This window comes from Mytilus trossulus, chromosome 1 (genome assembly GCF_036588685.1).
Source record: "Mytilus trossulus isolate FHL-02 chromosome 1, PNRI_Mtr1.1.1.hap1, whole genome shotgun sequence".
In the NCBI taxonomy this organism is placed as follows: domain Eukaryota; kingdom Metazoa; phylum Mollusca; class Bivalvia; order Mytilida; family Mytilidae; genus Mytilus; species Mytilus trossulus.
Genome location: NC_086373.1, coordinates 90,000,092 through 90,118,597, shown reverse-complemented (window position 1 = coordinate 90,118,597; position 118,506 = coordinate 90,000,092). Strand labels below are relative to the sequence as shown.

Here is a 118,506-nt window from a genome sequence, read left to right as displayed (position 1 = left end):
TTACAACTATATCACTACTGAACAAGGATGATTGGTTATTAAAAATAGAATTGATTTGAAAAATTGTTGAACAGACACTATTGGATCAAAATCTACTACTGTATACCTTATATTTGAACTATTAATCTCATTCATAGGTTATTGACTGCACCAAATAACACAATAGGTGCAGTTGTACAAGATACTTAAATGGGTCACTGGTTATAATCATAACCAGAAGTTAGTTTTTATTACCAGCGACCTTTCTCACTATGTTTAAGTAGGGCTATGTGGGTAGAGCTGTAACTTTATCTAGATTTGTTGATGCATCCGTATCATTCACCACTTTCACTCTTTGATTGAGTCATTGAGATATTTACACTTTTCTCAAGGTATCCCTTTCATTTTTACTATCTTCATTCATGAATGCCGTCAAAATATTTTAAAAAGTCATAATATTTACTTGTAGATCTTTATGTTCATCCCTTGTTTTCTTGTCTCATCAGCTGTATTTATGTCATGCATCAGTCTCATGAAACAGACTGTATGTCTGTTGCGAATATGTCCCTGTGGGGGTTATTTGAAGTTATGACACTCTGACTTTCCTAGTCATAGGTTATATTCCACTTCTCTAGGGTGGCTACATTAACCACTTGAATCGGAGGGTCGATCTCCCAGATGGACTCAATTATTGGTATTTCAGTATCTGAATCTGTAAGTTTCACGAAAAAAAACGTGGGACTAAATTTGATATTAAGTATACTAAATTGTTCATGACTTACACTCAACTTTAGTTGTTTGATTTTTTATTAAACTGATAACTGGACTGTACAATCATTTATCCTATTGTGTTGTTGTCCTCCAAACTCCCTTGCTAGGAGTGGACAGGATAATAAAACTCTCTTTTGAAGGTAACTGAAATCCTAAGTCATAGTGCCTATATAGTGGTATGCTTAGAAAATAAACCACAATAGGCAAAATAATGTCTAAGAAAAAAAAAATCAAGAAAAGCTAGGAGAAGACGGGTTTTACAAAAGTTTGAATTATTTATCAGCATCTACCTTTTACAGTAATAGGATTTCATTTGACTTCCTCCAAGTTTCAACCTTAAATAAATAGAGATTAAGAGTATATTTCATCAATACATCAACCCAACAACACTAACAAAACAGTAGAATCTGTAAGGTCAACTGTAAATAATGACAGTGTTATATGGCAAATCATCAATTGTTTTGAGCGTAGAAAAGTTTTGAATAAGTTAAAGAAAGACTATCAATATGAAAGCAATACAAAATTTCTCCCAATGACAAAAATAATTATCTTTTAAACATTAGAAAGTATAACCAAACATATTTAAGAGAATAATAAAATTTCCCTACCTATTTTTTATGCCCCACCTACGATAGTAGAGGGGCATTATGTTTTCTGGTCTGTGGGTCCGTTCGTCTGTCTGTCCGTCCGTTCGTTCGTCTGTCTGTCTGTCCGTTTGTCCATCTGTCCCGCTTCAGGTTAAAGTTTTTGGTCAAGGTAGTTTTTGATGAAGTTGAAGTCCAATCAACTTGAAACTTAGTACACATGTTCCTTATGATATGATCTTTCTAATTTTAAAGCCAAATTAAACTTTTGACCCCAATTTAGCGGTCCACTGAACATAGAAAATGAAAGTGCATGTTTCAGGTTAAAGTTTTTGGTCAAGGTAGTTTTTGATAAAGTTGAAGTCCAATCAACTTGAAACTTAGTACACATGTTCCCTATGATATTATCTTTCTAATTTAAATGCCTAATTATATTTTTTATCCAATTTCATGGTCCATTGAACATAGAAAATGATAGTGCGAGTGGGGCATCCGTGTACTTTAGATACATTCTTGTTTTTATTTTACTTGCGGTACTATTACTGCCCTAAATTAACACATGACATCATACAAGGGTATAACACCCACAGCTTTCATAAATTTAATGGTAGTTTCAGCCTTGATTCAGAATTGTTTTTCACAAGTTTTTTTCCCAATGACAAAAGTTATGATTACATAAAAACAAGGTTACATTTAACAAAGAAAAGACTGTGTCAGTTTATAAATATGACACATCAAGATTTGTTTATAATAATCTGTTGATGTCTTTTGTTGGTTGGTAATCTGAATACACAAAGACCTGTCACTTATTACAGGAACACAAATTATCTAAGTTATTCAGCTACTCACTAGGGAAAACAAAGTATACAATTAAATACTGGATGTATTAGTCTAAAGGATCAGTGTTTTCATTGCTTCTCTTCTGTTAAAATAACCATACTGTACAGTAATTTCTTTAACAATTATACATGTATGGTTTTGATAGTTTACGTGTTGCTTGATAACAGGGGAATGTGCCACCTAGAAATCTTGACTATTATGAAATACTGTCTACTCTTACCCCAAAATATTACATTTGAAATGCTATTTTCTCTTAATAGATTCTAGAGATACATTATATATAATCTCAAGCATGTTGCAGGTAACATAGATAACTATGAAATGATACAGAAGCAGGTTCAGTGTCTGATTAAGTTGATTTGTGCCATGTTTCTCAGTCCTCAAAGACGGAGAGGCTGTTTGTGTAGGGGTTATATAAGAGGAAAGGATGGTAGTTCCTCATTAGATGGTGCTGTACAATGTTTCTGTGTCCTCAAAGATGGGGAGACTTTTTGTGAAGGGGTCCTACAGGAGGAAGGGATGGTAGCTCTGTAATAAAGTTTATAAGATTTAATTAATAATCTAAATAATATAGTCAATTACAAAGATAATTGATAAGTTTTAAAAGGAGATGGAAATTACTATCTTCGATATGTAATGATAAAAAATAAACCAATATCTATTTTCCTCCTATTTTCTATTACCCTTTTTCAGTACAGTACCTGTTTCAATATTGCACTCATATCAATAGATTTTTGTCTCTGAACCATAGCAGAAAGAATAATGTAATTACTTATTTAAACTGATAGTTTTTAATTTCTGAACCATGGCAGTAAGAATATTTTAAGTACTTATTTAAACTGATATTTTTTTATTTCTGGACCATGACAAAAAGAATATTTTAAGTACAAACTCATACTGATAGCTTTTAATTTGTAACTGGTGGGAGTAAGGACCTATTTGTAATGAGTCCTTACTTCTAATTATAATACCACAGTGATAATAGTAACAGTATGTTTAGATACAATTTTTGTCACAGTGGAAACCTAATTTGATAGATTCTCATTTACTGGACTTAAACTGTGCTTTTGTTAAAGTCTCTGGTCAGTTCTATTGAACAAGACTTTAAATATTTACACACAAAGATATGATTTCTTTGGGATAGCGTCATTTCTTCGGGGCACATGTAGACCCTGTTCTTCTCTGAAAAGAAGGAAACACTCCAGATAAAATCTTTCCTCTTTCCTATTTACAACACTTGACTTGGATTTAAGTGGGTAAAGACCAAACTTGACCTATATAAAGTGTTACTGAATCAAAGAATCAGATTCAATTAATAAGATGTATTATTAATGGGATATATTTAATTGATAGTATTACAGTTGATACTTTCCTTTTAGAGATATACTCTAGATGCTGAAATGAAAGCTTATGGCTTGTTATATATTGTCATTTCATCTCATTAAAAACACATTAAAACTATTTAAGGTACTCAATCAATATTGATTTTTTAATCATTATTTTTAAAAATACTATCTCATTGAACCAACTGTCATTTCAGAGGATGACTAGGAAACTTGATTTAAGATACTAGTAAGTCTTTTTGGTAAGATATATGTCCTGCTATTTAAAGACTCGGTCATTACAATAGCTTGTTTAGACTGAAATTTCAAATCTGCATAACTGATACAGAAAGGTCTGATTCTTAACCTTAACTTACATCTAAAAAATGACAGTGAGGGTCACTTGAAAAACTTTATAACAAAATAGAAATTTTCTCAATGTGAACTTTCCATTTTACTCCAACAATCAACATTGTGAGGGTATTTAGTAATCAATGGTCTGTTAATGCATGTTTTTATTTCAACTAGATGAATAATGACAAAACTTTACATAGAAGTAAAACTTCAACTGAGGATGCACAGAAAGAAATATAATCTTGGTCCTACATGTTAAAAGGGGAGATAATAAAACTGTTTGTTTTTATGTAATAGTAGTACAAAATGTAGTATTACAATGAAGGTGTATCATGTAAGTGATTCCAATCAAATTTCTAGTTTGTAGGTACATTTTAGCAACAATGAAATAGATAACTCCCAGTTGAGACAATATTTCAGAGCTTATGATTCCTATCAGGACAACTGTCAGGTTTACTGCTTACAAGGAAGCTTCAGAACCCAGGTTCCTTTAAGAACAGCGGAGTAATAATTATCTTTTCATAAGTTTAATAGAATTTTCTATTTGTGGTATGGAACTTCAAACTGTTTTGCACATCTACAGGAGCCTTTGCTGCAGAATCTTTTCTTTTTAAAATAGATTTAGTGTTTTCTTTTCATTTGGTAATTTAATATTGAGGATGCTTTCATCAATCTATAATTCCAGTTTAGAAACCATTGTTAATAGATGATGCTGCAATAGGTTTCTCCATTTTACAGTGTCTTTGATTTCTAGAAATAAACAACTGATTCTATTATATGTATTGATTTTAAATTTAAAGTGAAATTCAGCTACCAATTCATTATTACAATTTCTGGAATTTTTTAACAAGCATAAAAACACTATGTTTTACAAAAATGTAAATTGTACAAATTGAATCTTAAGAAGCATTGAAAGTTAACGCCATTAAAACTATTGAGATCAAATGAAATAAAGAACATTGAATTTGTGATATTTTCTCTTACAAATGTTTTCCGTTTTACAAGTAGCATATGAAAACATTACAAGATTGTACGTCATACTTGACACCCATACTTCAATCTGGCCACCACAGATAGTAAAATATAACCGCTATCTTAACAATGGTTTTCCTTATATCAAGTACCCAAAAGTACTTCTAGTTCTATGTAAACTCTCCTTTCCTGGTAAAAAAACTAATTATAGTTCTTAGATGTTTAACAAAGAAAACATACTTTACCTTATACTATAAGGTCATTTTTGGCGGGATCTTTATCATGTCTGAGGAAATTATATACATGTACATATTTCGAAACATTATGTCCTTTTCAGCTTACATGTTTAACTAGTTTTTTGGTTAATTTCAAGAAATGAAATAATAAGACTTTTTTTTTTTATTTCACTCAATTACAAAGTTTTTAAATAAGTGTTGTTTTAGAACTGTATCCGTCTTGGTTTTTTTTTGGATGTTCAAAACATTCAATGCTTTCATGATTTCTTTTCAATAAAAGAAGCTGTTTCATAACAGTAAATAAGAAAAAATCATGCAATGTCAGCACAAATATATATATATGTACAAAAAATAAGGACTATATAAGTTGGTATTAAAAGAAGCTGTATTTAAGATACATTTACATTGAATAGACATTGCTGTTCAAGTTACTGTCAACAATTTTTACTTTATAATTAAGAATGTGTTTGTTTTTCTTGCATACCAATTTAATTCTGTATAGTGGGTGTTAAAGTAATTTGTGATCAAATATCTCTTGAATTTTCATTAAGTTTCCCACTTTGTTCAAAGATTTGTTTCTCAAGTGCTAATTAAGTCCTATACTTTCAAGCTGATAATCAATTTAAAGTTTAAAGGAATAAATTTTAAAGAACAAATGGTCTGATTTTCTAAACAGTACACTATTTTTCAAAGACATATATAGTGGTTCTTTGTTTTACTTTGTTATACTTTTTTATATATGCTATCATTACACCACTAAAGAACTGGGCATCATATCTTTTAAATACCCTATGATAGAAAAGAAAGAATGTGTGGTATCTATCCATGACACAAAATCATGTACGTGTTTATTTTTAACCTAGAAAAAGATCAGAATTACCCACTACTTTCAGAGTTTCCAAGCAATCATTGGTTTCACATCCAGGATGTTAAAGGTAAACTTTCAGAGTGTTTTAGCTACCTAAGATTTGGTAAATTTTCAGAGTGTTTAAGCTACCTAAGATTTGGTAAACTTTCAGAGTGTTTAAGCTACCTTAGATTTGGAAAACTTTCAGAGTGTTTCAGCTACCTAAGATTTGGTAAACTTTCAGAGTGTTTGAGCTACCTAAGATTTAGAAAACTTTCAGAGTGTTTCAGCTACCTAACATTTGGTAACCTTTCAGAGTGTTTCAACTACCTAAAATTAGGTAAACTTTCAGAGTGTCTCAGCAACCTAAGATTTGGTAAACTTTCAGAGTGTTTCAACTACCTTAGATTTGGTAAACTTTCAGAGTGTTTCAGTAACCTGAGATTTGGCAAACTTTCAGAATGTCTAAGCTACCTAAGATTTGGTAAACTTTCAATGTGTTTTAGCTACCTAAGATTTGGAAAACTTTCAGAGTGTTTCAGCTACCTGAGATTTTATAAACTTTCATAGTGTCTTAGCACTTAAGATTTGGTAATCTTTCAGAGTTTCAGCTACCTAAGATTTGGTAAACTTTCAGTGTTTCAGCTACCTAGGATTTGGTAAACTTTCAGTGTCTCAGCTACCTAAGATTTGGTAAACTTTCAGTGTCTCAGCTACCTAAGATTTGGTAAACTTTCAGTGTCTCAGCTACCTAAGATTTAGTAAACTTTCAGTGTCTCAGCTACCTTAGATAAGGTAACTTTCAGAGTGTCTCAGTTACCTAACATTAGGTAAACTTTCAGAGTGTTTCAGTTACCTAAGATTTGGTAAATTTCCAGTGTCTCAGCTACCTGTTATTAGGTAAACTTTCAGAGTGTCTCAGCTACCTAAGATTTGGTAAATTTTCAGTGTCTCAGCTACCTGAGATTAGGTAAACTTTCAAGAGTGTCTCAGCTACCTAAGATTTGGTAAACTTTCAGAGTGTCTCAGCTACCAAAGATAGGGTAAACTTTCAGAGTGTCTCAGCTACCTAAGATTTGGTAAACTTTCAGTGTCTCAGCTACCTGAGATTAGGTAAACTTTCAAGAGTGTCTCAGCTACCTAAGATTTGGTAAACTTTCAGAGTGTCTCAGCTACCAAAGATAGGGTAAACTTTCAGAGTGTCTCAGCTACCTAAGATTTGGTAAACTTTCAGTGTCTCAGCTACCTAAGATTTGGTAAACTTTCAGTGTCTCAGCTACCTAAGATTTGGTAAACTTTCAGTGTCTCAGCTACCTAAGATTTAGTAAACTTTCAGTGTCTCAGCTACCTTAGATAAGGTAACTTTCAGAGTGTCTCAGTTACCTAACATTAGGTAAACTTTCAGAGTGTTTCAGTTACCTAAGATTTGGTAAATTTCCAGTGTCTCAGCTACCTGTTATTAGGTAAACTTTCAGAGTGTCTCAGCTACCTAAGATTTGGTAAATTTTCAGTGTCTCAGCTACCTGAGATTAGGTAAACTTTCAAGAGTGTCTCAGCTACCTAAGATTTGGTAAACTTTCAGAGTGTCTCAGCTACCAAAGATAGGGTAAACTTTCAGAGTGTCTCAGCTACCTAAGATTAGGTAAACTGTAAGAGTGTCTCAGCTACCTTAAAGATCAGATAAACTTTCAGAGTGTTTCAGCTACCTAAGTTTATGAAAATATGCAATATGTCCCTCTTTACCTTCCAGACTACCAAAGTGGACACTATAACTGGTTAGCTTCCACTATCTTCCACAATGGCATAGTCATATAAAGGTAGTTACAGCTTATTTGTCACAACAACCTTGTACTGGTTACCTTCAGATCCTCAAAGTGATGTTGATATGCAACCTCAGAAACTGGTTCTTGTACAGTGTTAAAAATAGAGCTGAAGAAAGTTTTCTTTCTGACTTCTGTGGGCTTTTTTTCTTAACATAATGATGCATAATTTACATAAATTTGAAGGTATTTAAAATTAATAACTTTTTTAGATTTTATGATTTTTTAGTGTGTCTCATATATGCAGAAGTGGTAAATCCAAAATAATTTGTGATTTTTTTAGGAACTAAAAGCTTCCTCAGTACTGTATAGTATTGACTTATCAATCCACTATATCAAAGTACTAAAGCACCTATTACTGTCATACCCAATTAATGAATTACCTACATTATCAAACACTTGATTAAAAATCTGCATTCCCTTGCTAAAAGTATTGATTAAGTATGCAATTAACAGTCAATACCTGACAATATTGATGACATTCACAAGACTGGATGTAGGTTATAAGTACAACTAAACTATCTTATTACTTCCACCTAGATAGGATCACCCTGTATTGATCATAGTGATACAGCAGTGAAAACTCTGATTTTCTCATCTGAGCGCCTTCACAAGATGACATAGTCATAATAGTGACCCTTTCCCATTTTGTTAAGTGTATAAGAAAGTTCTATCATAATGCACCTTACATGTAAAAATGGTACATTTTAAGAATTCTAAATTTTGAACTAATCTTGTTCTAATTCATTGGTCTATATTTAAACCTTTTAATGTCACGTTTTACTTTTTATTTTTATGTAGGTTAGTGTTACTATTTGATCTGGATTACCGTTGTACATGATGTTACGTCCTGGGACATCTCCCATTATTTATCTTTCTATTGCCACTGGTACATATAAATGGTATAAAATAAATAAAAGACAATATTTTTTTCTGATTTCACAATTTGGGAAGTAAGTCCTTCAAAGATTGATTTTGCATGCATTTGTAATTTCTGTCTTTAAGTCAAAGGCACTTGTCTCAGAAAAAAAATCCTATATACCTTAATATAACACTTGTTTTATGTAAAGGTATATAGGGAAAATTTTGAGACAAGTGCCTGTGCTCTAAGTTCCCAATTTCCAACCTTGTTATAATGTGTCACTTGGTCAGTGCAACATATCGGTTACTGCTCCAATTGATTGTCTTGATTTACTCCTTTATAGATAGAAGTTTGTAAAATGATTTTACTAATATTTGTTTTACATATCTTATCTGTGATGTTACTTTGTATCGTGTGACATATCGGTACATATGAATGAAATAAAATACGTAAAACCTTCGAAACGTCTAGAGGTTGTTTGCTTTTGACCGACTTGCAAGTTTAATGATAGGTTTTTCTTTTAATGAAAAATTCATTTTTTATTCAAGGAATTTTGTTTCATTCTGACAAATTGTTTATGACTGACATATATATTTGAACCAGATTTGGACCTTAAATATTGTCCCTTCCCATGGACCATTTCTTGTTAACCTGGTCTGTTACGAATATTTTGAGACTGATTTTTGATATAAAAAAAATGAAAAAAATGATAAAAGGCTTCTAACATTGTCAGTCAGGGTCTTTCTGTATAATTGGATCTTTTTTGTACATCATTTAAATTCAACGCTTGTCATTTGTTGGATAGATGTTGTCTAAATCTATTTTTGGTTTTATTATGCTGCTTTTCTTTTATTTCTATTATTCTCATTTCTTTGTTTCTCCGTACTGTTATATTGTAAATGTTATTTCCTGTCTCTAAATCTCTCTTTAAATCTATAGATTGTCATTAGATAAACGTGGAACCTAGTGAAATATTTTAATCTTACTTTAATTTATAGTAAGTGTGCTTTATCAATTTTAACTAGTGTAAGAAGACTGTTATTTCAGCCATAAGAGTCACTCAGAATATCACCTGTAACAAAATACAGTTAAATTTTATGGAAATGTAACAAATTGATATAACTGTAGTCAATCCCCAGGTAGAGGGACAAAGAAACATTTTTATATTTGCATACAGATGTAAATATTTGTAGTGTAACCACAAGAGGGATTTTTACCTATATGTCTTTGTTTGTCCTAGGTCTGGGGTCTGGGTGACTGGACATTCTAACCTTTTGTCCATTTCTTTGTTATCTATAGTATAACATATAACATATTTCACACTCTTTATTATAGAAAGTATATAAAATTGATATTTAAGAACTCATTTGAAATGTTTAAACTTTGTAAATTACTGTTACTAAAGAAAACAATTTTAAATACCATAGGATTATCATTCTTTGATCTCGAGTCTTATAGGTCTGGTGACTAATAACTTAAACAAAGAAAAACTGTAATGTAATAAAGGAAAAAGAGAAATAGTGACAAAATATAGAAAATCTGTAATGTAATAAAGGAAAAACAGAAATAGTGACAAAATATAGAAATGTTCATATTGACGAGAATCAGAACTTGACAAATTCAAGATTGTAATTCATTAAAAGTCTGAGTAGACTACTTAATAATTCTTGACAATATGTAGAAATTCTAATAATTGTAAAATTATACCAGTATAAAGATCAGGAAAATATAACCTATAATCTCTTTCCTGTTTGTACTGTAATTAGAAGTATTAGTTTTATGTTAACTAGTTGATAGAACTATTAGTTTTATGTTAAATAGTTTATAGAACAATTAATAATGGGGATGACAGCTTTATTGGCTGCTTTATTAGCTGATGCCACTACTTAATGACATGACAGTGAAATCAACCACCAATTTGAAATTGATTTATGTGATATGATATAGCCATCATTTGGAATAAATTTTTAGCAGTTGTCTTCAGTTTCAACATTTACAATACTAGATGGAATATAGTTATTAACTATTCAAATGATATCACTTCAGTGGTCAATTTTATACATGTTTGGTGTTGATCAAAAGGAAAATTTTAGTAGGAGTCTCCTGTAATTTAATTTTTATTTCTTTGATATATATTCAATTCAAAGACTCAAATTACTAGAAATGTTAAAAATAGGTACAGGTTAATTTCAGTCATATACTAAAAATTTATCAATCAGACATACCTACTAACTACGGTGTATGTTTTTTTCAAAGCAAATCAAATAGACCTTGTTGGGGGTTGGTATTGATAAGTTATAGGGTGTGAATAGGTTCCCACATGAAGATTGATAAACATATTCTCATTTTGATGCTAACAGTATATGATGTGACGAATGACAATAATTTAATTTTGCTCATTTGTTCGTCATGCTTGAAGATCATTCCTACCCTCATACATATGAATGTTGGTACTTCTAGAACATTGTAATTTATAAATGTTCTAAGATGTTTTAATTAGGAAAATGTGAAGAGCAATTCTAAATTTGGTAAAATAAATACAAAAAAACAAATATTTTACCCATGAGCAAAATACCTCATTTCTATCAGTCTTTATTTTTCTCACCATGTGTTTTGACGAATTCCATTATGTTGGGTGTTATTGTTTATTTACAATAGTAGAAAATCAGATTTATAAATAAATTTATGACTAATAATTGTTGATACTATTGGTTAAAACATTGCCATTTTGCATAATCTCCCATCTAAAAGTTGTTTAAACTTGTATTAAGTATATCAGTTTACTATTTGTTTGTTTTAATGATAAACTGTTAAAAGTCTTAACAATTAATGATAAATATTTAAAGCCTTATACAATGAATTTAAATAATGTGATAAGTACACTTGATACTGCATCATTTAAATGGATTATATATTCATCTTGATCTCAGTTTTATATTTCAACACCCAGGTCCCCACACACAACAATGTCTATTTAATTTTAATAGCTATACAATACAAAGAATGATGATTAGATCCTTATTGTAATGGACAGATAGTGTTATTATATAATTTTACTGCCCAGTTAAACTTAAATGGACAAAAAATGATATCTATTTTGGAGATGGGTCTCAGATTTCATCACTATTCATGACAGAGGTTCACAACCTTTAGAACTGTCATGTTATAAGTCACTAGGTCTTTGCTTGTTATGGTTTATTCTTAGCTTAAAATTTGGAAGCAAAAAAAGGATTACAGTCTGGCAGATTTACCTAAATCCAGGGCTTCTAATAAAAATTGGAACTGCCGGACATTTTGTGTCTTATCCCATTTTAAATCCTTAGTCAATAATTTGCTTTTGATTTTAAAAACACATTTATGTAATACCTTGACCTTTTTTGTTATGGAAGACTTGTCTTGACCTCATTTGTATGGTTCATTGATCAATGCTAAGTTTTTGTGATACCTGTAGTAGAACCTGTATTTTAAATATTTTCAACATACAATTTCTAATCATGATCTGTAAAGCAGGAGAAACAATTCAGTGTATGAACTCTTGTTTAAAGTTCACTTCCTTGAAATATGCCTTTACAGAGGTAACCATTTTCTTTGCAGGTTAGGTTGATTGAAGACGTAGTTTGATCAAAGACTGATACAGTTGTAATTCTAAGGTAATAAATATTTGATAAGGACTTTTTTTAGTAAAATTGTCAACTTTTGACTTGTCATAGTCAGATAAACAGAAAAGGAAAAGGAATAAATGTTAAAATTTATGTTTTCTGTTCGATTAAAAAGTAAGAATATGTTAAAAAGCATATTAACATCTGTACAGGCGTACTTAGTCTGATTATGAGGTAAATTACCTGTATATCAGGAATGTTGTAAGGTATGGTAGAGGACAGCTTGTACTATGTACTGACATATTAATAAAACATGATTTAGTTCTAGAAACTTCATGTATGGTATATTTGCTTCAAATTGTGCACGAAAAGTAATGCAAGAATTTTTTTTTAATCTTTTAAAAGACTGTTTCTAGTTGGAAAAATATTTGGTGCATCTTTGCTAGCCAAGGGTTACGATCTCCTCTCCTCATTTGGATCTTCTCTTGGCCAGCCAAGATGTATTACATGGTATATTTACCTAAATAGCTGCACAAAGCAAAAGAAATCAGAAACATATATTTAGCAGCTGACTATCTTTTATTTCATTAAACAAAACTCTAATATGACATGGTTTTCTTTAAAGAAGTGGAAAAGAATGAAATCAGGAGGCAGTTAATATATAATTTTATGTTTTTTTATATTTTATACAGAATCTTCCTGTCATCATATCCCTAAACATCATTAGAAAAATAGTCTCCCTTATTTGATTTAAAGGCAAAACATGCAGTCACAGTCTGAATGAAAGGAGATTTCAAAGAAATTGACTAGTTAACAACTGGTGAAAACTTGTTAATTGTCATTTAGCTTTAAGAGCATACCAGTACATGTACACACATTTTCAAGCAAAGGCCTTGACAACTTTTTTTGAGTGCTTGTACACTTTACCTTGATAAATAGCATAAAAGACCATTATTTTTCACTTTAACTATTGAGCCTCAGTGAATTCTTATTAAATTTTTTGTAATTAACCTGTTGAAAAAGGTTGGAAACAGATTTTTTTTAGGTAATTAGCTTACATCAGAGCACTCTCCATGCTGATAGACATCATTTTTACATTAATTCTAACAGTAGAAATCAAAGAGAAACTCTGGTTAGGTTTTGTAACATATTTATTGTATAATAACAAATTTTAATAATAATCAACAAATGTTTCAATACAGTTTTGTCAGCAAGGTTAACAAACTGTAAATATGTTATGTAAAAATAGATAAATCTATATTCATTATTGCAGCATCGTAATACATTCTTTTCCAAGTTGTTATGTCATTTTCTTTTGTTACACACATTAACAGATCGGCCCATTCAAGATATCGGTGAAACAGCATTTCTTAAGGGTAGGTTACCCTTGCTTAGATTGCTGTGAATAAATAAACGTGGCACGGTGACATAGATTTATCGTTTTCTGTTGACTGTGTTCTTCATTACCACTTGAAATAAAAAGAACAAACTTTGCATTGAATTGAATATGATTAAAAGAGGATGTTGAGTAAACATAATTGAGACAGCAACTTAACAATATAAAAAAAATAGGAGTCACATAGAGGGGTAATACCCCCAAATCACATCACATCACATCCAGTTGAATACAAAAATGGGTCTAAAAATATTCCCTTGGATTTGACATTGCAGTAAAAAAAAAATCAGGTCATAAACATATATCTTAGGTGTTTATAAACACCATTACTTTTTTAGCTCACCTGGCCCGAAGGGCCAAGTGAGCTTTTCTCATCACTTGGCGTCCGTCGTCCGTCGTCCGTCGTCGTCCGTCGTCGTCCGTCGTCCGTCGTCGTCGTCGTCCGTCGTCGTTAACTTTTACAAAAATCTTCTCCTCTGAAACTACTGGGCCAAATCAAACCAAACTTGGCCACAATCATCATTGGGGTATCTAGTTTAAAAAATGTGTGGCGTGACCCGGTCAACCAACCAAGATGGCCGCCACGGCTAAAAATAGAACATAGGGGTAAAATGCAGTTTTTGGCTTATAACTCAAAAACCAAAGCATTTAGAGCAAATCTGACATGGGGTAAAAATGTTTATCAGGTCAAGATCTATCTGCCCTGAAATTTTCAGATGAATCGGTCAATCGGTTGTTGGGTTGCTGCCCCTGAATTGGTAATTTTGAAGAAATTTTGCTGTTTTTGGTTATTATCTTGAATATTATTATAGTTAGAGATAAACTGTAAACAGCAATAATGTTCAGCAAAGTAAGATCTACAAATAAGTCAACATGACCAAAATGGTCAGTTGACCCGTTTAGGAGTTATTGCCCTTTATAGTCAATTTTTAACCATTTTTCGTTAATTAAAGTAATCTTTTACAAAAATCTTCTCCTCTGAAACTACTTGGCCAAATTAATCCAAACTTGGCCACAATCATCTTTGGGGTATCTAGTTTAAAAAATGTGTGGCGTGACCTGGTCAACCAACCAAGATGGCCGCCACGGCTAAAAATAGAACAAAGGGGTAAAATGCAGTTTTTGGCTTATAACTCAAAAACCAAAGCATTTTGAGGAAATCTGACAAGGGGTAAAAATGTTTATCAGGTCAAGATCTATCTGCCCTAAAATTTTCAGATGAATCGGTCAATCGGTTGTTGGGTTGCTGCCCCTGAATTGGTAATTTTGAGGAAATTTTGCTGTTTTTGGTTATTATCTTGAATATTATTATAGATAGAGATAAACTGTAAACAGCAATAATGTTCAGCAAAGTAAGATCTACAAATAAGTCAACATGACCAAAATGGTCAGTTGACCCGTTTAGGAGTTATTGCCCTTTATAGTCAATTTTTAACCATTTTTCGTAAATTAAAGTAATCTTTTACAAAAATCTTCTCCTCTGAAACTACTTGGCCAAATTAATCCAAACTTGGTCACAATCATCTTTGGGGTATCTAGTTTAAAAAATGTGTGGTGTGACCTGGTCAACCAACCAAGATGGCCGCCACCGCTAAAAATAGAACATAGGGGTAAAATGCAGTTTTTGGCTTATAACTCAAAAACCAAAGCATTTTGAGGAAATCTGACATGGGATAAAAATGTTTATCAGTTCAAGAACTATCTGCCCTGAAATTTTCAGATGAATCGGTCAATCGGTTGTTGGGTTGCTGCCCCTGAATTGGTAATTTTGAGGAAATTTTGCTGGTTTTGGTTATTATCTTGAATATTATTATAGATAGAGATAAACTGTAAACAGCAATAATGTTCAGCAAAGTAAGATCTACAAATAAGTCAACATGACCAAAATGGTCAGTTGACCCGTTTAGGAGTTATTGCCCTTTATAGTCAATTTTTAACCATTTTTCGTAAATTAAAGTAATCTTTTACAAAAATCTTCTCCTCTGAAACTACTTGGCCAAATTAATCCAAACTTGGTCACAATCATCTTTGGGGTATCTAGTTTAAAAAATGTGTGGCGTGACCTGGTCAACCAACCAAGATGGCCGCCACCGCTAAAAATAGAACATAGGGGTAAAATGCAGTTTTTGGCTTATAACTCAAAAACCAAAGCATTTTGAGGAAATCTGACATGGGATAAAAATGTTTATCAGTTCAAGAACTATCTGCCCTGAAATTTTCAGATGAATCGGTCAATCGGTTGTTGGGTTGCTGCCCCTGAATTGGTAATTTTGAGGAAATTTTGCTGTTTTTGGTTATTATCTTGAATATTATTATAGATAGAGATAAATTGTAAACAGCAATAATGTTCAGCAAAGTAAGATCTACAAATAAGTCAACATGACCAAAATGGTCAGTTGACCCCTTTAGGAGTTATTGCCCTTTATAGTCAATCTTTAACCATTTTTCATAAATCTAAGTAATCTTTTACAAAATCTCCACTGAAACTACTAGCCACAATCATCTTTGGGGTATCTAGTTTGAAAAATGTGTCCGATGACCTGGCCATTCAACCAAGATGGCCGCCACGGCTAAAAATAGAACATAGGGGTAAAATGCAGTTTTTTGCTTATAACTATGAAACCAAAGCATCTAGAGCAAATCTGACAAGAAGTTAAATTGTTAATCAAGTCAATATCTATCTGCCCTGAATTTTTCAGATGAATTGGACAACTGGTTGTTGGGTTGCTGCCCTCCAATTGGTAATTTTTAAAGAAATTTTGCCGTTTTTGGTTATCTTGAATACTATTATAGATAGTGATAAACTGTAAACAGCAATAATGTTCAGCAAAGTAAGATCTACAAATAAGTCAACATGACCTAAATAGTCAATTGACCCCTTAAGGAGTTATTGCCCTTTATAGTCAATTTTTAACAATTTTCATTAATTTGGTAAATTTATGTAAATTTTTACCAAATATAGTTCTCTGTTACTAATGGGCAAAGTTCATGATAGATATAATTGTAAGAAGCAAAATCGTTCAGTAAAGTAAGAACTTCAAACACATCACCATCACCAAAATACAATTTTGTCATGAATCCATTTGTGTCCTTTGTTTAATATGCACATAGACCAAGGTGAGCGACACAGGCTCTTTAGAGCCTCTAGTTTTATTTGGTGTTTCCATAGAATATTTTGGAAACTTTATGTTACATGGTTACTTAAGCTTGCACACAGGTTAGAAAAGAAGTGAAGATTTTAGGCTCTAAACAGTAATGTGTATTTTCTCAAGAATGATTTCCTAATGGGACGGAATAGACTGTATTTTTCAAAAGTGTTTCCCTAGTTGAGAAAATGAAGAGTATTTCCCAAGCATAATTACACCAGTTAAGAAAATGACAGTATTTCCCAGAGTGAATGGAGAGTATTTCCTAAGCATAATTACACCAGTTAAGAAAATGACAGTATTTCCCAAAGTGAATGGAGAGTAATTCCTGAGAGATCCATTAAACAGTTATTATTTCTTTAGGGTAAATACTCTAGCAGAGATTACAGACAATATTTAACAATGATTACCTAAGCTAAGACATCTGTTTTAATAAGTATAAGATAAGAGATAAAGTCATCTCAAGAGTAACATTATGTAACTGAGATTGTATGGACAGAATACAATACAGTTAAGATCCACTTCCTGAAATATTGATACAGTTAAGTTTAATATATACTTTTTAAATTTACAAAGAAAAGTATTACTTTATGTCTTACTTTTCAATTATTTTTGTTTGTTTGCCAATTTGAGGAGACATAATTTTATAAATATAAAAAAAAAGGTATCTTTTTTCATTTTTTCTTATATAGGTAATTACATCTTATTTTCTTTAAAATGTTTCTAACTTAGTAGGCATTAATGTTATTTTACATATTTAAGTTACTGTTATGAAATTTAAACTATTCCAAACCATCCAATTATTTATATTCTTCAGAATTTTGGCAAATTTCTGTAAACAATCTAATACAAAAGAATGACCATTGATTTCCCTTAGCATTGTGACAATGTCATAATTCACTACTCCTGGTAATGTCATTACCTCCCTCCCCCTGCTTCTGTATCATAATCTCTTATTAGGGTAATGCCATTACCTCCCCCTGCTCTTGTATCATAATCCCTTATTAGGGTAATACCCCATCTTAGATAACAGAAACAGTATTTCTTAAGAGCGATTACTCCCACTAGATAAAGGACACAACTACTTAATAGTTACTATTCCAGTTCAGATAAACTTGAGATAGTATTTCTCAAGAGTGATTGCCCCTGTGTAGATAAGCATTTAAACTTTAAAACAATCTGCAATCATAACAGTAATGATTGTTCTTGTGACCCTAAACATTTAATGGGCTATAACAATGTGGAGATCCTTAAAATTGTTGTTGACATGCAATAATATCTATGTATGAACTCAAACAAGGTATTTAAATCTTATCGACAAGTTGATCGTAACTTAAAACAGGTTGTTAGACAGATTTTGTGTCTGGAAAATTGTTCTTTCCTATCAGTGTTCATCGATCATGTTTATTGTAGTATTCTGTGGTAGGTTTTAAGGATGATCTGATGAGAGGTCGTCCCTTACAACCTTTCCCTGTCAATGTAATTGTGACTTATCATGGCGTAACATCCATATTTAGTCAGATACAACAGTAGCGTTTTACTGTATCAAACAGTTGATACAATCACAACGCTATTCTCATTCCTCAATCTTAGATGTATTCATAAACATGAAATATCTCCTTCTGTCAAAGTCAATACAAATGCCACTTTCAATTCAAGTGTTCAGATAGCAATCATAATTAGTACTTGCACCCCTTTTTGTAACTCTCCAACTCCAAGCCCTTTGGTTGTCTTTTGTTTCTGTCTTTGTCAATGTATGACATTATTTAGTACACCAGAGTGCCTGCCATCCTCTCAGCCTAAAAAAAAATGTATATGTTCTTATCATGCAATACATTTTAGCGATAAAGTATGCAACAAAACTAGAATTATTATCAACTGTTAATCTACATCTACAGGTCACACTAAGAGGACAGCATAAAAACAAGCCTAAGAAAAATAGATGATATTGATACACTATGCATTTTATTTTTTTCAAGGTCTTTAATTTATTTACTCAACTAAGAAAATATGCACAGTTTGTAAGGATAAAATGAATCAGATCCAAAACTTTAATTAACTACTTCCTCAAGTACAGTAATCAGATGACTCAATAATTCAGACAATCACTGTGATCAGGCATTTTGATTGCAGAAAAATGGTGTAATTGAATTAAAGAGGACAAGGATATTTAGTCAGGGTCACCTTAGCCAGAAGAATAATTTAATTAACCAAAATTTGAAATTTTCTTAATGTCAAAGCAATTAATAATTCATATTACAAAATGTATAATAAAGTGCAAGAGTAGCAACACTTGGAACTTTAAAAGAAACAAGACTTCAGCAGAATGGTATTATTTTTTTTTATTAAACTAAATATTTGATTGAAAAATTGTTATTGTTCATATGACATTGAACAGCGTACACTACTGTTGCCTTTATTGATCAATGTTTTAAAATTTTGTTGACTAGATAATATTGAATGTTCATCATTTTTTGGGGGTAATTGTTTTAATTGCAAATATTTCTGTTGAAAGGTGAAAGCATGGTTCTAAGTACTGACCAACTGAAAAGAAGATTGGTTTTCAAATTACAGATCTTGAGCATGGTACTAACTGGTACTAAGTACTGACCAATGGAAAAGAACGATTGGTTTTCAAACTAGGTGTTACAGAAATGGATAGAAAAGATACTATGTTCCAATATATGATGTAAGGGTCAATGAGTAAGTCTGTAGTACATTGTATTTACAATTTCTAGAAGTGCAAAAAACCATGATGACTACTATTGCTTACAACTTACAGTGTAATGTTTATACTTATGCACCTAATGATACTATGTATATCTATCAAACTTTACATCACTGATTGTGTTTGGGTGTATCTTATTACAATCTAATTGTGTGTATGTAAGCATCCTCTATTGTATGATTTAATTTTCTTCCAGATGAAGATGCCTGATTCTTTTTTACAATTCACTGCATTTTTCCTGTCCATTGAATGTCTTAACATTGTTTAGTTCGTAAAGACTTATTAAATTTTTCCATCCATTGACCTTGCTTTTATCAAATTGTTTAATTTTCAATCTTCAAAACATTAATTAGTCTGTATACTATTTTGTAAACCAAGTGACCATAAACACCCATGTATACCTTTTGTAACAATGTCCGATAGTAACTATTATCTTACCATGCTCCCGTTCACAGTAATAACACAAGGGTATACTATATCGTATCATTACAATACAACATCATCGTTATAGTACTGATTTATACCCATTTATACCCTGATAGCGAGGGGATACAATGATTTATACTGATACAAAGATGATAGGTCTATGTCAAAGGAGGTAGATGACAACATTGACTGTGACCACCAGACCAGGTCCATCAGATGGTTATCCCCATGTTAACTGCCTGTTAATTTCACTGTACTGACATGACTTACAGAGTGGTCACTGTCTTTATCTTTCCTTTTTTTATTTTATCATCAGTGGACACTGTGACAGCTGAACTGTAAATCTTAACAAGTCTTCTTTAATAAATCCTCTTGACAAATGGCTTTTATCAATTGTGACTTGTTTTTTTTTATAAAAACCTTTGTCTTTATCTTTCCTTTTTTTATTTTATCATCAGTGGACACTCTGACAGCTGAACTGTAAATCTTAACAAGTCTTCTTTAATAAATCCTCTTGAAAAATGGCTTTTATCAATTGTGACTTTTTTTTTTTTTTATAAAAACCTTTAACAATTATCACATACTATCTGCTTTTGTGTCAGACGGTCACTATAAAGGTCCAATTAAGTTCATGACATAGAATTTATATAATGGAGGTTTATGGTCTGAGACATCTTGCAATAATTAGTTGTCCTCAAAAGACCTTCAATGTACAGGACATTTTTTAGGGGACTGTGTTGTTACAGTTTTTAATGAACTCTATCATAATTTTCACACATATATTGTGCAAATCCTTGAAAACAACCATCAAGCAAATAAATCATGCAGAAAAGTATTATATCTGGAAAATATTGATTTTCTTTAAAATTAGCATTGCGATCAAGGACTTTTCTAATACCTTTATAGGACAATGCTTTTCTGTGGCATATGTTTTGTTCTGATGAATCATAAGATTAACCCCTTACATATTGAATGTATATTAATTGAACTAGTAAAATAAGTAGGTGGTTTGTAAGGAAAAAATAAAAATCTATAAAATCTATAGATAGCAACCACAAATAAATTCATCTTTATTGTGACGAGACAGTTGCAGCAGTAAGGTGGTGGCAGCATGTTGTTTGAAGAACTATAAAAAGCATATTTCTGGTCAATGAAATCCACAATTGTACTTCAAAATACAATAGAGGAATAAAACAATTCCATAGACAATAAATGGAGGTGGCATCTGGCAGAGAAATTATACAGGGTTGTAATCCGAGACAACTTAGCATTGTGCAGTTGTTTGCAGGTATAATGCACCACTCATTGACGTCACTTCATGTTTGTCAAGAAAATATAGGTCATTAAACTTGTTTTTTATTTCTAATATGACATAACATGTTTTTTGAGGTAATATGAAATGAAAGACGTTGACAACTACAGAAAAATAAAAAAAGATAACTTAATCATATTTTTTTCACCTCTGACAAAAGTTAGAATTTCATTATGTAATGCACTGTAGGACTGAGTAAATCGTAGGGCACATTTTATATTGTAGCTTGTATGTTGTCATTCAAAGCAAAAACAGTCATGAAATAGAAATTAAATCGGTAGGAAGATCAATACAGTTAAAGGTAACTAGTTCATAAGTTATTTCATTCATAAGTCATGGACATGTAGCTGAAAATGTATATACATCTGTAGATATAGGAAGATGTGATATGAGTGCCAATGAGACAACTCTCCATCCAAATAAAAATTTATAAAAGTACATGTATCTGAAAATGAATGAAATATAAGGTTTCCTGATTTTGTTCTGATAATCAACTATTTGCTTCTGAGGAAATCATTATTCAAAACAATTTTAAATTGAAAACGATGCTATCAGGAGTTCTTTCAAAATATATTTTTTAAATATCATGAATTTAGAATCATTGTTATGATTGCTGACCTTTTGAAAATAGGCCTGAAAAAAATCACTTTATTAGTACATGTGATGTATGAATTTATAATGCAGTAACTAGAGCTGCAAATACAAACAAATATGAGTGTTTCACTAAAGTTCAGACTGTTTTATATTTGAATTTGGTCTTATCTCATATGCCCTCTTTAGTTCAACAAAAGTTAATGGAAAATTGGGTCTAGGTTAAGAGCTGTTTTAAATTGGGTCTAGACTGATATCTGTTGGAAATTTTAGATATAGGTTAAGAGTTGTTTGAAAATTGGGTGAAAAAATATGAGATTATAAAACAAAACTTATTCATCATGCGTTGTTTTGCATTCAGGGATATTAAGTGGACTGCAATTGAAGAAGTTTATGATTTGCATTGTATGTTGATGCTGTGTGCATAATTGGAAGGTATTCAAACTTTCAATATAAAACTTTTCATTATTAAAAGGTAACACACAAGTCAGGCTTTGGCCATCTCTTAGTTTAGGTTGAAGATACGGTTTATTTGGGGGACAAAGAATTTTTTTTAGTAACATACTGGAAGAAAGAATTTTTGTAAAATTTGGTTGCATAAAACTGAAAACCTTATATGCCTTTATATCTCAGAGGAAAACATAGATACAATATTTCAAATATGTTCTATTTAAAAAACAACTGTTTTTCTACCATAGGCATTACTATAATGTATTGTTTACAAACTTTAAGGTCAAGTGATCAATCCTCTTTAGGGATCAGTTATAAGACTTAATTATTGTTATTAATTCCTTGTTATTTTTGAGTGCTCCTTAAAAATGTGATGTGGACTTGCTATGCTATGCTTTGATATAAACATTTTGATGCATTGGTACCTGTGGTCCTATCAAAGTCTAGTTGTACTTGTTAATACTGAGGAATATGCATATCAACTTATTCTCACAATAGGTTGCTTACAAGACCTTTTTCATTTTTCCTTCCATCTTATATACTTATAATCCTGTCGCCTATATAACATCCCTTCTGATCCGATTTCCTCCACATTTTTGTGGTCAATGACTATTTAAATACTGGCTTATAACAGCTTTCTTAATTGCCCTTTGTTCCAGAATTAGTAAGCTGTTTATTTCCATACATGATTCATATTTAATATTAGATTGATACATGTTTGTCTATTGTCATTTTGGTGTTGATGTCACTCAGGGTTGCTGTTTCATTGAAGTATACCACATATCTTCTTTCATTCATTTGTTCCCTCATTGCCTAGAATTTATGTAATGCTCATCTCAAAAAAGTATTTGCATCAATGAAAATGTCTCAGATTTGAATTTGATGTTAATTCTAAGGTTTTTTTTACATTAGAAAGTACTGTAAATACAGAAATTGAGTTGTCTTATTATAAAATGTTTACCTTAAGCATTGTTGATTACAATGAATATAGGCATATAGGAGAATTTAAAAGATTTATTTCTGTAATAAAATTAGTTTTATGCTCTTTGGTCAAGTTTTGCCTCTTTGACACATTCCCCATTTCCATTTTCAATTTTATTAAAATAGAAAAATAAAAATAAAATAAAAATTCAAACAAGTATATGGAATAGAAAGGTATCAAGACATAAAAGAAATATGAAAGCTATACATATTAATTTGGCGGAGGTGTAAATTTTTATTTTTCAGAAATTTTTAGCTATTTGTAATATAACACAAATTTGCATTTAAATTAGAATTTTTGATATCTCTAAATTTACAGTATTTTATTTGGATTTTATGATAACAACAATTTACTTTCATTCCATTCATTTCATATAATTTTTTATTTCTATTATATAATGTTTTAAAGAGTCAATAGCAGGATTGGTGTAATATGATCTATAGGAAATCTTTTGTGTCTTGAAAGGAAAGGATTTAATAATTTGTTAGAATAGAAGATTAAAACCACCTCCAGATAAAGGAACATCCAAATTAACGTTCAGATATAAAATATGAATATTTGTAGAGGCTATTCACAATTTGAAGATTGGTGTATCAATATTTAGGTAGAATCATCTAATATTGACAAAGAAATTGTTAATAAAAGTTAAACATCCTGCTTAATTCAAAAGGTTACCTGAAGACAGAAATCATTTGGATTTGATTAAATGCACTTATATATACTAACTATCAGTGGTGGATCCAGAACTTTTTGTAAGGGGGCCCACTGACTTACCTCAAAAGGGGGGCCCCTTCAGTAATGCTTCAGTGATTACCTTTATAGTCAATCAATTTTTTCCCAAAAAAAGGCTGGGGGGGGGGGGTGGGTGGGGGGGGGGAGTTCCCTGCATCATTTATTCTTACTGTGATGAAGGTAATAAAGGGTTTTATATTTGTTTTTAACCACAGTTGTTTATAATAGAATTGAGAAAGGAAAGCTTATCTGAAGTAGGGTATCTGGTCAGTAGTTGTTTGCTGTGTAGCGGGGTTGCTTCCCCTTAGTACAGGTAGAACATATATAGCCAGTCTTAATCAACTGAGCTAGGGAATCGAATCTTTGGCTCAGTGGGTTAACGCACTGACTGTCACACAGACGACCGGTGTTCGAATCCTGGTGGTGACGATATGAATTTGTAGAGTAGATACATGCTCTCCGGTTACATTTGGTGCCCAACTAAATAATCCACGATGGTTATCTGGAGTATAGCAAGGGTTTGTGTTGTTAAGAGTCATATATGAAGATATGATGTGGTGGGGGAATAGTATTGTGGGGTTGCTTCCCCTAAGTACAGGTAGAACATATATAGCCAGTCTTAATCAACTGAGCTAGGGAATCGATTCTTTGGCTCAGTGGGTTAAAGCACTGACTGTCACCCAGACGACCAGGGTTCGAATCCCGGTGGTGACGATATGAATTTGTAGAGTAGATACGTGCTCTCCGGTTACAGCTGTCTGTTCATTCTTTTTGTCCATTAATTTAGGTTTTCATTGTCAATATCAGGTACTCTTTTTTGAAATCAGCTTGTCCTCTCATTCAGGTTGAAACAAAGATTGGCAAGTGGATTTGGATTCTGTCTATCATTGATGACCTTTCAACATCCAAATTTGATTAAGTTATGTTGTTGGCTTGCTATTCTTTTACCTTTCCAATACATCATCTGTTATTCATGTAAACTTCAGGTCTTGGTTGGTCAGCATTTTTTTTTTAATTTTATGCTTAATTTTTTATTGTTGACTTAGATTTCTTGAATACAAGAGACATTGTCACAAAATTAATGATTGAATTTGAAAGTTTTGGTGGAGTGAAATCTGCTTTTTATCAAACATAATATCATTAATAAAATTTCATTTCTAAAGTGAAATAAAATGTTTTAGATTGACTTGTTATTTGAATTTCATTTTTACCTAGTAAACAGTGTTACTGAAATGTCCTTATTTACATTCCTTTGATATATAGTTTTGTAACGTTGATTTTGTGTATTGCTTTGTATTCTTTGAAAAGAGATATTGGAATATTTTATTTGTATATGATGGTCATCTTTATTTGGAAAAGGTAAAATCTTTGCTTTATAGTACTATACATTGGCAATAAACTATTAAAGTCATTTATAAAAGGAGGATTGTGTGAAGTCCAAACATTCCATCGGTCTTAGTTACTGCTGTTCATCAAGACTGGCTGTACACTTTTATCACTTGCTGTTGTGATGTTAATGATTTACCCTCTCCACAAAAAGATTATTCACTGTTGTTTTGATATCTTTTATAGGTATTTCTAAATAAGAATTATGTCCATATCTTATGTTATCAACGAAGACCTAGGTAGCGATCCTTTTTGACTTGATATAGGTAGCAATCCCATTACCTGCCCAGAATTGACTTCCTAAGTAGCCAGACAACCACCGTATCACAGGTCTACCTCTTAGGTGGGAAATTGATAAAATTTTATCAGAATTTTATAATTTCTCAATAGAAGTACAAATATTATCAGAGTTGTTAAGTCAATATAGAGGATTTTAAAATGACCTATGTCCATGATCAAAGTTAGATATAGACTGGTCAGTGTATTTAATGATAAGATAATAAGATTTTGATTGCCATATTTGTCCAGACCTTGAGTTAACTTCAGGTCACACTGTCCTTCACAGAAATGTCATGCTATAAGTTTTTCTGTATTTTATTGTAAATGATCTTTGTTTCTATTCACATTTTTAGTTCTTCTGTCCTTAACTTGTATCTGAAACTCTTCAAAGTGAACTTTAGCAAAATTACAGAATTTAACACCTAAATTCTATTTAGAACTATTTGGATCTTTTATAGCAAAATATGGATTTGTTATCAAAAGGTCAAAGTAATGCTTTTCAATGTATTTTTGTATACTATTGATGAGGGTTATAATGAAATAATCATGGACTTTTTTTCTACATAATGCTATTGTACACTCCTATTGTAGTTAATGAAACTTTCACAGAATCTTCTGTACTTTATAGTTTTAAAACTAACTCAAAAGCTTAGCTAACTTTTTTTTTTATTCTTATGGTTTGGATGATTCTAATAGTATAACTTTGAATTTATCTTACCTACCGTATTCAAAATTTCAAATTATAAGGGTTTGATTTTTTTAAACCAATCTCAAATCATTTATAGTGGCTTATTTGTATTATACTAACAGTTAAAAGTTTTGAGTTGTTCCATGTATAAACTACCCTATATTCCTTTTCAATCAAATCAAATGATAAAGCAATACCAAAAAAGATAATGAAAAGATTTCTTTGATTAAAAACAAGATTGTTATAAATTATCAGCCTTTATCATTTTGAAAGGTATCAATATTCTTTATGAATGATTAACTGTCCTATTTAAATTTGCGCCCAAAAAAAGATATATATAGGTAAACCTTTAACAACAAAGATATATATAAGATTTTGTATGTAAACAAAGGATAACTGTTTTGGCGGGATATCTTTTACTTATACTGCATGTTGATGACAATAGCTAATCACTCTTAGACGCCATTGTTTTGAAAGGTGATAGCTCTTCATTGTTATTTTTATTTACACAAGGACATATAAGAATACTTTGTGTACATAAAACTTTCCCCAAACAATTTACCTATTGTCTTTTCAAAACAAAATCAGGCTAAACAAATAAAGCTGACTAATTGAAAGAACCTTTGAAATGCAAGATCAAAATACAAAATATTTGTTTCCAAGTTTTCTTTTTAACCCGCTTGTACTGTAACATTGACCTGCATGTATAAGACATGTTAATTGAATTAATAAAGACCATAGACAAACATTAAATTTCAAGGTTGTTATAACTCCATATTATTAAGGCTCAGTAAAAAGATATATAATCTATGAATCAAGCTATTTAAATTGATTGCACACTTGTTTTGAGGGGGATAACAAAATCATTGTTTATACCTAGAATTGATAAATCTATATATATATATATACAAGTACCTGCATTTTATATGTTTAGGATTTTGCTTTTTTTTCCTTCAATATTTTTACACCAAGATGTCATTAAAAGTAAGCGGATATCTTGCGTTTATAATGCTGCACTAGAGAATAGGATCAAATTCCTCAAAGACCCCCCCCCCCCCCCTCCTAAATTATTGAAATCAATTCTTTTGGATTAACCATACTATGATGGTGTAAATTTGATAACCCAATCAAGCTAACGCCCTTAAGTGTGTATTGAATAGATGTTCTAACACTACTTAATCTGAAAACACTATACATTGCTAGACAAAAGCCAAACTACACCAAACAAAAGAAATTTCGAGTGGCACATACCAAACTTTTATGGATCCTGAATTTGTCAAACTATATAATTTCTCAATCTGAGAATACACAACAAGACAAGGAGCATGGTGATTTATTTGATTTGATAAGGTGAAAACTATTTTTATAGTAAAATACAATAAAAAAAAATACTGCTGCACATATCAAATTAGTAATTTACTACTTTACATCAGTTCAATTGGATTTGATGGCTGAAAATAGGTGCAACTAATAAATGCAAAAACTTTCTGCATTAACAGTTTTTATGAATAAAATCCATGTTCAACATCCTGTCTCAAAATTTAAAATCTGATTTTAATTCTAATTTAGAAACTACTCTAAATCATTTATATGTTTCAACCTTCATTAATTTCAAATGCAGAAAAACTATTGAAGAAATAAAATGCCCCATAACAGCTAAAATCCAGGTTAACTGGAATATTATAATACTTTTACATGATATGTGACAAAGGCTCATCTGAAAGGTTCATTGTATATTTTATGAGGTATAATTTTCACAGCAAATGAAATGTGTATCATCTGTTTGTTATTAGTAGGGGGATGATAGTCACTTCATTGTGTAAAGTAATACTAGCTTACTTGGTTTATCTGTAGTATGGAATCAAAACAAATGTCAATTCTTGTAACATATTTATAAGTATCATGTTAAAACACAAAAGTGAATGCTTCATTTGCATACACAGTCTGTTCTACATGTGTTGTCTGGACACTAACTTATAGCATGTTTCAATAGCTGTTGGAGGATTTATAAGTACAATGTACTAACAAAAAACATAAAAAAAACAAGCAATTTGGCAGTTTAATAGTTCAAAGTGACCTACCCCTTTTAACAGATTAAATAGTTCAAAGTGACTATGATCTTTTGACAGGACCAATTCAGTTACATTGGTTTGATAATTTTATTTCTCTCTATATTTGCCCTTTAAAAAAATCAAATAAGTTAAATATATTAAATATGTTTTATTCAAAATTGTTCTATTGAAGGTAAGTTCTGTGGAAGTTTCTGAAATATTATAGAAGTAATGACTAGTCATAAAGGCTGTTTATTTATAATATTTATGGGTACCCATGGAATGCACTTTAGAATTTGGACAACCACCTAATCAATTATTAGAATTTCACTTACATTTTCACTTTACAAAAAAAACATTTGACATCCAATCAGAGTAGGGGTTCCTAAATTAGGTCCTATCAAGGAATTGTATTAAATTTCTCGGTCCCATATGTTTTGTTTTTTTGTAACAGCCCTTACTAATATCAATTTTATCAGCCTAGAGAAAAAAGGATAGATAGATATATTAATTTCTGTCATAAAATTTGAATAAACATTATAGTAAATTCAAAGCACACTTTCTGATTTACTTTTTTGGCATCGTTTCCTTCAGGTCAAAGAATTATTTGACAGAACACATGTGTTGTCATTCTGTGATGTACACCAATGACAACATCTGTTTATCAAAGCATGTTTGTAAAATAAAAGTATTAATATTTGTCATAAAAGAAAAAAATAATTGATATAATAGTGTGTTTCTACCTGATACATACAGGATACAAAACTTAATGTTACGATTTATTATAAATATTTTTAATGTTTTTTTTTTAATAGCACATTTACTTATGTACACTAAACACTTCCTAAATGTTTTTACAGTTGTATTTCATCTTATAACAAGGAAAGAGACAACAGAACAAAACAAAGACATAACCAGTCTTAGATCAAAAGAGAGCGATTGAAAATTGGAATAAAGAAAATAGACAAGTTTTTGTTTTATAATATCATATCATCAATGGATAGTCTTCTCATTTGCAATGAAAATACCACATAACCTCCAAATGGCCATGTGAGATTTTCTTAGTAGTCTTTGTCTGATGTCTGTCATGAAATTTTACATAATCTTCTCCTCTGAAATCTGGAAAAAAAACTTGATCACAATCATCCATCTCACTTTTGTTTAAATATGTGATAAATGATAGTTTTACTCAATTTTATATTTTGCTAAAATTGTAATAAACAGGGAGAAAAAATAAAAGCTATGTGAATATTTAGCTGTGTTATATTTTATGTTGTTGCTAGACCCATAAGGGAATAGTTTGCAAATAAAGTTATTATTATAATATACAGGTGGTCCAAAATCTACTATCAACTAACTATAATTTGAATGCTTTTTATAGCAATCTATACCACTTTAATATTTATTCTTTTCCAATCTAGTTTAAACAACAATATCATCATATATCATGTCTTTATAAAATGAACTTTTTGCGTTATATTTTATAATGATATTCTATTATTAAGTATCTTCGTGTACAATAATATATTCCAGGTAATTGTAAGATTATCCAATCAGAGGTAATGTATCGCCACAAAATATTTTTATGAATGAAAAAAAAAAGTTAGCGGTTTCCAGGTGAAAATGATATAAGGATTGGTACATTATTTGGGTCAGAATTATTGACATAAAGGCTTGCTTAGGTTAAGATGATATCCTACTGTTAAATTATATGTACCTGAGATTGGTACAAGGTAAAAAGTTTAGTCGACCTTAAATATGTCAAGTCAGTTTTTGGCGGGCTTTTTTTTCACACATTCAACAAATTGTCATAGTGGCAATTAAATACACAATATTCTTTGATACAAATGGACAAGTTTCTATTTGTAATCTTTTGTATCTCAACTTTCAAACTGGGAATAGCAGTCTCAGTTGAAAACCGTAGTGTACATGTCAGTTAGAATATATCTTTTGTGATTTGAAGGCTTCAAACTAAAGCACTCAGCATCTTTCAAAAAGATCACACTCAGATGGTTTGTTAATACTTCTAAAGCCTAGCCTTTTAAGGTACATGTAGCTCATTATCCTTTTTTAATGCCTTTATATGTATATGTGATGGTGTTAAGTAATCTATGGTTTAACAAACCTTACTTTTACTTTGTATGTGGTGACAAGACATTTAGTATACATCATACATCAAGTTGATTTTATTAGTTTTGACTTTTTTCAAATGAAATGCAAGCAGTAGGAAATGAAGAGGTTTGTGATGTGCATGTGTTGTTGGATTGCTGTCAAGTAGAATTTTATAGATTCTTGGATACTTATGTTATTTTTATTCATAAATAAATTATGCTCTCCATGCTTCATTTGTAAATCATAGGTAATGAATGGTTTAATTCTTGACCATTCAAACCAAAGACTTTGAAATGGTATTTTCTGCTTATTTGCTCAGTTCCATGCATTTAGGAGGAACATTAACAATGACAGATAGTTAAAGAAATCTATCTGGTAAGGGTGAAATGACTTTTTTTAAACTGAAACCTTGTGAACTAAAATCTGGATATTAGTGTCATTCTACTACAAGTTGTTCATTTATTCATCTCAAATTATCATGTTTTTGTTCTGAATGTGCATGTAATATTTGCCACTGAATGTTTACCTTATATTCTTTGTTTGTGCCACCTCAATAAACACAAACCTTGAATTTTATTAAACTGTTGCCCTTTCAAGAAATTAGATCTATATTTTAACATTGAACTATTGATTTTTGAAGGACAAAGAAAAAGTATGTCATTTGTTATATGTTTTAGGTCTAGTAGATTGAGGAAGTGGTTTTAAAAATAAAATGTGTCTTAGCCTTGAAGGTTTCCGGAGAAAGTATAGACAATAGAAAGGAAGTGGTGTATAAAGTATAATGAACGCTTATTGAAGTTTTATAAAGTTGTTTGTGATGTGTATTTAACATTATCTAAACACTTTATATTGAGACTGAATACACAGAAGTAGTAAGATTAATGACATACAATTTGACAAGTTTGTTTTTACCTGAGCTTTACCTAAGTAGGTATTTCCTGCTTTATACAAACACAACACCTACACCTGGGAGTTCCCTCACCTGTAATCAAGACAATCAGTTTTGATCTTCAATAGTCAGTACTGGTAATATCAAGTTACTCTAAATCTTGTCCTCTTTTTTCACAATTGCTTTTGTTCATTTTGATAGCCTGCATTACAATTTCTACAATGCAGACATAATAGTAAAATAAAAATTAAATGAGATTTATAAACAAAACCTAGGACAAAGAAGTTTACATATATTCAAGTAGGGATGATTTTGTACAAAATTGTAGTGGAGCAGAGTATTAATTTTCATCCTGTCTTCTGCAATTTTTTTTCCAGTTTTTACGTGGCGAGGAAATTCATTTGCATAATCTTTTGGACCTTTGATATTGAATGTGAAACAAGAATCCTTCTCACAGGCACTTGTCTCAGAAAAAAAATCACATATACCTAATATAGCTGCTATGTATGATTTTTTTTCTGAGACAAGTGCCTGTAATCCTTATGTCTAATAAAGTAAATTTAATTGAGTTAAAAAAAATTAAGCTATCAAAAATAACACAAAAAAACACAAGTTAATGCAAGCTTTTCAAGTTGCGAGAAAGCAAAATGAACCTTAGATCAAGCAATCTCATTATAAAAAGAAAATTCTCATTTCAAAAGAAGCATCCACAAATTAGAACAAGGTAGAATAGTAGATTATATCGTTCAAGAATGCATACAAAAATAGCTGTGTAGTACATTGAGAACTATGGTAAGAACATAATGAATTCTTTTTGTAGTTTTTTCAGTAGTAACATTGAGAGTTGATGACAGTTAAGTGTAATCTATATGTCTGGGATATGCTACTAGAAGTTAACATCTGGTTCCCCATACTGCTACTGGTACTTAGATGTTTTATAGGGACATTTATTATTCTCTGTCATCACTTCTATGTCATACAAACAACAAGTAGAAAGATTCCACACATAGTTTTTGTAATAGAAAGTCTGGAGATGTGTTTTGATAGTATTTCCCCTGGCATGTCTAATACAAAGGATGGTGATCACTCCTATGTTTCATGAAAAATTACTTCCTTTATTATGTACTTTTGTAACACAGATTTCCAGTATGGCATAGCCCCTATTGTTGGAAACTTTCCCACTAGAGCAAGATATAGGAAACATTTATCTGCTACCAATCTATTATAACTTAAGTCATAAGTACATATAATCATTAACCTATAACTGTAACTACAGAAGGTTGGTGGTTCCCTACAGACACTCTGGCTTTTTCTACCATATATACTGACCATTGAGAAATAGCACAATAGTGTTGAAAGTGGCGTTAAGCACCAATTAATCAATCAATCACTAACCTAACTCGTAACAGTGCCTAAAACATATAACCATCTTTTAAGATTAAGAAAAATTTAGAAAAGTATGACAGGAAAGTTTGACCATGTGTATAGAATAGTATAAAGTAATATGTTCATCTTTTTTAATACTGCTTGAGTGAAACTGTACATGAAATTAGACGCCTGTACTAAATATGCCTGTATGAAACAAAAGAGCTATTGTTATAAAATACCACTGACAGAAGGACAAGGATGTAAACATTTACAGGTATGGCCTTCAACAATTAGAAAACTTCAAACGTATTCTACAGAAGTGTGAGCACAAACCAGAAATATGAATCATGACTTTGTCTATGTTATGACTATACACTTATAATTCATTGACACAAGACATCTGTATTAGACATAAGATTTGCATGTTGCAGCGCATGTTTTTGTCATTCATCAGGAATTCATTATTGTAATTATTTCCAGATTCTCACATCAATTGACAAATTGTACAATTACCATTCACAAACAAAAGAGTAATGGGGTTTCAATATATCTAAATGTATTTTTGAAGTGTAGCACTGTCATGTACACGAATGGATTTAATAAGTATGAACAATAAACTATGAGAACTCTTACTGAAACCATTTAGTTAAGATTAGTATTTTTTATGCTAAATTAAGAAACAAAGAGAGGGAGATTGCTATCTTAAAGTCATTGAATGGACCTAACATTAAACAATAGCACATATTATATGTAAGGTATAAATAGCCTAGGTATGAAGCTATTGTATGTAGCTATGAAGTATAAAATTAAAGTGAATGTTTAATCTTAAAACAAAATTGGATTTGACATTAAATGAATAGTAAAGCCAAATTTCAATATTGTATTCACTTGTATAATTTTAAATGTTGTTTGTTGTATTTTGAATAGGAAATATAAAGACTAAACAGTAAAGGTTACTAGAAAGTCAAAGACATGAGGGATGTCCAGCTGAGAGATTGTTGAAAGATACACCTTAAAGCAGATAAAAACTAATCTTTGGATCCATTGTGCACATACGTAAAAATAACTGTATAGTGCCAATCTATCCTAAGGTTAGATCATCAAAACATCTTAATGTGACAGATCTCAGATATCCATTGGATCACAAAAACATCTTAATGTGACAGATCTCAGATATCCATTGGATCACAAAAACATCTTAATGTGACAGATCTCAGATATCCATTGGATCACAAAAACATCCTTATGTGACAGATCTCAGATATCCATTGGATCACAAAAACATCTCAATGTGACAGATCTCAGATATCCATTGGATCACAAAAACATCCTTATGTGACAGATCTCAGATATCCATTGGATCCCAAAAACATCCTTATGTGACAGATCTCAGATATTCATTGGATTACCAAACCATCCTTATGGGACAGATCTCAGATATCCATTAGATCACCAAACCATCCTTATGTGACAGATCTCAGATATCCATTAGATCACCAAAATATCCTTATGTTACAGATCTCAGATATCCATTGGATCCCCAAAACATCCTTATGTGACAGATCTCAGATATCCATTAGATCACCAAAATATCCTTATGTGACATATCTCAGATATCCATTAGATCACCAAACCATCCTTATGTGACCAATCTCAGATATCCATTAGATTACCAAACCATCCGTATGTGTCATATCTCAGATATCCATTAGATTACCAAACCATCCTTAAGTGACAGATCTCAGATATCCATTAGATCACCAAAATATCCTTATGTGACATATCTCAAATATGAATTAGATTACCAAAACATCCTTATGTGACAGATCTCCAATAATCATTGGATCACCAAAACATCATTATGTGACAGATCTCAGATATCCATTAGATCACCAAAATATCCTAATGTGACATATCTCAAATATCCATTAGATCACCAAACCATCCTTATGTGACAGATCTCAGATATTCATTGGATCATCAAAACATCCTTATGTGACAGATCTCAGATATCCATTGGATCCCCAAAACATCCTTATGTGACAGATCTCAGATATCCATTAGATCACCAAAATATCCTTATGTGACATATCTCAGATATCCATTAGATCACCAAACCATCCTTATGTGACCAATCTCAGATATCCATTAGATTACCAAACCATCCGTATGTGTCATATCTCAGATATCCATTAGATTACCAAACCATCCTTAAGTGACAGATCTCAGATATCCATTAGATCACCAAAATATCCTTATGTGACATATCTCAAATATGAATTAGATTACCAAAACATCCTTATGTGACAGATCTCCAATAATCATTGGATCACCAAAACATCATTATGTGACAGATCTCAGATATCCATTAGATCACCAAAATATCCTAATGTGACATATCTCAAATATCCATTAGATCACCAAACCATCCTTATGTGACAGATCTCAGATATTCATTGGATCATCAAAACATCCTTATGTGACAGATCTCAGATATCTGTTAGGTCACCAAACCATCCTTATGTGACAGATCTCAGATATCCATTAGATCACCAAAATATCCTTATGTGACATATCTCAAATATCCATTAGATCACCAAACCATCCTTATGTGACAGATCTCACATATTTATTGGATCACCAAAACATCCTTATGTGACAGATCTCAAATATCAGTTAGGTCACCAAACCATCCTTATGTGACGGATCTCCAATATCCATTGGATCACCAAAACATCCTTATGTGACAGATCTCAGATATCCATTAGATTACCAAAACATCCTTATGTGACAGATCTCCAATATCCATTGGATCATCAAACCATCCTTATGTGACAGATCTCAGATATCCATTAGATTACAAAAACATCCTTATGTGACATATCTCAAATATCCATTAGATCACCAAACCATCCTTATGTGACAGATCTCCAATATCCATTGGATCACCAAAACATCCTTATGTGACAGATCTCAGATATCCATTAGATCACCAAAATATCCTTATGTGACATATCTCAAATATCCATTAGATCACCAAACCATCCTTATGTGACAGATCTCACATATTTATTGGATCACCAAAACATCCTTATGTGACAGATCTCAAATATCAGTTAGGTCACCAAACCATCCTTATGTGACGGATCTCCAATATCCATTGGATCACCAAAACATCCTTATGTGACAGATCTCAGATATCCATTAGATTACCAAAACATCCTTATGTGACAGATCTCCAATATCCATTGGATCATCAAACCATCCTTATGTGACAGATCTCAGATATCCATTAGATTACAAAAACATCCTTATGTGACATATCTCAAATATCCATTAGATCACCAAACCATCCTTATGTGACAGATCTCCAATATCCATTGGATCACCAAAACATCCTTATGTGACAGATCTCAGATATCCATTAGATCACCAAAATATCCTTATGTGACATATCTCAAATATACATTAGATTACAAAAACATCCTTATGTGACAGATCTCCAATAACCATTGGATCCCCAAAACATCTTTATGTGACAGATCTCAGATATCCATTAGATCACCAAAATATCCTTATGTGACTATCTCAAATATCCATTAGTAGATCACCAAACCATCCTTATGTGACAGATCTCAGATATCCATTAAATTACCAAAACATCCTTATGTGACAGATCTCAGATATCCATTAGGTCATCATGTAACTGTGGAACAAGAGAATTCATGAGTGTACATGAATATCAAGACATTTCTGAATACAGACACCAGTTGTCTTCATTAGAAATAATGTTTCAGTGGTTCTTTGTACAATAATTAAACTTTGTTCATAAATATATATATAAATACATAATATAAAATGTTACCATAGTGCTTGTATTCTGTGATGTAAAATATTTTTCCATTATTTCATTATTCATTAGTTAATCATCTTAGTTATGAAATGATTTTTTGGCACCTTTATTATCTCATCATTAAATTACTATGGCTATTCCTCATTCCTTTAAATTTGTATATTCTTTCCCAATGTTCTTTGATGAGGAATTAATTCATTGTCAATTACATTTCCTGTTTTTAGTTCACCTTCTGAGACGAATGCCTGTGTTCTTGTCTTACAGCCATATCAGAGAGGGAAAAGATACCAAAGAGACATTCAAACTCATTAGTTGAACAATAAGGCAAAAAAAAATAACAAAAGACAAACAACAGCATACAAAACACAACATAGAAAACTAAAGACTCAGCAACTTGAACCCATACAAAAACCAGAAGAAAAAAACTGTTGAAAGGTCATCAATGATAGATGTAAGTCTGAACCACTCTCCAAGCTGTATATCAACCAAAGAGAAAACAAGCTGATTTTTAATTGCCATAACATAAAATAAATCAAAAAATGACTGAAATACAGTATAAAAAACACAACAAAGAAAAGATAGAGCAATTCATACCCAAGAAATACCAGGACCTTTGGAATGGTAAACAGATCATGCTCCACATGCAGCACCTGTCATGTTGCTCATGAAAGTACAAACCCTGCATCAAAACCCCTTTTAAAAACCTTCCATTTACATCTCAGTACCTAAGTTTATACCACATCATATTCTTTGAACTACTTTGTAAAGTATGAGAGGCTTTTTTATGTCAAGGAAACAGGCATAATTTGGTTGTAATAAAATGCTATATTAGTTATTATATAAGGTTGAGAATATAAATGTTCCATGAAATGATGTTCTTTCCTAAGTTTCATTTTATTTGTAGGCTAACGTGCTATTCTTCCAATCCAATAAAAAAGATATCCCTTGCTATCCCTGACAGTTTTATATATGATCAGTATAAGTTTGAAGGTTTTCAAAACCACTATTTTTTCATATCATGTACAGATGTCAACACATGCATTGTGACATAGAACTTTGAAGTTATATCTGATCTACACTCACTGATAAATACTTTATTCCTATAATTTGATTAAAAATATGCAAATTTTATTGAAAACATCATTATCTATAGTTGAAAAAAAACCAAAAAAAACCAACCCAACTTCAACTATCACAATAGATGGCTTTAGTATTTGTTTTCCAACATGTCGTAAATATGACTATTCGACGAATAGTCAACACAGCGCTGGACAGAGAATAGTATTCGTGCCAATGAACGATACAGATGCAGTGGTGGATCCAAGGGCGGGGTTCTGGGGGTTGGAACCCTCCTTTGTTTGCATGTTTAATGCATTTGAATGGGTTGGAACACAACACCCCTTTTTCTCCTAGATTGAGACCCCCTCCCTTTTTTTTAAATGGCTGAATCTGCCCTTGCAGATTCCATGACAATACATACTGGAGCAAAGAATGATTCAGGGATATTCTGGTACATTAGTCATTATTTTACAATATTTGACTGATAGATATTTTTTGGGAGAAGTTAACATTTATTTTGGGAATTAACTCATAAAGGTACAAGAATACTTTTCTAGACTTTCATGGAATTTGAACATTTTATTTATTTATTCTGCTTTTAATTCATAAATATCCAAAAAAAAAATTTAAAAAATCATATTATTCATAACTTTTATTCTTATGGTGCTGGATAAGCTATTACAAATCAAATATTGTAAATCAAATAAATGCTGAACATTATGGTGCTATACTACAAGAAATCTATATCTTGTCATGTAAGAGAAAGCTATTGGTTTACACATTGTGCCTGTCTATTCTTATTTTAAGCTGGGATTTAGTATTCTTGTATATTATGTACCAGTTTTAATAGAGGTCATATATAAAGCAATGTTTTAATATATATATTGAAAATTGAATTGAATTGTTTAATGACCCCCCTTTAATATTTTAATATAGTTATATCAAAATTATACAGAGAACACAAACACATTAAATAAGAGATATAAGTTAAATAAATTAAAGTTTATTTAATGAAAAAATAAATAGACTTAGTAAGGGGGTCCATTTCCCAGGTTTTGTGAGGAGGGGGGGAGAAAATTTAACTTCCCGCGCTTTTAACTTCAAAATTAACATAGTTATTTCCCTTGATAAACCGGAAACGAACATTGTTTTGGATCGAGGTTTGTTTTGGTTTTCAGGGTCTCCAGTCAGTATAAGAAATAACAAAAATTTGTAGTTCTTTGAGGCTAGTTTCAAGTTATGTACTCTATTTGGGTTGATTTGATGTTAATTTTACAAAGAAATCTCTTTTTTTTTGCAATCTGATCGACCATTCTAATTTGCAGATTCAGCAAATATCCAACTGATGAACATCATGGCTGCCAGAGCACATGGTAATGTTTCCTTAATTTTCATCTCTGTATACATTTTAATACACATCTTTTTGCCAAATTAAATGTTTAGGAGATAAATTAAACACTTAGGTATATTTTAAAACAAATTCAATAGAGATCGGACCTGAAATGTACTTTATATTTCAGACAGAAGAACGTGTGTTGGAAACGTGCACCGGCTTGAATCAGAAATGGACGGAAGCAAGATCAGATTTTCAGTTATTTTGTACTTGAACAATCGACTTTTGTTTCTTCGTGGCTTAAATATGTTTCCGTAAGTATCATATCCACAAAATATGGGTAGAATGTTTATTAAAAAAATGATTTATTCACTATTTTAACGCACAAATGAGGACAACCCCCCTTTTTATCGTGTGATGACTATAAGTAAAGAGAAGTAGGGTTTTCATTAATAAGATAGCAACCAAATGACTCTAAAACCAAAGAAGAAAGTTTTTTTTAATTAAAGAAGTCCCTTGATGGTCTTGTTATTCACTAATTGCACTGATTAGAAGAGTTCATTGGTAGCCCCCCCCCCCCCCCCCCCCCCCCCCGAAGTCTTCTATGGTAAATAAAAACTGACAGAACTTGTCTCTTTGTACTAATCATATCCTACCATGCTTGTATTGAACATTGTTATTCATCGACATGGCAGGTGTTTTCTCACAGTACTTGGAGTAATTATATATTTAGACATCGGATTGGGATGCAGGGCATAAGAACCATGAGGATTGCTACAAGTTAGGCCAGTAGTATTGATCCTCTGCTACCTGCTAGCCTCTTAAAGCTCACCTTTGCCACTCTTCCAAAATATATTTATGGCCTGGCCCCACATGGTACTGGGTTACCTGGACAAGAGCTGTAAGAGTTTCTTTACAACCTTTTTAGTTTTCAACATTTTGCTCTGCTGTTCTGTTCTTTGAAATAACAAGTTGACTACAGTAGCTTGATGCTTTCATCAACATAAAATTTGTGCAAGTTTTATGTGCGAATTCTGGTTCTATTCCCCCCCCCCCCCCCTGTCTGTAGATTGGTTTAAATTTATAGCCTTGCGAAATGGTGACTTGTTTATAATAAATATTAAGTACATGTATCCTTGAAGTTGTAGGTTAATCTAGATCTGCTGTCATAAGTCATAAATACCCCTGATTGGTTATTACATCAAGATAAAAAAGAATCAAGATTAATAACCATACTTTACCTAACCTAATAGATATATATAACTGCCCTTCATTATCTAACTCTAATATAGTACCCCTTAAGCACATAATTATAAGACAGTCATGGCATATTGTGAAAGGGTCTAGGGTTTCTAAGGTCAAATCTCTGCAAAAATTAAGCTTTCCTATTAACAAACTTGTCTGTCAGACTACAAACCCACAGAATGATACACCAAGGGTCTGACATATACAATACATTGTTAAATCAGCCCCCCCCCCCCCCCAACAGCAACTGGCTTGTGTCATCATTTATGAAAAGGTTTTGTAATTTTAAAACTAATCCCAAGGCCACACTTAAAAATATTTTGGTTTGCCCAAACCCTACCCAGAGGTTGAGACAGTGGGTAGGTAGGTAGGCATTTTTTTTTTTTTTCAAAAAAAGAAATTGTAGTATCAGATGTTTATTAGTCTTCATCCCTATTTGATTAAAAAAAAAACTTCTTCAAATCAGGACAATAAAAGAAATTGAGTAGGCAGCTTTTTTCTGGGTAGGTAGCGTTTGGGCAAACAAACCTATCATTTATTATGGCCCAATTGGATTAAATATAGGCAAATCAATTATTTCCAAAGATATGATATGAATTTTATTGGAAAATTGTGTTTGTGTGACAACTAGAGGCAAGATTTTTACAGAAAATCACAGATTTTTTTTTTTAAAGCAGTTAATAGTCCCCTACTGAAGAAGTAGAAGGGACTTGAGGTTTGATCTGTCTATCTCTGTCCATCCATCAGTCCAGCAAATCAATTTCCGCACTTTGTATGCCCCTGCTGTACATATGTCCCAAAGTTGGTTTCTGTTGAGAACAGTTCTCTCAATTAGTTTGCCTAAACCAAATGTTATAAAACTTATACATAATGCTTATAACCACTAAACACAGATCTAATTTGAATTTTGGAATCTTCACTATGATGGTTTGAAAGTTATGCCCCTTAACATTTTTTTGGGGTTTTTCTGTAGCTTATTACTACTTCATACAGATCAAATTTTGAAATTGGGTCATGTTACTTATACCGCTCTTTAGTTATGCCCCTTTATAAACATAAAAATTGCTGAATTTTTGTTTTTCTGTACTCCAACTTCAGTTTGCCTCTACAAAAATGTTCTGAAACTCATACACAAATATTATAAGTTAAAAATATTTGGTCGTATATTGGTATCGCGTCATCATTCGAAGATGGATGATTTTTAGATAATAACTTTGGAATAAAATCAATAAAATTTCAACACAAGATTAATAACCACTTAAGGAAGTTTGGGATTGATTTTTTTTTTTTTTTTTTTGGGGTTCCAACAGATTAGGGATTAGGGGCTCAAATAAGCATTATTCTTGGTTTTCACACAATAACTTGAGTATCAGTAAATAGAAATCTTCGAAAGTTTAACAGAAAGTTTATTACCACAAAAAGAAGTTTGGAATTGATTTTGGGGGTTTTGGTCCCAATAGTTTAGGAATTAGGGGTCAAAATTAAACTTTGTTTGATTTCTTCAAAAAATTAATTATTGAGGTTCTTTGATATGCTGAATTTAATTGTGTATTTAGATTCTGAAGTTAAGGTCCCCTTTCAAATTGATTTACATTAAGGTGCAAAGATTTCAAAACTAAACTTTGTTTTATTTTAACAAAATTTGAAATCTTGGGGTTTTTTGATATGCTAAATACATGAAATATAAACATGTACCTAGATTTTTGATTTTGGACCCAGTTTTCAAGTTGGTCCAAATCAGGGTCTAAAATTCAACTTTGTTTGATTTCAACATAAATTGATTATATGGAGTTCTTTGAAATGCTGAATCAATATGTATTAGATTTTTGATATTTTAAAAATTGAATTTTATTTGATTTCATCAAAAATTAGATTTTTGGGCTTTTTTGATATGCTGAATCTACCCATGTATTTAGATTTTGGATATTGGACCATAATAGGTAAATGTCTAATTTAAGTTTTTAGACCTCATTCATTCTGTCACTGTGGTAGAAACCTATTCTGTGTCAACTATTTAATCAAATTCCAAATTCAGAGCTATTTCGAGCTTGAATGTTGTGGCCATACTTGCCCCAACTGTTCAAGGTTGGACCTCTGCAATTGTATCACACTATGCCATGTGGAGCATCTGGTTTATGATATGAAAGCAGAGCATCCATCTGTGTCCCATGGACACATTTTCCATTTATTTCGCTGGTATTGTTTAATCAAGCACAGTTTGTTCTGTAAAACTGAAGTTTACTGAATTGGGTATGCAGTAGCATCAAGGGCAAAGGTTGTGTCATTCCAAATTATGGTCACTTTTACCATGACTAAGCTTTGACCCTTATCCTTTGTGATAGTAAAACCTTATCCAATTGTAGTCTAGTTCCCAACTTTTGTATAGGGCCAAAAAAAAAAATAGGTGTGTTTCCTGTTGCATGCCCCAAAAAATTAGGGTCGGTAGGTAGGCATTTTTTTTTTTTTTTTTTTTTTTTTTTTTTTCTTTCAGACAATTTAGTTCACAGAACTGATGCCAGCTTTTCTACAAAATACAAATATTAATAACATGATAGAGGGATGGGTGAAAATCTTTGAAATTTTGATTATATACTAGCTGTTTAAAAGAAAATCAATTACAAATTGAGTTTTGGGGCTATGGTTGAGCAAATATCAGATATTAAAATTAAATTGAACGTTTGGCTTCCCTCTTGTATTAGAAAAGACTGTCAGAAGTAAATGCCAAAACATTGTAAACTTGTTATACTGTCAATTTTATTCCTATAAAATTCTGAACAAATTATAAACATCGAAACAACCGAAACATTCAAATAATGTGAGGCAAATATTGCATTTTGTAGAATGCAAATAGTCATTGAATGATAAAAAACAAATTTATCACAATTGCAAAATTAACATGTATCAACAATCAATTGTATAAATCTTTAATGTGTGGACACTCATCGATTGTTCTTGATAACACACTTTGACTGATGGCCATAGCAGAAGCCATGCCGTTGTTTGACTTCAATCTGTATCACACAAATGCTTACTGTATTAAAATTTTATTTGAAATCAAACGTTTAAAAGATGCCATTCAAAGGCTATACTAAACAAAAACCGTTTCCGGAAAAAAACGAAAAAAATCCGGATTTTTTTTTTTTTTTTTTTTTTTTCCGGGAAAAAAAAGTTAGGGTCGGCGCCGAAAAATTAGGGTCGGTCGGGCGACCGGAAACGCACCTATTTTTTTTTTTGGCCTAGTTAAACATCAGAGGATCAAACTAAGTAATCAGTTGAATCATAAAATGGGAATGTGTCACATAATTAATTCAGGTCACTGTGACCACTTTGGTAGTAAACCTTATTTATTTTGTGTCCATTAAAAACACTCATACAACTTGGGCTTTTGGTGTGTCTTACGTATCGAAGTCAGTTCACTCTGAACTTGAATTTTACTTTTGAGTTCTATAAAACATTGTATGATTCATGTTTGGAGCATACATTTTGAATTGTAGCACATAGATTGACACAAACATCATACTTACCTTGACCTTTAGTTTCTTAATTTGCAGTATACAAACTTCAGACTTTGTTCCTGGGTTAGTACCTACACTTTATCTAACAGAGAGGCAAGGATAGTATGTAAATAGCTGCAAACCTTAAATCTCAATAATGAAATTCACAGTAGCCACCTTAATGCAAGGGGGAAAAAGGGGGGGGGGGGGGGGCTATGCTAGTTCTAGTTGTGCATGTATTTTATTAGGGCCCCGCCGAAAAGGCGGGTCGCCCTATAGTGATCAGTCTGTCCGTCCGTCCGTCTGTCCGTCCGTCCGTAACACTTTCGTGTCCGCTCCATATCTAGAGAACCATAATGATTTCATACTTTATACTTTACATGTATATTAACCACCACCAGAGGGTGTGTCATGATGTATGTACAACTTCCTAGGTCAAAGGTCAAGGTCAAAAACTTTGGTTTCAGTTGACAACCCTGTGTTCTTTGGTGAAGATCGTGTCCGCTCCATATCTAGATAACCGTTATGATTTTATACTTAATACTTAACATGATTATTAACCAACACCCAAGGGTGTGTCATGATGTATGTACAACTTCCTAGGTCAAAGGTCAAGGTCAAAACCTTTGGTTTCAGTTGACAACCCCGTGTCCTGTGGTGAAGATCGTGTCCGCTCCATATCTAGATAACCGTTATGATTTCAAAGTTTATACTTGTCATCCATTTTAACCACCACCAGAGGGCGTGTCATGATGTATGTACAACTTCCTAGGTCAAAGGTCAACGTCAAAAAAACTTTGGTTTCAGTTGACAACCCTGTGTTCTGTTGTGAAGATTGTGTCCGCTCTATATCTTGAGAACCATTATGATTTCAAATATTATACTTGACATCCATTTTAACCAACACCAGAGGGTGTGTCATGATGTATGTACCACTTCCTAGGTCAAAGGTCTGTCTGTCTGTTGGTCTGTCCATCGCTAACAAATTTGATCCACACTATATTTTGAGAGGACAGCTGTTATTATTTCATACTTTATACCTGACAAACATTTTCAACTTAACATATATATTAAATGTGTCATAATGTATGCATCCTAGGTCAAAGGTCAGTCCGTTGGTCTGTCCATCCGTTCGTTGTTCTTAACAAATTGTGTCCGCTTTACCTCTCGATAACCGTTAATATTTCATACTTTATACTTGGTGGGTCATAATATATTGAAGGCATAATTCTAAAAATATGTGACAAATATCAATTGGGCAGCATCTTTAAACATTGTTCAAACATCAATCCATATATCCAGAAGTCACCTTAGAGTAGTCAACAATGAGTTCACATCATGCAGTCATATCACTATTATACTATGAAAGTAAGTTGAGAATATTTATCAGTTTTAACTTAAAATCTTAGATTAAAATCACATGTGAGACTATGTAATAACTTCCAAATAATGCTTCATATCAGATTATCCATACAACTTATTTACCCCACATTATTGACAGCGGGGCCCAAAGAGATGGCTCCCATCTCAATGAAATCTAGTTTAATTTACTGTGCTTATCCAGTGACCTTTGGGGTATCACATTAGCAAAGACCAAAACAGTTTACCAAATTGCAGTCAGATTTCTACTCCAACTAACTGATCAACTGGTAAAATATTTTAGCAGATTGCTCAAGTGAAATGTTGTTAATATGAAGTGAGTGCTGTAAAATAAAAAGTTATACTTACCATCCAGATCCAGTCAGTTCATACCTTTGTCAATCATTTCTAACACAAATAATATCTTATTATAGTATGAGTCACTGAATAAAATGGTATAATTTTAACATGGAAACTTCTATCATAAATAAATATTATAAATGAATAGTTCAAAACATTGTTTTGTAAGTGTATATTCTATAGCTTTGTCTTCTAAGATGAAGTTATTGTGCAATTGTGATTCGAATAACATTTTGTATACAAATTACTTATCTGCTGGCAATAAAGGGAAATAATTTACATTACAAATAATCAGCAAAATGTTGTTCTGTCTGACAAATATCAAATTTCCCCATTTAATTTGTTGTAACATTATTTCTGTTATTATTTAACTTTTATCCTCTGTTCTAAAACGAATAATGAAACTTATTTAATGATGAAAGACGATTAACAGCAGTTTTGCAAAATGTTGAATTGTTCAAAGTATAAAGGATTGTCTACCAAGGAGTACAAGATATCTTATAAGCAGTATTTTGCAAAACCTTTCTAATTTGTGTTTTACATGCCCTTCAATTTCATACTAATTTTGCATTTCATTTTTTTTTTTATGAATCTTTTGTAGGCAAAATCATAAGCCTTGTAGCATTGATTAAATTTTATGTGTACATTTGAACTCAATATAAATTATTTCCCTTTAATGACAGCAGATCAGTAATTTGCATAGAAAATGTTATTCGAATCACAATTGCACAATAACTTCATCTTAGAAGACAAAGCTATAAAATATACACCTACAAAACAATGTTTTGAACTATTCATTTATAATGTTTATTTATGATAGAAGTTTCCATGTTAAAATTATACCATTTTATTCAGTGACTCATACTATAGTAAGATATTATTTGTGTTAGAAAAGATTGACAAAGGTATCAACGGACTGGATCTGAATGGTAAGTATAACTTTTTTATTTTACAGCACTCACTTCAAACTAACAACATTTCACTTGAGCAATCTGCTAAAATATTTTACCAGTTGATCAGTTTGTTGGAGTAGAAATCTGACTGCAATTTGGTAAACTGTTTTGGTCTTTGCAAATGTGATACCCCAAAGGTCACTGGATAAGCACTGTAATATCTATTTTTTTGGGGGGGCATGAAATGATAAGGTTCATATATATCTGACCTTGACCTTATTTTTAGGATCATTGATAATGTTAAGTTTAAGTGATACTTTTATATAAACACTACATGAGTACATGTATCTTTTAAGACCATGAACATAAAATCAATTGTGGTCAGCAAATCATCTAGACATTTCAGTGTAAGCACATCTGTATATATTCTCTTTAACCCCTAATGGTAATATAACATAAATTTCTCAGAAACTCAAATGCCATTTTGCACGTATATTTTGATATTAAGCTCTAATAATTTTTATATTTTCCTTACAATAGCAGTTGTTTTTGCAATTGCTTTATTCAGGGTACCCATCTTGTTTCTACTACCTCTTAACTGCATAATGCTATTGTGCAACCTTTGTGTTACCTTTTTTTTTATCAGCAATCAGACAAAACATTATAAAACAGCACACTGCCACCAATCAGTCATAAAGGCAGTGAGAAAAACCTGTATCCCAGGCCACACTTAAAAATATTTTGGTTTGCCCAAACCCATTTGATTAAAAAAAAACTTCTTCATATTAGGACAATAAAAGAATTTGAGTAGGCAGCTTTTTTCTAGGTAGGTAGCCTTTGGGCAAACAAACCTATTACTTATTATGGCCCCCAGGCCTAAAATAAAATATTGTTTGTTTCCCCAATCCCTACCAACCCTGCTAAAACAGTGCTACTCATAAAATTTTATTGTCAAAACTAAGTCAAATATTATTTTATTCATTTCCAATTTTCTGTCTTGCCGGATTGTTCGATATTGTCAAGCTTTTTGGAAAAATAAAATTATTTACCTACCTACCTACCTACCCACACAGGTCTGGCTTGGCAGGGTCAGGATTGGGGAAACAAACAATCTATTAATTTAGGCCCCAGAGGTTAGGTAGCCACAAGCTGGTCCCTTAACAATAATGTATACTATTTAACAACATAGACACGACACTTAACTCCTAAACATATAAAAAACTTACTAACAAAGGCTATTAGTAGCTGACTTGGGACAGTCACTTTAATGTAGTCGGGTTTAACATGTTTTGTGATAACTCAACCCTTGTTACCTCTAGCCAATGTCAAATAACAAGCCCACAGTAATACACACAGTAAAACATAGTTAAAAGAAGTCTGATGTGAGAGTATGTTACAGTCTTAACGCTGAGTGGCAGCCCAGGCTAGTAAAATTGCTCTTGGGCCTGTAAAAATCTTATCTACAGGCCAACAGAATCTAACTTAAAATTCTCAAAAACTGAGCTCCGAGTCTGTAGATTTAAAAGTTCGTCGTGAAGACTGATGTTACAGAATTCGAAGAAACTTATCAAAATAACAATGATCAACATAAATTAATGAAGGACCTATCCAGTAGCAGTTACTGACAATGCATGGTCCAGACCTAAATTAAACTGATCAAAGATCATGTTTTCATGAAAATCAAGTACAATCCATCAAGTTAGGGGTTTAGTATCATTTCATCATAAATTAGATTATACCAAAAAACAACCTGTTGTATGCCTAGAATAAATGAGTTTATTCCAAGGCCTTATGATATAATTAATATTATTTTTTTTTTTTTTATCTTTACTGACTTGACAATGTCATTCATATTGTGCTTATTTACTTATTTTAAAAATGGCAATTTTTGTTCTATATCAATTATAATATATGGCCTATTACCTTTTAGAACTGTTAACATGGAAAGAATTTTTGAACAATAAAATCAGCTGAACATGGTCTTAAAAAAATGACTAAAACAATCAATTTCCTCAACTACAACATAGGAGTTGTTTCCCTTCAATTTTGAGTTTTTACCACTTTATTTGTTTCCAAAACCATATAACAGATAGATAGAGTGTAAACAAAAATATTAATCCTCAAGGCCTTTCAGTAGTAATCAGCAGAGGAATCCGCCATTTGATATCAATTGATTAGAAATTAACATATTGGTATTGTCAAGAACAAGCGTTATTTTCAGAAGGGCATATTCTCACAAAAATATATTCTGACAGGTTCCAATTTATTTTAAGCTACCGTAATAAAACCATGCTTTAGTTTTCACCTGTTTCTTTAGGCACAAAAATTGTATTTAAAGTCTGAGCAAATTATATCATAATATCGCATAGCATGCTTACTAGAGCTTAAACCTATATTAATTTACCAATATGTAAAGTACAAATCAAGGTTTTTTTTATTGGAAATGTCTATTTAAGGGTTTACTTATATATTGAATAAGATTAACTTATATATGTAGGCATTTCTTGTTATTGTGAAATATAGATTGGAACTACTTTTTAATTGATCATTCTTTGTCTGAGTGTCATTTCATACAGGGGGTTTGGCCAAAATATGATTGACAGGTTAGGATTTCACTGTTATAAAACTTAATATGATTACCGCTGGTATTAGCATGTAATTTGTAAGGTCAAATTGAAGGTTAATCAACACCCTGATTAATTTGCTTGATAATCTGAATACTTATACATGTCTTATCAAAATAAAAATCAAAAGTAAAATTTTATTTTTACTTCTTTTTTTTTGTCTTTTGCTGTTGTCCTTCTCCACCATATAAACTGGTCACCACGATAGAGCCAACAATGCTGAAAGTAGCATTAAACACTTATCAATTTACTGAACAAAGAGTGTCGTCTTGTGATAATCAACTTCACATCTACACATAAATATGTTAAAAAGGATGTCACTCTATGCACTGCTTAAATGTAGGAGGGATTTCAAGTTAGTTTCAATGAATCTTAACAGCATAGATGTGTTGAAAGTAGCTGAAAAATATTGTACAACAAAATCCAATGCCACAAAACATAGAGCAATCAAAGAAAATATTTTATTCTTTTGAAAATAATTGACAAAAAAAGCTAAATACATGTATGTGGTTTTATCATTTCAAGAAGCACAAGTTAGGCAAGTTCTTATATGAAAAGGATCTATGTTAAGAAAGGAAATTCCTTAAGCTGCTTTATGAAATTTGTTTGTATACCTTCCTTGTTTTTGCCAGTATAATTTTTTATGCCCCACCTATGATAGTAGAGGGGCATTATGTTTTCTGGTCTGTGCATCCGTTCCTCCGTCTGTCCCGTTTCAGGTTAAAGTTTTTAGTCAAGGTAGTTTTTGATGAAGTTGAAGTCCAATCAACTTGAAACTTAGTATACATGTGCCCTATGATATGATCTTTCTAATTTTAATGCCAAATTAGAGTTTTTACCCCAATTTTACGGTTCACAGAACATAGTAAATGATAGTGCAAATTTCAGGTTAAAGTTTTTGGTCAAGGTAGTTTTTGATAAAGTAGAAGTCCAATAAACTTGAAACTTAGTAAACATGTTCCCTTTGATAAGATCATTCTAATTATAATGCCAAATTAGAGAATTTATTCCAATTTCACGGTCCACTAAACATAGAAAATGATAGTGCGAGTGGGGCATCCGTGTACTGTGGACACATTCTTGTTATAAAGTATTTAAAAAAAACACTTTTGTATTGTTATCTGCATGGCATAGATAGGCGAAATATAGGACAACAAATACAGGGTTTTTTTGTCTGATTTTCACTTCTTATCATGTCCTTATTTTTTGGACTTGAAAGGTGTATTGTTGTATAATTTGTGAATTAAATATTTGTACATTATTTAAGCTTTGTATTTTACAGATATTCATGAATCCCATGTCTAGTATGGATGATGTTGAACCGTAAGCTGGTAATGACAACAAAACAATGGTGTTGTAACCCTATCAGACAGAGCTATTCATATGAACAGTGGGAGAAGATATTGGTATGTAAAATATATCTGTTTATGCAGCTGAGGAGATATTACAGAAAGGGCGACATTGAATAAGAGATTTTTTTTCAATGTCGCATAAAAAATGTGTGAAAAATTGCACTTTTTCTTAGCTTAATCAATGTCATCCTTAAAGGCAGATGTTTTTGCTGCAACATCGTCAAATTGTGCCACTTCACATTATTCCTCTAGTAGCAAGATGTTAGAATGGATTCATATAAGTCTGGCGTTTTTTGTTTGTAATTTTTTTCATATTACAGCTTTCAGGATGATATTCACTATTAAAAAAATATGCAAAAGGTTGAAAGTCCATTTCCTTTTTCTGTAACAATATTGGGTGTTTCATTTTCCTGGCCAAATTGATTGTGAAGTGTCTTACAAATCTAGTGATAATGCATTTTCTATATATTTGCCTAGAGTAAACTTTATAAGTTAAACTGACCTTTAGACATCTTTATAAGATACTTAATGATATGTCTTGATCTTTAATCCCTAGATAAAATCACCAACATGCCTGAAACATGAATTTCCCCCCACTGCTGCTGCTTTTTAAGATATTGACTATTCAGTTTATTTAATAACCCTTTTGACATCTTTTAGATACTTAAAAATTGGCTTCATGTTCTAATCTCCATTATACATGGTTTAAACTTGAATATTTTTTACATTTATGCCATTGTGTCAATTGTGTGAACTATCAGATGATTAATAAGTACCAAGATAAAATTTGACCAAAAGTAGCTTTCTCATCTAAGTACTGATAAGTACTGAATGATCTGCTAAAGACTGATTGTACAGGACTGACTTAAATGATAAGTAGATAGTACCACAGTCTGAACAAAGTGCCACCGCTTACTTATTAAATTAAAGTCCGTGTTAATCTGTTCTTTAAGGGTTTCGCCATAATGATCATTAAAATAGAAAATATTGTTACAAAGGTGATGAAATTATAGAGATCTTCATTAATCTTCATTAAATTGGGATTATATGACAAGATTTAACTAGTCATTATTTTATTTAAGTTATATGATTTAAAACCCAGATTTATATTACATAGACAATTCTTTTAGAAACTGCAAAAATGACTGTAACGACCTAGGGTGATATTTTCCTGAACTCCACAACTTTAGATGCTCAATGTCATTATTATAAGTTTTTCTGTATACATATCAACGATTGCTTTGCCCTTTGATAATATCCAAACTTTGTCCTTAAAAATTGATGTTTTCCTCCATCTAAAAAAAAACTGTTTCCATATGTCACCATACTAGTTTACAAGGTTAGAGGTCATCTGACCATAGATCAAAGTCAGACAGTATTGATTTTGGTATTAAAGTATTAAATGAACAATTTTAATATGTAAGATTTAGTTGGCTTATAAATATATTTTTACACAGGTGACTTTGTTTGCACTGATAAGAGTCTTAAAAATAGTACAAAAAAGTTTTAATTTCTTGTGCAACTAGACCATTGAAATACCTTTGTTGTATTCATGATAGGAATGCATGCATGTTTCAAGAAATAAAATAGTTTCAATTCAATACATTACATCTAAGTTCAAAGTAATGACTAACAGAAGTTAAGGGATTAAAAACAAAAATATTCAGCATCAGAATCCAATCAGAAGCTGTTGTGATTATATAATCATTTGAATTACATAACATTGTGTGAAAAGAGTTTATTCATACTGTACAGAACCTGGGGTTAAATGTTATCTTGGTACAAGTCGCTCCTTCTTAGTCAATTTTCTGACATTTCTAAGTTTTGTATTGAAAATCAGGTAAAAAGTCATTGAATAAAAATGTCAGGTTTCCATAGAAATTTTGAATAGAGAAATTTAAATACAACTTAAAAATCCATTTATAAATGTTGAAAACATTTGACCCAGTGAGGAAATGGATCAACTGTCTCGACTTAAAGCTGCAGGGTGGTTTGAATGGGGTGGGATACTTCCGGTGTACAGATATGTGTGGTATTCTATCTGTTAACAAAGAGGTTCTACAAATCAATTTCTTAGACTGATATTGCAATTATATGAATTAAATTATACTCTATTTTCTTTTTGTTAAAATCTTGTTCAAGTTTAACAGTGAAAAAGATAAGCCTGATACAAAGAAATTGAGCTTTTGTAACAAACTGAATTTTGGGTAGAAAAGAAGGTTATTTGAAAATTAAAGTGTCAACAGTTGATGCAATTTCAAAACATTCATGCGCTTTTGTTAACTGGACAGAAAACAAACTAAGCCTTTGAATTGTTGTATGCCAGATATGAGTTTAGTCAACAACAACAAAAAAATAAAAAATTTGAATCGCCCTATCATGTAACAAAGTGAGGAGTAATGGACTGAGTGCAAAGACTCATTGAACAGAAAGGTGTGGGTATCATGTTTATGGTCCTTTGGTATTTGTACCTAGTCTGGTACTGTATTGAAGTGTATGATTATAAATTATTTCTTCTTATTTTACTATACATTGTAATCACATGCCTTTTTCAGTTTTACATTCTTCACACCTAAACTCTAAGATATGTATGTGTAAAGTTCATGAAATAAAAAAACAAATGATATGGACTACCCATCCAAGACACAAAAACAAAACACACACACACACAAAGCATGATAAATGTATTGCTGATGTTTTAGTGTAAAAATTAATGATAATGTAAGACTTAGTTTCGGGATTGCCATTTAGTGATTTATTCTTGAAAAGAGTCCTGAGATGTAATTGATTTGATAAATATACATACAGTCCTCTAACATTTTTTTCACAATTTAAACTTAGCAACAATACAAGTATTAAAAAGAGTGAAGACAAATACAGAAAAATAGGTTTGAAAGGTTAGTGGAACATACATTCTTGCAACACTTCTAACAACAAAACAATAGAATACCATTGACAAATTAATTTACAAAAGGAACCAAACAAACAAGTGGTTAAAATTGCAGGCAAAATTTAAAAATAAAAATACAAAAATTGAAAAGTGATACATAGGGCTACGGACATAAAATCTGTATGTATGTATGTTTTAGTAAAATGTTCTTTATCTTTGCAGGGATTTGTAATTCCGTAAATGATTATTCATTAATGGCAAATTCTATGATTGTTTTATATACAAATTACATGGAATAAGTATTGTGAAAAAAATCATAATGGAATTATTCTTAAAGTGTTCAAAGCGTCTGTTTTGTGCAATTATGGATTTTATTTAATTCGTTGTTCATTCAGCATTGGAATTATTGTCAAGTGATGTTCTGTATGCTTAATTCAGTGGATTTATTTTTACATCCATTTAATTCATTGGGATTTATTGTGAAAAAGTGATGGATTTACTCCAGAAATAAGTTCTGCAAGGATTTTACAAGTAAGTAAAATATGATATTTCTTTGCTATTGTATCAATACAGCTTAAGGATAAAAATCAATTGTACTACACCTGATGTCTTGTGATTCATGTCATTGTAACAGCTTGACTTGTAAAGAGTCTTTAATACCAGCACCGAATAAAATAAAAACATGTTACCGTCTAGGATCAGTTCAGAATAAATCACTTGTAAGATATTAACTATGTGAGAAGGGAATATTGTCCTCAAAATGAATACTCATAATCTTCTATGAATGCATTCTGTTCACTTATAAAATATAATATAAATAAACATGATTTATGTTTACATTAACAATGAAGTAAAGACATAAAAGGGGTAAAGAATTACTTTTTGGGAAAGTCTGAAAGTCCTTTGAATTTTAATTTGTGTACAGCTGATGAACACCTCCGGGTGCAGAAAGACCCATTGGTGGCCTTTGGCTGTTCTCTACTCTTTGGTTGGGTTGTTGTCTTTGACATATTCCCCATTAAGATTCTCTGTTTTATTATCAACCTAATTGTTGATCTAGAGACATTTAAATGGAGAAATGTTATCATTGCAATGGTTAAATATAACAATACATGTTTGTAGAATCCTGGCTGTCTGGCTGAATATCTTTAGGTCTTTTACATGATCCTCTTTAACTTTGGTAAAAATCCTGTTTACCACCTGGCATAAACACTTGTAATTACGCTGACTGCAGGTCAAAAGTGATAGTACATGTATCTTCAGGGTTAAAAAAGCAGTAAATGTTTTCTTGCACTTCATTAATAAACCTAATCACCTTAAAATACTTGATAACACAAGCAGACTGGGCGGTAGTTTGTTGTGCATGTGCAAAGGTCAGTTCACACTACATTATTATGAATAAAAGAAGATGTGAATGTATGTCGGGGAAACAAAAGCAATCAAAACCATGAAGCAATTTTGAAAATATGTCAAATACAATGTATGGTTAACGTGCCATTTTTAAACAACATGAAAAAAGATTTGCTTATTTCCAACTTATCATTGATTAATGCATAGAAATGTTGAGTTATCTTGAAGCAGTCTTTAAAACTGTATATATAAGAATATGTTAATCACAGATGTTATGCAAGTAATATTGATGCCTTAAAACAAATGCATCCATGCACGTAATTGTATATTATTGGTTGTGATGTGCATACATGTTAAAGTTATGGGGTTTGGTAATTATAAGAAATTTAATACAGTAAAGTGTGTTTGTTTAAAAGAAGTGCACAAATGCAAACAAACCCATTTTATATAAATACTTTTATCAATTGATAGTAGTCTAGAAGGGAACCTGTTAAGATATTAAATGTTAGTAGTATTTACTCATAGATGACAAGTGTGGGAGTCTTATTCAAACTGTGTAGACCCTACCACTAGGATACATATTTGTCTCCTAAAAAAGTAATTTTATACTATACCACTAGCTTTGACAATAATTTGTTACCAAGGAGGGAGTTATATTACAAGTAGCCACCAACCGATTTACAGCTTATGAGACCTTTTTCAGTACCATTAAAAATTACCCCAAAAAAGTTTTTATTATTGAAAGCTGAAGTAAGATCAATTTAACATGAACTTTATATCTGAAAGTGATCTACAAAAAATAAAGCAAAATCATGAACACCTATGGTCAACAAAGGGCAAGGGATTTCCAGCATTAATTGTTTTAATAGAAAAGTTAAGAGTTTATAATATTAATAGTTTATGTAATAAATAATGAATTATGGCCTTGTCAAAACATTTACAACTCATTTCAAATACAAAACATTAAAAAACAATACACATTATCCCTGAGGCACGATATACAATGTTCAAACTTTAAGAAATTATACATGTTTCTATATTACTTGAGGAATTTTTGTTTTAACTTTCATAGTGTTAACAATATACCATTGCAACTTTTAACTTTTCAATCACTGAAATATGTCTCAAAGGTACACATTGTGTTGTTTAACATGAGATATACCTACCAAAACATCAAGTAATTAGACGTGAAATATTGTTCTCTATGAAATTCCTGCTGTGGAATTAATCATACTTTCATTTTACATGTACAGTAATTTAGTAACTGCCTGGTTTTGTTGGGGAAAAGGTAAAGATTTATATCAGCATCCTCTAATTTTAGTATTTTGGAAAAAATATTATAGGGTGTTACTGCAAACATGTACTGTTTATAGCTAATATAAGGATTGATTGTTGGTTGCTAAATATTTCATACATGTCCAGCATGTCCAGGTGAGCAAATGAGAAATACATTTTTTACTTTAAAAGAAAAATATAACATCCATTTGTATTAGATGTATGTGATATTACATGTATATGATCAAGGATTAACTACAGGAGTAGATCCAGCCATTTCAAAAGGGGCGTTCCCAACCCAGGATAAAGGGGGGTTTCAAACATTGATCGTCAAGCAAAAATCCTTCCCCCTGGATCCAATACTGAACTAGTAGTGTTTGATTGAGTGTGAATCTACTGCCTCATAATAATATTTGCTGTTATTGTGCTGAAAACTCATTTGTTTTCCTGTTTTTACATACTGGTTTCCTATAGAAATCAAGAAAAGGACCTTCTTTTAGAGTTAATTATAAGTACAATGTACATATGTACAATATACATGTACTTTTAATTGGTATATTTCATCAAAAGATTTAGACTATATTTAGGACAGGCATTCTTACGAAACATCTTATTGACTCATTTTTTTTGTACAACAGCTGTCCACCACTAAGATTTAAACATGTTTTGCATGTTATTCCAACTTCCTGCTTGAATTGGTTGCATCTGATACACATAATCAATTTATTTCAAATCTTATTGACATATTTTTGTTTTATGTTGTGTTTCTATGGCCCCGTCACAGCAGAGGTGCATGAAATGTTACTCTTGTCCGTAGATCCCACAATTGGTTTCTGTTCTCTATCTGAATTGCATCAATCATAGATGTACAATGTATGTTATGAAACTAATACACGAAACACAGATCTAGTTTTAATAACAATGTAGTGTTGCATCACTTTTGAGTTGGGTCCCTTTATAATGTTAGATCTTTAAGCAGGGTCATCATCTGTGTCCCATTGACACATTTTCCATTTTGTTTACTCTAGATGTACATACAGTAAATCATGTCTATTGGGCTGTATTGAGACCATGCAAATATTTCGCAAGTTTAGAGGAATACTTCTGTTTTTTTCCCTTCATACACATATAGTTTTACCCTTGTACAAAATTCCGTATGAGTTTCAATCTACATTAATAATTTTGACGAACTTTGAGAAATTGTTGAAAATCAGTTATACAGACTTTTTTTTCTAAACGCCATCAAATATTGGGCTGATTTTTGATATGTGTGACTACCATCATGTTTTTGTCATGTGTTTATATTGAAATTGCAGATTTAAAAAAAAAAATTGGGGATGGGGCCATTCGTGTGTGTGTGTGTTGCTTTGACACATCTAATTTATGTACTGGATTACATGTATGTGTTTCTTGGAAGGTTCCTTCACTCAGCTTATAAAATGTTTATCATGATATGGGCAAAGGTAATGAAATGGTGTCTTGAAACTTCTTTTTTTTTATAATAGAATGATGATTTATAGCACTTATTATCCATACAATGGCTGCACCTGCAAATAGAATAGTGTACCTGGTATATACAAATACATGTACACGTAACAATATAAATGTGGTAAGACTTCCAATGAGACAACTCCCTGCTGGAGACCAAATGACGTAATAAAAGTTCAGATGTTTAATTGTTGTGAAATTTCTAATGCTCTTTTTGTACTCTAAGACTGTTATAAATTTCAATTCATTTAAAATGAACAATAAACAAGTTTTAATGCATATGTAATATAAATACCTAAAGACTGTTTAAAATAAACTGGGGCTGTTACAATGGTGTTTGTGTTTAAAGATAGCATGACATTGGGTCGTTTCTTAGTTATCTTTGTCAGTCATTGCTCTCATAGATCACACACTATAGAGCAGAAGTTGTCCACAATGTAATTTGGTATTGTATTTCTGGAATTTTGTTTATATCTGGTAATCCTGGTGATACCTTCCTTAATCAGATATAAATGTATTGTAATGGATTAAAATCCCAGTCAATGAAGTACATTGTACACTGGAATCCCAAGACATATTGAAACATGAGAATCTTTGAAAATATTGATCTAAAAATGTTGTCTTCTGGTTTGCAAATTGTTTAGTGTCAAATTGAAGGTCAATGAAAGTGTATAACAAGTAGGACTTCAGAGCTGTTAGTTTGAAATAATTCAAGCTGGAAAAAAAACTATACAGCAACATAATCAGCACATGTTTTAATAAAAGAGATGTGAGTAAATTGTCTGATTATTAGATTATTTAAGACTTTTCTTCCTGGTTACATTTACATGATAGAGGCAGATAAGTACATTTACATTCCATAATTAAAAAGACAATCATCTTAAGAAGTACATGTATTTCTGGAGATAAATACTTGGCTGTATATCAAGTGATTCTGTCATGTCTGTAGAATATCATAATCCATCAAAATAAAACTTGGGAGTCCCAAAATAGGGCCAAATCTTATAGTTTTAAAGACTTAGACCAACAGTGCCATATCTTCAAATTGTCAGGGACTCTTCTTTTTTGTCAACAACACTATAATGAGATGGACCTATATTACCTGACATTATTTAATTATACTAATTGATTGACAGGTCCAAACTGTAGCTGCTTATGTAATAGTGTTTAACCCAAGGTGATAACTCCATGTATAAACACCTGTCAATTACCTGTCAACATTTCTACACCTACCTTGTGATCAAATTAACATTACAGTTTGTTTACATAGCCAATACACAACCTGCCTCAGGCAGTTGTATACCAATATATTACATTCACTGGGCTGTAACTAGAACAGTAGCACAAATAACAGTATAATATTAAAATGACTCATGAATGCTTGATTTTTATGTACAGAAATTTAGTTACATATATATATACATTTTAATGATAATTTCTTTAAAAATGTAAATTTCATGTACATGAAATGTTTTTTTTTTCCTATACATTATTTTAGTGTGATATGTCCACCTGCAAGTCTAGACCAAAGTCATGTGTAGGCAACAAGCCTTTTATCTTTTGACAGATGTAGTTCATATTTGGTATTTATGTCTTCCCATGCTTGTTTTCCTTTATTTATTTTTTTGAAAAATCAGGGTCATTGCGGTTTTCAATTTTTTTTTTTCACATTTGTCAACCTTGGGGCCTTTTAAGCTTACTAAATACATAATGGGTTTTGCTCATTGTTGAAAGCCAAACATAATTGGGTAACCAACAGGGGTTGATCCAGTTATTTGAAAAAGGGGGGTATATACCCAGGATAAAGGGAGATTCCAACTAATTAAAGGGGGGGGGGTTCCGAAAACCCTCTTTAAATGCTTCAAAACTATCAAGCAAATTTGGTGTACTACTACATTCTTCACAATGAACTATTAAATCTACAGGCCCGGAGCTCAATTTTTGAAATTTTTTAGTTAGATTCTGTTGGCCTGTAGATATGATTTTTATAGGCCCGAGAGCAATGTTACTAGCCTGGGCTGCCTGGGCTTTGGTAAATCTCATCCATCAAAACTTTAAAAAAAAAAAATGTACTTTAAAAGCATGAATGAGCTGGATTCTCAGAAGAAGAAGAAAACATAATGTGGGACCACTATTTTATGGGTTGAAACATTATCTGTTTATTTATTGTAGTAGCATGAGAAATATGAACTTGCTCACTTGGGTTCTATGTTACATTGTATATTCCAGAACAAACACATTATATTTTTACTTAAAAAAAAAAAATGTTGTCTACCTTCCTGGCTTAATGTCATCTTACAAATGTATGTGTGGTTGGTCTGGTCAACTTTGTTTGTCAAAATTAGCGACCTAGTAAGTGCATGTTTCATGCATAAAGTATTTAAAAATAATAGAAGACCCTTTCTTAGGAGATCATCTATGTATAATCCACTTAACATGTTAAGAGACTATTTACATGTAGATGTTAGACCTATGAGCTTTGACCAAAATGTAATGTTCATCTTTAGTACATTTTACATTTTTGTGTAATTGGGTTGCTGTCTCATTGATGTAATTCCACATCTCTTTTTATTCTGATTTAATTTGACCAAAAATTTGTGTTGTAAAAACCCCTTACTGTACATGTATAATTTGTAAAGAAATGTGGTCACTGTCAGTCCTGCAAATGAGCTTGATACATTCTCTTTCAGAATTCTTATACTTACAAATCTCATTTCCATTGCACCAGCTTTAGTGAGACTATTGAACGTACATGTACTTGTACATTGTAGGTTCATATGATAAGAATACATGAAATTCTGACACTGATCTTATTTTTTTTGTAATAGTACATACTTTACACCCTAGTCATTAAAGATATAATTATGTCCATGAGAAACTGTACATGTTTTTACAGCAAATACAGCAAGATTACTTTATTATATCAATTAGCATATATGTCATGCATGTTTTGATCATATATTAATTCTTTTAATAATTCAGTCTCAAGTTCTTGAAAGTAAACTATCTCATTAATTTACTGAACATATTGACATCATAAATATGATGCTATAATTTTTGGTTTCAATACTACATGTACATTTATAATATTAAATCCCATGGTAAAGTACTGATAAATATATATATAAACATTAACATTACAATGTTTGTATATTAAATTTTGTCTACTTTGTCAAAACACCAATTTGACCTTGAATGTATTGTAAGGTGTGAAATTGCTATTTCCCATCTGCAGTTGCAATGAATATTGATTTAACATAAATATATATATATAGACTAAACTGGCAAATGACCAATTATTTTAATACTATATCTAGATCAAATGTAGGTAGGTACATATGTACATTATATGTACAATCACGAAATATTGCCCTACTTATGAGCTTCAGTAATACTTGGATTTTTATTTACAAAAATAGATTCATTTAAATTTATCAATTTTAAAGATTGAAGTGGTAAGGGATATTGAATATATTTGAGGTGTATGCGGATGATGTATTAATTGAGATTATCCAAGAATTAGATTTGATAAGTGTATAAATTTATTTGGAAAACATTCTCCACCCAATGCACAAACCAGTTGATCAAATGAGATGACATTTTACCATTTAGTTTATTATATCACACAACACACTATGTTATAATATTACCAGGATTGGTCCTTATTTTTGAGTCAAATCCCACAACTTGAGTTATTCAACTTATTGTTCAAATATCAGAAAAATAAGTTTTGTTTTTTATGCCCCCAACGTAGCAGAGATAATATTAAGTTTTACCCTTGTCTGTATGAACATCCCTAAATTGGTTTCCGTTCTCTATGACCATCATTGGTTTGCCTGCAACTTAAAAACAATGCTAATAACCATAAAACACAGATCAAGTTTAAATTATGGTAACATCACTTTTACCGTTCTAGAGTTATGTCCCTTTATAAAGGTACATGCAAGGGACAGCATCACTTGTGTCCCATGGACACATTTCCCATTTATTTTTTAGGGGACTCCCTTCATGAATTAATGTAGATGTAGGATTTGTAAATTGATACATGTAAGGGCAGTCCATATCAAAATCTTTTCCAACTACAATGTACTAGTATGGAGACCAATATTCCCACATTTTTCTTATGAGTGTAAACATAGTTGTTAAAATACTTAAAAGCCCAAGGAAAATTCCTCTAGTCTAGATTGGACATCAGACTAGTGGCTAATGGTACAGACTTGATATTTTTAATAATTCTCATAAAACTTGCAGTTACAGTACTTGATAATTTTTACATTGCTGAACATGAGGAAGTGTAAAAAAAGTCTAAAAAGCAAGGCTATTAAGGGACGACATCAAAAGTTCAATGAAGGATAAAAAACTTAATTCACATGTTTTTTCACTGACTCACCCACCCCCCTCTTAACTTAATTTGGGGAAAATATATTGACCCATACAGATATAGATAGTGCGAGTGGGGCATCTGTACTATGGACACATTCTTGTTTATCTTACAGTGATCTTTTGATGTCGTCCCTAAAGATATGCAGTTTTACAAACTTTGGCATTTTTCATGATATGGCCCTTCACATTTAGTCAGTTCATTGACTTTGAAAGTTATGCATAGAACAAATATATTGCTGTAAAGGTGGAAAATGTATTATATACAGTTACATGTAGATGTAAACTTCAATTTATATTTATAACTGATGATCATAATATGCTGTTAATTTTGGAGAAAATTTCTTATTAATAATTTAATATCAGATGAGGCATGTTTAGATAGGCTGATAGTATATGACATGGTTGTTTTCCTTCTTTATTTGTCCCACATGTACTTCTCAGGAATAATTGCTTAATAATTACTTGCTTATTGATAATATGTACATGTACAATGTATATAAATTTGGTAACCGGTTAGATTTTCTTTTCTTTAATAGTTAATTTACAGTTTGAGTGTTTGCAGTTGATTCAAAATTCAATTCATTCATTACATTTGTATACATGTTAAAATGTTTTTTTAAAATGTGATATTTTGTAAATTATGACAAAATGAAGGTTAGGCCTTAATTAATATATTGTTTGTTTCCCCAATCCCGACCCTGCCAAGCAAGGTGTGGGTAGGTAGGCAGGGAAATAATTTTATTTTTCTAAAAAGCTTGAAAATTATCGGACGCCCCGGCAAGCCTGAAATTCCAAATGAATCAAATAATATTTGACTTAGTTTTGACAATAGATTTTTTTAAGTAGCACCCATTTTGCAGGGTCGGTCGGGATTGGGGAAACAAACAATATTTTATTTTAGGCCTTATTCCTAATATTGAAAATTTTCAGTTTTGCTGTTCAAAGCATCATGGATCCTTGAAAGATTTTGATTGATTGGAAAACAATTTTAACTTTTGATGTTCAGGTCCTTGATTGACAGGGAAACTCTGTGGATTCCATGGGATAAATTCCAATTTGAGAAAGTTTGACCTAATTCCTATTTAGTGGGTCAATATTAGTTTTGACAATTCTAAGGAGTAATCTAAGTTTGTTTAGATATTAATGGAGAATCGTTTAAAAGGCAAATTGAGGATTTGTCAACACTACATATTATTACGTAACACACTACTGAAGTAATGTTGTCTTCAATATATTCTATAGTACAGCATATTAACAATACACTCACATAAATCGATCATGATTTGCCTATTGATATTTTGGTCTAGCCAATGTTTTACAAATAGTTTGTTGTAATGTATTTTACAACTGCTTCTATCTTAGAGACTATCGATTACAAACAGAATTACATAATCAAATATTATTCACCAATATTATTTCATGTGTGTCATGTGCTTGATGACCTTTTACAAATGCTCAATAATTCATAGTTCCTTTTCTCTTTTTGTAGATACACAGATGAACTCAGAAGTCATGAAAGTGAAGAAATTTTAACTTTGTGATAGAAGGAATATGAATAAATTAAGGGAAACCAAACAAGCAAATAAATCTGAACCAAATCAACCAAGAAATATTCTTTTTAATGATCCCATTTAAACTTTTTTTTTTAAAGTGTGTAAAATTATAAGATCAGGTTTATACATTATGTTTTCACAGGTTCAAAGCACTATCAAAAGTCTTTCAAGGGGAAAATATAGGACTAAATTATTACTTTAATGCAGTGCATATTCAAAAGGCTTTGTTCTTGCATAATAGCATTTTCCTAAAAATGTGTAGTATGAATTCATCTCTTCAAGCTTATTTAAAAAAAAGGTGTTAAGATATTATAGCTCATTGCTAGTTTAGTTGTAGAGTTTAATATAAAATGTTCTTACCATCCAGTGAGTGATTGTATATATGTGTCTTGAAACTGGTTCACACATACTTTATCATGAACACTAGTTTAAAAAATTTGACTTGTATATTAAGACTTCCATCATAATGACATATTATAAGAAATTAGCTCTTGAATTTGTTTTATTATACAATGATTTATTGCTTTGTTTTCTAACAAAAAGTTTGTGTGTACTTGTTATAAATTTTCTATTTAATTGTCACTCCCTTCACCTATATCACACTGCTCAGTTGCTTTGTTTAAGCTTTATCAGTTGTGTCTCAGTTTGTTGGGAGACATTATCAAGCTTACTTTAGTCAAGCACTAAATTATGCTAGAAAGGGGGAAAGAAAATTGTTCCCACAAAGGGGGAGGGGGCTGAGTTTATATCTTTTTTCCTCTACATGCATATATACAATGATTAAAACAATTTAATTACCCTGGTAGTTATTTGGTGTCATTATGATGGAAGCTAATATACAAGACATACTATTTTGAAACTTGAGAGTTATTTGTCTGTGATATATGGTGTAAGAGGGTCGTCATGACGAATAACTGTAAAAAAGTTCTGGCCAAATGATGTTAATTGTAATTTTATGACAATAAAATGTACACTTTCTTTGAGACGAAAAAAACAAAGACTGATTTTGACACTGGTTATTTTTTTCCCAAAAAAGACGTAAATGATAAATTATATTAATTATTTGAGACCTCTGGCAAACCACAAAAAGGATATTTTGACAAATCATGGTAAAAAAATTACCATTTGGAGCTAACAGTAGCCGAATGACTGTTTGACACCTGACCTAAAAGGGCATTACTACCCTCATTTAAGTGGAACCATAATAGTGGTCAGCCAATCTTATTTGAATTGCAGTTGCATTAGCATTGGCAATTTTCTTCTTTTCACAGAGGTAAATTTAGCCCTGTACTTTCAGTCATGGGTCATTGACTTTGAACGTTTTACATAATTGACATGGGTTTTTTTCAAATCCACATTTTAACATATGCATTATACATTTGTACAAGTACTATCAAAATAACTTAAAATCAAGACCTATCTCTGTGTCAACATTTTTATTGAAGCTACTTTTCTTTATAACTAGGTGTTCAAATTACACCTACATGTACATGTAGATGTACCTCTTGGTGAAATTGATGCCAATGACTTAAATTGGATGGTGTACATAAATTTATTGCACTGCACTTTCTTCATAGACTATAGCTAGTATCAACCTTTCTTTACCTCATTCGAAGAGATGAATTCAAATTGCTACTGAGAAAATGCTGGACCATAAGAATATTAAAAGGAAAAAGCTTTTTGAATAAACATTTGTTGTTCAGTATTTTTTATCTCAAGTTATTGGGCACTGATCATGAACATATTGCAACAGTCAGTAAACCAAATCTCGGTTTTTTAACCCTTGAAACTTAATAAAAGACTTCCAAGATATATATACAACATTACCTACAAGTATAAGATACACATTGACACACACATAATCCTAATTGTGAATTGCAACAGAAAAAAAATCATGTAGTTTAATAAAAATTAGCAATAGTTGGTCTATGTATTTTAACTGTATATAATAAATATCTTATAAATAATTACCAAATGTAGCTTCCTCTTATGGTACTTGTATCATTTTTTGTGTGTTCTACCAAACATGAGTCCATTATTTTTCAGCTGACTTTTATACGACCGCAAAAATTGTCATATATAGGTATGACATTGGCTTCGTCGTCTGAAGACATTTGGTTTTTTCGCACTATAACTTTAGTATGAGTAAATAGAAATCTATGAAATTTAAACAAGGTTTATGACCATAAAAGAAAGGTTGGGAGTTTTAGTTCCAACAGTTTTAGTAATGAGGGGCCTAAAAGGGCCCAAATAAGCATTTTTCTTTGTTTTCGCACAATTACTTTAGTATACAATGTAAGTAAACAGAAATCTATGAAATTTTGACATTAGGCTTATGATCAGAAAAGGAAGGTTGGGATTGTTTATGGGAGTTTTGGTCCAAACAGTTTAGGAATTAGGGGCCAAAAAAAAGTCCAAAATAAGCATTTTTCTTGGTTTTTGCACAATAACTTTAGTATAAGTAAATAGAAATCTATAAAATGTAACACAAGGTTTATGACCACAAAAGGAAGGTTGGGATTGATTTTGGGAGTTTTAGTCCCAACAGTTTAGGATTTAGGGGCTAAAAGGTTTCAAAATTAAACTTTGTTTGATATCATAAAAAAAATGAATTATTAGGGTTCTTTGATATTTCAAATTTAACCGTGTATTTAGATTCTTAATTTTTGGTCCTGTTTTCAAATTGGTCTACATTAAGGTCCAAAGGGTCCAAAATTAAACTTAGTTTGATTTTAACACAAATAGTATTCTTGGTGTTCTTTGATATGCTGAATCTAACCATCATAATAACATGAACTTAAATTTTTGATTATTGGCCCAGTTTTCAAGTTGGCCCAAATCAGGGTCCAAAATTAAACTTTGTTTGATTTCAAACAAAAATTGAATATATATTCTTCAATATGCTGAATCTACTATTTAGATTTTTTTTACATTTTTGTCTGGTTATCAAATTGGTCCACATTGAGGTCTAAAGGGTCTAAAATTGAACATTATTTAATTTCATCAAAAATTGAATAACTTGGAGTTCTATGATATGCTGAATCTAACCATGTATTTAGATTTTAGATATTAGACCATAATAGGTAATATAAATGTCCAATTTAAAAAAATTAAGTTTTCAAGTTTAAGTTCTTAGACCACATTCATTCTGTGTCAGAAACCTATGTTGTGTCAACTATTCAATCACAATCCAAATTCAGAGCTGTATCAAGCTTAAATTTTGTGTCCATACTTGCCCCAACTGTCCAGGGTTTGACCTCTGCTGTAGTAAATATAAAGCTGCACCCTGCAGAGCATCTGGTTTTGTTAGTTCTGTTATGCTGTTACATCACTGTCAAGGTTATGCTGAGGTCTGTCTGTTCACAAAATGTTGAACTGTTTAACCCTTCCACATTCTGTATGTGCATTTCTGAAGTTGGGACCCTATTGATAATTAACTTGATTGTCCTTTGGGAAATGTGATTTCTTAAACCAGGCTGTAACATGTTTGTTTTGTTTTATTAATGAATTGTCACTTTTTGCTTCTTCTTGCTTCTTCTTTTTTTTGGCTTCGTGTATTTGGTTAGGGTTTTTGTCTGGCTCAGGGAAAGCCATAGTATTTGGGACAAAGGAATTACATTCTGGTGGTGGCATGCACTGGGGCGGATCCAGCCATTTTAAAAAGGGGGGGTTCCTAACCCAGGACAAAAAAAAAGGGGGGGGGATTCCAACTACATCTCCCCGTTCATATGCATTGCTCGTCCAAAAAAAGAGGGGGTTCAATCCCTAGGACACTCTCCCCCTGGATCCGTGCCTGATGCACTATTTATATATTTATTATAATGAGATACAGGATAACTATATTTGGTATACAGTTAGGTTCTTTGTAAGTCTACTTGTCTGTCAGACAAAATTCACCTTACTTCAACGGGCTCATTTCATGGATCTGACAGTATTGAGGTCAAGGCTACTTGTACATGGTTAAGTCCATAGCTCAAACAGTATAAGCAATATATAGGTCAACTTTATTTAATGTATGGAATGACTAATGTGTTGATGTCAGACTGACATTTTTTATCTGACCTTGACCTCATTTTCATGGTTTATTGGATAATGTTCAGTGTTTTGCTTTGGTCTTTTTCTCAGATACTGTAAGCAATAAGGCCATAATATATTGTGTATGGAAGATTTTTAGTAGTATATGTCTGTCTGACCGGTATCTGAACTTTGACTTCATTTTTATTGTTTATTTGTCAATGATCAGCTTTATACTTTAGGTGGAAGACCTGGAAACTTCATACTTTGTATTAGATGTCTTATGTTATGAAGTTTCAGTCTGTCATATGTCCATTGTCCTTGACCTCATTTTCATGGTTCAATGGGTGACTACTTGAAAAAAGTAAGATTTTTTGTATTGTTAATTTCTTTCTTATTATAAGTAATAGGGTAACTATATTTAGTATGTGGGTACCTTGCAAGGTCCTCATACCCTTCAAATTTGGATGTATGGTAATATTTTATTATTTACATGTCTGTCTCACAGTTTTTGTTTGACCTTGACCTTGTTTTCACGGTTCATTACTCAGTGTAAAGTATATTTTTGGTCTTTTTTAACAATAATCAATTAAAAATGTTGGTCATTGTTGTATTGAAGGATTGTATATATATATCTGTTTGGTAGGTATCATCTGGCCATGACCTCATTTTCATGGTAAAATCTTCATATTTTAGACTTTCAGCATTAGTTTAATCACTAAAGCAAGATAAACAATTCAGTGTGTGCACTCATGTTCTAGATTCATTGGTACTGTACATGTCCACTTTTACAGTATTGTGATTGTATACAATGGTAACAACATAGATCAGACCATCTAGTACAGTAGGTTGTGATAAAGTTTAGACATAGTACTGTTGGTCTTCTACATTGATACATGAATGATTACCTTAATAGACTGTAGCACTAACCAATCACTACCAAGTTTTACAAATGAGAGCTTCCTGAATTCTGAAACTTGTTATCTACATGGTAGCTTAATGTGATCATGCTATATTGTGGGATGCATCTTCACATTCTTAACTCATCATTTCCTGTTCACCATATTTACATTATATATCCTTACACATACTGACTATGTATGACATAGACATTGGACATTAGACATTATTTTATTATACCAATCATGGGCCCTTGTCAGGCAAGATACAAAAACATCATAATACAATGATTATATAAACATTAGTGAAATACACAACAAGTAATACGCATCGGTGTCCCTCTTTTGTTATGAACTCCAGAAAAACTGACACATAGGGAATTGACTTCCCTTTTTTGTTTGCCACCCTATTTTTTCTTAGTAAAGGTAACAGTTGCTGTCTTCCATACCAAGAACTTTAGTCTCAATCACTTGGTTGGTAATCCTGTAGGGGGACTTGCAGATCTGAGGGTGCCCCATAATCTACTGAGTTACCAGTTTGTTCATTTGAATTTGAAATTAATAAAAGACATGCATATAAACAAAGTTCTAAGTCACTGGCTATTCGTCTTTTATAGAAGGGGAGAGGGGATACATGCACAACATTCATGTAGAGGAATAAGATCACTTCATTTAAAACCCAAGGTTGGAAACAAAGTATGATTTCACTTTCCCTCAGTACTTAGTTGCCTTTGGAGTCGATTTCAAACTTGTTTTTCATATGACATACACTTCAAGCCCTCTAATGTTTGAGCTATAAACTGTCTTGGCGATTATTACCTTGAGATTGAGCCCAAGATATGAATTGGACCAGGGTTTCCATTGATTGTTTGGCTTTTCCCTAAATATGTCATAATAAAAAACACTAACCATGTTAATTGAGGATAGATTTGAAATTATTTATCTGTAGGGGATTAACTGAGTGGATGCATAATACCCCAGTATTGTATGTCTTTGGATGATGTGTATTCAAATTATTTTGTTCATTCGAAAAACATCTGTCTCACCTGTATGTAGATGTGTGTATTGCCTTTTATTACCTTGATTTTTCTCTCGATAGCAGCTATGTTAAACGTGAATGATTTTCCTGAACGTGGCAGGTGCAAATTTATACTTTGACACGTTCTGTTATCTTCATTCAAATTTAAGTTTGACATTGTAAGAATTACATTGTCATCTTCGATGTCAATTTCCGCTTTCTTGTAAACAAATGGTAAAAACTATGTCAATGTAATCTATTTACGCATAAGGCTAATTTTGACAAACCTTTTGGAAATATCAAAATCATTATGCATGTATATATACATTTTTAAACTCGAGACAAAGATAGATAAGATATATAGTATCTTGCAATACAGAATCTTGGAAGATACAAAACTGTTTCTTTTAATATAACGAACCACAATTTAAGTCCGAAATAGGATAACACGAGAACTATGTATATATTGAAAGTACTGACGACATAAACATTGTATTTAAAAAAAAACGTAATAGTCCTTCATCAAGTAAATACGTTGAAAAAAAATACAATCGCAAAAAGGCCGGCCGAGCTCCAAGAAAAATTCAAAATGAAAAGTCCAAAATCAAATGCTCAAACACATCCAACGAATGGATAACAATTGTCTTATTCCTGGCTTGATACGGGCATTTTACTTGTACACGGGAAATTTATCTTTTAAAGGAAACGGTATATGTAAATTAACCGTCTCCGAAATTTCGTACCGTAGACACGTCTGCTCCACAAAAGATTCTTCAGTGACGCTCGATTCCAAAAAGGATTTTTTTTAAACCAAATAAAGAAGAAGAGTTGAAAGATCGTACGGTGACCAGTAGTTGTTACCAGTTTCCTCATTTGGTCTTCGGGGGATACTTGTCTCATTGGCAATCGTGTCATATTTCCACAATTTTATAATCAGGACCATTACTGTTTTCGTTCTACTCTTGAAAGTTAATATCATGATTAGAAAAGTACTAGAGACGATTTTTTTTTAATTGTGCAGTTTCATTAATTACCAGTACTAAAAATACACAGACATACTACAATACCGCATTCGTTCACTCGTGAATTTTTATAAAGTTTGGAAAGTAGGGAAACATGACCTGCTCCAGTTTAAACAAGGTAAAACCAAAAAAAATAGCTTTCGCACTCGTGACCATGAAGTTGGAACTGTTGTTGTTTTACATTGAGCCGATATCAACATGCAAGCTTTAATGTATAAACAAAATAAGACCTGTATCCAATATTAAATGACAATGCTCTGTGTCGAATAGAATGCATCATTCACAAGAACTATACAGTTTATCATGCAGAACCAGTCTGTTCTTGGACATTTTGGCTTCGAGCATCACTGAAGATACGTTACTTAGTCATAGAGGTATGCGCACTTGGTTCAGTAAAATTGGTAACGTCAATTTCATTTATATAGTCTACCGTTTTCGGAGAACGTAGTTTATAGTGAAGGGAAGTCCTCAGTTTTTCGTAGAATATTGCTAACTATAAAGGATAATACAAAACATTACACTTGCATGATTTACTTCTTTACTGGAAATCTAGGCCACAAACATTAGAAATTTCCAAAGAGAAAACAGGTGGATTCATTTCCTGTCAATATAACGGAACTGGAATCAACTCAAAAAGTGGACGGGGTTTGCACGTCATTTCCAATTAACCCAAATTGGAATATGACCGTTGTTTTCCATTCTTTCTATATGTCAATAAGTCGAACGTTTGAATCTTATTTGGATTTTTTTGGATTTTATCAACTTAAAACTTTAAATGATTGTTGCCCACATTCTCCCATACTCATACGGTTGGAATAGTTGATGGGTTTTTTTTCCTTTTCCAAGATATGGTCATAAAATTAGTCTACGCCGCCTGTCTGACGTAAAAACGGTCTATCTGTTTACATGCAAATATATTTAACATTGTACGTTGAGCACCAACAAAAACGATTTGTGTGCTGACAGTGGGAGTTTTATGAATTTAAGGCCACAAACGACAATACATGGGTTATTAGTCCTCGATTTTTTTTAAACTGACAGTTTCTCAGTTTGGGACTGGCATGGGCCGAGTATCAATGTTGGATGGTTGTGTGGATATATAGGGAGGCGAATATCGTTTTCGGACCTATATTAGTTGGTTTCGAATTATGTGTTTTGTAACTTTTAATGCCCGTTACAAGGTATACATGTATCAATATCAAAGTAATGAGATGTGATATAACTGCCAATGACAAAACTATACACAAAACAAAAGGGACTTTATAGGAGATGTACAACTACAAGAGTCAACAAGCATTTGAACAATTTCGCTACGCAGTTTTACAATTTACTCAAAGGATCTCCTATCACCAGAGTCCATAACAGTAACAGGGGAACCCGAACCGTTAGACTGAGAACATGACCCTAATCGCAAATGATGAAATTGCAAAGGGTGAAATTTACATATTTTATATTTATATATAAAAGAGGGACGAAAGATACCAAAGGGACAGTCAAACTCATAAATCTTAAACAAACTGACAACGCCATGGATAAAAATGAAAAAGACAAACAGAAAAACAATAGTACACATGACACAACATAGAAAACTTAAAAAATAAACAACACGAACCCCACCAAAAACTAGGGTTACGACGTAAGGAACATATCCGATATCATTTGTGAAACGTTTATTCCATAACGGTCAACCAACTCGTGATGGTGTCCGTAAAATTTACGAAGGGATGATTTCAACTTCACCATTTGGAACTCTTGGTTTAATAGCTTCCTTGTGAGCAGTAACCCTCTATCAAGAAGATCATGATAGGAAATGCAAGCACGGGAATATCGTATCAATTGGGAGATATATACCCCGTATGCAGGTGCTGCTGGAATGTAAAGCTCTATATTATATATTTCGAAAAGTGTGGGGGGCTAAGCTAAAATATAATAAATTTAGCCTTAAAGTTTTTTGAAGGTAGATTTGCAAATATCGAAAAGATGCGGTATGATTGCCATTGAGTCAACTCTTTATTAGAGAAACAGATTGCAGGTTACTAAAATGTGCCTGCATGGAAATATTCCTGGATTATGTATTATTTTCCTAGACCGTCCTGGTCCTCCGCAATAACCGTTACCCTAGACATTCCTAGCTACGGGCATGCATTATATAAATAGTATACTCAGCGGTTTGTTATTATAAAACGTCATCCATGCAACCACGCATCATATATATATATAGTTGGCATTTCGGCAGTTTATTTCAAAGCCGCATACATGTATGTCTGTGCTGGGTACACTGGAAGAGTTTTGTGAGTGGAAGTATGAACAATTAGAATGCCTTAAATGATTTACATGCCAAAGATTATTTGCAAGTATAAGTCTCTTGTAAAAAAAAAAAGACTCGAACGATCATATTTACATGTTTGAAAGAAATATGATGGGAGACTAAAAATCCGAGTCCGGCATTCATGGGTCAACAGATAAATCCGTTCTTGATCCTTATTTCCTTGAAAAAAAAAGCTGGTTGGTGTTCGGTGTTATGATTTTCACAATTTTGTGGAAAATTCGTTTTTAACTCCATCATTGACCACAACAGGCTGTACTTTTTATTTTTAACAAAAAGAAAACATCGAGGATTGTATAGTATGAAAATCCTTGTTCACATGAATGAAAAATCGAAATATGAGTAGGCGTGTCTAAAATTCATTGATTACGAAAACACGCCTCCTAATTTTCCCGCGTTTTAACCTCATCACCCTTTCATGGTGCAGACGAAAATAGTGCTATTTTTTGAAGAAATTCTTCTAAAAAACATCGTTTTCGAAATGTAATATCCAGAATTTTCTATTAAAATTTAACTGCACTTAGAAGCTAAAACGCTTTGTTAGTTATTATCCAAAATGAACAATATGCGTAAATTCGACCTTGGAATAAAACCTTATGGCGGAGTAATTTTGTAATATGCATATCAATGATGCGTAAGTACTCTGAAATAGTCATACCAAGACGTGAAGGGAACAGTTGCCAAGTTGTCACCGAAATTGGACATACTGGAATAGCTCAACCTCCTGACAATTCAGGTAGGAAATTTAATGTTAAAATATTTTGTTTTTAAATTTTACTTTGCTTACATGTTTCGAAAACTGTCATTTCTATGTTTTAATCTAATGTCAAGTTTTGCCGAAGAAAATGTATTTTTAGAAATATGAAGCCGTCAAATGTCAAAAAGATGTTTATCAAATTACCAGTTTTTAGAAGTGTAACGTGTGACGAAAATAGTATCAAATGATGGACAAGCATTATTATTGTAGTTTTCTGCGCTCAAAATTTTATAAAAATTAATATTTAAAAGAAAATATCATAAAACATGATACACGATTAAAAGTAGGTCAAAATGCCGGCTCACGTGTACATAAGTAATGACATAACATATTGTTTAAAATTTTTGATATATACTAATGGATGTTGATATACATAAGGAGTATGCATGATAAGGATGTTATAAAGCTTCGTTTCTAACACGTCAATTGTTGTGACAATATGTACTTTTCTTAAAATTCTCGTGAATTTCGTGCCGGTAAAAAAGTAGGCGGGGCACCTGTTCCCACATGACATTCTTTGCGTCAGATTTTATTTGCCCTTTATATTATAAAACTTCGAAGAACTAACAGTGTAATATCTTAATCTTTCTTTATTTCAGTGAAGATGGATAAAATGTGCAAACACTGTTACGTGGATAATTCACATGTTCTTCAACATTGCATGTATGAAACAGAATCTTCATCACCAGCATCTCTCCCAAGTGATGATATTTGGAAGAAGTTTGAGTTGATTCCAACACCTCCTCGCTCACCAGAAAGAGAAGAACCGTTTGAAATGGATTTAAGCTTGGATTTAGAAGATATGAATTTCCCATTTGATGCAAATTTCTTTGAAAGTGAGGATTTTAATCCGAAAGAAACTTTTGCCGAGTCGCCTCCGTCACAATTGTGCTCTAAATTAATTCAGGATTGTATGTGGTCTGGAGATACATTTTCTTCCAGTGAGCAGAAGGATAAAACATCTTCATCTTTTGACATGAAAACTGTTGATCCAATGGCAGTTTTTCCATGTTCAGTAACCAACAATACAAACAATTCTCACAGCATTATGGGCTACTTGAGTGAAACAAAGCTTCACAGTCTTGGCACAGAAACACCTTCAGATTCAGGTACATTTGAACTTATATATAATTCGAAATTATCAATTTGTAAACATGCTTGTAAATAAATGTATTTTTAACTTGCTAAACACTTGATGAAGTGAAATTGAGAACACTTGATTTAATAAAAAAAAAAAAAAAAAATTTGATAGGCAATTAGATGTCAAAAAAGGAATATGCTTAAAGATCAAATTAACGTAAAACAAAAGCATAATTAGAAGTTCACATTCTGTTATGTTGCCACAAGGTTTGATTTGTTTGTAATGAGACAGTGTAAGGGAGATAATTCAACTTGTCTAGTATAAAATACATATATATATCATTCTATCATAATTTATTTATTTTTGCAGAAGAAGAAATTGATGTTGTCACCGTTGAAAAACTGCAACAGAACTCAACAACTGCTGGACCAACTATCAACAAGTCAAATATTCAGACAAGGAATATAAAAACACAAATTAAAATTGAAAAGAACAATGGAGAGAAAGTGGAAATAATTCCTTTAAAAACAACAACATTAAAAATCCGAGTAGAAACACCAGACTTGCACAATTATAGTTTACCACATTCACATCAACCTAAACGTGTGCGGTCTTATCCAGTGTCTCCATCACATTCACCATTACCTCAGAAAAGGACTAAAAAGGATTTAAGTGTGCCTGACTTCAAACGTGTTTGTCAAAAATTACGTGCAAGCAAAAGTTCTTCGGACTCAGAAGAGTGTATAAGTGAAGGTGGAAAACGGACACAACACAATGTGCTTGAAAGGAAACGAAGAAATGACTTGAAATACAGTTTCTTTACATTACGTGACAGTGTCCCAGAACTTAGTAACCAGGAACGTGCTCCTAAAGTGCTCATTCTAAAGAAAGCCTCAGACTATGTACATTCTTTGAATGTAGACAACAAAAGACTAGAAAGTGAAAAGGCTACTTTGTTAGCAAAACAGCAGAAATTGAAACGGACTTTAGAAATTCTACAGGATAGTGACTTTTTCTGAATTTTGTAAATTTATATTCAATTGATAGGGCAAGATTGGGTCAAAACTGAATAATATGTCTAAGGCAGAGTTTATTAGAGATTACATTCTAAATTCTTTGCCAGTTTTGATCACTATAGATGATTTTTGCTGCAAATAGCTTGTTAACATTATTAATCCCCAGTTTGTGTTCATTAATATATATCCCAGGATGTATTGAAGGGTGTGGCATTTTTTTCTTGTGCAAATATATACAATATTATCACTGCCAAAGCAGAGCATTTATTTTCTTTGTCCATTAAGATTTTCAAACTACTTTTTTGTATCTGACCAATTATGTCTAGTAAAAGATTAACATATGGTTTTTTTTGTTAATTCATTCTATGCTCATGTAAAAATTGTATCTTACAAAAGTAACATGAAGGAATATGTTAATTAAAATTAAAGTTCAATATTTTTCTGTTCTAAGAAGATAATTGTGCAGTTTTATGAAGTTGTTACAGAAAATGAAGAAATTCCATATGTTAATGTGTGTTATGAAGTAGTTGATATTTTGTTAGGTTTGAAAAATATTTTAACATTTGTTGAGTCCTTTTTGACTAGAGTTTTTCACATTTACATGAACATGTATTTGTTTGTATTATACAACTGCAAATAGCAGTACTTGTTTTTTTTTGTTTAAATGGCTTCAGAATGAAATATTTTAATTTAAAATTCATTTTATTTCTTTGACTGATTAAAGTATTTCATGAGACTTTGTAATTTTGGTAAAACTTCAATAATTTTAAAAAGAATTGAGATGTAATTGTGGCCATTGTTTTAATTGAGGAAATACAAAACCTTTGAGATACATGGATTTCAGCTAAATGTGTGGCTTTATTTAATTGGCTTCAGTTGTGACAATAAAAGATTTGCAAACTTTAAAATCCTATTGACAGTCCTTAAAATCAGCTATTGAGCTAAGATAAGTACCATTTTATGGTGTTGTTTTAATCATCTTCAAAAAGAATAATGCTACCATAAATTTTTTCACATGAGTACTGTTTGATACTTCAATATATTTTTGGATAAAACTGATTAAAATTATTTTGTAATTAAGTTTGGTGTATGTATTCCTATTCAATACTGATGCCAACACTGTATATATTTTATTTTCTTATAACAGCAAAGGAGAAGCTGCAACTATTTGTTTGGTTTTTTTTTTTATTGGATACTATTCTTATCTTTTCATATGTCAAGATTGAAATTTTAATTAAAAATTTTGAAGCTTTAAATTTGTTTTCATTGTAATTGTACAAGAGTACAGTACCTATTAATTCATATGTATTTTATAAAGGCTGTTCATCCAAGAAACATGAACAAGAGATTGGATGGCACTTTATATTACATTGGTGATGGATTTCAAAAATTGTCACATTATTCAATTTATAAGGACCATTGGATAGTAGATCTTGAAAAAAGTGTATTCCAACCTCCTGCCCATTTTGATCTGGTACATCCCTTTTCACAGTTAGTAAAAGATGGGATTTCATATGCAGAATATATTCCACATCTGACAGCAAACATGCATACAAAACACTTCATCCCTTCTTATGTAGTCATATAGTCCAAGCTAAATCAACAAGGAATATTTAATAGGAATCGAAAGGAGTTGTTCTTCAATGAGGCAACAAAAAAACTTGAAAACCAATTTCATGAATGACTTGTATTCTTTTGTCTTCGACTTTATAAGTGGAATTGTCCAGATGAATCAATTTCAGGAAAAGAATGTTGTGAGACCATTTGACAGCAATAAATTTGTCATATTGTATATCTTTATACAATTCATTGTTTCTTTTTCATTACTTGCTTCTTGATATTGGATAAGTTTCTTACTTTTGATAATGTTCTTGCAAGGTTCTTATAACTTCCTGGGTCCATATGTTGCAACCTGAAGTACTGAGCTCAAAAGAGATATGTCTTGCTTGCAATGAAGGTTTCAGAATGCGAGACATTAAGAGTACAATTTGACTCAACAGCATAACCTATTCGCATAAAGCTGTATATTTCAGAGGTTATAAGAACTGGATGCTTTATACCTTGAATATAGGTGCCTTATGTTATGGTTCACATCTTTTATAAGTCCATGGTGTTCAACAACATTTTATGGCATTTTTGTCAAGTAAATTTTTCACTGAAAGTTGAAACATGAATAAAAAAATTCATTAAAAACTTGAGAAAGGGAAAAAAATTTACCACTACAGACAAAATGGATACAGGTTTAACTTTGGAATCTCAACATTGTTCTAGTAAGCTAAGTCTTTTCATATGTATGAAGATGTTCTAAAATTTCTTTCAAATTACATTTTCGTAATTGTCTACCAAGACTCTACTCTCAGTTATTGAGAAGTTATGTCAATATTTAATTGTGCAATGAGATTGGACCTTAGCATGGTCCCATATATTACCAGTGCATATGGGCAGTTTCTATTTGGCTGAAGAAAAAAGTTTAAAAGACTTCTGATTCCAGTAGAATCCACAGTCGTATTGGCTAAGAAAAGGAGACTTAATTATAAAAGAAAGGGGCCTCTAACTTATTAAATTTTATAATCGGAGACAATTACACATAAAAGAGAACCAAAGATGCACAATAATAAGTCCATTATAACCACATTTTAGTAATAAGGATCCAGCATTAAAACGTATACGTAAATCGACCCAAGGGAAAAATTCTTTAACCACAAAACGTTTTGTATCTGCATTAATGGATATTGTATTATAAATTCTCAATTTCCATATCTTGGAATCGAATAGTTACACTTTATTTCAATCTTCATAAATAAAGTCTTGCGGAAAAGAAACATTTTGGTTCAGACGTTATATATAACTTTATATCGTCTACATTAATATTGTGTATTGGTTGATGACTGAGTTATGTTAGGTATTTAGGTCACTAGGAAGTTCTGACGTATTGGCGGGAAAATCTTCACAAAGAAAGGTTATAAAAGTACGATAATTTTCCCGCCAAATCATTGCCAGACCGTGACAAGTTTTCTTGAAATTATCAACAATATGACGTAACATATTTATAAAGAGTAAATAGATATTCTGACCTTTACATAATCATAAAACACAAAAGTTTATTTGTATCTCTAGAAATTATTGATATTTACGCATTCTGTTTTAATATTAAGCAGCAACGCTCATTAAAATGACCTGAAATTTATAGGAAGAATGATGGTATAATCCGATTGTATTCCAATGTTTAAGAGTTTATAAAACATTCAAATATTCAAATTATTTTTTTCTCGTGTTGTCTTGTTCTTAATTTTTACAACGTTCAAGTTTATTTCCTCTCCATTGCTAAAAACAAGTTTTAAGAATTAGGATAAATTAATGTCAGTAAGTCGGCAACCTATCAATTACAAGAATAGTGTACCAAAAGCTCATACTTTATTTTGCCAGTTGTAAGATGAAACATTTCAACGGTCTCTCAGTACGTTTAACCAACAACTTTAATCTTGTTGCAAGTTTGTTCTGACTACAGGCGGATTTAGAGGGGGCCAAGGTAATCACTGAATCATGCCTGGAGGATCCCCCCTCTTAGGCGAGCAACGAGCACTCGCATATGAAAATGTCTGAATCCGCCACTGCTAGCGCCTTGTGAAGAGTCGAATACTGCGCCGAGGCTTCGTTTCTTTCTTGCGGTAACAGCATACAATATTTGTACACAGCCATACATATTTCCGAAAGGTAGACGACCTGGATAATTTTTGTGCCTTGTTGCGAAGTTTCCGTCTGTCATATGTCCATTGCCCTGGACCTCATCTTCCGCGACTGTAGTACAGCATTTGCTTGGAATAAAATGTCCACCAAATACAGTGTAGTAGCTGTTTTGTCATGTCGAATACTCGCTTGAGTAAAAGAATAACTATATCTGGTATTTGGGATCCTTGTACGGTATATATGTCTAGTATCAGACAGGTTCACCTGCCCTTGTTCTCATTTCATGGATCAAAGTTCATATAACTAAATGTGGTGTATGGAATGCGTGATTGCAAGGTATTCATATTTTCAACTGGCAGATTTCTACAGGCACTTGTCTCAGAATCCCTCCCCCCCCCTATACACATTAATATAACACGTGTTATATTAAGGTATATAGGGGGATCTGAGACAGGTGCCTGTGCAGATTTCGTTTGACTTCGACCTCACATTCATGTTTCATTGATCAATGTTTATTTTTTGAGATTTTGTGTGTTTTTCATTAACTGTCATATAATTGGTTTATGGAATGATTGTAAGATGTATATGTCCGTCTGACAGGTTTTATCTGACCTTCACCATCTTAAGTTAAATATGCTAGTATCTGGCACTTATTTTCATGAGAATTTGATCCGATTCGTGATTTTTTAGTGCAAAACTGGGAATATGGACTAGTACATAATGTTTACCTAGAAAGAAAAGCCCTTGGATCTGTTATCTTGCAGAAAGTAATAAGAATGTCTTTCTCTCACGAAGGGGAAAGACGTTAATTCATTTTTAAGTTTTCTAGTAATACAAGTCTCTTATGAATGAAATTTCTCTGATTGTTCCTTTTCAAAATTTCAATTTGTAAAAATGATTTTCGAATAGTGAAACAACGAAACTCTACTTCATTGTGAAAACACGAAATAAGTCCCTTTCCCTGTGTCGATCATTTACTGGCTTGCAAGATTTGAAGAATCAAGTAGATGTTTTCATCTTTAAAAACGAATTGTAAGCCCCAATTGTTGGCATTATGTTTTCTGGTCTGTCCGTTCGTTCGTCCTGCTTCAAATTAAAGTTTTTGGTCCAGGTAGTTTTGGATGAAGTTGAAGTCCAATCAACTAGAAACATTGTAAACATGTTCCCTATGATATGATCTTACTAATTTTAATACCAAATTAGAGATTTTATCCCATTTTCACGGTCCACTGAACATAGAAAATAATAGTGCAGATGGGGCATCTGTGTACTTGGGACACATTCTTGTTTTAATCTAACTTACACTTATATATCGGTAACGCATAACGCAATTGAAGCATAGTTTGTTAATTAAAGACATGATTGACAGCAGTTCCGTGTTTATTGGAGAAATCAGTAAAATTATGACAAATCAAGCCATGTCTCGTTTGAGGAGGAGGAAACACTGTTGAACGTATATGTGTAAATGCGAGTAGTTCATGATATTCAAATTGCTTTTTCTTTTCTTTGTATGTGTACATGACTATTATTGTTTCTTTTTGTTATTGTTTTTTTTTCATAATGGCTTGTCTTGTATTAATTTGTGAGTCTATTTAATGACAATAAAACATCTTCATCTGTTTTGAAATGGACAAAGGGAGATAATTCTAATTACTTTCAGATTTAGCTACTCGTTATCGTGTATCCTGTAAATATCTTATAAATAGTTCCTTTAGTATTATATCTGGTTAAAGCAAGAGATACATAATGATGAATGAAGACATTTCAATGGTATTACAAGAAATTAAACAAATGACAACTAATCAAGTTCATGCATGTTATTATAAAATTTTACAGAGTATACCTGAAGTTAAAAAGTTAGTACCGTTGCTATTTCTGCATTTTGGTTGAAAGTTTCTTATTGACGTCTACTTCATATGAATAGGGATAAGTGAGAGAATATGGTTTCGACGGGAATGGCACTGTCTGTGGTGGAAAAAAATGTTACCAAACACAAATATCAATGTAAGCTATTTAAAAAAAAAAGATCTCTGCAACTTACTACTAGTATCCAACCATATTGCAACAGGATTTTGCATTATCAACCCTTCAATCGACTATCTATTTATAAAGATATGTCTGATTAACCCGTCCTCCACTGAATTGGCACGCATATTGCCACACTGGCTAAAATAAAACGAAGGAGTAAAATGAAGATATTGTTTAATTTCTGAAATGTAAAATAAAAAGGGGTGTAGTATGATTTCGAATTAGACACCTATTTGACAAAGTCCAAAGTAAGTAGATTTAAGCAACTAAAGGCAACCATGTGGCCTTAAACAATGAGCCAACACCATACCGCGTAGTCAACTAAAACCGTTATTATATAGATAGAGAACCTCCGACAGGTTCAAATGTATCAGTATGCAAACATCTAACTGTGTCAGATGACTCCTTATAAAACAATTTTTGCAAAATTATTAGGCTTATAAGAGTTATTGTTCTTGAAGATGATTTGTACCAGTTTTGTGTTTCATGCTAGCGCTATTAGGTAGGAAAATATGATAGTTGGAGAGAAACTATACGACCTAAAAGTGAGACCGGTAAGCAAGACAATTCAGTCAACATAGCCGAAATAGTTAGATTGCTTTTTGGCTGTTATATTGTCCTACCTATTTTTGTGTTTTGGCTTTTATATTGAAAACCACAATAGATATCATAAACAGAAACTTATAATATCGGCAAGACATGATCGTCAGTTACTTGTAACTTCACTGTAAGCAACTTGTCCACATCGTTTGACGAATCCTTTTAGGGGTAATGAATATATTTGCCATTTTATTGCGCTGTTAAATATTTTCCTTTACAAGAGCGTGCACTCTAATATGTCTCGAAACTAGTTAACTGATGATGAATTTATATTGAGAGTTTTTGAAATAAATGATTAATAAAATATCCTTTAACTTACCATTATCTATGGACCAGAAGAAGTCAAGTTCATATTACTCTACCAGACGAACTTGTTCATCTTACAATCAGTCCACAACCTAATATATTGGACATGTGCGTAAAGTTACTGAAAGATTTGATAACCGCTTAACATAATTTTGACCAATGTACCACGAAAATGGGGTCAAGGTCATATGAGCCCTGCAACACGGATTTGTACATCATATACTCATTCCATACACCAAAATTAGTTGACTTATTGCTTATAGAATCTTTAAATTAACTTAACTCAGGAATTTTAACATTGACCAACGAAAATGAGACCAAAGTGCGATATATATTAACCCTGTCAGTCAGTAGTAATAGTACACTAGAAAAGTTATTATGCCCCTGGCATATACATTCTTGTTTGCAACCTGGCATGCAACAAACCAAATATAGTTGGCGTAGTTATTATATATTGACAAACAGATTATACCACATTAACTAAAGATTGACCAAATGAATCACGAAAATGAGGTCAAGGTCAGATGAAACCTGCGAGACGGACCTAAGCAACTCAAAAACTGGCTTACAATAAAGTACATACACAAAAACTCTAAAAGATTTTTGAGATATGCATAGACGGATCTAGGGGGCCAGGCCCCCCTTTCCTGGAAAAATTTCGGTTGGTTATATAGGGAATCACTGAAGCGTGACGTGAGCGGGCCCCTTCTTAGGCAGTCAGTGAGTCGGTCCCAACTATAATGACTTGAATTATGCCATGTGTTATGTCACAGCTGAAGATTGACCACCTAAAAATACGAGTGTGTTTATCTCTCTTACCAATAAATATGGCAAACCGTTTATTTAGTTTATAAGATATCTCATATAAGTTATCAGATATCTTATATAATTGTCTTTACAAGATATCTCATAAACTATATGAGATGTCTTATAAACTATATAAGATATCTTATAAACTATATAAGATATCTTATAAATTATATAAGATATCTTATAAATTATATTAGATATCTAATACTTTATAAGATATCTTATAAACTTTAAAAGATATCTTTTAAAGTTTAAAAGATATCTTATAAAGTATATGAGATATCTTATATAACATTAAAGATATATTATATAATATATGAGATATCTTACAAAAATGAAATTATATGAGATATCTTACAAAAATGAAATTATATAAGATATCTTATAAATTAAAGGAGATATCTTATATATTATATAAGATATCTTATATATTATAGGAGATATCTTGAAAACCGAATAAATAGTAAAACGGCTTGCCATACATAACACTTTAAAAGCTTGGCCAAATCTAGTCCAAATAATTATGACGTCTAATTATTTGGACTAGGCCAAATCCTCTGTATATATTTAATTCAAATTTAAAAATCAACTTGCCAGTCTTCTGATATTTATTAATTTTAAAAGCACTGAAATTGTCAAATTGGGATCAATTTTCTCAAGGATTTGTATAGTTTTTCTTAATAACATTAGACATGGGTATGAAACACAGGCACTAATGACTTGTCTCAGCCTTGACTAAAAAATAATTCCTATATCATCGGGGGAAAACTTTTAATTCTGAGACAAGTGCCTGTGGTATGAAATAGATTTGTGAAATCAAGAATTTGTATAGTTAGCTATACAAATATTTGGTGATATCTTTATTGACAATTAAATAATTTTGAATTTTCATGAAGTTCAGTATAACACCACGAAAATCCCACCTCCTCAAATTTAAGTGTGAGTAAAAACACACTAGGGCAATATATCAGAATGCACCCAGTATCGGATGTTGAAGAAGGGACACAACTCTTTACTTTCACTTTAACTTTTTTGAAGATGTCAGCCTCCATGCGGTTGCCTTTAGTTATAATTCTTGGAGCAACCGGGTCTGGAAAATCTAAATTGGCATTAGAAATTGGCCGGTTATTCAATGGGGAAATAATAAGTGCAGATTCCATGCAGGTTGGTGAACAAGCATTCACAAACTTCAATTTGAAATAAACTTTTTCTCAGAGAAGTGACCTGGCCATATTTATATAATTTTCTTAATTTAACTTAAAATATGAAATGGCGAATATAACAAAACTATAAAGACTATATTATTATGTCTATCATGATAAACGTATACTCCATAAAGTATCAGAGAACCACAAATGAATGGAGAAAAGGGGAATGGATTCGTTGTAGTGAACTATTTTCAGTTCAGTTTTACATGTATATATGTTCTCTGTGAGGAAGGTATAAAAGCAATGACGGAAACCAGTCTTTAAAGTTTTTAAGTAGCACACAGGTTTCAGAGTATAGAGAATTATAATTTCTGACTCCTATGTAGTCCAAGATTACTCTGACGTCCGACAGCTGTTTTGCCAGACAAGCTGGGGGCCAGAACAGCCGTCGGACGTCAGAGTAATCTCGGACTAACTCCTATGTTGTAGATGACTGTGGAGAATGGGACCTGTTTTTGACACAATGTTGTTTCAATTTTATGCCAGGGGCCGTATACATAGACATGGGACTCACTGCCACCTTTGAGTATCTTATCTTCAATATCTTGTAGCAAATAAGTGTTGTTATTTTCCCCTTTAATATACCTGTAGTCCCTCAATATCTACAGAGTAACATTGGCTTTTACAATGTTTCACACCAAATAATAAAAAAAATATACATTAATTAACAGTTATTGTATATAATTCAAATGGTAAAACATTTTTGGACGAATTTACTTCAATGATTCTTGTATTGAAACTGTTAGTCATTATTCTTATTTAGGTATTGTAATAAGATGTAATGGTAATTTCAATTTAGCCATTAATACTCTTATGGAAAAGGCAAGAAAGGCCTATTTTAGAATTAAGAAAACTGTTGGTCTGAATAATCCATGTAGACTACTTGAAAAATTGTTCGATACATTAATTTCACCTATACTGATGTACTGTTCTGAAATTTGGGGTGTTAACTCAGGACTCTGAACCCTTTGAAAAATTACATATTAAATTTATTAAAGAAGCACTTGGTCATGTTGGTGTTCATTGCAAGGCTTCAAATGATGCTTGTCGTGCTCAGCTTGGTAGAATTCCACTCAAAAATAAAATTGTTTTTTCAAGCATAAATTTTCTAGAGCATATACTTTCATCAGAAAATACACTTGTAAATCAAATTTTCTGTGCAACAAGATTTTCAAACCCCTGGATCCTAAAAACTCAGTGCATTTTACAAAAATTAGGATATTCATATCTTGTTGAAAAAAGTTGTCTAACAAAGCAGCATTTGGGACAAGTAAAACAGAGAATTTATGATCAATACTTGCAAAATCAAAATGCAAACGTACAGGAGTCTTCTAAGCTCAGTATTTTTCGTCAAGTCTACAAAATGGGTCAAAGACCATCATATGTTGATTCACTAAACAATTTAAATGATAGAGCAGCAATATGCAAAATACGCATAAGTGCACATCCTTTAATGATTGAAAGGGGAAGACATCTTAATATTCCTAGAGAGAAAAGATACTGTCCTGTCTGTAAAAATGGGGAAATTATGGATGAACAACATTTCTTATTAAAATGTAACAGATAAATCTCTAAGCGAGAAATATTAGAAAATAAAATAAATGTTATATTTCAATTACAGCGTAACATTACCATTGATGAAAAAATATCTCAATTGGTCAATAATAACTAAGCATTATTACTGAGACTGTCTTCCTCTTTCATAACAGAGTGTCTAAATATAAGAAATAGTGAACTTATATAATACATCATTTTGTAACTTTTCATAATTTAGCATGATATTTTATCATGGAACCTTTCATTCTACCATGTCAATTATTATAGTTGTATGTATAGGTCTTAACCATTTATTAAGTCTCCCAAACAAAGTTTGGAGACTTATTGTTTTTACTCAGGTTTTTTATTCTTCTTCTTCCGCCACTTTTAAAAATGAACTTGTCCGCAGCGTTTCTCCAAAACCGCTTGTCAGATTAACTTAGGATTTCATAAAAGGGTAGACTAATATGTCTAGGTGAGCCATCAATCTTTCGTTTTTGCATTGGGGTCTTTTACCGGGTATTTTGGGGGGTAGAAAGGAGGGAGGGGTTTACCCTATGGGATAAAATTTTCAAATGAATATAACTAAAAAACTAAGTGATAGATACATGCAGTCTTTAGAAATGATAAAAGGACCATAAAACAAATCACATGTAATATAGGGGAAATCCATGGGGGGTCATCCCCAGCCCCTTCAATTTGAGAATATGCTTTTATCTTGTAAACGGTCCAGATCCCCACCCCTAAACCATATATATTCTTGAATGGGACCATAAAACAAATCAAATGAAATTAAAGGGAGGTTCCTGGGGGTCATCCCCACCCCATTCAATTTGAGAATGTGCTATTATCTTGTAAACGGTGCAGATCCCCACCCCTAAACCATATACATTCTTGTAAGGGACAATAAAACAGAAGAAATAAAATAAAAGGGGAGTCCCTAGGGGTTCACCCCAACCCCTCTTGTTTGAAAACTTGTAAACAGTCAACATCCCCACCCCTAAACCTTATATTTTCTTGTATGGGACAATAAAAAAAATCACATGAAATTAAATTTAAGTTCCTGGGGGTCACCCCCCAACCCGTTCAATTTGAGAATGTACTATTATCTTGTAAACGGTCCAGATCCCCACCCCTAAACCATATATATTCTTGTAGGGGACAATAAAACAAATGAAAAAAAATAAAAGGGAAGTCCCTAGGGGGTCACCCCACCCCCTCTTGTTTGAAAACTTGTAAACGGTCAACATCCCCACCCCTAAACCGTATATATTCTTGTATGGGACAATTAAACAAATCACATGAAATTAAATGTAAGTTCCTGGGGGTCACCCCCACCCTGTTCAATTTGAGAATGTACTATTATCTTGTAAACGGTCCAGATCCCCACCCCTAAACCATATATATTCTTGTAGGAGACAATTAAACAAATGAAATTAAATAAAAGGGAAGTCCCTAGGGGGTTACCCCACCCCCTCTTGTTTGAAAACTTGTAAACCATCAACATCCCCACCCCTAAACCATATATATTCTTGTATGGGACAATAAACCTAATCAAATGAAATTTAAGGGAAGTGCCTGGGGTCGTCCCTACCTTGTTTTTGAGAATGTGCTATTATCTTGTAAGGGACAAAAATTCAAATCAAATGAACATGTGACCATATGAATGGAGAGTTATTGGAGCTTTGTTTGGGAGACTTCGCCACAGCATCCTGTTACAATTACTTCTTGTTGTTAATGAGTTTGTGCCAACAAAAATATTTGTATTTGTATTTGTATCAAATAACCAAATACTTTTTTGGTTTATTATTTTCATACAAACGTTAATACTTTAACAGTTGTCACTTTCACAATAGGAAAAAGTTTTAAACCATGTAAGAATTTGAAGACATTTTAGAAATTTTCCAAACTGGTTCAACTGCCTCAGTGGTTTCATGTTGCCTTGAGGGGGGGAGGGAATTGAACCATGCCGGGTGAGGTAACTTGTCTTCCTTATTAATAACTTTGACTCTTGTGTTTTGTGTACGACTGTTTGTCTGTTTTATCCATGGAGTTGTCATTTATTTTGGACTTGAGTTTGAATGTTCCTTTAGTATCTTTCACCTCTCTGTTTGGTTGGATTGGGATTGATTCAATGTTGATGTTCAATGTTAAGCTACTGAAGCCCCAGTTTGATTGAAAAAAATCTATTACATGTAGTTGGAATTTCAAAAGCTTTAATAATAAAAAGGAAAATGGAACTAAGTGAAACCCTCTAAGAACACCAATACATGAGGGAATATGTTCTACAGCAAAAATAAGACATTGTCACGAAATAAAAGTTCCTTTATATTGTAAGTTCCAAGTGGAAAAGATATTTTATAATATCATTTCCAATGGAACATAAATTACAGTTTTTGTTACCTACAGAATAAAAGGTATAGAATATCTGTTCCAACAGGAACAATTATTATGACAAAGTTTCCATGGGAACTTCTGTTAGGCAAAACAAATATATGACCTTGACAACATTGAATATATGTTTAATTTCCTTTCAGATTTATAAAGGTCTTGACATCATAACAAACAAAGTAACAAAAGAAGAATTACAACAATGTCCTCATCACATGATAGACTACCTGGATCCTCTGAAAGAAAACCACACTGTTGTGGATTATAGAGACATGGCTGTACCTATTGTATCCTTTACTGTGTTTTGGACTTAAGTCTTTTATTAACTACAATGTGTTATTGTGCATATCAATTACTATTTTAATTTTCAGATGAATTTTGAAAAATAATTATTTCAATGATTTTTTTTTACTCATGAACCTTTGGTGCATGTGTGCAAAACAAAATCATCTCCATAACTTATCTTTACTATCAAAAACAGAACAAAAACATCTAAAAAGTCTTAAATTCTTGCATGTTTGTGTATTTTTCATTTTCAACATTAATCCAGATACATGTATACATGTTAAATTAGACCAATCAAAAACCAAAAAAGGACATTTTTTTATTGTTTTTACTTGACATTATCTTTAACATATATGCAGATAGATAAGATATTTAAATCAAACAAGATTCCAATTATTGTAGGTGGGACAAACTATTACATAGAAGCTTTAATGTGGAAATTTCTTATTGACAAACAGGTAAAGTAATACTATTATATTATTTTGCTGCTTTCTTGTCCTAAGTAATATATATATTCTTACTACTCAATTTCTTCTTTTAAGCCTTATGAATGTATTTTAACAACTTGTGTCAAGTTGTTTCTCTCTTCTTTAATCATCACCACGGTACCTTATCCAAATAAGTATACGTTCCTTATTAGAAAACTTGACAATAACCATACACATATTCTTTATCCATAAGGCAAGATATTAAATAGAATCATATGCTGGTTAGTCAGCCCATCACTCCTTAGCTATAATGTTGAGATCACCACCTCTAAACAATGATAGGGACCGGATGAAGGGAATATACTCTTCAGCATCCCTTTGAAGTCTCTTATTTCTTATTTAAAATCTAGTAAACAACAACAAATTGATCTTGATTATCTCAAAACTGTTGAGATACAAACCCTTATCCCTATATTTTATAAACATTCATTAACATGCATTTGTTGAAGTATACACTTCCCTCTCAGCAAATCTTAGAAGAAACTATGGAATACCCTTCATGACCATGTACATATATGCTTGCTTGCATGTCTTCAAAAGTCTATGTCAACTGAAATATCTCAGAAACTAGTAGGCCAATTATCTTATCTATTAATGTTATATATAAGTATTCTAAAGGGAGTACAGGGCTTATGTGGCAGAGAAGTTCATCTATTGTATCCCTAGCCTGTCGACACTGAGGTTGTGAGTTTGATCCCGGGATGTAACAGTTGCCTTCAATTCTAATCTGAATTTTACCATGAATCCATGATTATCAATTTTCAATATAACTACAGAAGTTTGGTTCTCTCCAGACATGCCACAATAAAGCTGAAAGTGGTCTCAGCCATATGATTAGGACATGTGCATTGAAATAGTCTATTCAATGAAAAGTTACGACAGTTTATACATTTTCCATGAAAGACACATGTATTAGTTTGTAAATAAGTGCAGAGATATCAGTTTTAAGCCCTGAATAATTTTGTTTACATGAAACCTTTTGTAAACATTATTTTAAAAAGGTGAAATAACTGATTAAGCTTACATACTTATATGCACATGTACACTCATAAATATAGTCGCTGTGGTATAATTTCTAAAAGACAATTATCAATCAAAGACAAGGAAATTAACATCTACAGGCCTCATAAGGTCAGCTTTATTAAGAGGAGCACATTTATCAAAACTTGAGAAAAAAAAATTCAAAAGGCCTACATTTGAAGCAAAATCATCTTTATGAAATAAACTTATTAGGAAAATCTAAAATATTTGACTTCTATTTTTGGCAGACACAAAAAGAATATTGTGGACTACAAACATGTTTTATACTCATTCAGATAGTAAATAGTTAGCTGTTAATAAATCATGAAGTATTTTGTACAGTAATGCAAACTTCCTATTACATGTATTACAAATTGTATATGATTCCTTGCATCAGATTGTATTTATACTTGTATATCATAGAATGAGTTGTACATGCTTGCTAGGGCTCAGGAGTCGAAGTTTATGAGTCATTAATTATAATGCTGTGCAAGATATCTGGTCTTAGAAGCCAGGGTGGGTGTATGGATTCCAGATATGATTTTATCCTTGGGTAATGCTTTTAAATATCCTTAAGAATTTGAATTTATGCCAGATTAAAAGAAAACACATTTTATGTGGAAAGTTTTGAATTTTTAGAATTTAGTTTTAGACCAGAAGGATTTAATTAAGAATACTAAAACAACCTGTTAAGACAAAACAACAAAAATGAATGAAATATGAAATAACAAAGAGAGATAAAGAAATCATCTAATTCATCAGTCTAGACATAATTACAAGGGATCAGATAATGTAATACACAATGTAGTCACTTCTGGTTAATTCCCAAACTACTAATTATTGCAGTGATTAACTCAAGTCCTGACAACTCTTCCCTGTGGTTCTACTAATTACAGATTGAATTAGTTCCAACATTTGACCTGAAAACCTCCTGTGTTACAGGTGTCTGGACATGGTAAAAGGTTTGACCTGATCTTGCTTATCTCAACCTCACTTGGTCTTCAGTTGTATCATTGGCAATCAAAACATGTTTACTTATTTTTTATTGTATTGTTTTTATGTCTGTGATGATATCTTCCTTGCCAAATGTTTAAGGTTTGATCTAGGGGTTTTATTTCTACATGTTCTATGCCTGTAGCAAAACCTTTATTAGATAGCAACCTTTAAATGCACAACCAATATTACTCTCTTTCAACATGTAGATACTGATGTGTCCACCCTGGCTGCTAAAAGCGAATTATTATTTCACTATATCACTTTCAATAAGGATTGAACAAAAGAAAATCATATTTGTTTTTGATAACTCATACCTAATGCCCCTTTATAGAACAATGTATTAAATTACTGGTAATGCAAAAACTGAAATTTCTCAATGAAAAAGTAACAGATAGTTGAGAGAGATAGTAAAAGTGTTTTCCTCTACTTGGTCCGATATCCTTCCTTATTTAATAGAATTTGATTCCTTACTTAAACTACTTCATATACATTTTTGCTTCCTAAAACATGATAGTACCATATCAATTTAATACTTATCATACTTAGATACTTTAATAACTTCCTAATTCCAGGTCTTGAAGTCCCACTTATCTGTGACATTGTACTGATAATGGTCTGGCCCTCTTGACATGTCCTAAGGGTCATGACCTGCTTTGACTAAGACATGATGTTTTTATCCTTGCTTGACCAGTACCACTACTTTACCATGAGAGGGATAGTACAGATAAGCCTTTATTCACATGCTTCAGTTATTAAAATATAGTCCCTAAATATTTTCTTTATTCAATGATACTGTGTAGGTTAATCATATTCTTAGTAGTTCTCATCAGAAATTCATGATTTTATTCTTATTATATCCATTAATCTTTCTGTTGTTCTATTGGTCTTTCTGTTGCACTTTTATGTCTACTACTACTCATGAACTGCTTACCAGTATTTTATGAAACTTTCCCATAATTTTACTGGCATGATATCAATTTACAAGGTGGATCACCAGCCTCCCAAGGTCACAGGTCAGATTTGACCTTGTTAGAGAAATTCTCATAGACTGCCTTTACTTAATGTTGGTGCAGGGGTACTATTTTGTGAGCTTTGCTATTTTATATACATTTTTCCCTATGTCATATTTTTGAAATGTTAAACCTTGATATTGTGGTGGGAAGTATAAGCCAGGCATGTTACACAGTAGGAAGTACAGATCATCAGTTATGATCAATTAAACTTACAAGGTTGATTTGGAGGTTAAACTGATATCATTTTATTATTTCTTAAATAGCATAGGAATTCAAATACAGAAGCAGTCTAATTGCTTTTCCCCATAATCCATAGAGTTAACAGCTATTTAATACAGTACTGGAAATTACATATTGTTTTTTTATTGACTTAATTGAAAAATAATTGGTAAAAGCAAATTAGCAGTCATAAAATCTTTGGAATTGCTTTATATACCAAAGTAAATAATGTGCAATAACCAGTGATTTGAATGATGGTTGTTACTTATAGCCAAATTATCCATGATAAATATTAAAATAGGCAGATAAAAAGTCATTGATAGAAACATACTTAGTATCTCAAGGTTACCTATTAACCTTGTCTGTTATCCTCAGTATCTCAAGGTAACCTATTAACCTCATCATTGGTTGTTGTATTGTAGTGTTGGTCACTTGTCATTGGATGATATATCTTTGGAAGTGTTTTTAATGTTTTCTTATCTTGTCTAGAATACTGATGAGTTTGACTTTTGATACAGACACTGGCACACTGTTGAAAAAAGTTGTGGATCTCTAGATGAATTGTGGAGTTTTTTTTTTGTGTTGGGTTGTTTTTGTCATTAATGTATGTTTCAGTCATCCATCTTGTTTTGTTCTTTAAAGTAAAACACAAAATGTATATATATAGAAATTTTACATCTTGTAAGAAACATTATATTATTGCAAGGTTATATTTTTTACAAATAATGCGACTGGATGAGTATTGCCATAATAAGAACTCAAATTTTAAGAATTGCCACAAATATGTGTATGCAGTTTTCCTGTTAATCGCAATAATTATTATCACATTTTTATCTACCATGTTGAAATTACAATAAAAATTACAATCCATTATTTCTTAATTTACAGCATTTAGTTTTAATTCAAAAATATGTATCAAATCTTAATATAATACAGTACACATAACATTTCACACAAAAAAATTAACACACAAGTTTTGATTTTCTATTATTGAATACTTAATAAGAGGATTTTAACAGTTTACCTAACTCTTGGTAACCTTTCATATGTTACAAAAATATTACCTAACAGAGATTCAGTTTAGCAATATTAAAGAAAATCTGTGAATTTAATTACTGTATTATAAATGGAATTATAATAATAGCACTTTTTTAATATAACTATTAAAGACATTAGGTAACCAGAATTAACTGTAACTTAATAATACTTTTAAAGGGATAACATATGTTACAGACTTATACCATACTTGATAGTAAATTAAACCTACTTCTGGATATGGTATTCTATCAATTTTGCAGATGTATGTTTGGATAATTGTTTGAATAGCTAATTATATATACTCTCTATATATAGGCAGTATTCCTATGACACTAATCAAGTAGCTATTTTGTAAATTAATAATTATTGCAATTTGTACATGTTTAAGTCCAAGGCCTTTCCAAGTGCTTTTACTTGCATGTACCCCAAAAAAAAAGTTTTCAACCAAACACAACCTATTGTTGTTTAAAATTCATCAGATTCTGAAAGAACTGAAAAAAATGAAAATGATTTTAGGATGTGAACATCAGATGACCTTTTCTACATACTTTCAAGGTTGACCTTTTTGATATGGTAACAGCAGGGATTGCCAGGGACAATATGTCAACTGTCCAATTTTTGAATCCTGCATACTAAGTGTTTCATATCTTCATGAAAGGTTTATAGATCTATTAGAAAAGCAACAGGTCCATAACTTAAAAATAAATTCTGATGCTGAGCTGTTCTTTTCATGTAGTATTTTAACTAAGTAGTTGTCCCCATACACCCTTTCCCCTCCCCTCTATGTTTCTTCTATAAATATCATATAAAAGAAGAATAGATAAGGGAATAATTCAGATCAAACAGGTTGTTTATGTTCACCATGGGAGCTACTTCACAATCAATCTCTCTTTACAAATCAAAGACCTGCAGCTATCAATGTTTTCTTGAGAGATTTTTAAAACAATAAAGCTTTCAGACTTCCTGTCAGGCAAGCCTGTTGATGAACTAATTGACTCAGCGGTTACATAAGTGAAATAGTATAGCCTTGTCTTACTGTTCCCATACAAGAAAACAGTGTAAAACCATAAAACCAATTAAAATCAGCTGATTTGACTGGATACAGGTGAACTGTTTCCCCTCAACTTCATCAAGTGCTAGAGAGACAGGTCACAGGTGAACTGTTTTCTTTCACCCTTCATCAGAATTCTGTAAATCATATTTTGTAGAATTGCAGGAATGACCCCCCATGGATTCTGTGAGAATTTTCCCAGACACAATATAAACATTTAGCAATCCCATTCATAGATTAACCACACACTGTTTATCAGCTGGTTGTAATTGACAAAGTTGTAGTTTTTATCACTGTAAATTATGTAAAATGGAGTTTGAATTGTCAAAAACTGACTGTTGAAATACATTCATTACATTCATGAAATTGTTCACTTAATTTGTAAAAAAATATAAATGACATGATTTCAAAGTAGGAGTCATAAAAACAGTTTGAAATGACTTGAAACAAGAGTGATTAATGAACAAATGAATAGTAAAAACATGAATGAATAATTTTTAAGGAGTGTTTAATAAATTACAAACAGGTCTTTTCTTACCATTTCTCAACTAGATTTTGGACAAGGAAAGTTCAACTGTATTTTGTCATTTGTTCACCTAATTATTGATAATTTGTAATAAATGATATTCTTAGATACTGTGGAGTTTTTTTTTTAAATTTGGGCTTGATTTCTGCAAGTCTAAATGAATTTAGATGCTACTTTGGAGTTTTGGATTTCAGAATTAGAAAAAAAAAATCCATTGTTAAAGACATCAAATCAAATCAAATCATTGTATTGGTGTAAAATCCAAATATTGAATTGTTACCAAGACAAACATGACAATATTTTAATCTAAACAACATTCATTTTCTATAAGACTATATTTAGATGTTTTGGAGGAGCTGATACTTTTACAAATTTAAAAGTACAAGTACAATATTCATAATGCAATATTGTTATAACCACTTCTATAAGAAAACTATAAGATAGTCACACCAAGAAGTTCTACAAGAGAACAACAGATGTGCAATCATTTCTTTTCTAAAATAGCCAGCTAAAGTTGAGGCTGCAACATAGAATATTAAAAAAAAAATCTGTATCCTTAGAACTCTAGTTGACCTTTAGCCTTTCTTACCTCCAAAATGGTTATGTAATGAAGTTAACAAGTGGTTAATATGTCTGTTAATTGCTCACACATGGGGAAAAGCAATAGGATTTATCTATATGGGTCATTCTGACATCCAGTAGGTAAAATGCATCCCACCTGGAGTGAGGTTTAGACAGTCAAATTACATTATAATGAGCATGGGAAAATTCTCATTTACATTCATGTTTGCACTGTTGGGATCAAGTTGACATGCACCAAAATAAACTTCATGGATATGGAAACTAATTAATTTGGATTTATGTCAGTAATTACAGTTATAGATACATAATTGACCCATATTAACTTGTATTGTTTTGATAACCAGTGCAATGTCCACCTTTTCCCTTCCCATTATACATTACTATTTTGACATTATTTGTTTTACATTTGTGAAGTTCAGCTGGTTTGATTAAAAATGAAGTTATAAATTTTTGTTAATAAAAACATTTTACTTGAATTTCTTCTTTTTTTAATGTGTTTAAGATATAATGATTTTAATGTATTGTCATATTGAAGTTGGAGACAACCTCAAGTTATAGTTTGAATATATTTTCTTGGTTAGTTGGCAAATACACAATATTTCAAAATGTATAAACCTATGAATATTAACTTATCACATTAATAATGTGTTTCTTGTCTCTGCAGTTAGGTTCTGTTGATAATCAGTGGATACTAAAAAAAAATGTGAATTTACAGCTTGCACTAATTTTCTTTTTATGCATATTCACATTTTGCCTCTTTCATCCAAAAAGATGAGCCATCAAATAGTTGTTTTACTGGATCCTGGAGTAAAAACATTGTACTGATAATTTTGGTATATGCAACATTTTACTGGTTACTAAATGTCCAGTGGCAAATATTCATGCAAATTCAAATTGAATATATTTGCTGATAATATTTAATTTATTTTTCTTTTTTTTTCTCTTTTTAAGTTGGGGTCAACCTGTAAATTATTTTGGTTTTACAAAGTATTGTGTGTTGTAGCAGGTTTTACCCTCATTAGTGCCCTATTAGTCTTTTTTTTTTTACATTATAATAGCTGTAAGGGAAATAACTCTAAAGAAATATGATTCACATTACAGGACATTGAAAAGGCATCTGCAAAACTTCCAGTTGATGTAACTTCAAAAATAGAAACACAATGCATGGAATCAGAAAAACCAGAAGTAAAAAAACAAATAATTGAACAGGATGGATCCAACAGAAATTCTGCTGATGAAAGTGTTGACAATGGCAGACGGTCATATGAGGAAGAAGATACATTTGTTCTACATCAAAGACTGATGGAAATTGATGAAAAACAAGGAAGAAGGATACATCCTCGAAACAAACGAAAAATTATTAGGTGAATAATTTAAAAATAGCAACTGTAAAGTTTTGAATGCATTTTCATTTAATAATTTCTGTAATAATTAAAACGTATTTTCTCCTTTAAAGTTGTACAAACTATTTTAACTGGTTTATTGCTTTTACTTTTTTTAAATGTTTTGCAGTTCCATTATCGGCCACAATCATCATTGATGTATCTAGTTTAAAGTTTGTGTTTTTTGACCCGGCCAACAATCCAAGATGGTCTCCATGGCTAAAAATAGAACATAGGGGTAAAATGCAGTTTTTGGCTAATAACTCAAAAACCAAAGCATTTAGAGCAAATCTGACCTGGTGTAAAATTGTTTATCAGGTCAAGATCTATCTGCCCTGAAATTTTTAGATGAATCAGACAACCCATTGTTGGGTTGCTGCCCCTAAATTGGTAATTTTAAGGAAATTTTACTGCTTTTGGTTATTATCTTAAATATTATTATAGATGGAGATAAACTGTAAACAGCAATAATGTTCAGCAAAGTAAGATTTACAAATAAGTCATCATGACCAAAATGGTCAGTTGACCCCTTTAGGAGTTATTGCCCTTTATAGTCAATTTCTAACCATTTTTCGTAAATATCCATGATCTTTTACAAAAATCTTCTTCTCTAAAACTACCGGGCCAAATTAATCCAAACTTGGCCACAATCATCATTGATGTATCTAGTTTAAAGTTTGTGTTTTTTGACCCGGCCAACAATCCAAGATGGTCTCCATGGCTAAAAATGAACATAGGGGTAAAATGCAGTTTTTGGCTAATAACTCAAAAACCAAAGCATTTAGAGCAAATCTGACCTGGTGTAAAATTGTTTATCAGGTCAAGATCTATCTGTCCTGAAATTTTTAGATGAATCAGACAACCCATTGTTGGGTTACTGCCCCTAAATTGGTAATTTTAAGGAAATTTTACTGCTTTTGGTTATTATCTTGAATATTATTATAGCAGGAGATAAACTGTAAACAGCAATAATGTTCAGCAAAGTAAGATTTACAAATAAGTCATCATGACCAAAATGGTCAGTTGACCCCTTTAGGAGTTATTGCCCTTTATAGTCAATTTTTAACCATTTTTCGTAAATATCCATGTTCTTTTACAAAAATCTGCTCCTCTGAAACTACCGGGCCAAATTAATCCAAACTTGGCCACAATCATCATTGATGTATTTAGTTTAAAGTTTGTGTTTTTTGACACGGCCAACCATCCAAGATGGCCGCCATGGCTAAAAATAGAACATAGGGGTAAAATGCAGTTTTTGGCTTATAACTCAAAAACCAAAGCATTTAGAGAAAATCTGACCTGGTGTAAAATTGTTTATCAGGTCAAGATCTATCTGTCCTGAAATTTACAGATGAAACAGAAAACCCATTGTTGGGTTGCTGCCCCATAATTGGTAATTTTAAGGAAATTTTACTGTTTTTGGTTATTATCTTGAATATTATTATAGATGGAGATAAACTGTAGACAGCAATAATGTTCACCAAAGTAAGATTTACAAATAAGTCATCATGACCAAAATGGTCAGTTGACCCCTTTAGGAGTTATTGCCCTTTATAGTCAATTTCTAACCATTTTTCGTAAATATCCATGATCTTTTACAAAAATCTTCTTCTCTAAAACTACCGAGCCAAATAAATCCAAACTTGGCCACAATCATCATTGATGTATTTAGTTTAAAAATTGTGTTTTTTGACCCGGCCAACCAACCAAGATGGCTGCCACGGCTTAAAATAGAACATGGAGGTTAAATGCAGTTTTTGGTTATTACTCAAAAACCAAAGCATTTAGAGCAAATCTGACAATGGGTAAAATTGTTTATCTGGTCAAGATCTATCTGCCCTGAAATTTTAAGATGAATGGGACAACTCATTGTTAGAGTGCCGCCCCTAAATTGGTAATTTTGAGGAAATTTTGCTGTTTTGGGTTATTATCTTGAATATTATTATAGATAGAGATAAACTGTAAACAGCAATAATGTACAGCAATTTAAGACTCAAAAATAAGTCAGAGTGACCAAAATGTTCAATTAACCCCCTAAGAAGTTATTGTCCTTTATAATCAATTTTTAACAATTTTCATAAAAGGAGTAGGTCCAGTAAGAGCCCTTTTTGGCCCCAAAATATAGCAGTTTTACAAAATTGTTAAAATGTAAACTTTTAGTTATTTATTGGATAGTAGAATGGTTCTGCTACATAAATATTGGCTGTTTTTGACAATACAATGCACATATATTGAGTACTAGCACCATTAAGTCATGCTAAATTACTGAAATCTTCACAATTCCAGCATTTTAGTTAAATTTTAGACGGTTTCCGTGTAAAACGAAAGTGGCCGCATTCGTGTTCATCCAAAATATTGAAATGGAAGTTGTATTTGATGATAATACATAACATATATAAAGATTTAGGATGAACACGGATGCGGCCACTTTCATTTTTGACAAAAACTATCTGAAAAGTGACATTTTTTGGCATATTTGGTAGATTTTTCATATTTTAGTTAAATCGGATCGTTTTAAATGACTAAAAGAGTTAAAATCTTTCACATACAATAATTGAATCAAATGAAATAGACACTTAAGTGTTTAAAAAGTGGTCAAAATCTTTCGTTAGATGAAACTGAAATTTGAGGCCAAAATCGGTCCTGACAGGTGTCATATGGTATTTTGAACCCCCTAAAAATTGAACCCGGGGTCAAAATACCATGCGGTAAAATGACCCCGGGGTCATTATACCGCATGGTATTTTGACCCCGGGGTCATTTTTCACATATGGTATTTTGAACCCCCCTGCGGTATATTGAACCCCCCTGTTTTTAAGAAATAGTATTGCAGATAATTTAATTTACAATTTATTGGCTATTATATTTTTTTATTAGAGGTTATGAGTAGGGGGTTCAATATACCGCAGGGGGGTCAAAATACCATGGCTATATAAAATTTTGCAAAATATCTTTTCCAGTATGCCAAATACATATAAACTACTTATTGGAGTATTATAACTATGTGAAGGAGTTAGAATAGCTTGGATTTTTGAAATTCAAGGTCTATAGTAGGGGGTTCAATATACCGCAGGGGGGTCAAATTACCATGGCTAATTAAAATTTTCAAAATATCTTTTCCAGCATGTTGAATACATACAAATTACAATTTGGAGTGTTATTACTATGTTAAGGAGTTAGAATAGCTTGAATTTTTGAGATTCAAGGTCTATGGTAGGGGGTTCAATATACCGCAGGGGGGTCAAAATACCATGGCTAAGTAAAATTTTCAAAACATTTTTTCTAGCATTTTAAATACATACAAACTACTTATTGAAGTATTATAACTATGTTAAGGAGTTAGAATTGCAAGAATTTTTGAAATTCAAGGTCTATAGTAGGGGGTTCAATATACCGCAGGGGGGTCAAATTACCATGGCTAATTAAAATTTTCAAAATATCTTTTCCAGCATGTTGAATACATACAAATTACAATTTGGAGTGTTATTACTATGTTAAGGAGTTAGAATAGCTTGAATTTTTGAGATTCAAGGTCTATGGTAGGGGGTTCAAATTATATACCGCAGGGGGGTCAAAATACCATGGCTAAGTAAAATTTTCAAAATATCTTTTCCAGTATGTTAAATACATACAAACTACTTGTAGGAGTATTATAACTATGTTAAGGAGTTAGAATTGCAAGAATTTTTGAAATTTAAAGTCTATGGTAGGGGGTTCAATATACCGCAGGGGGGTCAAAATACCATGGCTAAGTAAAATTTTCAAAACATTTTTTCTAGCATTTTAAATACATACAAACTACTTATTGAAGTATTATAACTATGTTAAGGAGTTAGAATTGCAAGAATTTTTGAAATTCAAGGTCTATAGTAGGGGGTTCAATATACCGCAGGGGGGTCAAATTACCATGGCTAATTAAAATTTTCAAAATATCTTTTCCAGCATGTTGAATACATACAAATTACAATTTGGAGTGTTATTACTATGTTAAGGAGTTAGAATAGCTTGAATTTTTGAGATTCAAGGTCTATGGTAGGGGGTTCAAATTATATACCGCAGGGGGGTCAAAATACCATGGCTAAGTAAAATTTTCAAAATATCTTTTCCAGTATGTTAAATACATACAAACTACTTGTAGGAGTATTATAACTATGTTAAGGAGTTAGAATTGCAAGAATTTTTGAAATTTAAAGTCTATGGTAGGGGGTTCAATATACCGCAGGGGGGTCAAAATACCATGGCTAAGTAAAATTTTCAAAATATCTTTTCCAGTACAAACTACTTGCATGAATATTATAACTATGTTAAGGAGTTTGAATAGCTAGAATTTTTTGAAATTTAAGGTCTATAGTAGGGGGTTCAATATACCGCAGGGGGGTCAATATACCATGGAAATTATTTTTTTTCAAAACATTTTTTCCAGGATGTTAAATGCATACAAACTACTTATTGAAGTATTATTACTAAGTTAAGGAGTTAGAAGAGCTAGAATTTTTGAATATTAAGGTCTAGGGTAGGGGGTTCAATATACTGCAGGGGGGTCAAAATACCATGGAATTTATTTTTTTTCTTACATCTTTTCCAGAATTTTAAATACATACAAACTACTTATTGGAGTATTATTACTATGTTAAGGAGTAAGAATTGCAAGAATTTTTGAAATTGAAGGTCTATGGTAGGGGGTTCAATATACCGCAGGGGGGTCAAAATACCATGGCAAAGTAAAATTTTCAAAATATCTTTTCCAGTATGTTAAATACATACAAACTACTTGTAGGAGTATTATAACTATGTTAAGGAGTTTGAATAGCTAGAATTTTTGAATATTAAGGTCTATAGTAGGGGTTCAAATATACCACAGGGGGGTCAAAATACCATGGAAATTATTTTTTTTCAAAACATTTTTTCCAGGATGTTTAATGCATACAAACTACTTATTGAAGTATTATTACTAAGTTAAGGAGTTAGAATAGCTAGAATTTTTGAATATTAAGGTCTAGGGTAGGGGGTTCAATATACCGCAGGGGGGTCAAAATACCATGGAATTTTATTTTTTTTCTTACATCTTTTCCAGCATTTTAAATACATACAAATCACTTATTGGAGTATTATTACTATTTTAAGGAGTAAGAATTGCAAGAATTTTTGAAATTGAAGGTCTATGGTAGGGGGTTCAATATACCGCAGGGGGGTCAAAATACCATGGCAAAGTAAAATTTTCAAAATATCTTTTCCAGTATGTTAAATACATACAAACTACTTGTAGGAGTATTATAACTATGTTAAGGAGTTTGAATAGCTAGAATTTTTGAATATTAAGGTCTATAGTAGGGGTTCAAATATACCATGCTGGAAAAGATATTAGGAAAAAAAATAATTTCCATGGTATTTTGACCCCCCTGTGGTATATTGAACCCCCTACCATAGACCTTAAATTTCAAAAATTCTAGCTATTCTAACTCCTTAACATAGTAATAATACTTCAATAAGTAGTATGTATGCATTTAACATCCTGGAAAAAATATTTTGAAGAAAAAAATATTTTCATGGTATTTTGACCCCCCTGCAGTATATTGAACCCCCTTCTATAGACCTTGATTTTCAAAAATTCAAGCTATTCTAACTCCTTAACATAGTAAAAATACCATGGAAATTATTTTTTTTCAAAACATTTTTTCCAGGATGTTTAATGCATACAAACTACTTATTGAAGTATTATTACTAAGTTAAGGAGTTAGAATAGCTAGAATTTTTGAATATTAAGGTCTAGGGTAGGGGGTTCAATATACCGCAGGGGGGTCAAAATACCATGGAATTTTATTTTTTTTCTTACATCTTTTCCAGCATTTTAAATACATACAAATCACTTATTGGAGTATTATTACTATTTTAAGGAGTAAGAATTGCAAGAATTTTTTAAATTGAAGGTCTATGGTAGGGGGTTCAATATACCGCAGGGGGGTCAAAATACCATGGCAAAGTAAAATTTTCAAAATATCTTTTCCAGTATGTTAAATACATACAAACTACTTGTAGGAGTATTATAAGATAAGATAAGATAAGATAAATTTTATTTTCCAAATTAGGTCCCCAGGGGGGCATATACACATAACATATATGATTGATACAACATACAGTATTTTACATAACATTGTAAAATAAACTATTGAAATAGTCATACAGGTATTATTTGTTAAATAAAAAAGTATTTGAGAGTTGCTACTCCAGAGATGTGGCAAACCCCACTTTTTTTTTTTCTCACTTGATTTTATAATATTTTGCTGAAAATGTATAAATATAAAATATAAAAAAAAAAAAAAAAAAAAAAAAAAAATGATTGTTTAGCTGCAACAGATACCAAGGGACGATGCTCTAGGATTGTGATCTTAAAAGCTCTAACAATCCTCCTCGTATCTGATGCAGAAAAACAAACACAAATGAAAAAAGTTATTCACAGCAAATAACATATACTGCAGTAAATAGGTATTGAGAATAGTGTAGGTTTCCCTACTGCAACAGACACCAAGGGGCGGTACTCAAGGAGCTGTGGTATTTACACAGTCCTCCTCGTGTCTGAAGCAGACAAGAAGGCCACATAATTAACAATTTTTCGAAATAAATTTACATGCAGCAGTGAGAATAGACTTATCTTCTGTGTTCATAAGCCATATCAGTTTATCTCTTGCGTTAAGAGTTAAAAAGTTGGGGCAACTTTTAGTTATCTCTTGAAATAGATGATTGCGGTCATCATTAAATTTAACACATTGGAATAAAAAATGATATTCATCCTCCACATCTCCGGAGTTACAACGAGTACAAGTTCTGTCATTTAGGAGAGTACCCTGATACCTTCCAGACTCAATTCTTAAGTGGTGTGATGAAATTCTGAGCTTTGTTAAGCTTCGTCTCTGTTCAAAATTCCCAATAATGGAAAGATATTTTTCTCTTCCAAAAACTGATTTAAATGTAACATAAGTTCTAAGTTTACCATCTGAATGCTTTACCAATTCAGTGTTCCACAAGTCTATAAAATATGATTTTAATATTTTTTTCATATTAGCTTTGAAGCTATTAATTTTTGGTAATGGTGAAGATAGATGATTGATGTCTGGGATCATTTCAAGAATTGACTTCATAGAGCCATACCAAGATGGTTTTTTTGAGTGAGAAAGATTCTGTGATGTTACATAAGCATCTTTAAGAAGAGAAAATTGGGAATCAAGATTTTCCAAGCGATACCAGTAATTTAACATGGATTTAATCACATCATAATATAGTGGGAATCGTCCTAGCTCGGATAAAATTCCAAAATTCATGGATTTTTTATGAACACCTAAAACCAGTTTACAAAATTTTATTATAACTATGTTTAGGAGTTTGAATAGCTAGAATTTTTGAAATTTAAGGTCTATAGTAGGGGTTCAAATATACCACAGGGGGGTCAAAATACCATGGAAATTAATTTTTTTCAAAACATTTTGGATGCTGGAAAAGATATTAGGAAAAAAAATAATTTCCATGGTATTTTGACCCCCCTGTGGTATATTGAACCCCCTACCATAGACCTTAAATTTCAAAAATTCTAGCTATTCTAACTCCTTAACATAGTAATAATACTTCAATAAGTAGTATGTATGCATTTAACATGCTGGAAGATATTTTATAGAAAAAATATTTTTGTGGTATTTTGACCTCACCCCTCTCCCTTACCATGGTATATTGAACCCCCTACCATAGACCTTAAATTTCAAAAATTCTTGCTATTCTAACACCTTAATATAGTAATAATACTTCAATAAGTAGTTTGTATGCATTTAACATCCTGGAAAAAATATTTTGAAAAAAATTAATTTCCATGGTATTTTGACCCCCCTGCGGTATATTGAACCCCCTACTATAGACCTTAAATTAAAAAAATTCTAGCTTTTCTAACTCCTTAACATAGTAATAATACTCCAACAAGTAGTTTATATGTATTTAAAATGCTGGAAAAGATATTAGGAAAAAAAATAATTTCCATGGTATTTTGACCCCCCTGCGGTATATTGAACCCCCTACCATATGCCTTAAATTTCAAAAATTCTTGCTATTCTGACTCCTTAACATAGTAATAGTACTCCAATAAGTAGTTTATATGTATTTAAAATGCTGGAAAAGATATTAGGAAAAAAAATAATTTCCATGGTATTTTGACCCCCCTGCGGTATATTGAACCCCCTACCATAGACCTTAAATTTCAAAAATTCTAGCTATTCTAACTCCTTAACATAGTAATAATACTTCAATAAGTAGTATGTATGCATTTAACATCCTGGAAAAAATATTTTGAAGAAAAAAATATTTTCATGGTATTTTGACCCCCCTGCAGTATATTGAACCCCCTTCTATAGACCTTGATTTTCAAAAATTCAAGCTATTCTAACTCCTTAACATAGTAAAAATACTTCAATAAGTAGTTTGTATGCATTTAACATGCTGGAAGATATTTTATAGAAAAAATATTTTTGTGGTATTTTGACCTCACCCCTCTCCCTTACCATGGTATATTGAACCCCCTACTATAGACCTTGAATTTCAAAAACCCAAGCTATTCTAACTCCTTATTATAGTTTTAATACCCCAATAAGTAGTTTGTATGTATTTAACATGCTGGAAAAGATATTTTGAAAATTTTACCTAGCCATGTTATTGTACCATGGTATATTGAACCCCCTACTATACATCTAAAGACCTTTCATGTTAAAATATCTTGCTACTGTAACTCCTTTAGATATTTATTATACTCCAATAAGTAGTATGTATTTATTTTATTAGCTTGAAAAGATGTTTTGAAAACTTTACTTTTTAGATTAACTGAGCCATGGTAATTTGACCCCCTCCCCCTTTTTTACCATGGAGAATTAAAATTTAAAAGTCTACCATTATATATAAATATTTTTAATTTCAAAGAATTAAAGTGTCCAAGCTACATTGTTTGGTTTTAATGCTTTAAGAAGTTTTTTGAATGAAATTTTGTTGGTTAAGACTTCAGAGCGATTATACCAAGCAAATATTTTTCTTTTAACCAATCATTGAAAATTGACCTCCCCTTTTTGTATTAATGATTTTTAATATTTGATTAGCTTTTATATAATGTTAAATGTTTTATTAATCATCTAGAATGAAAAAAAACAGGGGGGTTCAATTTACCATGGGGGTTCAATTTTCCATACAGGGGGGGTTCAATTTACCATGGGGGGGTTCAATTTACCATAGCGGTATTTTGACCCCGGGGTCATTTTACCATGGGGTTCAAAATACCATATGACACCGGACCTACTCCTTTGTAAATTTTTACTAACATTTTCCACTGTAACTACACAGACAAGTTCATTATAGATAGAGATAATTGTAAGCTGCAAGAATTTTCAGTAAAGTAAGATGTACAAACACATCACAATCACCTAAACACAATTTTGTCATGAACTGTCTGCTTCTTTGTTTAATTCACATATACCAAGGTGAGCGACACAGGCTCTTTAGAGCCTCTAGTTAAGGGATTCAATACTTTTCTTGAGAGACCATTATTTGTGCATTTCGTGGGTACAAACTACAAAATTTAAATGTTTAAACTATAAAAATTGTCCTAGTCATGTATGGAAAGTTTTATGTCATTGTCAACATTTGTATCTTGCATTTCTGGAGGGAAAATGAGCACAACTGTAATCAAATCAAATTGTTTACCTTTAAGTTTCTGACAAAATTATCCAACTTACGGACTCATAATTCCATGGACCAGTTTATCAATTGGTTAACAGAATCTTGCCATAATGACTTTCTTTGTATGCAACTTCATACTTCTGGGCTCTACATTGTTGATATTTCAACTCCCCTTTCTAACAACATTTTATGTCTGACAGGTAGGTACCTTATTATTCACACATACAGTATATGTACACACACACACACTCACACATATGCATGTATTTATTGCCAAATTATCCAGGGTTGCCATTATACTTTGTGTGCATTTTTCCTATTTATAAACTTAACCTGATAAAAAAAAGTCCTCATTTATTTGTGTTTATCATAGTAACTTTCATACCAATGTTCTTTTCAGGGCTTTAGAGGTATACCAAAGCCATGGTGTAGAAATGAGTAAAATTTTAGAAAGTCAGAAATCAGAGACAGGAGAAGAATCACTGAGAGGACAGCTACGTTATGACAACACATGTATATTCTGGATACAAGCAGATAAACAAGGTACATTGTCAAAACACACTGTTATTTTGACATGCAGTTACAAAATTACTTAGTTTTTAACCCCTCCACATGTTGTACCTGTACCATTTAAAGCTATCTGGACATTTTCCTGTCCTTCTTTTTTTGTCTTATTGAATTTTTATGTCCCATTTTAATATGGGCATTATGTTTTCTGGTCTGTGTCCTTTCATCCGTTGGTTCTGTCTGTCCCACTTCAGGTTAAAGTTTTGGGTCGAGGTAGTATTTGATGAAGTTGAAGTCCAATCAACTTGAAACTTAGTACACATGTTCCCTATCTTTCTAATTTTAATGCCAAATTATAGATTTTACCCCATTTTTAAGGTCCACTGAACATAGGAAATGATAGTGCAGATGGGCATCCGTGTACTCTGGACACATTTTTGTTTTTCAGAGGAGTCAGAGGATGGTTTTGACTTGTACTTTCAAATATTTTTAGAATTCCTCTTATTCTTTTCTACATTCAGACCCGATACAATTCATAAATAAATGGCAATATATAATCATGGGAAGCTAGTTTCTCCTTTATCAGAAATTCTCATTCATATTTGTTGTCTCATTGTAACTTGCTTGCCTGTGTGAGGAGTTGTGAGTTTGACTGTAAAATAGGTATTTGATGTGTCTCCAATAAGCACTAGGCATTTAGGATAAGGGCAAAACAACATGTTTGTCAGATTGTATTTGCTTTTGTGTTGATTGTCTTTCTGCAAGGCTACATTGTGTGCTAACACATAAAAAGACAACTCAGAATGTAGAAATCATGCATCATATTCATATTCATATTGCATTAAAAATAAAAAAAATGAGAGCAGAAAGGGGGAATGTGTCTAAGAGACAACAACCATACCAAGAGCAGAAAACAGCAATATGTATCCATCATGAATATATTGTAATATTTGCTGCTAGACATTTAACATTTTTTAATCAATTGATCCATACAACCAATGAGATTCTCTGCTTTATTTCAGTTTTAGATTCACGAACAGACAAAAGATTAGGGGAGATGATGGATAGAGGACTTTTAACAGAATTACAGGACTTTCACAAACATTATAACTCATCTAGAATTAAAGATAATAAGTATGTGGTACTTATTTTCTTATTTTGTAGAAGAGCTTTTGCACAACCTAGACAATGGTCTTTAAAAAATGATATTCACACACTTAGTTAGCCTGTCAACACTCAGGTTGTGAGTACATACCTGCACAAGGCAGGTGTATTCAACTACAATCTTCATTTTATTAGATTTTAAAGACAATTCAGATAATGATGCAAACTTTGTAATAGTTGATAACCTCAAACTTTATATCTTGATATTTAAAGAAAATCTCAAACTGAAATCTGAATTTTGTTATTTACAGTGAAGTAGACTATACGCATGGAATCTTCCAAAGTATTGGGTTCAAGGAATTTCATGATTATTTGCTTTTACCAGAGGATGAAAAAGATACAGAAAAAGGAAAACAACTTTTACAAAAAGGTATGCCTTTTAAATAATCAAAGGAATCTGGTGGTTAAATGTACAAAGTAAAATCTAATCTTTCTGTTAAGTTTGGTTTTAGGTTTTACTTTCTCATGTTGCTGCAACATTGATCCTCCTGGAATTTATTTGTTTTAAGTCAAATCGTTTATTCATTGCTCTTTCTTGTGACCAACTTCTTTTTGAGCACTAAATAAAATTCAGAAAGGAAATGGGGAATGTTTCAAAGAGACAAAAACCTGACCAAAGAGTAGAAAACAGCTGAAGGCCACCAAGGGATCTTCAACACAATGAGAAAATCCTGTACCCAGAGGCAGTTATATCACTGAGTCACATTGAAATAATTTTTTAGTACAGTATAAAATAATTACACTTTGTATAATTCAATTAGCCATATTCCATTTTTTGTGACTCTATATTAATATTCTATGATGAAGATTAACAATTTTTTTTTTACTTATGAGTGTGTTCAAGACAGTTCCGTATTTTTTAGGTATTGAAGAGATGAAATTAGTGACAAGAAGATATGCTAGAACTCAAGTTAGATGGGTGAAAAACAGATTCTTAAGATGTATGTTTAAATGTTATGTACATTATTTTACATAATTGTTAACCTGCCTCACCCAAGGTCTAGTAAGAGCTATTCTCATCATTTTGATTCCTTCTTTCTTTCTTCTTTTATTTTAACAGATATATTTTGCTGACGACACTACATGGTCATTGGAACCTAACTTGACCAAAATCATCAAAGGACTCTTTGGTTTTTTTTTTTAGAATTGGTCCATTAATCCCACCTTCCAAGCAACTGAGCCACATAGGCTATTAAATCAACATAATGGTAAAATGCATGTATTGTCTTTTATTTTCAAATCATTGTACATAATGAAAATCTGGCTTGTGCAAAATTGTCAAGAACTGTCATTGTTAAGATCTGCCGACAGTTCATTTCAACTAAAACTGTTTGATTAAAATAATAGAGTAACTGTTCATGAATATTGCATTCAGTTTTTAGGCTGATTTGATAGAAACATGGTTGATTTGAATGTTGATAATTGGTTCTACGCAAACTTGAATTATATTATGAAACATCTTTAAATTTATGATGCAATATTTTGAAGACAGAGGAACCAGTCTCCCCCCAGTATATGGATTAGATTCTACTGATGTACCACAATGGGAAGACCATGTCAACAAACCAGCTATTAATATACTCAATTCTGTACTCAAGGTTTGTATCTTATCACAATGGGACGACCATGTCAACAAACCAGCTATTAATATACTCAATTCTGTACTCAAGGTTTGTATCTTATCACAATGGGAAGATCAAGTCAACAAACCAGCTATTGATATACTCAATTCTGTACTCAAGGTTTGTATCTTATCACAATGGGAAGATCAAGTCAACAAACCAGCTATTAATATACTCAATTCAGTGCTCAAGGTTTGTTTCTTATTACAATGGGAAGATCAAGTCAACAAACCAGTTATTAATATACTCAATTCTGTACTCAAGGTTTGTATCTTATCACAATGGGACGACCATGTCAACAAACCAGCTATTAATATACTCAATTCTGTACTCGAGGTTTGTATCTTATCACAATGGGACGACCATGTCAACAAACCAGCTATTAATATACTGTAAATTCAGAAATTACTGCATGCATTTATTATTGCGATTTTGTCATTTTACACTTGACTGCGATTTTAATTTTTACGATTTTGAGAAAAATCATGCTTAATTCAGTTAAAATATTACAAAATGCGAGTTTTAATTATTGCGTTTACAACTCAGTCGCATTATTCGCAATAATAAAAACATCGCAATAATTTCTGAATTTACAGTACTCAATTCTGTACTCAAGGTTTTTATCTTATCACAATGGGACGACCATGTCAACAAACCAGCTATTAATATACTCAATTCTGTACTCAAGGTTTATATCTTATTACAATGGGAAGATCAAGTCAACAAACCAGCTATTAATATACTCAATTCTGTACTCAAGGTTTGTATCTTATCACAATGGGAAGATCAAGTCAACAAACCAGCTATTAATATACTCAATTCTGTACTCAAGGTTTGTATCTTATTACAATGGGAAGATCAAGTCAACAAACCAGTTATTAATATACTCAAAGTTTGTATCTTATCACAATGGGACGACCATGTCAACAAACCAGCTATTAATATACTCAATTCTGTACTCGAGGTTTGTATCTTATCAAAATGGGACGACCATGTCAACAAACCAGCTATTAATATACTGTAAATTCAGAAATTACTGCGTGCATTTATTATTGCAATTTTGTCATTTTACACTTGAATGCGATTTTAATTTTTACGATTTTGAGAAAAATCATGCTTAATTCAGTTAAAATATTACAAAATGAGAGTTTTAATTATTGCGTTTACAACTCAGTCGCATTATTCGCAAGAATAAAAACATCACAATAATTTCTGAATTTACAGTACTCAATTCTGTACTCAAGGTTTGTATCTTATCACAATGGGACGACCATGTCAACAAACCAGCTATTAATATACTCAATTCTGTACTCAAGGTTTGTATCTTATCACAATGGGACGACCATGTCAACAAACCAGCTATTAATATACTCAATTCTGTACTCAAGGTTTGTATCTTATCACAATGGGACGACCATGTCAACAAACCAGCTATTAATATACTCAATTCTATGCTCAAGGTTTGTATCTTATCACAATGGGAAGACCATGTCAACAAACCAGCAATTGATATACTCAATTCTGTTTGTATCTTATACTATACATTCAACCTACAACCTACCTAAAATAAAAGAATTGAGAATGATTTTAGTGTAACAATGGCAGCATTTTTGCATGAAGTAATGTTACTTGTTGATATGATTCTCTAGAAGGTTAATTCAAAGATTTATAATTTTACAGTCTTTGTATCTTTGGCAAGCATTGGAATTCAGGGGTAAATGCAAAGACTGGTAGACTTTGAGTCAAAAAATGATTCAAAATTGTGAGGCACATGTTCCAACTGTCTTTTTCATTCTGATTTAGCATGTAAAAAAATGTCCTTTAGGACAAATTTATGTTGCAATTTCACAATATTTTATCCTAAATATCTTTTCTTAAGTTTGATGGCTGACTTTCATTCATTCATCAATCCATATTGACTTGACAGAAGTTTTCCTTAGCATGTCTGCTTTCAAAATATAGCAGTCTCCCCAGTTTGTCTGAATGATTTTAATTTATATATAGTTCCCTTGAAATGGTATTAAGAATTATTTTTTTTTTTTATTTATATTTCTGCTTAATTTTCAACTCTTGATCATTGAAATGAAACAAAATATCTCAAAACTATTACACAGCTTAGCACAGCCCTAAGGGACATCAGGGGCGGATCCAGGATTTTCAGTTAGGGGGGGGCGCAAAGTGTTATTTTCGCTGAGCGGAGCGAGGCGAAATTTTTTTGGAGTTTTTTTTAGGTAAAATTATTAAAATATTCTTCCAAAGGGGTGAAATGTAGATATCTCGAACTATTGTGCTGTAAAATGATCAAGAAATTAAAGTTTCAAGCTGAAACCGCCTTAATCCACACCTGACAACAATTTACAGATAGACGGAAGCAAAGTGAGACGAGACAGTTCACAATTGACCTGACCAATATATTTTGCAAACGAAAATTTCTTATTCCTACCAGCGATTTTTTTAATTTTTAAATTGTCCTTTCATAATATCTGGTTTTTTTTACTCTTTTGAATTTCGGAGGTTGTGCCAGACTTTACTGTGTTCGCCACATAACAACTAAAATCAGAATGAGATGCATTTACGCAGGTATCTTTATTTTCTTGGGAGGCCAAGCATGTAATACGGTACAGAATTCGGCTAAATATTTAGGTTTGCAAGTTAGAAACAAATATAGACAAAGAGATACAAATTAATAAACTAACCTTTCGCTAGAAACAGTATTTCTATCTTTCATTATGGATATTATGAAAGAATCTCACCTGCCGACTGTTTTCTTGGTCGTGTCAAATGAAATTGTGAAAGTGAGTATAAAGAGATGTTTTGGAACTACGATTATGATCGATTATCAAAGAACTTGATTATAAAAACCGGAAATACAATGTAACATTTGTATTTACTTTAACTGATAAAACCTATTATATTTGTCATCGAATGCAGCTACGCGTGTGACACCTTCCTTGGAAATAATTTATAGAACTTTTAATAATAAAGCGTAGGTCAGTTGATTACAGTTGATTAGTAATCATGTTGATTCTGTTAAACTGACTGTTTTATATACTTTGGATGTTAAAAAAGATGGAATGGTCTCTTCTGATACTTAAATATGTTGAAGTCAACCCATGCTTTGCAAATTTTAGGGGGGCGCACGCCCGCCACGCCCCTGCCTAAATCCGCCCCTGGACATAAAAAAAAAAATAAACGCTATCCTGTTACATGCCAGAAGTAAACATGTATTTTATTTCAGTGAAATGAAAAATGATAGTTTTCATGCATCATGAGGGTTAACCTAAATTTATATTTATTTATAAAGGTTTTATAGCTATGAAACAGTGTTTGTGGTTTAGATCGATATGTTTAAAGTTTCAAAGAGCTTTATTAAGAGTCATAAGTGGGTTAAGAGATACAGTTTCTTATTACAGGGTTCAAAGTTTTAAAATCCTGAGAATATCCCTTATTAACGGAAATTTTAAATGCTACTAAACATATAAAGAATCAAATAAGTTGAATAAGTTTGAGAATGGCCATTGTCAACATTTGTAAATTTTGGTGATTTCTACTTATAGGGAGAGAAGCCTGACTATGACCCTATTCTCATAGAACAGACCTACAATGTTCCTGTTTACAATATGTGTGATGTCTGTGATATGGTGTTTACTATGCAGCAGGAATGGGAAGGTATATACTTACAAATAAAATTGAGAATGGAAATGGGGAATGTGTCAAAGAGACAACAACCCGACCAAAGAGCAGAAAATATATACAAATGTCATTTGTCATTAGTTATAATCTAAGAATCCTTGTATGAATTTGCCAAACAACTTGATACTGAATTACTTTAATAATAACTAATTGTATAGTAAATAAAATGAGGCAAAAAATTGATATTGATTTCAATATTTACAATAAAGTTTACTAAATTTTTATTCAATTGATAGATACCCAACATTGTTGTTGCATCATGTTGTCTTGGTGGGCTATATAATCATTTGTTCATATTTGTATTTTTCTTTATGAGTTATTACCCTTAAATTACTATTTTGTTAATGTTTTTTTTTTTGTGTTTTGGGCAAACACTATGGAAGGGATGGTGAAACTGTAAAAATTTAAAAAGACCAGACTGATACAACAAAAAAATAGATCTATAAATACAAAATTGTCTGTTCACTTGTAGGAGTAACTGCCCTTGTATGATGATTTTTACCCATTTTTGTGGTTTTTGCTAAAACTATAGCAGATAGAAAGACACTAACAAGAAAAAAAATTGTTCAGCATTTCAAAAAGCAACAAAAATCTATTTTAGTCATGAATTATATTACTTTCTACAATTGTTGAGAGAGGCCATGGTTGATGATGTTACTTTGATGTACTTAGATCTAAGAGAGTGACTGATGCTCGCTAAAACCTTTAGTTTATAATCAATTAATTAATATCAATGGAACATTTACAAAATCTTCAGTACCTAATCACATTCTGCACCTATAATTTTTCTTTGTAATCAATGTTTTGGTATGTCCATAGCAGAACATGGACTTTCATTGTTATCTATATATACAAAAAGTACAAGTAGGCATGAAGTATGATCATCTCTGTCCTAGTTTGACTTAATTGTGATATAAAAAAACCATCTCTTTTTATATTTCTAGCTCATTTGAAGGGAAAAAAACATAATGGAATGCTTAGAGCCAAAAGGAAAAGGTTTGTATTTCTTTTGAAATTTCTTCAATTTGTTTTTCTTCTTATTTTGATCTCCCCACTAATTCCAGATGACATGCTGAAAATTAGTCCAAATAATTATGATGTTTGGCAAGGCTAATTTTTTTTCTTTTTCTGGGACGCCTACCTTCGTAGGAAGGCGTCCCAGAAAAGAAAAAAAAATAGCCTTGCCAGACGTCATAATTATTTGGACTAGCTGAAAATATACTGCATTTTTAGTAGTCTTCATTTGTATCTAACAGTAAGGTCTGCCACAACATGTGGTACTCCTAAAAAAATATATGTTGATTCATGAAGAAATAAATGAAAAGTAATGGTACAAATGGAGGACATCAGTACAAAATATTTGCCAAGTTTACTGTGAATAAACAGTTTTTGTGTGCATTAATTTAAATGTTTTACTTTTGAAAAACTTTCTCAAGTTGCAATATTTGCAATAATAAATAGATCTCATAAATTTCTGAATTTACAGTTATTTAGACTGACAAAGTAAAAGTTGAAGTTGTTTCAGAAAAATTATAGAAATGTGGACTCAATGTGTTTATTTATTTTTTGCCATTTTCTTTCTATGAGCAATAATTGCTTTATCTAAAGAAAAATTTTGTATTGTTTCTCCGAAGATTTCATAATTTGACGATTTTCTTCAGAACTAATGTTCTTAAATTTTCTTTTGAGTGTGTGATAATTTTCAAATATGTATATCAGTGCCTTGTACTTGTATGATATTTGTCTTTATTTATTCATTAAAATATGAAATGTTTATATCCAATTTGTCATCTCTAATAAGACTTTATTTACAAAATATAACACATGAGTAAAAAAAAAAACACTTTCAGGTTAAAAAAAAAAAAAAGGCAACTATAAAAAGTGGGACACAAAAAAAAGAAAAAATATATCATACCTTTTAATAAAAAAGTATTCAATGGTAGAATTTGACATCAAAATAACAAATATCAACTAATTGCAATACAAACAAAACATAACTTAATTTTATTGTTTACAGAAGCTCCCATTTCGCCTTTAGTTAATTCTTGTGTACCTGAAAATTTTTACTAAGGCAAACTGGGATTAATTTTATATATAAATTTTGACAGCTAAGGCGAAATGAGAATAAGCCCTTAAAAGATGGTATCTTATGATCTTGTTTTTAAGTGTGTCATGCAGGAATTTTTATTATCTAAAAGTTAATGAATGTTATATCTTACTAAACCTATGAACATATTTAACTGAAATATTTCTTTGCAGAGCGGAACTTGAGGAGTATAAAAGACAAGTTGAAAAGAAAGAAAAACTTGAAAAAGATGCAGCACTACAAAAAGAATTAACTGTGACTAGTGCAATATTAGACTGTTATGCAAACAAAGCATCTTCTAGCAACACTGATGAGAATATTGTAAAACAGGATACCAGTAGTACATCAGATAAACATAATGTTGTATGTGACCGGAACGATGAATCAGAATGTAAAATGACTGATAAAGATGAAATGTCTGTTATGTCTACTGCTGAAGAAAGTTGATGTCAATTTATCTTAAATATAAATTTTAAATATTTGTTTAAATGTTTTATTTTCTGTATAGGTTGCTTGTAAATCAGTCTCTGTTTTGTCCATGGTTTTGATTATTTTATTACATGTATCTTGCATCATCACAAATATACTGCCAAAGTGAACAAAGACCCTGCTGGATTATAGGTTTCTAAAGTCAACATTAATACTTGAATAAAAAAAGAAGATGTGATATGATTGCCATGAGACTCTCTACAAGGGATCAAATGTCACAGAAATTAACAGCCATAGGTAAAAATATGGCCTTCAACAATGAGCAGAGCCCATACTGGATAGTCAAGCTATAAAATGCCCCAAAGAATGTTTCAGGATAGAAAATAATTGTCTTTCTGTTGTAGGTGCTATAAAATACAATTCATTAGTTTAAACATATTTATTTAGAGTGGATTGGGAAACAAGTTTTGCAACTTATATTAATCCCTTTCCACTTTGCGGGTGCGAGTGCTGCCTTGTAGCGGTATTAGCCTACTCTTTTTCGAAATCTACAAGGGTGTCTTTAACGTGCAAGAGATATGACTCTCTCTTAACACGGGTCAGCCATTTATCGTCCCCTTTCGACGGACTAAGGTTGTCATTTATTAGTATGCTGATATAAAACCATGACTTTAGTTTATCTGGAGAAAAATAAATATCAGTTTTTTTTAATACATTTTAAAGTATCTTCAAGCTATTTGAGGAAGAACGCAAACTGATTAAATTTTTAAGTATCTTCAAGATATTAGTGGGAAAAGTACTGTTTTGATTTTAGTTTTTCTTCAAGATATCAGTGTTTTTGGTAAATTTAAAGTATTTTCATGCATTGTACAAAATAACTGTGTTTTAAATCCCAATTTTGATTTTCAGTTTTCTTTAAAACAAGCTTTTAACCATTATGGAGGGGGCATTACGTCATACTCTTTTCCCTCTGTACCTTCATCCGTACCTCTTTCTCTTACTTTAGTTTGCCTCAACCAATGGAATAAAACTTATGCACATTGCTTATAACCACATAACACAGATCAAATGTAAATTTGGGTGGCATCACTGTCACCTTTCAAGAGTTGTGCCCCTTTAAAAATGGAAAACATGCTGAAGTTTTCATTTCCATTTTCTAACTTTTCAGTTTGCCTCAACCAAATGTACTGCAACTTATACACAAGACTTATTACCACAAAACTTAGGTATGAATTTAGGTACAGTCACTTTTACTGTTCTTGAATTATGTCCAATAAAGTGGCTCGTGGGTACACAAATTTCAGCAAAAAATTAAACTTTTATTTTTTAATTACAAATTTTATTTATTACACTATTAATTATCACTTTATGATATGGTACAAAAATAAACCCCAAAAATTGATTCAGTTTGGCCCAGATGACTTTTAAAATGTTTATATCATTGAAAAAGCTCCAAATTATCTCCCTTTAGTGCAGAAATGCCATTTTTTGGCATTAAATTTGAAATATCTTTTTTAACTCATTGGCGACCTATATTTTTTATTATTGTTTTCAAATAAGCAGTGCATAAACTAAATAATGGTAAAATTTAAGCAATTTCTGTAATGAGTAATTTTTTTATTTCGATATTACCTCTATTTCTCCTACTAGTTCAACAGAAAAAAAGGACATTAACAAAAATGTATGCTTCTTCCAGAGGCAGATTGTGAGCTTAAATGAACAGTGACCCCATTTTTTTATTTCATTTTTCTTGTTTAAGTATATGTTCATGTATAAAAAAATATAGTAAAATCTTATATTAGAAAAAAAAAAGATTTATACCCAGGAGCCCCCTTAATGTTATATAGGTCAATATTCCAAATGCACCTCGAATTGAGGAACTCAAGTTATGATTAAACAAAAAATCTCTGTGTAGTGATATTGGACATGTTTCAATTATTTACAAGTGACTGAGCTTAAACATTTGTGTTGATTTGGAAAGTAGACCATAGAATAAATGTGTAAAAACAATGGAGTTATTAAATGTATTCAAAGTTTTAAATTTTTAAAGGAACTTGTGTGTAAAATGAGACTTTTTACCATGAAGAGCTGCATCAGGAAAGGATTTTAGAGTGTGCTAATTAATGAAATATAAAATGCTTCGATGATATGACTGCAGAAGTTAAACCCTGAACAGTTGGACCAAATTTGGACACAATATTCAAGATTGATACGGTCTGAATTTTGATTATCAAATTTTTGACATAATATAGGTTTCTGACACAACAAATATCTAGATCTTACAAATCTATTGTGCAATACTGTGCTGTTAAGATTTCTTCTTGAAACTTTGTAAAAAAATCCCTGATTTTCCTATGTAGTATGGAACCTTGTACAAATGTAGTACAATTTAAGAGAGATCCATACACTTAAACACAAGTTATTATCTGGAAACTAGATATATGCTTGTTTTTGTCCCCTTTTTTGTCCCCAATTCCTGCATGAATGGGGCAATAACCCCAAAACTCAATCCCAGCTTTCCTTTTGCATTAAAAATCCTTGGAGCCTTCATACATATCATAGTTTACAATACAGACTGATCTATAGAAGAAAATGTTACCATGATCGCTTATGGAGAAACTATTGCGCATATTGCACCATATGTAAGCAGGACCACAACTCCAAAACACTGTTTTTTTCTGAAATAGTAAGGGTAGATAGATCTAGTTATGCTGATCATTTTTGCAGTATACAATTTTCAAATAGCTACTACTGTGGATTCATTATTATTTGTT

The 118,506-nt window shown here is 31.7% G+C and overlaps 2 protein-coding genes across 7 annotated transcripts; both read left to right on the top strand.

The window, feature by feature from the left end:
* The first annotated feature begins 38,759 nt into the window (after positions 1-38,759).
* LOC134689949 (tRNA dimethylallyltransferase-like) lies at positions 38,760-115,785 on the top strand. 6 transcript variants are annotated; one of them, XM_063549933.1, is made up of 14 exons: positions 38,760-38,794; positions 39,155-39,281; positions 50,225-50,348; positions 88,079-88,219; positions 88,577-88,675; positions 96,252-96,514; positions 106,632-106,774; positions 107,761-107,872; positions 108,154-108,272; positions 108,766-108,843; positions 109,391-109,500; positions 113,082-113,193; positions 114,162-114,213; positions 115,477-115,785. In XM_063549933.1, exons 3-14 carry the CDS (start codon positions 50,253-50,255, stop codon positions 115,748-115,750), a joined length of 1,599 nt encoding a protein of 532 aa, XP_063406003.1. In that variant the 5' UTR covers positions 38,760-38,794; positions 39,155-39,281; positions 50,225-50,252; the 3' UTR covers positions 115,751-115,785. The 6 variants fall into 6 exon arrangements, with proteins under 6 accessions (XP_063406003.1, XP_063405996.1, XP_063406011.1 ...); XM_063549926.1 differs by lacking the exon at positions 38,760-38,794 and adding an exon at positions 38,884-39,007; XM_063549941.1 differs by lacking the exons at positions 38,760-38,794; positions 39,155-39,281 and adding an exon at positions 38,989-39,007.
* LOC134689938 (N-myc proto-oncogene protein-like) lies at positions 73,112-76,622 on the top strand. The gene is made up of 3 exons (XM_063549908.1): positions 73,112-73,248; positions 73,869-74,378; positions 74,720-76,622. The coding sequence occupies exons 1-3, from the start codon at positions 73,140-73,142 to the stop codon at positions 75,367-75,369; spliced, it is 1,269 nt and encodes a 422-aa protein (XP_063405978.1). The 5' UTR covers positions 73,112-73,139; the 3' UTR covers positions 75,370-76,622.
* Positions 115,786-118,506: the final 2,721 nt, after the last annotated feature.

Bases quoted from the DNA above. Each gene is read 5' to 3' on its own strand.
- LOC134689938 (XM_063549908.1), top strand. From the start codon at position 73,140: ATGATGCGTAAGTACTCTGAAATAGTCATACCAAGACGTGAAGGGAAC. The intron at 73,249-73,868 runs GTAGGAAATTTA...TCTTTATTTCAG, and splicing joins TCAACCTCCTGACAATTCAG to TGAAGATGGATAAAATGTGC. The intron at 74,379-74,719 runs GTACATTTGAAC...TTATTTTTGCAG, and splicing joins AGAAACACCTTCAGATTCAG to AAGAAGAAATTGATGTTGTC.
- LOC134689949 (XM_063549919.1), top strand. From the start codon at position 83,836: ATGTCAGCCTCCATGCGGTTGCCTTTAGTTATAATTCTTGGAGCAACC. The intron at 108,844-109,390 runs GTATGTTTAAAT...AATATTTTGAAG, and splicing joins GAAAAACAGATTCTTAAGAT to ACAGAGGAACCAGTCTCCCC. The intron at 109,501-113,081 runs GTTTGTATCTTA...TTCTACTTATAG, and splicing joins TACTCAATTCTGTACTCAAG to GGAGAGAAGCCTGACTATGA.